Source organism: Diceros bicornis, chromosome 1 (assembly GCF_020826845.1).
Source record: "Diceros bicornis minor isolate mBicDic1 chromosome 1, mDicBic1.mat.cur, whole genome shotgun sequence".
NCBI lineage: Eukaryota > Metazoa > Chordata > Mammalia > Perissodactyla > Rhinocerotidae > Diceros > Diceros bicornis.
The window spans coordinates 77,264,235-77,408,413 of NC_080740.1; the positions used below are offsets into that span (position 1 = coordinate 77,264,235).

A 144,179-nucleotide genomic window follows, 5' to 3' on the forward strand; every position below is an offset into this window, starting at 1 on the left:
TGCATCCTCTTAATATGCTGAGATGTATTCTATTATTAGAATAGATTATAACTTATAGGGATCATTATGCTACTGATGAGGGATCAGTATATAAATTACTGCTTTGTGAATGTGATAGCATTCATTCTCACAGCTTCAATATGCTTTTCACTAAACTGAAGGGAAAAAGCTTACATTGGAAAATTGGAAATGTTCCATATGGTAGAAGACAGAATTGTCACCTCAATTTTTTACATGGTATGAACCAATATTTGCAATCTAATGGCCTGCATATCTGTTTGGTTTGGCCTCCCTTGTGTTTTAAAAATTAGGACATTTCTCATAATTTTATTTCCATTTCCTCTGGCAACTCTGACTGGAACAGAGCAGTGGCAACTCCATTCAGATGGGCTATTGTCACTCCAGTGTGCCTGACTTCTACCACTTTACTGATTCACAATCCGCCCTTTGCTTTCATTTTTCTCACTTGCTTGATTCAAAAGGCATCTGAGTAACCCTTGGCCTACAAAAATGTGATAGAATATCTTCACTAAACACAAGTGGACAGCTATTAAAAACCTAGGCTCTTCTTGTGAAAAAATGTAAATATAAGGAGTGCCCAGGTTCCTCACAGTGCAGCAAGGAAAGAGAGAATTACAAAGAAAAGGATTTACATTTGTTCTGCCTCTAATTTAATCACAATGGAATGAAGTCAATTGACTGCTACACCTGAATTTTGTTGTTCTAATTGGATTTTGTTCAAATGCCATGAGAAAACTGCATAAAGCAGAGTTCTAAAGGTGTCCAGGTTTCCAGGTGTGTCTGTCAGTGCTTCATGTCAGAATGTGTCTCCTCAGCCTATGTCTTTGGCAGAAGCCACCAGTAATTCTCTCTGCTTTCCTTGGGTATATTTTAGGGTTGGAGATGGAGTGTGGACCTATTCATCTCATGTTATATTTCTATGCCTCCTGGACTCCTTACTCAAGTTCCCTACCTGGAAGACTTTCTTCTTGTAGAAAAGACACTGGTTTTGAAATGACTCCCTGCTATGTTCCAGGAAGGGATCTGACTGGTCCTCTTCACCTGTACCTCTACAGGAACAACTTTGCTGTGGTCTCGACTCTACAGAAACCTTGAAACCCTACTCCACTTTCTTTTCCGTGATGAGTGAATGGGGTTTCCTCTGCGGCAGATGAACTAGGTTGGCATAGAGGGATATCTCCCATGTATCAGTATCCATGGTAACATTCTAGGCAAAGGGAAGCATTACTAACACTACTCATCCACCCCAGAAATTTTCAGGATTATCATCAGGCAGAACAAAAAAAAAAGTCAATCCCACACAGCAAATAAAAATCCCTTTATGGGGCCGGCCTGGTGGCGCAAGCGGTTAAGTGCGCGCGCTCCGCTGCGGCGGCCTGGGGTTCGCTGGTTCGGATCCCGGGCGCGCACCGACACACTGCTTGGCAAGCCATGCTGTGGCGGCGTCCCATATAAAGTGGAGGAAGATGGGCACAGATGTTAGCCCAGGGCCGTCTTCCTCAGCAAAAAAAAAAAAAGAGGAGGATTGGCGGATGTTAGCACAGGGCTGATCTCCTCACAAAAAAAAAAAAAAAAAAAATCCCTTTATATTGTAAAATGTCCTCCTGACCCTCCTCCTTTGTCCAACCTTCCTTCAAAAAGCAGCCTCCTATTTTGTGGTCTACATTCTTTACTCAGGCAGCTATCTCCATACATTTATATTCTTCAACTTTCAAGTAGTTTGTGTCTTTATATTTTCAGTGGGGATGGAGAGCAGAAAAAGGAGTGAATCCTGGGGAGCATAGAATTTCTTAATGTCTTTTAATTCTAGCAGTGTTTTCTCCCTTCATTCAAATTGAAAGTCCACCAAATTTGTGTTCCTATAGGATGGTTTACAGAGAAACAGTCTCTCCTCCCCCACCTCTGCTTCCCCCTCGCCTGACAGTGTAATCGTGATTTCTAAGACTGCAGGATTTTAAATAAGGATTCTTAGAAGATCTGAGGAGATATACCTCTGCCGTTGGTGATACAGTTTACGGGCTTGCTAAAGTATCTCTTTTCCCCGTGAAAGCCCGTCTTTGCACGCTTCTGGGTGCAGTGAAGGGTTAAAAAGCGCTGGAAAGACACCACGCATGTGTTAATTCATGCTGCAGCAGCGTGCATCACTTTCACTTTGACCTCAGAGTTAATCTGCGTGATAGTTGATCACACAGAAATTCTAGTGATTTTTCTCTTATTTCTTTTCAATACACACACCCACGCACACAAGCGCACACACACACACACGGCCCTGCCCCCTCTAAAGGAAAGAATCAAAACAAAAGCAAGCAAACAAACCCAAACCGATGGACGTGGGGAAGTATGTGTGAGTGTGAGGAGCACGAGTACGTGTGCGCGCTTCTCTCTCTCCCTTATTTGTCTCGGCGTGCGTCTCTCCCTGTACCCTCCCCCTGCCTCAATTATATTATTCCCCCAGACTTGGAAGCTGCTCCCTGAACTGACGCTTTGATGGTATCTGCAAGCGTTTGCGTTGATCTTGTTTCTGCTCCCTGAATATTAATTCCCGAAGCTGGTAGCAATACAGCTCCCCAGTGACGAGACCTACTAGAGGCAGGTGGGGGGAGTCACCATCAGATCACAAGCATAATAATAATACAAAGGGGAGGGCTGCTTCTGCAACCAGGAGGCGAGAGGCAGTGGAGGAAAAAAGAAAAGCCATGAGTTCGACAAATATATGGAGCACAGGAAACTCAGTCTACTCGACTCCGGTATTTTCACAGAAAATGACGGTGTGGATTCTGCTCCTGCTGTCGCTCTACCCGGGGTAAGATGGGCCGTTTGCGGTGTCGTTTTGTTCCGGAGAGGTGGGGGAAGGGGTGGGGATGTGGAACTACGGAGACCACCCGGATTTAAAAACACTCTTCTAGGATTTAGGTCTTTATGATTTAGGGGAATGTGGATATATGGGGAGGGAAAAGGAGGGAGGAAAGAGGAAGGTCACTTTCGTTTATTTATTAATTTATTGGATTTTATTTATTTGTTTTGTTTTAGAGTGGAAAAGCTAACGTCATAAAGACTTCGTGTTTTGGGAGTAGGATTTTGATGTTACTGCAATCTAATGTTGAGATGGGCTGTGTTGATACATGCCGGCATTTGAAGCCATGTTGGAGGCGTTTGGGGAGGGGGTCTGGAGGAGAAAACTGCAAATGGGGTCCTGGCGCGCACCCAGGAGATATGTGTGTGTGGAGAAGGGTTCTGTTCCTGTACACCAAAGTATTGCTTGCTTCTGCACCTGGGCATTCTTAAGATAGCCAGGTTTTCTATCCAGCCCCATTGACCTGGCTGCAGACTCTCGGATGGGCAAACATGGTTCAGCACCAGGGACAGCAGTCCCGATTAGGGCCAAATAGAAAGAGTTGTCTAACCCCATAGGACATGTCTAAATCTACACAGGGCATCCATATAGTGCAGACAGAAGGCCAGCAAGCCAAAGGACACTAATGATGTCTGGGGACCCTTCTCTGATTATCCTTATCCCCTCCTTGAGATGGGAAGGGGACTGTTGGGCAAGGAGTGGAGAATGTAGTTGATGCATGCATGGAGGAATATATGTCTGATAAAGAGTTGGCCTTGCTGCAGTGTTGCAAAATATGCTGAACCAGGTGAATGTGATGCCAAAATTTGAAGTTATGCATTAATGCCTTACAGCCTTGCTGCACTGAATAGAAAAGATGGGAAGGGGGGCAATGGATTCCCCAAAACCCTGAGCAGGTGTGTGCTCTGAAGTGCTTTGGATCTAAATTTTCTTGAACTTTCTTGTACCAAAAGTACCAGGGGAATATCCCTCTACCTATAGTTTACCATTTATCTACCTACCTAAATATCCCCCCCACCCCCCACACACCTTCAGGATTTCCAGGTAGGGCAAAAGAGGTCCACTATTTACATTACTTAGATTCTTCTATATTGTCATTTTGAGATAAAACTCTATAAGAATTACCCCAAATCTGCCCCCCCCAAGAAAGAAAAGAAAAACTAGCTATAAAAGAAATAAAGCCATCGCCCTAAGGTTTTCGTAGGAGTTGAGACTCTTATGTAGTAGTTGTAACAGACGGAGCTGAAAGAGATTGGGCTAAACTATTATTTATTTTATTAAAAATTTCTAGTTAACTTCTCTTCTCTGGTCCTCCATTCTCTAGGGTAGATAATGAGAGATGCAGATTTCTGATAAAGAAGAGACCCAGGCAAAACAAGGAGTGAAAGCCTCTCTTTGGGGTTTCTAAGCAGAGAGAGGGTCTGCTTAACTCTCTCAGCACTTTTCATACCATTCTCCTTTACTATAAAAATAGAACGTATTTTCACTAAGAGTATAAGATTAAGTAGCTTTCTCAGAAGAGGAGAGGGCCTTTTACCGGAAATTGATTATGTGCCATACATTTTAGTGGAATCTGGAAAAACATTTTTTTCTATTCAAAATTTGCACACATATTTTTCTATGTGATGTATGTGTAGCTTTTAAATTGTTTCAGAAATTAGAGAGTTGATAGTTGCTTATGGATAGAAAATATCATGCTCATATTTCTACCATTTATGAAACCTGTGGATTAAAATCTAGACAAGACATAGGGAAATACGCCTTTCTTTCCCACTCACTTACATCCAAGTTAGTAAACAATTTTATAATGAAATAGATGAGGACATCCATATGTATTTTATCTCCATTGGTCTTATTTTAACCAAAAATATATAATTTATTATTATTCATAACAGTATCTTATTAAAAATGTCTTCTTGTTGCAACAGCCCCACCATTTCTTTTCCAATATCATATAAAAAGTAAAAGTTAGTGATACATTTTAAGTTTCAATTCTTAGCATAGTAGCCTAGCTGAGCTTTTAAAATAGCTCCAAAAATGGGAATTATGTATCATGTAAACTCTCAAATAAGAGGATTTTTAAATTTTCTTAGTAATGATCGAGAGTGGAGTCATTGCAGTTTAGTGCAGAGAATGTGATCAGAGATTCAGTTTGCTGCAACCCCATAAAAAAGCTATTTGAATGGCTGAATAGGGCTGGATGGAAATAGACGCTTTGATCTGTGAAGCTGATACTGAAGAAGGACAACAAGTGACTGAAAAAATGTGGGATCCTAGGAGCCAATTTGAAAGAGGGTTTTTGGGTTAACACTGACAGTAAAACCACCAAGAAAGTTGAAGAGAAATTAAAAAAAATAATTAATTGACTTTTTCATTGGTGTAACTCCAAAGAGTAAGTTTTCTCCCTCATTAAATTGACTAAATTCATTAGATTGTGTCTACACGAAAGTAAAACAAGGAGGAATATAAAGCATTGGGGTAAGGATGTTAATAGCCAATATTTCTTCTTATGTGTGAAATAGTTAATTTCTGAAACTCAAAATTACCTGAACTGTCACATATCTTCTATAGAGTGCTGTCATAAGAATCACCTGGAGAAGTTGCTAAAATGGAGATTCCTGAACCATATACTGAAAGATTCTGAATCGTTATGTCTGAGGTGGATCCAAGGAATATTCACTTTCAGCAAGTTCCCTAGATCGCACATTGAAAAAGGGTGGCATATGCTTTGCTGATTTCCAAAAGTTTATTTGCCACCATATTTAATGTTTATAAGTGCTTTGATTATTGCTACTTCATTATTCAATTGAGTACAATGAGTCAATTTTATATACAGAATTTTTTGTTTGTATGTATATCATTGAGTGTATTATATAAACCATAAAGGATAAGAAATAGGTATAAAGAATTTTAATAAACTCACCTCATTATGAGAAAACATTTCTCATACATGCATATGTGTATGAATGTGTATGCAATTATATTCACAAACTATATACACTCCCATGTACAAATATTCATACATATAGGCTTTAAAACAAATTTCATAATTTTATAAACTCTTTTGATGCAAGTACATTCCATCTTAGAGTAAAAATACCCAAAGAAGAAGAAAGAAATTGGGATACAATAGAAAATATTTAGATTAAATAGGAATAAGTGCTAGAAGTAAAGACATTTGTATTTCTATTAGAATAAAATGAGATTTTACCATATACTTAGAGTGATGAATTATTTTTCAAGGATAGATTGAACAGAGATGAATTTGATTGAATTTTCGATAATTAATCTAACCCTTACTTTGAAATGCTAGGACTGAATTTTTAAAAAGAAAGTTGAATTAAAGATTTGTAAATATTTTCTGTCCCTAGCTGGGGCCTGAACAGAAATGCTTCAGGTGACTTTTCTTGTGAGATGCTAAACTTTTGTATCCCATAATTAAATTTTTCGTAGTTTTTAGCTTTGACAGGCTATGACCACACATGTAGAGGAAATATTGTCACTCTTTGCTATAACCCTATTTATTTACAGAATTAATCTCTATAGACAAGTTTGTTATTTCCTATCTTTCCAAATGTTCCACTTGGTATTATCTAGAAAAAAATCATTTTCTCAGCATACTTAATTGCTTAGTTGTAGACATAACATTTCAAATATCTACCCTGAGGCAAGCATCTGCCTTAAAAAAAGAAAAGAAAAGAAAAGAAATACTTATCACTCAGTATTTCTCAGAATTCAGCTGCCCACCACCTTCTAGACAAAACATCTGAATTGTAGGCAGGAATTTAAAAACTGGCTTTTAATTTAAATAATTAGTTACATAAATGTCTCTCTGATGTCTTAGACAAACAGTTTAGAAGAGCTAATCTCCTCAAAATAATTGAATTACAAAATATTTAATGATAGAGTTCTCTGTTATACACATTTTAAAATTCGCTTCACGCCAAGGATCTCTGTTCAAATTGAAAGAAAGTTGAGACTGACTTTAGAGACTTTATCTTTGTTGTAAATATTATGTTGCTAGGGCCATGGATATTTCTCACTGTCACAGTTTCCTAGCCTTTCCAAGACAGACTTTCCACAGTTTAAGTACAAGTAGGCTTTACTAGAATGACACATACTTGTGGTTGAAGGGGAGCAGAATTTGACATCCCAAAATATGCCTCTTTGGCATAGGATTATTTTAGGCTGATTATTTTTAAGAAACAGCAGACACAGGAAAAACTCTGAAAACTAAATATAGAAGTTACCATTTTGTAAGAGATATTTATAAGGGAAATTTACATTTATAAGGGAAATCTCCATTTGTAAGGGTGTCTTCTCTGTACCAGGAAGAGAAGGATGACTACATCTCTAGAAATTTATCAATGGAGAAGGCAAAGACTTAAATCTGCCTAGCAACCTTACCCTTGTTTACTGTTCTTTGCCAGATAATCTCCCATAACTGGGTCCCCCCACCTCCAACGTCTTCTTTTGTCTTTAGCTTGTAATGGTATTTAAGGTGGTGACTTGGGCCATTTCAGGGAGCTACTCAGTTTTCCTGGGTTTCTCCCATGTATACAGGAGGAACACATGTTATTAAAATTTTGTTTGTTTTTCTCCTGTTAATCTGTCTTTTTATTATAGAGTGTCTCAGCCAAGAACCTAGAAAGGTAAAGGAAAATTATTTTTCCTCTTGTACGTGGTTCTCCAAACTACTTCTGCTAAATTCACTGATCGCAGAAGATTGGTTAAAAGTTATAATTAGCACAGTTCAGAAATTATTTGACCACCCTGGGTATCAGCACAATTTAAATGCTTAAAGATTCAGAATTTTAATTGGGATGGATGTTCCAGATGTGATCCCCTATTCAGGTAGATGTGAAGAGAAGAATTCATCCGTCTACTACTGGGTTATGAAATCTATTTACATCTTCAAAGTCAGAAACCAAATAGTCACAACATAGTATCAAATTCAGGCTTTCAAATCTACTTGTGTCATGTATATATATACACGGAACCAAACTTTTACATATAAGTATTAATAAATAATATATACTTCAATTAATATATAAAAATTATATAATTTAACATATAAAATAAATTTTAGTTAATATATAATTAATATATATTATATATACTTAATTTTACTAAAATCTGTGAAGTAGATATTTGACAGAGTAAGAAAACAAGATCACAGAGAGATTAAATGACTTGCTTAAAAGAAACAGACGTAATGTAAAATAATGATAAGTATATATGTGGCTAGAGATAGAGATAGATGTATAATGACAAACAAATATACATACATATATAATAAATGTATATATGTGTACATACTTCCCATCCTGGGCTTCCTGTCCTATGTCCCTTGGCGGGTGCCCTCCAGGAACCAGTGGGCAGCTCTCACTCCAGTCAGCAGCGTTAACTAACTGGGGCCTCCGAAACAGTTATCAGTGAGGTCACTGTGAGTCCCACCCATGACCTGCCAACAGTGTGGATCCAACAGAAGCTTTCTCCTTTCGGTAGCCCCCACCACCCAGTATTTCTCATCACTTTCTCCCAGACCCCTTCTCCCCTAGTAGGGCCTCAGGAGGCCTGTTTCCTCCTTGCCTTGTCTTCTGGGCCATAGCCACTCTCATCTCAGTGTATCTTTTTCTAAATACTCCCTTTTTCTATAAATAAATCTGGAGTTGCTCTCTCAAAAAATATTTTAAAAATATGTATATACGCATGATACTGATAACTGGCTATATTTTAGATCTGTCACTAATTACCTTCTGAATTTTTGGACCAGTCTCATCCCATCAATATGCTTTCTTACATTGTAAGTGTACTAACTAGTCTAGATTATCTAAAAGACATTTATTAGCTTTAATTTTTATAATTTTCTGATTCTATCTTCAGGTAATAGAATCTAGAACAGATACCTTACATCCAATCAGCCCAGTGAAGAAATTAAAATATTCATTTTATAGTATCATGGTTTGAGATACTCAGTCTCCATCAACCACACAATTATTAACTTATTATTTTGATTGAAAGCTCTAAACAGAAATGCTTAGAAATAATCTGCTATTCAGTTGTTTTATGAGTTTAAGAACATGTTAAATAACATTATTTAGACCCTGGACCAAAATTATGTTTAGAAAATATATTTTCTTAATGGTTATATCTGTGTAAATAGAGTATAGTTCAATCCGCAATTCAGTCATTACCCAGGAACTTAACTACTGTGTGTCATCCCATTTTCAAAGAAGAGATCTTGCCCTCCATTGAGCAAATTTACAGGATATCTTGCTCAATGTTGTCCTGCAGTTTTCCTACAAAAATCCTTAGAAAAGTGAAAGATAAAATTAAGGCAACTATACCGAATATCAAAGTAGATATAATATTACTACTTCAATATCTGGATATCTTTATCTTCAAGATGCAGACATCTAAAGTTGACATTTTTAATTATCTCAATGATACAAGAAACAGCTTGGTTAACTTTGGCACATGATAACTTAATATCAAGTTTTAATCTCTAGAGGAATAAGAATTTATACTTTCTAGAAATTGGGGCTTTAATTTTTTCTGAGAATGTTTACATGCACATTCTTAGTCTCTCTATAGCCTTGTGAGTTAGATGAGGAAGATAATATTGTACCCTTCTGATAGCTGTGAAAAATGAGATATGGAGAGGTTAAAGCACTTACTCAAGGATCCTTGAATATTAGCTGTCAAGCAGAATGGAGACTCCCCTAGTCACATTTCTAGGGCAATATACCACACTACACAAGTACAGTCCCCTTTTTCTTTCTAAAAGTAAGAAAATACGTGGATTGTTTCAAGATATAAAAGGCCTCTTCAGTTTGCTTTACTGGGAGGGTTATTTACTATTCATTTCTTTTATATTCTAAAGAATAAATATTCTTTAAAAGGAAACAAAATTCTTTTAAGTTACACATTAGTGGCTTACGGGTAAAAATAAAATTTAACTCTAAATCATATTAAGCCCTATAGTACTATGATATGTGTGAAAAATATGGTAATAATTCTATATCATTATAAAAATCATTGTGTAACTCTACAGATAAAGAGCCATGTAGATGCTAAATAAGCAGGCTGATATTACACTCTCCACCCATTCATAAAGGAAACCATATAAATACCAAATAACATAATAGTGGGGAAAACAAAGACTGCTTTTTAAGCAAAGATCCTTTGTAATAATTGAAACCCTGCCACAAACTCAAGTTTAGTTGTAGACCAAAGTCTATGTAGTGAGACAAATATATACTGTTTTGTAATTTATTTGGACATATTTACATAAAATGGCCAAAACAACCTGAATATAACTTGTCAATAAATTGTCAGTAGGAAGAAATAAATGTGTGACTTATTTGTGTTCTTTTTTGCAATTTATCAGGACATTTTTATAAATTGCTTTTGAAAACATGTTTCAAATACATAATTGAGAAACAACTCTAGATACAGAAAGGAATAGTATTTCAGCCAGGTGTGTGATAGGAACCAGGTGTATAATTATGGGGGAGCAGAAGATGTGATGTCTGCCCTCATGGAGTTTGAATTCTCATTGGGTGTCAGGCAATGATCAAAGAGGTGTACAAATTATTATTAAATTTTAACTCAGGTAAATACTACATAAGAAAGTCACATGGTACTATGAGAGACTATAACAGCATTCTAGCATGGTGAAAGAATAGGACAGAGAAACTGAGATCCACCAACTAGCTAAAATGGATCTACACTCATCTAATTGGTTGGTTGCAATATTCCAACGTTCTTTTCTTGGTCATAATAGTCTTTGTTGGATTTGTTACTTTCAGTTGGAGAGGTTTTCACTTGAAAATGAATAGTATTTTTTTGAAGGAGAAAAGTTTTTAAAAAATTTTTAAAAAACGTTTTGAAAATGATTTTTCTTTAGTATTTTAAAAATATTATTTATGTAATAGATGAAGGACTATATTAAGGTTAATTAAATAAAGCAACATGGTCATACATGATGTTATTTTAACATAGACTAAATTCGCTAATTAATGGCCAGTTGACAGTTTTTGCTCAACATACTTCCTATCCTGTAGGTCTTCAAGTTATATGCATGAAAATGGATCTGTTTTCCTACCATCACCTGCAACCGATACATCTTCTGAGTCTTTGTCAATCAAGTATAAATAGTCAAATACAGTCAAATAGGGATAAAAGAAACATGACCACCTTAAATATACATAACAGTTGTGAGCTTCAACTAATTTCAGAAATACTGAGGCATGAAAACTTGGATACAATAGGATCAAGAGATATAGGAATATTTTGGAGCTTTTTTTGAATTAAGCGCAAAATACACTGTGTATGGCCTATAAAAATATGTAGAGGAGGAGATTTTAGTGCCTCAGTGATTTTTCAATATTGATAAATTATAATCTTTTTGTAAAAGAATAGATGCTAGTAATTATATGTTAATAAATTATCAATTGCTTTTTAAAATCCATTTTACCTATTTTCTTTCAGTATCCCCCTTCATCTCATTCTATTAGAATAAGCAAGTATTTAGTTCCTTTCAAATAACCGTCATTCTGAAAGCAAGGTGTCCTATACTCAGGCTCATACACACAAATCTGCAACTTTGGGATAATGTCATTTTTATTTCATAAAAGAATACTTTTGCCATTAGATAAAAGAGATTGAGTGAATACGTATTCTTCTTAAATTTTCCAAAATGAAAGAGCAAACAAGGCACTTTAAAATTGAGGCAGCATTCGGATATTTCCTGTTTCTTAATAGGAAAATAATTTTCTCTAGTATTTCTTAGTAGGGAAAATTTGAGGTGATAATTTTTAAAGTCAATAACAACAACATCTTGATAATTTCAAGTGAAAATGATCGTTTAAGCAAATTTTCTCCTTTTAACTTTCCTTTGTTGATAGAAGCCTACATTATTTTAAATTTATTTTTTAATAATTTTCAAAAAAATTTCTTCGATGTTTAAATATGTGTACATTGGGAATTGATTATTCTTCATTCAATTCCACAACAAATTACTTAAATAATTGCTTAAATTGTTTAAATAATTACTTCATAACCTTCATAAACACATACTTTATTGATCAAGTTATTGGAAATTATAAAAATTTAGTTATTTTCAGTTTATTCTACACCCCAGTAATTATTATAAACTAAATTGTCTTAGGGAAGTCCCTTAAGCCTATAGCCAACATTTTTTTTATGTCTATAAGACATTTGATTGATATTGGTATATTGAAATATGTATGTCCACTGCTAAAAATGTGGAAAGTGAATGACAACAGAAATACAGCCATGTTTAGATATTATTATTAATTAAAAGATCTTTAATTTTATGCTTTGTATTATGAGCTGGTACTTAAAAATCTGCCTGAATTTCCCAATAACTGATTTATTGAACATGCTGGACTTAGGTATGGTCTAGAAATTATGTTTCTCTTCAAACCCCATCTATTGATTCTCTCTTCCCCACACCTGGACAATATCTAAGGTAAATTCCATAACTTCTCCATTCATCTTAGGGTTTAGAATAATCTTATTTTCAGGTATTTAAAGTCTCATCGAAATTGATCCTTCATACTCTCGTTCAGTTTAAATTGTTTTCCATGCTCAGGCGTGATCACGCCTGACCTAAGATTTCTGCAACCCGACACTATTTCTTCATTTTGTTAGGCTCCTTGTCTCCTCTTATTACATTGCTTTGGGCTTTTTCAAGATTGTGGTGGAGGGAGGGAGGACAGTTAAAGGAGCAGAAAGATCTTAATTTGTACTATCTGGGTGACAGATGCCTGATGCTGAGTCATTCTTTCATGGGGGAATTGGATGGAGTCTATGGAGATGACCCTCTTCCTCCTTCCCTCTTCTGGGTGCCTCCAGCATTGCACTGTGTCCCTGATGTGGGTTGCGCTGCATGATAGCTGATGTTTTATGACACCCCCTTAGCTCTACTACAAAGACACGTTCACCCTGCTAGCATTGCCTTGCCAACAAGACAATCTTTTAAAAATGATTCCAGCATGACTGCTTTTCTGGCATCCATTTAGCTCTTGGGGAATGAATGGATGGATGAATGAATAAATTAATAAATAAAACAGCAAAATTGCCTGTCGGATTCTGCAAGTCAAGTTCGTTCTCTCTCAGATTCACTATTGGGGTTGTTCAAACCACTCTATTACCTTTAGACTTTTCCAGGAAAGAATCAGGCTACAGTAGTCATTTGGATTGCTCAGATTCTAGACAATACAGGTCAAATTTCCCTAAGAATTCTCTATCCACCCTGTGTTTAGAGAGCACTAAGAAGCAGATGTGCACATTTTCTGTTTGAGGTAGAGACAGGAATTACCCCTGTTAGTCTTCCCTAAACGGTAGACGTGGATGAGTAGATTTCTTGACTTTCTTTTTCAATCGCCTTGAGGTAGAGGTAGAGCCAGTACCAACGGGAGGAAGGGATGTGAAACTACACAGCTCTTTCTACACTTAGGCCAATAACCCTTTTCCATAAGAATTCCTCTCTCATTGAATCCTTAAACTTCTATTATATGGCTATGAGGTGGGTGAAGGTAAAGGAATCCCAGACTCGTTTTTGGCCTTCTATAGCAAGTTCTGCCTTTTCTTGGCAGTCTACCATATTTATATTAAATGAGAGTGTAATACTCTTCAACTGTTCTTCTCAGTTCTGGGACATCGGTCATGATAACAACAGGGAAAGTATATTAATATTCTGTTTCCTATGCAGTGCATTTCTTTCAGATAGCCACTGGCTAATTCACCTTCTTCATGTCTTTGCTCAACTGTCACTTTCTCAATGAGGCCTACACTGATCATTCATTGTAATATTGCAAACACCCCTGAACCTTGTACTCACCATCCACTTATCTTTTTCGATGTTTTATCTTTCCTTAGTACTCTCAGCCTTTAGTAAGTAAGTAGACAATTTTTTATTAGGTTGCTTACTGGTTTATTGTTTTTACTTTTTTATTTCCTATCTCTCTCAGCTAGAAGCCAGGATCGATTAGAGCAGAAATGCTGTTTTGTCTGCTGATATACCCCAGGCTTTTAGAGAAGTGTCTTGCCCCTAACAGATTCTCAATAATTATTGTATAATTAAATAACAAAAATTGCGTCTCCTTTTTCCTGAAATTCATCTTCTCTTACAAAAATAAGAAAGAAGAACCTTTTCATCTTTTCCACAGTATCTCAGTCTAAATTCAACATATATAACTGCTGACAAGAACAAAAACGCAAATGGCTCCTACAGTGTAGCGTAACCCTTAGGAGCATAAGCCACGGAGCCACTTGGTCAGGATTCAAGTTCCTACCCCTGCCATCTACCACTCAACGGCCCTCCGTAAACCTGCTTAACTTCATTCAGCCTCAGTCTCTTCATATAAAAAAGGGAAGATAATTCTTCATAAGTTTTTTTTGAGTAGTAATTGATATAGTACACATTAAAGGCCTAGCACGTAGTAAGCATCCCTTATGTATTGTTGTTGTTTTGTTACTACTATAAGGTCATTATTTATTTCCTGGGAATATTCCTAGAGGTGTAAGTAGCCTCTCCACCCCTGTTAAACTCTTAATTTAGGGAAAGTACAGGAGAGGGGTTTCTTAATAAGAATTCTGTGATTATCCAGTCTCCTGTCTTAACTTGTATAAGATGAGAAAATTGAGTAGAAGCCTCTACATTTCTAGAATGCTTATATTGTTTATTCATTTTAGATCATTATTGTAAACTTGATAATATTTTTAACACATGTGGATTAGGTCCCAGCACATCAAGGAAATATATGCTAAGTGGGACTCTTCCTCGAAGACAATTTCCCTAACTATAAACAAAGAATGTCTTTCTCCAGAGATAGTGTGAAGCCATTGTCTTTGAGTTTCTGAGCAAAATTACTCAACTTATTATTCAGAGCAAACCCATGTTGCTACTCTTGTTGGCCATGTCTATATTGGACCACGAAATGAAAGTGAAAGCTGTTGAATCTGGAGAGTAATGAGGAAGGAGACAATCCAAGCTGACATTTTGCTATTCAAGGTTATGACTAATTCTTCATGTTTCTTTATGCCTCATAGATCTGATCATAGAATAAAACTCAACATCATCCGTCACCTAGGTTACTGCATCAGCCACCTAAAGTACCTTTCTGACACCAGTTTTGCTACTTTCTGATTCATATACCACACAGAAGAGATACCTTTTTCCTAATAAATACTTTTTAAAATAAAGACACAATATAGATTCAATAAAGTGTTTAGAATTTAAGTGTACAGTTAGATGAAATTTTTTCAAATGTATGCACCAGTATAACCACCACCCGATATATGTATATACCTATACACACACACACACACACACACACACACACACTAGTTTCCAATATATATTAGTTTCCACCACACCTGCAGGTTTTCTTGTGCCCCTTTCCAATTAATCACCCTCTAGTTTCCCTTCTCTTCCTTCTCCTGGTAGTCTCTCTTCTGATTTTTCTCACCCTAGACCATTCTTTCCTGTCGTAGAACTTCATATTGATGAAATTAACAGTGTGTGTGCCTGCTTGTGCCTGCCTTCTTTTGCTCAACATAATGTTTCTGAGATACAATAATGCTGAATATATCGTGAGTTCCTTCTTATTGTAATAAATTCCATGGTATGAATTACAATATATTTACCCATTTTCCTCTCGATGTTTCCAGTTTGAGGCTGTTGGACAAAGCTGGCATGGACATTACTGCACAAGTGTTTCTGTGGATCTGTTTTTATTTCTCTTGGTGGAATTGCTGGGACCTAGAATAGATGTATTTTTACGTTATAAGAAATTATCAAAACAGTTTTCTAATGTGTGACAGCTCAAGTTGCTCCAAATCCTTACAACTTTAGCTATCATCTGCCTTTGAATTAGTTATCTATTTCCACATAAGCAGTTATCCAAAACATAAGAAACATGTCTTATCTCAAAAATTTCTGAGGATCAGGAATCCAAGAGTGGCTTAGCTGGGTGATTCTGGTTCAGGTTCTCTCATCAGGTTGCAATCAAGTTGTTGAATAGGATTCAAGTCATCTGAAGTTGCTGGACAATCCACTCTCAATCTCCCTCTAATGTGGTTATGGATAGGAGGCTCCAGTTCCTTGACTGATGGTCAAGGACTCCATGGTGATGGAGAGCTGAAGTGAAAAGCAAGAGAGAGAGAGAAAAAGAGAGGCGAGAGAGAGAGGGAGGGAGAGAGAGAGAAAGAAAGAATGCTCAAGTTAGAAGCCACAGACTTTTATAATAAAACCTCAAAATTACATACCATTGCTACTGCCACGTGCTATGAGAAACACAGACCAACCCTGATACATTGTGGGAGAGGTCTAGGCAAAAGTGTAAATGTGTGACTATCAGAAAATAAGGATCACTAGGGATATATTGGAGGCTGATAACTAGAGTCTTCTGGATTTTAGCCATTATAGTGGGGGTAAAGTTATTTACCTTAGTTTTTGTTTTTGTTTTTATTATATTTTACCTTATTATTGACTTGTAGGGGTACTTTACGAATTTTAGATAAAAATCCTTTGTCAAATATATGTAAGGAAAATATTTTTTGTGGTCTTTAGGTTGATTATTTATTTATTTAGATGAGCAAAATGTTTAATTATAAAGTAAAATTTGTCAGTTTTTTCTATTATGGTTAGTATTCTTTCTGTCCTATCTAAGAAATTTTTGCCTTCCTCAAGTTTGTAAATTTTCATATTTTTTTCTAGAGTCTTCATAGTTGTAACTTTTTTATTTAACTCTATTATTCATCTCAAATTATTATTATTTTTATTTAATATATGTTAGAGATTGAGATTAATTTCCCCCATACATTTACGCAATGGTTTCAGCCCATATTTTGAAAAGATTTTTCTTTTCCCATTGACATTCCTTGGTAACTTTGTCAAAATGTTATTAACATGCATGTCTAGGTCTATTTCTGAAATCTGTATTCCATCCCATTGGTCTACTTGTTTATTCTTATGTCAGTACTATATGACTTTGATCATTGTGGACTTAGAGTAAATCTTGAAACCAGCTAATGAATATGAAACACATTCATTTGTGTTCTACTTTTGAAAGACTGATTTGTCTATTTTAAATCTTTCCTATGCTTACATATTTTAGAAAGTTTGCAAGTTTATACAAAAACAAAACAAAACAAAAATGTCCTGCTGTGTCTTTACTGAAATGGTGTTGAATATATAGATCAACGTGGAAAACACTGAGATTTTGACATTTGACAATGTTAAGTCTTCCAATTCATGAACATGGTTTCTCTCTCCATTTGTTTAGGTTTCCTTTAATTCTTCTTACTAACTTACTGTATATTTCAGTGTAGACATCTTGCACATTTTCCTTAATTTCACTCTTAAGTATTTTGTGTGTTTTATTATATATATTTTTTTATTTTTATTGATATTTTAATGGTTTCTAACATTGTGAAATTTTGGGTTGTACATTTTTGTTTGTCCATCACCCCATATATGACTCCCTTCACCCCTTGTGCCCACCCCCCACCCCCACTTCCCGGGTAACCACAGTCCAGTTTTCTCTGTCCATGTGTTGGTTTATATTCCACATATGAGTGAGATCATACAGTGTTTGTCTTTCTCTTTCTGGCTTATTTCACTTAACATAATACGCTCCAGGCCCATCCATGTTGTTGCAAATGGGACGATTTTGTCTTTTTTTATGGCTGAGTAGTATTCCATTGTATATATATACCACATTTTCTTAATCCAATAGTCAGTCGAGGGACACTTAGGTTGCTTCCACTTCTTGGCTATGGTGAATAATGCTGCAATGAACATAGGGGTGCATAAGCCTCTTTGGATTGTTGATTTCAGGTGCGTTGGATAGATTCCCAGTAGTGGGATGGCTGGATCATAGGGCATCTCTATTTTTAATTCTTTGAGGAATCTCCATACCGTTTTCCATAGAGGCTGCACCAATTTGCATTCCCACCAGCTGTGTATGAGGGTTCCTGTTTCTCCACATCCTCTCCAGCATTTGTTGTTTTTTTGTCTTGGTGATTATAGCCATTCTAACGGGCGTGAGGTGGTATCTTAGTGTTGTTTTGATTTGCATTTCCCTGATGATTAGTGATGTTGAGCATCTTTTCATGTGCCTATTGGCCATCTGTATATCTTCCTTGGAGAAGTGTCTGTTCATTTCCTCTGCCCATTTTTTGATCGGGTTGTTTGTTTTTTTGTTGTTCAATTGTGTGAGTTCTTTATATATTATGGAGATCAACCCCTTGTCAGATGTATGTTTTGCAAATATTCTCTCCCAGCTGGTTGGTTGTTTGTTCATCTTGATTCTGATTTCATTTGTCTTATAAAAGCTCTTTAGTCTGATAAAGTCCCACTTGTTTATTTTTTCTTTAGTTTCCCTAGTCTGGGTAGGCATGTCATCCGAAAAGATTCCTTTAAACCCAATGTCAAATAGTGTGTTGCCTATATTTTCTTCTATGAGTTTTATAGTTTCAGGTCTCACCTTCAGGTCTTTGATCCATTTTGAGTTAATTTTTGTGAATGGCGATAGCACATGGTCCACTTTCATTCTTTTGCATGTGGATGTCCAGTTTTCCCAACACCATTTATTGAAGAGACTTTCCTTTCTCCATTGCATGTCCTTAGCACCTTTGTCGAAAATTAGCTGTCCGTATATGTGTGGTTTTATTTCTGGGCTTTCAATTCTGTTCCATTGATCTGTGTGTCTGTTTTTGTACCAGTACCATGCTGTTTTGATTACTATTGCTTTGTAGTATGTTTTGAAGTCAGGAATTGTGATGCCTCCTGCTTTGTTGTTTTTCTTTAGGATTTCTTTAGCTATTCGGGGTCTTTTGTTGCCCCATATAAATTTTAGTATTCTTTTTTCTATTTCTGTGAAGAATGTCATTGGGATTCTGATTGGGATTGCATTGAATCTGTAGATTGCTTTAGGTAATATAGACATTTTAACTATGTTTATTCTTCCAATCCACGTGCATGGGATATCTTTCCATTTCTTTATGTCATCGTAGATTTCCCTCAATAATGTCTTGTAGTTCTCATTGTATAGGTCCTTCACCTCCTTGGTAAGATTTATTCCTAGGTATTTTATTCTTTTTGATGCAATTGTAAATGGTATTATCTTTTTGAGCTCTCTTTCTGTTAGTTCATTATTAGCATATAGAAATGCAACTGATTTTTGTAGATTGATTTTGTACCCTGCAACTTTGCTGTAGTTGTTGATTGTTTCTAACAGTTTTCCAACAGATTCTTTAGGGTTTTCTATATATACAATCATGTCATCTGCAAATAGTGAGAGTTTCACTTCTTCGTTACCTATTTGGATTCCTTTTATTCCTTTTTCTTGCCTAATTGCTCTGGCCAAAACCTCCAGTACTATGTTGAACAGGAGTGGTGAGAGTGGGCAGCCCTGCCTCGTTCCTGTTCTCAGAGGAATGGCTTTCAGTCTTTCCCCGTTGAGTATGATGTTAGCTGTGGGTTTGTCATATATGGCCTTTATTATGTTGAGGTACTTTCCTTCTATTCCCATTTTATTGAGAGTTTTTATCATAAATGGATGTTGTATCTTGTCAAATGCCTTCTCTGCGTCTATTGAGACGATCATGTGGTTTTTATTCTTTGTTTTGTTGATGTGATGTATCACGTTGATTGATTTGCGGATGTTGAACCATCCCTGCGTCTCTGGTATAAATCCCACTTGATCATGGTGTATGATCTTTTTAATATATTGTTGTATTCGGTTTGCCAATATTTTGTTGAGGATTTTTGCATCAATGTTCATCAGCGATATTGGCCTGTAATTTTCTTTCTTTGTATTGTCTTTGTCTGGTTTCGGTATCAGGGTGATGTTGGCCTCATAGAATGATTCAGGAAGTGTTCCATCTTCCTCTATTTTTTGGAATAGTTTGAGGAGGATGGGTATTAAATCTTCTTTGAATGTTTGGTAAAATTCACTGGAGAAGCCATCTGGTCCTGGACTTTTATTTTTTGGGAGGTTTTTGATTACTATTTCAATCTCTTTACTTGTGATTGGTCTATTCAGATTCTCCATTTCTTCTTGGTTCAATTTTGGGAGGTTGTATAAGTCTAAGAATTTATCCATTTCTTCTAGATTGTCCAATTTGTTGGCATATAATTTCTCATAGTATTCTCTTATAATCCTCTGTATTTCCATGGTATCCGTTGTAATTTCTCCTCTTTCATTTCTAATTTTATTTACTTGAGCCTTTTCTCTTTTTTTCTTAGTTAGCCTGGCTAAGGGTTTGTCTATTTTGTTTATCTTCTCGAAGAACCAACTCTTTGTTTCATTAATCCTTTCTACTGTTTTTTTGGTCTCAATATCATTTATTTCTACTCTGATTTTTATTATTTCTCTCCTTCTGCTGGCTTTGGGCTTTGTTTGTTCTTCTTTTTCTAGTTCTGTTAGGTGTAATTTAAGGTTGCCTATTAGGGCTTTTTCTTGTTTGTTAAGGTGGGCTTGTATCGCTATGAGTTTCCCTCTCAGGACCGCTTTTGCTGCGTCCCATATGGTTTGATATGGCATGTTATCATTTTCGTTTGTTTCCAGATAGTTTTTGATTTCTCCTTTAATTTCATCAATGATCCATTGGTTGTTCAGTAGCATGTTGTTTAATCTCCACATTTTTGTCACTTTCCCAGTTTTTTTTTCCTGGTTCATTTCCAGTTTCATAGCCTTATGGTCTGAAAAGATGCTTGTTATGATTTCAATCTTCTTAAATTTATTGAGGCTTGCTTTGTTTCCCAACATATGGTCTATCCTAGAGAATGTTCCATGCGCGCTTGAGAAGAATGTGTAGTCAGCTGTTTTTGGGTGGAGTGCTCTGTATATGTCTACTAGGTCCATCTCGTCCAGTTTTTCATTTAAGTCTAATATTTCTTTATTAACTTTTTGTCTGGATGATCTATCCATTGCTGTAAGTGGGGTGTTAAGATCCCCTACTATTATTGTGTTGTTGTTGATTTCTCCTTTTAGGTTTGTTAATAGTTGTTTTATGTACATTGGTGCTCCTATGTTGGGTGCATATATATTTATAAGTGATATGTCTTCTTGATGGAGTGTCCCTTTTATCATTATATATTTCCCTTCTTTGTCTTTCTTAACCTGTTTTATCTTGAAGTCTACTTTGTCTGATATGAGTATGGCAACACCTGCTTTCTTTTGTTTGCCATTAGCTTGGAGTATTGTCTTCCATCCTTTCACTCTGAGCCTGTGCTTGTCTTTAGTGCTAAGATGTGTTTCCTGAAGGCAGCATATTGTTGGGTCTTGCTTTTTAATCCATCCTGCCACTCTGTATCTTTTGATTGGAGAGTTCAATCCATTTACATTTAGGGTAATTATTGAAATATGAGGGTTGAATGTTGCTGTTTTGTCACTTATTTTCTGGTTCTTTTGCATTTCCTTTGTTTCTTGTCCCATTTGTTTTGGACTGCCAATTCAGTTTGGTTGTTCTGTCTTATGATTCTTCTAGTTTTCTCTTTGTTTATCATATGTGGTTTTAATTTGATTATTTGTTTAGTGGTTACCTTGAGGTTTGGGCGAAAAATCTTCTGTATGAGATAGTCCATTATCTGATAGCCTCCTATTTCCTTATACTAAGTCAATTCAGTCACTTTCCTCTTCCCCTTCTAAGTTGCTCTTGTTATACCTTATTCTATCTTGTGTTGTGGCTGTGTGTTTACAGTGATGAGGTTAAATTTATTTTTGGTGAATTTCTTCCTTTGATCTTTGAGTTTAGTATTTAAGTGGTTGCTAACCTATTCCGGTAAAGATCTACTATTTCTCTGATTTTGTCTACCTACTTTTCTCCTTACTCCAAGCTTTGTGTTCCCTTTCTCTTCTTGTTTTCAGGCCTAAGGGCCTTCTTGAGTATTTCTTGTAGTGGCGGTCTCGTGGCCATGAACTCCCTTAGCTTTTGTTTATCTGGGAGAGTTACTATTTCTCCATCATATTTGAAGGATATTTTTGCTGGATAGAGTATTCTTGGCTGAAAGTTTTTGTCTTTTAGTATTTTGAATATATCATTCCAGTTTCTTCTAGCCTGAAAAGTTTCTGTTGAGAAATCCGCTGAGAGCCTGATGGGAGTTCCTTTGTACGTTATTTTTTGTTTTTGTCTAGCTGCCCTTAGTATTGTTTCTTTGTCGTTGGCCCTGGCTAGCCTTACCACTAGGTGTCGTGGTGAAGGCCTGTCTGTTAATATATATAGGAGTCCTGTTGGCTTCGCTTACTGGTATTTCCTGCTCCTTCCCCAGATTTGGGAAATTTTCAGCTATTATTTCCTTGAATAGGCTCTCTGTTCCTCTTTCCCTCTCCTCTCCCTCAGGAATACCTATAATTCTTATGTTACATTTTCTAATAGAGTCCGATATTTCTCGGAGTCTTTCTTCATTTCTTTTTAGTCTTAGTTCTCTCTCTTCTTCCATCTGGAGTATATCTGTATTCCTATCCTCTAAAGTACTAATTCTTTCCTCCATATTGTCAGCTCTGTTCTTTAAAGATTCCAGATTCTCCTTTATCTCCTCCATTGTGTTCTTCATCTCCATCAGCACTGATAGGTTTTTCTTTATGATTTCAATCTCTTTTGTGAAGAAACTCCTAATCTCATTTAATTGTTTGTCTGTGTTGTCTCGTATTTCGTTGAGTGTTTTTATGATAGCTATTTTGAAATCTCTGTCATTTAGTTTATGGATTTCTGTGTCTTCGGGGTTGATTTCTGGGTGCTTGTCATTTTGTTTCTGGTCTGGTGATTTCATATATTTTTGCATTGTGGTTCCTGTGTTGGTTTTGATTTTCCTCATCCTGGAAGTCTCTGGTTGCAATTTCCACCTGCCGCCACTGTGTGGTGGTAAAGGGCTGTGTAGTCTAAGCCCCCTGCACTCTGCCCCAGTTTTTCTGCTGCGATCCGCAGTTTTGTTTTGTTTTGTTTTGTTTCTTTTCCCCACTGCGATCCACGGGTCCAGTCCAGTTTATTCAGGTCTGCCTCGGACCGCTAGATTTGGTCGAGCTGCAGACTCCGGGTTGCGGGGAGGGGGGAGCTCTCTCTTTTGCCCTCTGGGTCCCTGACGTGGGAGGCTTCTCGTTTGCCCCTCTTTATCCGCTCTCTGGGTTGCTCAGATGTTGATGGTAGCCCTGTGGCTCCTCTGAGCCCTCTGTGCGGGAGTTTCCCACTGGCTGAGAGAGCCCGAAGAGCTACAGTTTCCCGCCGAGGGCCGCCCCTCCCCCCTCTCTGGGAGCCGCGCGGACCGGATCGCTGATCTGATGGGGAGGGAGCGGAGTTCTCCTTACCTCTCCCCACTTCCTCCGGGGGCCCAGCACGTTCCGCTCTCAGATGTGCGGCAGTGTGGATCCCTCCGCTCCAGCTTTTGACTGTCTGGGATTCCATTGTTGGTCTGTGGCTGTTACTTTTGTTGTATTTTGTGGGGGAAGAATTCACGGGAAAGCTCACTCCGCCATGATGCTGACGTCACTCTCGAGAATGTGTTTTATTATATTTTAAATTATATATTTTTAAATTTATTGTCCAAATGTTTATTACTATTATACAGAAAAGCAATTTATTTTGTATACTTATTTTACGTCCTGTGATAGGATTGTTCTAGTAATTATTAACTCTAATAATTTTTGTAGATTCCTTATGATTTTTATACACAATATTGTCATCTGCAAATAAAGACAGTTTCACTTCAGAATGACTTCTTAAAACAAAATATGGTTACATTATATTGTCATATTAAAGCTTCTCAATAACTCCCCTTCTCCTGTGAGACAAGATCCAATTGTTTAACTAGACTTGTAGATAATATGACCATATATTTTTTGTGCAAAATAGAGACACTTTTATAGTGAAAGAGGGTATAATTATTAATTATCATGTCAAGATCACAGGTGCCAACTGAAACTTTCCCCGGCAAACTGGGCATATGATCACTCAATATGGTCCTTCTTGATCTGATCCCTGACAATGTCTCCAGTGTCAGCTCCTGCCCCTTCATCAGACATAACTCAACCATATTTCATTAGATTCCTTCAAACACTAGTCTCGTTTTCCTATCTCCTTTACATGGACTATCTTTCAGAACTTCTTACCCCTATTACATTTACTTTTTTTTTTTTTTTTTTGTGAGGAATATCAACCCTAAGCTAACATCCATGCCAATCCTCCTCTTTTTTTGCTGAGGAAGACCAGGGCAGAGCTAACATCTATTGTCAATCATCCTCCTTTTTTCCCCTTTGTCTCCCCAAAGCCCCAGTAGATAGTTGTATGTCATAGTTGCACATCCTTCTAGTTGCTGCATGTGGGATGCCGCCTCAGCATGGCTGGACAAGCGGTGCGTTGGCACGTGCCCGGGATCTGAACCTTGGCCGTCAGCAGCGGAGTGCATGCACTCAACTGCTAAACCACGGGCCTGGCCCCTCCATTTACTTTTGAACCTTTTAGTCTTTAATACAGACTTTTCATCAAAGAGATATTTTAGCATTTGAGAGATATTTTTATTATAAATCTTTTCTATTTCATGGTTAAAATGGAAAGGTCATAATGGATGATATTTAACTAAGCTAGGTGTTATTTTTGAATGTGTGATAAAACAGTCAGTAATAAAAGTGCCTCTGCTTAGATAAAACAAAAACAAAAAACAATTTTCCAGTCTCACCACTTGTTATCTATCCCAAAATCTCTTATATAGTAAAATAAACAGCAAATAAAATCAACTCAGTGCCATACAACCAAATGTTGGCACTGAAATACTCCATGAAGCATCCCACAGTTTACTGTGATTTTCCAGGTACCCTTGTGGTCAACGGACCATTAACAGAGTTTCCAAGGCCCAGGATGGGAGCTCCTTTTTGTAGATCTACTGCCATTCATGTTTGCAGCTCCATTTCTCTGATGAATACGCATCAAAGTAAACTCTGTAGAGAATCAAGTGGGGAGGGAGAGATTTTCTCATTCAATTTTATTCTCCTTGACTTCAGACTCTAAGTAATCTCCCAAACAGATTCTTAATAGATGTTCAAGTATCAATGAACTATATCAGAAACACGCTCATGCACATAAGGCACAAGAGTGGAGATACAGTTTACACTTTCTGATTCAGGTGATCTGAATAGTGCCCTTCTTAATTCCCATCTATTTTGTAAATCACATTTTGTTTGATTCCTACATACGTTTCTCGCACTATACCAGATGCTGAAGCTGTAGCATTGGACATCGAACAGTTCCTGCTCTGGTGAACCTATATTCTAGGATAAAGACATGCTTTTAAAAACAAAACACTATATTATATATAATATAATGGTGTATTATATATTGCAATCAGACATTTATAAATTTACTTATAGACAATGTTCTACCTTTATGTTGATTTGTTTTCACTTATTACCTCTGATTTAAGGAAGTTGTGTAACCAGATATACATTTAACACTCAACCATTTTTTAAACCCACAAATCCACATGATTCTGTCCATATTCCCCTTGAAATAGGCTAACAAGGGATATCACTTGACTCTTGTTGAGATCCAAAGTGCTATGTTAAATACAAAATGAAAATAACTGCAAAGTAGATGTATTTCTTCCTTCTTGCTTCCTGTCTTCCTGCCGTAAATATTTATTGTGTTTCTAGTACTTCTTTGGCACCATACTAGGGGTTGGAGATAAAACAGTGAGAAAAACAGACATCTTCTCAACCTTCTTAGACCTTGCAGTCTAGGGACAGGCAAATAAACAAACTTCAAATTGTGGTAGATGTTGAAGAAATAACTAAAAAATATGATGTGATGGAGAAAAGAAAAAATTTACTTTAGGTAGAATGGTCAGGAAAAGCCACTCTGAGTAATGGATAAGAACTTGAGATTAGAAGAGTATTAAAAAAATTCAGCCATGAAAAGATTGAAGGGAAGACTTTCCTCATCATAGGTAACAGCAGGTGCAAGGGCCTTGAGCAGAGTAAGAACTTGGCATGATTTGGGAACTGAAAAAAGGCCCAGTTGGCTGGAGGACAGTGACCAAGGGTGAAAAACTCAGGATATAGGATTTGGGAGGCAGAAAACTGCTTCCTATTTATTGCATGGCCTTGCAGCCATAGAGTGAAGAATTTGAATTGTATTCCAGGTGAGGGTTTTGGATCAGGGGAAATATTTCATATAATAATACCATCAGTTTTATTCTTAAGGAAGAGAGTGTGTCTATGATTTGGGGAATGATGAGGGTTGCAATTTACCTACCAATTGTCAATTTTTTGGCAATTAACTAAAATTGTTGACTTTTAGCTTCCTTAGAATTATATTTAGTGTTGTTTTACATCTTGCTATGAAATCTTGGCAGGATCAAGAATTAGTTATTGATTCTGCTGTTATGTCAATTATTTGAAGCATAGTAATTATTTTGTGGCATTGTTATGAAATTATTGCATTATATTTAACTAATGTGTTCAAACAGATATATTTTCATAAAGATAAATACTTTGCATCTAAGAAATGGCAAAGGCAGCCTCTTAATTCCAAATTAATCAATATGATTTGGAAACATTTGGATGACTGATTTTAAAATTTTAAGAGATTCTCATAGAGCATTAACAAAAATACACTTATTTCCTATCCATAAAATATGTTGTTGAATTTAATCTTTGTACAGCAGAACCAGGGATGGTAACATCTCATCTAAAAGCCTGAAAGGGATACAACAATCCATGTACCAAATTAAAAAGAAACCACAGTACCATTTCATTAATAATATTTTCTTTCTCCCCAGAAGAGTTTTAAAATTTTAGACTCAATTACCTCGTACTTTAGTATCTGGAAATTTCACAAAAATCCTACGTCAAAGAATATTTTGAAAAATTCAGTGATTTAGTTTACAGCATAATAGCTTTGTTTTTGTTTTATTTTTAAGTTAACATAGAGCAAAATTGACCTTTTGGTATACAGTTGCATGAATTCTAACACACATGTAAATTCTTACAATTCCGTATCCTCAATCAGGATACTGAACGGTTCTATTTCTCCCCAAAAAGCTCCCTTTTTGGGAGCTTATGGTTTGTAGTCATACCCCCCTCCTTAACTCCTGGCAACACCTGGTCTGTTATTCATCACTGTCGTTTTTTCTTTTCAAGTAAGTCATAGAAGTAGAATTATATAGTTCACTCCGCATAGTGCCTTTGACATTCATCTAAGTAACTGAGGTGTCAAATAAGCACTGAAAAGAGGTTCAACATTATTAGCCATTAGGTAAATGCAAATTAAAACCACAAAATGATACCACTACTCACCTATCAGAATGAGTAAAATAAAAACAATACTGGCAAGACCAAGTGCTGGATGTGGAGCAGCTGGAACTCTCATACCGTGCTAATAGGAAGAAAAAATGGAGAACAATTTGGCAATTTTGTATAAGATTAAACGCAATACTCAGCAATCTCACTCCTATTTGTTTGCATGGGAGAATTGAAAAATTACGTTCTGGAATAACGGCTTTTAAAAATAGTGATTATCTAGAAAAATTTTTTTTCTGGAATGCTTACATAAAAATGATCATATTAAGTTTTCCAGACAAAATGTAGGTTTCTCTTATTTGGACTTGAGAGTGCACTCTTGATTGAATTAGTCAGGAACTTTTCAACAGTTGAACCACTGAAATGGTAGTCAGCAATGTGATCTGCTTTGATACCACTGGTGATTATGGGCCTGAGGGTATTGGAAATACTAGAAAGAATGCTGACAGGGAAGATTCAGGGAGAACCATGGATTCCGTGGGAGCCTCTTTTTGCTATTTGTCCATTGAACAAGGTAATAGAATACTACCAAAAACAGACAGTAAGTGACCTATAATTCTATTAAGGCATTCTCTTCATAATATGAATTCATTACCATTTAAAATTTTTAACCGTATTGCATGATAAGATATCTAAATTTGTAAACATATAAATCATACAAACTGGTCTTTTTCTATTATATAAACTTTAAATTTGCCTATGAAACCAGCATGTGGATTTAAAATGTGTGGAAACTTGGGTGAAGTTAGGATGATTTCAAATTCCATTGGGACTTTTTGGTTTTTACATTGTTTCAGAATTCTAAGAACAAAGGTAATTTGGGATTTTCTAAACTACACGGATAGAGCACTTATTTGTGCTCATTCCTATTTGCTCATAAGAAAGATTTTTGTTAATACCTATCATATTTTTATAGGCAAAAAAGTACTGAGAATAGTGTTTAGCTCATAGGAGATGCATGTGAATGAACACAAATGAGTGAAGGAACACACAATTTCTATGATCTGGAGTATTCATAATTCCTAGTTATGTAAATTTATATTATGCAGAGATAAAAATGGATTATTCATATATCGAGGATGGGAGAATGTGGAAGAAGAAAAATACTAGCAACAAAACTGAAAGATAAGAAAGATTTGATTCACTTTTTAAAGTGATCAATATAACCTTGGTTTTGGGGAAAACATTATATCCAGGAAGAGCCAAATAATGAAAACTTAAGAGTAGTCTTCTAGAAGTGGCTACAACCACAGGGACAGATTTGGAATTTGTATGACCTGAACTTAAAGACTATAGTACAATTTTAGGAAAGAAACAAAGAAAAAGAAAAGAAAGAATAGAAAAATGCCACCTGAACAAATTAGCTCCATGTTTCCAAACGTCTGATAAAATTGGAATATTTCATTTCCTGCTGTCACAGAACAGAACAGACTACAGGGATGTGAATTTTCAATACATTTTGAATACATTTCGATTTACATGTGAATATGTGTAAATACTGCATGCAATAGAATCAGCCTTCATTTTCATACACTGACTCTCAGTGACCTTTAAATCACCCTAAATCAGGGACAGTTTAACCTTTGGTTCACGGACCATGAGAAAGTACACAGAGGTTCTCCTATACTGTATGACCTCCTTGCAAATACATAAACAATTCTGCATGTTTATATGTATGACCTTCTATTTTGTCAGAAGAGGGACTGAAGGTTATACCAGTTTTTTCAAAATGTTTTATGTTCTAGAGAAAAATAACCTTCTTACCACAGAAACTGTGATTTGGAAGTGAATGCAGAGGCACATTGATGGAAATAACCTTAATATCAAGTTGGAGGTGCTGGCAGACAGAGATTACTCATGTTCTACTATGTGACAATGTTTTTACTATTGCCTTGTGTTGTTATTTAAGTTTTGCCTTTTTCTAGCTGTTCAGGTATTTATTTGTCTCCTCTAATAGATAAGAGGTGCTTTTTTTTTTTGTTTTTGGTGAGGATGATCAACCCTGAGCTAACATCCTTGTCAATCCTCCTCTTTATTTTTTTGCTGAAGAAGACTGGCCCTGGGCTAACATCTGTGCCTATCTTCCTCCACTTCATATGGGACGCCGCCACAACATGGCCTGACAAGCGGTGCATCGGTGTGCACCCGGGATCTGAATCCAGGCCGCCAGCAGCAGAGCGTGCACGTAACCGCTACGCCACAGGGCTGGCCCCAGACGAGAGGTGTTTTGATATCAGCATTGTACTTTGTACTTCTTTCCGTCTGAAATTGTGCCTTGTACAAAAGTCTCAAATAAGTGCTACTTACTTGAAGGATCAAGAAACCTAAATCTATAAGGCATTATTTCCCAAATTCGGCCACCTTCATGGTTTTTGCCACATCTAAGTGACACCCGGTCATTTATTTACTTAATATTTTTCATAGAACAAGTACCTTTTTAATATAACTATTTTATTTAATACACTTAAGAAGGTGATAAAACTTGGAAAATCTATTTCAGTTTTCATAACAGAAAACAACTGCAAAGTAAATACAATGAAACCACAACAATGTTAGCACATTTTAATGGCATGTTATGGTCTACCAGAAGTCCTGAGCTTGGTGTTGCTCTCCTTAGAAAGTAGATCAGCAAATTGGAAAACATGGTTAAAGACAAATTACAAATTCACTGAGACTTTGTCCTTAATATAATTAGATGTGCTGAAAGAAAATTAAAACGGGAAAAATTTCTCTAATTATGTGTTGCAGCATCCTTTAATGTTATGGTATGTACCAGGGGCAGGTGTGCTAAGCTTTGGGTAACACCGATATGGGGTGATCTTAATAGGACATAAATACAGAGGATGATGCCAATTTAAATTTCCAGCATACCTTGAAACACTAGTAAGTGACATCTGGCTTGCTTGGGAGCAGTGACCAAAGTAATGCTTACTCTAAGAAAAGAAAGTCCAATGGCTCTGTCACACTCGCTTGCAGGAGCTCTTAATTCTGGCTGCACCTTAGAATTAGCTGAATACCAATGTTTTGGTCCCATTCTAGACCAATTAAATCAGTATCTTAAGAGGTAGGCCTTCAGCACTGGTATTTTTTTTTAAAGTCCTGTAGGTAATTTCAACGTGCAGCCAGGTAAGAATGACTGATCTATATCCTGTACTGAACATTCAGTATGTGCTGGACACTGCACATTCTCAATGAATGATGGTCATCAGATAAATGAAGAAATACAAAGTATTTCCTTCTTGGAATATTTCTTGACAGTAAATAATTGCATCCTTCTCTGGTATTAGATCTATGGTTTGCATGTCTTCTGTGGTTAAAATTGGTCTTGGATTTCCATAGTCAGAACATAGCAAGAATGCACACTCTCTGTGTGTTTCTGGAGTGAGGGAGAACAGCCCCCGAAGTTGTATTGGCTAGTTTGTCACCATGTTGTCAGAGTCCAATAGCAATACAAGTACAGTGTCTGAGTTCCGCCACCTTGTCGGAAAAAAATTTGCTGCGTGGGACCAACGTACTTACAGGTTACTGCCTTTTAAAAATTCCACATTAGTGTGTAGCATGCAAGATGAGTTGTCTCAGTTTCCCCAAGATCATTCAGATTTTGAAGCCATAGCTTCTATTCTAAGGAAAAGGGTACACAAACAAGAAATTGAGATTATTATTTTTATCACTTTGTAAAAAATCACATAAAAGTGCTTTATAAATAAAGGGATAAGTTAGGAATGTGCCAGTTTAATAATCATTAATATCACTATCAAAAATCATTATTACTTAACATCATAAAAATTCCTGTATAAGAATTCCTATATTCATTGACATTTTATCTTTACCACAATTTAGCATCAACACTTTTATTTCTATTCTATCCGACAGCCACAGACAGTTGAGATCACTTTGGAATTGGTTTCTTGGCCTTGTTTCTTTTTTAACTTAAAAAAAATTTGTCAGTGTATGTTGCTTGAATTTTCACAAGAAGGAATCAACAGCATTTAATGAAGAGAGTGACAGCCATCATGTGACGGCGTGTTATATAGGCAGCTCATTTTAGTATTAGCTATGACTGTTACATATGCACATTTGTGAAGAGAGTGAATTTTACCAAGTTAATTTTCACAAACATTGAATCTTTAAAAATAACCCATACTCTCATGGATTCATTAAATATTTTGAAAAGTATTCATTGGGTGTCTGTCAATTGTCAGGCACTCGCAAAGTTTTAGAAAATGATACGTTTGAAGACAGAAACATTTCTTGCCCTTAGGGACTCAACGTTCTGCTTTTAACTCTCACACCTCAACCTAATTTTTAAATTTTTTTGTGGTTATTGTGAAGTAAAACGTATAAAAAGTGAATAAGACATAAATAAGGCTCGATGAATTAGCACAAGATCCATATAACCAGCAACCATGTTTGGAAATAAAATATTGCCAATATCCCAGAAAATATCCTCATCTCCTTCCCAATTTCTATCCCCTTTCTCTCTCCCCAAAGTAACCACTGTTCCGACTTTGAGCTTTATAGTTGAATTTTGCCTGTTGTTAAATTTTACATAAACAGAAACATACCGTAAGTGTATGTATGTGGGTGTATGTGTAGCATCTTTTGCTCAAATTTTTATTTTTCAGATTCATTTTGCTTCATGTAGCAGTAGTTCACTGGTTTGGATTGTTGTATAATATTTCAGTATGTGACTATACCATATTTCATTTATCCATTCTACCATTGGTTTGGGTTATATTCATTTCTGTTACCAATAATGCAACTATGAACCTGCTTTTACATGTCTTCAAGTAGACATGTGCATGCATGTCTTTTTAGAGTAAATCTAGGGATGGACTTACTGGATTATAGGATACACAGGTGATCATCATTAGCAGATAATGTCAAAATGTTTTCCCTCCCATGGTGTATGAGTCCTAGCTGCTCCACATTCTCCCACTTTTATTCAAGAAAGATTAAAACAAACAAACAACACCACAACTACAGTTAGGGTGCTAATCTGGAGAAAATGGACTTCAGTGATAATCCTTGAACATGACCTGACATTGATGGTTTTTTCCTGTTTATACCCTCTAGCCCCAGGGAGTGTTGTGATTTTCTTCTCCACATTTTCCCTCGTTGCCTTCCTAAATATCCCAATATTTAGGATATCCCAATATTAGGATATATAATTAGACTAAAATAACATAGTCCCATTCTGTAGCCATAGATATTGATTTCCTGTGTATGACTTCATATATATTCAGGCTAGTGATACACAGAATAAGATTTTCTGGGGACTTGTAGAAAAGTAAGTATCTTACTCTTTCAGAGGACTTCTGGAAGGATTTATCTCTGTTTTTATGGATGTAATAAAGAAAGCATAGAGGTGAGGAGTTGTTGGCAGCATCTTATGACCACATAGTCAAGCCATCGATGGGTTGAAGCTGACATCATGCAGGATAGAAGGGAGAGACAGAAAGAATCTGAGTTTTTAAATACATAGTTGAGAGGTTGAATCAAAGCATGATGAAGCTCCTCCTACATCAGGCTTTACAATTATATATGCCAGTGCCTCCCAATTTAATTTGAATATTCTGATACTTGCAATAAAATTCTTCTTAGCTAATAAGACCCCACAGACACTTTTTGATATGAGTCAGTGGAGATTGCCAATAAAACAAGCAGTTTGCGTTTTACACATTGGGATATATACATCTGATAATTAACTCAATCAAATAAATATACTTACTGACAGCTGTTCGCCTAATATCAAAAAATTGAACTAGGTATGAGCTAAGGAAGTCACTATATAAGTAGGACAATTCACTGTCAGAATTGACACTTAGGGATTTACTTCCCTGCCTTAGCTCTACCCTCTTTAGATATACACATTCATGTGTACACACTTGTGCATAGAGCACCTTTCCCAACAGGTTCTGTGCAAGTCTCTTACATGTCCTTACTGGGAGGTATAGAATCCCACAGGCCACTAAAGGCCCTATATGATACTATACCTGGTGCCCCAGTGTTCCTATTCACTGAATCCCACCACAATGTCCCTGAAGAGCTCCCAGTCCTCCAGGGCTGTACAGAGTGGAGTCCTCTCCTTCCATGATCAGATTCTGAGTCACCTGTGCCTTCTGAGGATATAGACTCACCTACCATACCTGCTCCTACACTTTCTACCAAAGTCTGCTTTTTGCAGGGACTGGAGGACATCCTTGAGTCCTCCAGTAAGAAATGAGTTAGCTTATATATATGGCTTGTTCCTGCAATGTGCATTGCTCTCCAAGCCAAAAAAACAGTTTAAGTGAGGCAGCTTATCACATCCATTAAGTTAAATTGCCAGATCTGCTTTTATTCCTCAATGTGGGGAGATCAAATCATCGGTATCTGCAATGGCAAGCTTATAAAATTCGAACATTATTAACTTTGTGCTGAAGGTGCCACACTTTCATTGAGCCCAGGCATAAACTAATTTATTGTCCTAAGGGAAAATGAGGTTGAGTAGCCATTTATTTTGGATGATCTTATATTTTGATGAATGTACATTAGCAGATTCTTTGGCCCCAATTCCTTTTTCAAAGTCTTGCAGCATAGGGGTTAAACGTTTTGGTTTTGGGTCAGCCCCGTGGCTTAGCGGTTAAGTGCGTGCGCTCCGTTGCTGGCGCCTCGGGTTCAGATCCCAGGCACGCACCAACGCACCACTTCTCCGGCCATGCTGAGGGGGCGTCCCACGTACAGCAACTAGAAGGACGTGCAGCTATGACATACAACTATCTAGTGGGGCTTTGGGGGAAAATAAATAAATAAATAAAATTATAAACGTTTTGGTTTTGGCAAACTGAAATGACTATTGGTAAATATCATTTTTTTCTTCATCTGTAAAATGGGGATAATTATAGGAATATCACTGTTTTAAGGATTAAGTGGGAGAACATATGTGAAGCCCTTAAAGTTATTCCTAGGACATGGGAATATTTAATAGTAGCTACTCTTGGTATTATTATTTATCTTAGGAAAACTAGTCAGCAAAAATATTGATTCTTTCCACAAATCTTTTTTTTCTTCTCCTCAAAGCCCCGGGGCATGGTTGTATATCACAGTTGTCAGTTTTTCTAGTTCTTCTATGTGAGCTGCCACCACACCATGGCAACTGACAGACGGAAGGTGTGGATCTGCGACCAGGAAGCGAACCCGGGCTGCTGAGGTGGAGAACATGCAAATGTAACCGCAAGACCACCAGAGCTGGCTCCACAAATCTTAAATTAAGCATGCACTCATGGAATTTATACTCTAGAAATGGAAGGAGACAATAAGCCAGTCAATAAATACACATTGTGACAAATGCCGTGAAGCAATCAAGGGACTGGCTACAACATATAAAGAGTGGGGTGGGTGACAAAGGTAAATAAAACAGTCAGGGATGGCCTCTGTGAGAAGGTGATGTTTGTGTTGAAAATTAAAGGGTAAGAAGGAATAAGCCATGCCAAATATTGGTTTGGGAGGTGGAGAGGAGAAAAGATTGTAGGCAGAGAGGACAATATAAAAGGTACTGGAGTCTGGGCAGGTTTCCAGAACTCAACAAAGTCTCAGGTAACGTGGTGATGTAAGGAACAACACATTCTTCTGCTTACTGATGCTTCTGGATGTGAGATTCCCACTGGATTCTATAGCTTGATGAGAATTTGGGGTAGCAGGGGATCCCTGTGAGTGTGGTAAAGGAAGGAATAGAGATTTATGTTATGGAAACACTGAACATTCATGATAGAGGTAATATTAACAGAGCAGAAAATCAAATGCATAGGAATTTTTAATGGAAAAGATTCCAAAGGTCTCATTTTGCAGACATATGTGTCTTAGGAGATTTATTTTGACTCATAAAATACTCTGCATTTGACTTATTGTACCTATAAAATAAAAGTAAACCAAAACTTATGCAAACAAAATATTAGTGAAACTAATGTTACAAAGGAATGAAGTACTAATAATTTAAAAATATTTAAGTAAAAAAATAATTTTTTTATTCAACTACTATCTACGTCAGAGAAAGAAAAATATATATTCTATCTTTATGATGCCATACACCAATGGATTTGAAGATACTTGAGTGAAAAGACAAATGTTTTTATGTCTCATCCAAAAGTTTGCTGTTATGCTACCCTGGATAATACAATGGCTAGATTTTTCACCTCACAAAACTCAGAGCTTTGTTGACTCAATGGGAATCTGAAATATCTAAATTAAGATTTAAAATTCCATAAGCTGCACAATTAATCTTCAGTGATAAATATCCAGAATATGTACCCAAATTCAAATATTTAGAACCTTTTATATAATTGAAAGAAGCCTCTCAGTGAACCACATCTATCTAGTATTTGTTTTGTTTTTAAAGACCACTTTCTTTCTAAATAAAACTGATTATTTGTTTCTGATTATAAACATGAACTCATTACAAGTTTGTAATCATGCATAAATTCAAATCACGTATAAAACTGTAAAGATGAAAACAAAAATTAATAACCTAACAACATGGAGATTCAGAGTCAGAAGATCTAAAGTAGGAACCTGGGAATCTGCATTTTTTAAAGAGTCTACCCAACACACACACACACACACACACACACACACACACACACACGAGTCAGCACCACTGGCTTAAACACTCTATGGCTGAGATTCTTAAATTTTAATATGCATATGAATCACTTGACGATCTTGTTAAAATAAAGATTCTGATTCAAGAGTCCAGGTGGGGCCCAACGTTTTGCATTTTTGACGATTTCCCAAAAGATACTCATGCTGCTGATCCAAGGCTCCGGGTCAGACGGCTTTCTAACAATTTTTTGAAAGCTTTCAAAGATGAAAACTTTACAACCTTTTCTGGCACTGTCTTTCAGAAATGATCACTCAGACTACAACAAATGTTTTTCATTATGGTAAATTAATTTAAGAGTAATTTCAATTTCAGTTCTTTCCCTTTATAAGATTATTTTTTAACCTAAAGGGCACGAGAAGGAGTAATCACTTCCAAAGGCTGTTACATTCTGATAGCTGCCTTTAGCTAGAAGTCCAACTTGATGCTCACTCACAGACTACTCAATTGTTAAGCCAATTTTCTTGAGTCATTGTCTATCTGTTTCTGCCCAGGCATTCTCACGGAGTTCACAGTTCCACAGAACGCCTTATCAGACTTCATTATCCCTAGAGAGCCCGCCTATACACAAGGAGGTCTTGACTCCAACGAATTCTGGAGAAAGAAACAGCCAACATTGAATGAGAGAGGTTCTTTTTTATTTTTTTAAGACAAATCTGGAAACAGTCCCAGATTACGCATCAGCCCCATTAATTTAGGCCTCAGCTGGGAAAGCTCTGGAGAATAAAAACTTCATTTATTTATAATGTAGGGGTTCATTATTTTTCTTCCTGGAAGACATTTGTTTTTAGTTCCTCTCAGCCTATAATAGATAAAGGCCTGGAAGCAGCATCTGTAGATCCAGGTTTTAGTTACATGGTTGGAGGTGTTGTTATAAACCTAGCAGCGGTCACTTTACAGCAATAATTATAATGGATCTATCTTCAGGGCTACGTGTCAGGCACTGTGCCAAGCACTTACTGAACATTATCTTAACCTTGCACAAAAATGTGACGTGAATAGTGGTATTAACTCTACTTTAAATATGAGAACACTGTGAAGTTTAGGAAGGTTAAATAACTTGTCCAAGTCATAAAATAGCAAGGACAGAAGCTAGACATGAATCCAGAAGGCAGACCTGGTACTTTCTAACTCCCAAATATATGCGCCTAATTTCTCTACTCTGTTTGACCTCTCCATGGCTAAGTAGGCATCCTGAAGTATGGCAAAATCTGTCACTGACACTTTTACATGACATGATCTATTTGATTATTGTTTTGGCATCCGATAGATGATGACTCTATGAGATTATTGGTGCAATTCTGGAAAGTTGTATTCCTTCTGAGCAAGTATCCCTTATCTTTTCGCTAGTGTATTTTTCCTCCTTATCTGCCAGATAATAGTAACAACAGTAACACAGCACCATCACGCTTGGATCATTTCATTGTTAGTATGAGGAGGTGCTATAAACAAGCAAGCCAAATGATTTAATATATATCCCCTTCCCTTGAAGAAAATTTAAGAGTGTGCATTTGTCTGAGAGAAAGAGCGACTAAGAGACGCACACATGCAGGGAAGGAGGGGAAGGATGAGAGAGAGATTTTTTTGAAAAGGCACTTTTGCATTAACGAATTAAATGGCGGTAAAATTTCATTACAGTGACATCCAATGAGCCAACCACATTTTTTTCTCTATGAGTTATTGGAGAGATTTGAAAATTTCTTCGTCAGAGAGTTTTTTTTTTTCTTCTTAAATTAGTAAGATTTAGGTCACAGGATTAGAGCTTTATTAGGCAGAGTTCAGCAGTACTCTAGAGAAATGAGGAATTGAGGCCCAAGAGGGATTTTCCTAGCAGAGAACTGGGCTCTGCCTGCACTGAGGCCTTTCTCTCTGAGAGTTGATTGAAGCTTTGTGCAGCCCATCATACCCTCTATGGATGCTCTATGACATTCAAATTTTATTTAAAGTTTCTGCACTAACTGAAGTGCAAGATATAAGCCTGGCTATGTTAAGTTTTACACAGATGTGTGGCTCAATTTTTGTAATATTTCCTCTTCATAAAGCTTTAAAGGAATGAAAAAGAGGAGATTACTCTACTTGCTAAGTTGATCCACGCCAGTGATTACTCTTAAAACTTCGTCTCCCATCCTCGTTCTCAAACCAGATTAATCACATAATCAGTTTTCTTCTACCATATTTAGTTGTCTGTCTATCTATCTATTTAACATAGTCACATATACATATATACATATATTTTATATATATATGTCTTGATGAATGAATATGCTTGAAGAAAGGTGATAAATATGGTTTGATTATATATATATATATATATATATATATATTTAGGGTAATGCGGCAGTTATTTGATTTCTGACAAGATCCATTCTATATCATATATTTAGGAAAACAAAGTGAAGATGGGGATGGAGATGGATGGGAAATTTTATATTTTAAGCTTGTATTTTTGTATTTCACCGTAAACCACAGAAGTAACCAGTATTCACTGAATGCTGATAAAAATGAAAACAGCAGCTTTTGCAAGGTTTTGCATTGCCCCTAGATTGGGGAAATATCATCATCTTGTGTGTGGGGTGGAGCGGGGTGCAACTTGGAGCAGGAGAGAGGCAAGCTATAGGAATTCCAATATCCTCCCAAAGTAATCCTTAGCTTCTGGCCCAGAGGTTTTCTGATAGGTTTTGGCTTAGAAAACCGAATCACAGGATATTATGTGCTTTTTGATCACTCAAAATAGGTAATATCACTTCTATGATGGTGGCACATTAACCATTAGTATTAGTTTCCAGCTTAAGAACTTTTGCTGTAATAAAGAGTGGATTAAGGTCTGCAACTACATTTTTCTTCAAAGTACCACGTTCTTAACAATCAAAGATAAACGAACCGCCCTTGCTTTCTAGTGTAACTGAGGGAAAAAAAATACACACACACGCACCCTGGGGGAAGAACAGGCAGCAAGACTGAGCTCTCCTTAGTAGTTCAATTGAGGGGAGAGAGGCTTCTCTGGTGGTTTGTTGGAGTGAATCTAATTATCAGTCTCTTACTTTCATTAATAGGTTGGAGCAAGTTAACTTCTCAAAGGACGAAGAAGTAGACATTATGCCTGAATTCTTAGACTACATTATGATCATTTAAGCATTGCTTTCACAAAAATAGTCGTTTTTTTTAAATACATCTTTCATGAGGTTGGGCAGGTGGACGGGAAGAACACCGACTATGGAAAGGCAAAAATAACTGGGAAAACATGGTATACTTATAGATGAGAGGACAGAGCATTCTGGAAAACTGGAAAGTACACTTTAATAAATTTTCCTCTACATCTGTGCAGTTTAATTAGCTAGACTAACCTTCAGGTGAGAATTTTCGCTGTAATCCATTATAATCCATTCTTGTAATCCTGTTTCATTTCGCCTTTTCCACTAGTGGTCTGTGAGTAAAAGTCAACCTGGATGTCATCTTTGTGTTTCTTGACCAATATTTTTGTTTTTTAAGCCTCACGAGCCAAAAATCTGATGATGACTATGAAGATTATGCTTCTAACAAAACATGGGTCTTGACTCCAAAAGTTCCTGAGGGTGATGTCACTGTCATCTTAAACAACCTCCTGGAAGGATATGACAATAAACTTCGACCTGATATAGGAGGTATGCCACAGTCTTTTGTGGTGGGGTATAGATGTAAACAAACATGCCTACTGCATTAGAAGAAAACATCAGTGTATTTCAATAACCAGAAAGACTTAAATGATATTTTGATTGTATGTTGTAAAAATAGACAAAGAATGTATAAACAGCCTTCAGGCCTGGGGGTGGGAGGGGCATTGATAAGTTCAAAATGAAGAAAGATGATCTGCAAGTGAGGCTTGAGAGCTGGAAATTCAAATTTTCCTAGATAACCCAGACAAAGAAAAGTGACAACTTCTTTATGAAGTAACATCAAAAACAAGTAAATAATGGTAAAGAAACGATATATTACCTATTGTGTAATAAACTACTACAATATCTCAGTGGCATAAAATAATAAGCATTTATTTAGCATTTTGCTGGGGGCAGTCTAATCTAAACTAAGCCAGGTTGGGGCTGTTCATTTAGAAAAGCTGTACTCTCCTTCTGCTCCTGGGACCAGCAGACTAGCTAGGAGCATCCTCATGACAATGGCAAAGAGCAAGAGAGATAGTAGAAGCTCATAAGGCTTAATGCTTCGAATTAGAACTAGCATGCTCAAGTTTGTCCATATGTCATTAGCCAGACAAGTCAGATGGTCAAGCCCTAAGTTCAGAGGCAGAGAAGTAGCTTATTGAGGTAAAGGCAAGAGTGTAGATGCAAGGAACAGTGATGAATTCAATCCACCACAGAGAATTAGGACCTGGCACTTTCAAGGAAAGTGAATAAATATGAGACAGATGTACTGTCGAATTGAAGCCCAGAATAATACTATGAATCCTTGTTCATTAAATGTTAAATGAAAATGGAGCACATGCATTTGGTCATGGATGTAATAGTACATGATTTTTAATATCAGTCCTCTTTGACAAATAGGTGCGTATTGGGTTACCATATGGTTTCCTCATATTAGTTTATGAGTCACAGAATCCATTAAGCCATTGAGGAAGATTGATTTTGTGTTGGCTAGAGGTATATGAAGATAAAGTGGTCAAAAGAGGAATCAACAGGGTGTAATGTTTCAAAAATAATTCATAATACTTGTTGATTTTATGTCTACTTCATGTTTCTAATGCATATTTTTTCTAGGTCACTAAGTAGTAATTTTTTTCTATATGGGTCAAGTCAGGTTACAATGTCTAAATAGATTCCAGAGCCTAAAGAAAAAAATGGTAAAATTCAGGAAGTCTGAGAGAAGGATGAAGAAAATCTGAGCACTGTTTTCTTATTTGTTCATTTTTATGTAATCTTAAAGGATCATCAGTTTCAAAACTCTACTATGCTTACTTATTGCATTTTCATGCTTAAAAGGAGAGATATTTCTTTGAAAACAAGTAGTTATTTAAATGTAGCGAATTGGTCACTGGCACCAAATTAGTTGCAATAAATCACTTCTAACGTAGCAAAATAAATCTATTTCTAGAATAACAAAGACTAAAACATTAACATATTGTTAATATCTCTATGGTTCTCTTTACAGTGAAACCAACATTAATTCACACAGACATGTACGTGAATAGCATTGGTCCAGTGAATGCTATCAATATGGTAAGTTTCTAAGTGTTTGCCTATTTTATTAACAGATTAGAGAGGAAATAGCTATTAGGGAAATAGCAAGGAATATGCCAACAAAAAAAATTTGGAAGGGAGAGATAATCTTTTAGACCCTTTTTTTCTCTCTTGTAATGTGAAGATAATTATTTTTTATGATTTGTTATGAGCACTAAATGTGATCATATGTATAAAATTATTTTGTGTAAAAATACTATACTCTTAAAAGTCAACAATCATTGCTCACTTGGTAAGCACTACTTTTTAGATTGCTGATAGTGTGGAGAGGGCATAGTTTGCTTCAAATCAGAATTGCTTCTCAGAGGGAATCATGCATTAGATATAACAATAAATGTAACTTTATTCTTGTATAACACTTTCTATCCAAATCTGAATTAAGAAACTAGATTGGAGACCATAATAGGTCCAATATACCATAAAACATAACATAACATGACATAATGTAACATAACATAGTGATACAATAACTTTAAAACAGTGTTTACCAAGCTAGCAATGAGGACCCTTTGTTGAGTCAGAGAGAGAGAAAATTTTGCTCTCAATTGGGGTGATAAATAAAGTATACCACCACCCGCATACTCCATGCATGTAAGTTTGCTTGTTTAATCATTAAACAAATGCCAACGCGTTTCTTCTTTATAACTAAAATGCTCAGAATATTTAGCATTCTAATGCAAGTTGTAAGTATCTAAGAAGGAGAAGCTACATACGTAGTTTATTTAATAGAACTTTTAATTTCAGGAATACTAGTCCCCAGAACTACTGCCCCAGGATCACAGTTTATGAAACACTGGTTTAAAGAATCTTAAAGCTTTTGTTTTTGTGGGTTTTTTTGCCAAATTGTAGATCAGAAATTATTTAATTACTCTATCTACTGGCACATCACTAATTAGTCGACAAAGAATTTCACAGAATAGGTTCCCTTCTCGTTACTCATAGATGGCAAATATGAAACTAAATGGTGTACAAAGGGGCCTGGTTTACGCCAGTGGCAATGTAGTCGATGACAATGAGACATGCGACAGGAGGTGCAAGGATATAACACAGAACAGTGCGAATGGGGGAAAGGAAGAAGATTCTGGTCTGATCCAGACAGGCTGTGTATTCTTGCACAAATAAATAACCTCCTTGTATTTTTGTGCTCTTCATCATAAAATGGTGGTGGGTTGAGAGGATTAACTAGAAATGTGGATGACTCCTATCCCTCATCTCTCATGTTCCAAAAATACGGAGGTTGTTTTCTTTAATTTTCTCATTTATAGACATGATTAAAATCAAGTTATAAAATAATGCTAAATAATATCTAAATATGATAGTCAAACTCGATCTCGGGTGTTCTGACTCCAGGCCTAACAGTCTGAATTCACATCACTCATTTCTCTTTGATTAAAGTTAATCACTTGCCACTTTAGTGCTATATCCTTGAGGGCAATCGTTACAGAGTCATTTGTCATCATAGCACTTTGCAAATATGCTTTGTGATAGAGATTAGTACAGTAGTAAAGGTTATTTTTTTAACTGGTTCATTTCCTCTTATTTAGAGAAAAGGACAACAACTATAATTGTAAAAAAATTTTTAAATGTTACTTTACATTGAGTGCTGTCTGCCAGACACGGCACAAAGTGCTTTATGTGTATTCCCCTTTTTTATCCTCATACTACCTAACAAGATAGGTTCTTTAGGATCCATTCTATTATGAGGCAACTGAGCCTCTGGAGCCCCAGTTTATGACTGCTTTGAGTATTCTGGACTTTCTTTCAGTCTATAGCAGTGATTCTGAGCCTGAGGAATTGTTTTCCTCAAGAGACATTTGGAAATGTCTGGAGATACTTTTAGTTGCCATAACTTTTGGTGGGGGAGGTTGGTGTTGGTGTTACTGGCATCTGGTGGGAAGAGGCTAGGAATGCTACTAAATATCCTAAATAGACAGCCCCCACAATAAAGAATTAGCTGGCCCAAAATAACATGAGAAACTCTGTTCCATAGACACCGAATGCAAATGATTGTATCAGGGCTCTCATCTTTTGCCAGAATTCATTTAGATAGATCTATTTTTTCATAAAAGTATCGACTTGTCTACAAAAGATGGGTGTCTCCTTAGCAAAGCCTTTGCTTTCTTTTGGACTATTCAAAGCCAAAGTAGCTTTGCTTCATATTGGCAATGAGAATAAAACCAATAAAAACAAATGCTCTACAATACAATCCTACTGTGTTAAAAATATTCTATGTCATCTTTTTCTTTAAAACAGGAATATACAATTGATATATTTTTTGCCCAAACATGGTATGACAGACGTCTGAAATTTAACAGCACCATTAAAGTCCTCCGATTGAATAGCAACATGGTGGGGAAAATCTGGATTCCAGACACTTTCTTCAGAAACTCCAAAAAGGCTGATGCACACTGGATAACCACTCCCAATAGGATGCTGAGAATTTGGAATGATGGTCGAGTGCTCTACACTTTAAGGTATTCTTTTGAAAAAGGATGGGAGTAATTGCTGGGAATAAAACAAAGATCAACCACACTCTCTTAAAACAAAAAGAACGAAAGAAATTTCAAGCCTACATCAGGGTTGGCATGTTTGATCAAAATAATAGCATGTGACCCTACAAAATTAGTTTATCAATGAGCTTTTTCAAAGGACAAGTCATAGGTAGAACTTATTTTCTATGACTGATGTGAGAACTCTCTTTTCTCACAGGGTCATGAAATTTTCCTTACCTTTGTAAGATCTCCTGATCTTTGCACAAATCTTGGCTTTTGTATGTGTGTCCTGCTCCTTTAAAATGTGGAAATTAAAACACAGTCAGTCATCCTTGGGACCACCAGTTATGCTTGGAAACGTCTCTGTTTCCAAGGAGACTATTGCTAAAGGAGAATTTTTGATGTGGAAGTCTCCCATACATCCTTCTCTTTTTAGCTGCACAATGGCAAATAACTAGAATGAATTCCATCTCCCAGCACCCACTCTCCACTACATTGGTAGGCTGTTTGACTTAATTTATTGGCTATTTTGGGAATAGACATCTTTTGGGAAAACTTGAAGGAGGTATCTTTTATTTTCTGAAATTAAATGTTAAGTAACATTTGGGAAGTTTTCTACTTAAATTATTTTATGTTATTATCTTAGCACTTCATACTTACATGCATTTACAATATTTTTACGTTGAAGTTTCTCAGTGGTGAGAGTATATTATGAAACAACATAATAAATAACATAAAAAATAAATTCTTACATTGAGGTAAGAATCAGACAAATCTGGCTTTGGTTCTAAGCTCTATATCTTACTATCTGTATGAAATAGGGCAACTCTCCAGAATTTCTATGTACAGGACTTAGGGGCAGCTATATGGTAGTAGGGGTCTTGGTGCTAGAAGACATAGCTCAAGGCTTTATTTGTATAATGTTTGATGTTTTTACAGTCATGCATCACAACAACGGGGATACATTCTGAGAAATGCATCGTTAGGCGATTTCGTCATTGTACAAACATCATAGAGTGTGCTGAAGGGGAACGAAACTTGCCAGCCCAAAATGTGTCTCTTTAACATGAGGATTATTTTGAGCTGATTAATTTTGAGAAACAAAAGACTCAGAAAATTTTTTTTATTACTTCTCGTTTAACTGCCTAAAAGGATTCAGTTAAAAAAATCTGTCTCAGGAAGGGAGCTATCACCTTAGCACAACTTGAACTAGGTGGTTGACAGGAAGGAACCTAGGAAAGTCTGTTTGTCGGGCTCCCCTCTGTGTTCTTCTGTTTGTCTGTGGCCAAACACTTGTGTTCCAAACATTTGCTCCTTTTTACCTACCTGTAGATTGCCTTCCTTCCCTTTGAAGTCCCTGACTCTCCCCACCCCCAACATCCTCTTTTGTCTTTAGCTGATGATGGTATTCAAGGTGAGGGCTGTGGCCATTTTGGCGAGTTAATCAGTTTTCCTGGGTTTCTCCCACGTATACATATTTTTAAACTTGTTTTTCTCCTGTTAATGTGTCTCATGTCAGTTTAAGTCTTAGACCAGCCAGAAAAACCTGGAAGGGTAGAGGAAAATTTCTTCCTCCTCTCAGTACTTTACACAAACCTAGATGATACTGCCTACTACACACCTAGGCTATATGGTACTAATTGTATGGGACCACCACCACATATGTAGTCTGATATGGACTGAAATGTCACGTGGCATGTGATTGTACTTGGTTACATTTTTTTTTAGAGGAATTAGGCGAGAATTGATGGAGAGTATTGAAAAGAAGGCACCATTCCGCCTGTCACCCCTCGCCCAAGGCTCTTTTAGCACTCTTTAGTACTACAACTGAGCAAACTCTTACCTTTCATTTCTTTAATTTTTACAAAATAGAGATAATGATTCTTATCTTACAGAGTTGTTATAAGGACTAAATGGGGTGATATGTAAAGTCCTTAACACAGACACTGAAATATAGTAAGCATAGAGGACATTAAAATTATATGTATATATTCTCAGTAAAAATATGAATAATATGATTCTTCTAGATCTTAGTATCCTGGAACTTCTAGCTTCAGAATGATTCATGTTAAATGCACTAGCATGTACTTTATGCCTTATATGACATTCAACATACAGAATATAATACTTTAAAATGGCTCCAAAATCTTTATCAAAGTTATGTCACTTACTAGGAAAAGTGGCCACAATTGCAAAAGAAATTCATTGCATATATTTTGTATTCATCATGGGTTTCATCACATTAGAGATAAAGTAATGACTGAAATTAGAATCTAGTGGAAATCAAAGTTTGTCTGATAAATCAGAGCTCAGTCTAGGTTTTGAAATATTGTTAGTCACACTATCTGAAGTCCCTTTATTGCTCTTGTAACATTATAGTCATTTTATTAACTTCTTTTAATTTGTGGAATCATTAGAATATTCAATTATGGAACCATCTCAAAAATGTAACTCATGAGATTCAGTCAAGGTTTGAATGAGTTGCCAATCAACATCGAGAGATGATTTTATTCTTGTTGCTTATCTTTAGTTAGTTAGGAAGGGTGTGTGTGTGTGTGTGTGTGTTTGTGTGTGTGTGTGCGTGCATGGATATTTATGTATGTTATCTATCTTTGTATCTTTGATCTATTTTATTTTCAATTTCAAAAATTCCAGTTTAATTTGGAGAAATAATACTAATAAAACATTAAATTTAATTATAATTTCACTTGTGAATAAAACTAATCTTTTCTTTGAAAAGGCATGTAATTGCTGAGTGGCAATGATTAAAACCTCCAGCTTTGGAGAAAGATAACCTTGGGTTCAAATCTCAACTGTGGCACTAGCTTTGTGACTTTGGACAAGTTCAAGTTTAGAAGTCATAATAACACTTACTAAATAAGAGGACAATTACTTACCCAGTGCCTCATAGACAATTAAGGGCTCAATGATAATTAGTTATATTTTAAGATCAATAATTGCTCTATTATACCATAGAGTAATAAATTCTCCCCAATTAAAATTTATGCTAAACTGTAAAATCTTTTAAAGTAAATCAATGTTCATAAAATAACACTTTTATTACTTCAAGATTGATATTTGCACATTTTAAGAAATATAGCTAACGAATATGAAATTTTAAAAATCATCAACCCACCACCATTACAATTGTAGAATATATTTATACATCTCCAAAGATAGTCAATACATCTGGGATTCCTTTAAATTTTCTCCCCACCTAGAATCCTAGCTGATATTGAGACCCAGAAAATCTGTATGTTTAAATAAGCACACCAGATGCAAACTAATTGAGACTCATCGGCAAACATTTTTCTAATATGTCTGTGTGTGTATTTAACATTTCTTGTTTGCCTTTAGATATCCTTTTACTCCGTAACATCCTATTTATTGGCTTCGTAGCTATTCCATTACAAGAATGCATAATACTTCGTTGTGAAACATAGGTATTTTTAAACTCACATATAGTAATTTAAAGCTAACAGCTAACAAATACTTACAAACCTAGGATTTTGCTTTAATTAGCAGATAAGATCTGAGAATTATCAGCATCCATTTACATGCAAACAATAAATGAGCTTAAGTTCTTAAAACAGTTTGTTCTGTTAAGTTAAATATGTTCGCTGAGCTATCTCATGTGCAATTAATTTACCAAAGAAAACACCCAAATTACGTGATCATAAATTTTGAATAAATAGAGTTGAGGTCAATGAGATCATATTGTTTGGTCTGCGAAAATGAATGGACTACGTTGAGTCTTAGATAATTTTCTCCTGGAGTTGGTGGATTTCTTCAGTGAGGATTACTTTGTGTTATCAATAAGAATGTGAGATATACTCTCTAGGAATAAAAACAAATGGTCATTAGAACTTTTGCTAATGTACATTTTTAAAACATATCTAAAATCTTTCATGTATTCATGTTTCATATCTTTCTATTTAGGTTGACAATTGACGCTGAGTGCCAATTACAGTTGCACAACTTTCCAATGGATGAACATTCCTGCCCCTTGGAGTTCTCCAGCTGTAAGTAATACTCGTATATTTTGTATCCCCTCTCACCATTATCTTTCTGATTCCAATGTCAATTAATTGGGAGACTCTTAGAGAATAGAAAATTGCATTAAGCAATGTTGTTGACTTTGAAAATATTGAGTTTCTTTCATCATAACACCAGCTTGTGCCTAGTAAGAACGATTCCTGCAAAAAAGGATCTATTTTATCAGGAATTACAAATAGGTTTCATTGGGGTGTAAACTTTTAACAAACTGTCAGTGGTTGTCTTCTGGAGGCCTTTATTGACAAGGACTGTAAAGTCAGGCCTGGACTCAAGGGAAAGGGGCAATGGTGGATTATACATCCCCCTCCCACGATGGGCCTAGGGGAAGAGAGCAGCAACACATTTGCTACTTATTTTCTCCCTTTACATGCAGGGACACACGGAGATCCAACAGTGCTGTTTGCTCATTCCACTTTTGATATATCTGTTAAAGATAAAAATTGAAAATTACCTCCTCCTCCTGGAGTTTAGTAACATCTAAAATTTGTTATCCACCAGTAAGCAAAAGACTGATTTTGGATGTCATATGGGTCCAGTTCAAATCCCAACTCCATCACTATAGGCTTGAGCAAATTACTAAATCTCTCAGTGAGTCCGCATTCCCAGGTGCCCAATAGAGACTATAAGACCTGCCCCACCACAGTATTGTTTTGTTGATAAAATATATGTAAAATGCTTAGTATACTACCTAACACACAAGATTCAATAAAAAGCTCTATTATTTTTAGTAATTATTATTATTATCATCAGATAATAGACTATAGCAAGAAGATCTATGATGATTCTAACACAAATTAAGCTTTAATAACCTTCACAGATATTTCCTGCCTGATTCAAAAACAAGCTTCAGTTTCTCCCATATGTTTGCATCATTATTTGTTTAGCATCTGTGTTAGGTTGCTTACCTCCTCCTTATTTTTGGTCTGCCAATTGTGCATATTAGGCAGGATGAAAAACTGATTATAAATATTAAGTTTATATTTTTATAAATATAATTTCTCGGCCAGGGAGTGAGAGAGACTCATAAGAGCCAACTAAATCATAATAACCATACTTTCAAAAAAAATCAATAATGAGAGAAGTAATCATCTGTTTATCATTAATTAATTCCAGAGGGAACCAGAGGAAAAATATCACTGTATATCACATATATTGAGAAAAAATCCCATTATAAATCTTATTTCATATATTTTACTTTATCCAAGAATGGCATATTTTTGAGTGAAAGCTTCTCTGAGCTTTAGGAGATTAGAGTTCTTTTCTTTTAATTTTCCAACTGGGACTAGTCCTTTCCTGAGTCAGCTAAAACTCAACAACTGAGGATTTCTGTGCCATCAGGTCACCAATTGACAGCTGTCTTCTGAACCCCAACACAACTTAATATTACTTATTGCTATAAAAAAAGTTAGGCACCAACACGTTCTCCACTGAAAATTCCCTAATATCATCATTCTTTTCCTCAGTTTTCACCACATCCTGCATCCCTAGCCCTGCTGTATAGCAATCTAGGGATCCTGCTTTCTTTTCTCTTTCCTCTTAATTAATAAACATGTACAAGACAAAGAGTTGAACCAAAAGGAGAGAAAAGGAAGAAACAAGGAATTTTATTCCAAGTAGTCAATCAGCCTCTATAATCAAGACTTATCTTTGCACGGCATTATTAGTAGACCAACAGTTGAAATAATTTCTAGTTTTTTAATCTGTTTATCTATCTATTCAGTTATTTTACTTGAAACAGTTTATTCTACAATTTACTTAATAATAATGTTTATCCATTCAACAAATATATATTGACAATCAAGTCCATGAAATAAAAACTATCATCATCCGCGTTAGGAAACAAATAATTCAGAAAAAAATTAAGAAACTCGTCCAGGGTGTCATGGCTAGGAAATGGTACTGATAACCACTATGTTATCAGTGTAATACCTCTTTCAGGAAGGCTTTCTATTTATTCTCTTGGCTGAACATGATTGATCCCTTCAGAATCTAAGTAGTGCTCCTTGGTATCTTCCCCTTTGCTCTTCTACTTTCTGATTTTATTAGTAGATTTCTATGTATATTAAAATGAAGTAGCCCCAAATTGAGAGAGAGAGAATAATGTAAATAGTTGAGGTTGTTTTTCCCAATCATCTTTCTCTCCAAGGGCATGCTGTGGAGAAGATTTGAGTCTGTTCTCTCATTATTTTCTGCTTTTGTATGACTCTCAAAATCTTGTCCTGTTGACTCCCCTTCACCATGAAATAATATCTTGCATATGTACTATTTATTATTTACTGGTCACTTTTTATATCTTACCCCAGACAATATAAAGTATGCATACAGGATATACGAAACCATGTATGGTATACCTTCTATGCAATTTAAGTGATTTTCAAGGGTAATTTTTACCTCATAATTTTTAAATCTAACTTCCCATTAGGATATGATGTCATTGTATTTATTTCCCCCACCGTGATGCTCTTTAGACCAGGATCCTCATCTAACTCATAACTCTCATCTCTCTCCATACCTACTTCAGTGTCTTGTTCATAGGAAGTGGTTGCTACATATGTTCTTTTATGATAATTTTAAATGTTTGCCTTCCCATCTCATGGCAGATGGCTATCCACGTGAAGAAATTGTCTATCAATGGAAGCGTAGTTCTGTTGAAGTGGGTGACACAAGATCTTGGAGGCTTTATCAATTTTCATTTGTTGGATTGAGAAATACCACTGAAGTAGTGAAGACAACTTCTGGTAAGATGCACTTGTAAAGAATTTTGAGTGACCCTTCCAGACTTAAAATTCTGGTATATATGATTCAGAAAGTTTTTCAATACCTGTCTACAAATGATATTCAGAAAATTAAATGAAGTGTTTTAATTTACCAAAGAAAATTATAATTAGTATTCTAGTATAATAGATTAGTATAAATGGATTTTATCACTTTGAAGTAAATTGGATTAAAATTGGGTTAGTAAATTTTTTGCTTAATTTCTTTAAGCAGAGTGAATAGCAATTATTAAAAAAAGAAGAAAATATTTATTGTGTTGGCGTATTGTTTCTTTTAGGAAATGTCCCATAATGTATTGAAATAGTAGCACTTAAAGTAATCACAGAGGGAGAATGAACTTTCTCCAAATGCAGAAAAGTGACCATAGTGGATACGGACTTATTCTCCATTCAATAATTTAATATTTTGAACTGTCTCCATCAGTGGAAAGGGACTGGGCTTTGGTACCAGACAGGCCTGGGTTCAAATCCCAACTCCATCAGTTACTAGCTATAGAGATCGAACAAATTACTGAATTTCTCAGGGGATCAGCTTCCTCGGATACCTAATATGGATAAAAAAATTTGCATCTCAGACATACTGTGTGTATGAAAAAAAATGCATAGACTGATACCTGGCACTCAGTGAACACTCAATAAACAGTAGCTCTTACCAATATTAATTATAATTATCAAGTGTGCATAGGGGCTAATGTGGTCAATACTTCAGATTTTTCAAGAGAAGCTAGAAGTCTGTGTTTTTATATCAAATTTCATGATTTTTAATGGAATTAATTCAATTGATTTAAAAATTCATGTGGGCCAAGTGAAACTCATTTCCAGATCCGACATATCTCATGGGTGGCCAGTACGAACCCTTTGCAATGTTAAGTATATATTCTCTAGACAGAATACTCCAGCTACTCCTTTTTAAATTATATGAATTTAAATGTTTCAATTTCAAATACTATAAACATTGTGTTCTGAGCTTGCCACCTATTAAGACATGTCTTTTGAGATATATTTCCATGAGGTGAGCTGCTTTCTGTTGATTGACTCACACATACCTGATTTTTTTTCCTGGAATTCATGAGACATATTTTTATGTTGACTAATTTGGAATAAGGCCTTGGTCTACTATACAGAGAGAAGCAAATTAAGGATCTACACAAAGATGAAAATTTAAGATCCTACCTTCCTAAACACCATCCTCTAAATCTAAGAGCTATCCGGCCCTAATACTGGCTTTGGCATTTACAGATTTCTCCTAAAGACTCTCTTATTTTTGCAAAAAGAATCTGAAAGGAGGTCAAAAAAATGCTCGAGTATATTTTTGAAAAGTTGCCTTCTGTTCCCTTATTCACTGGAAATCCTGACCATCAAGAACTAGAATAGTCTTTCCTTTGGTACCCAAAAAAGAGATTCAGGATTGCCTCAGAACTGAAATCTTCCATCTGTGAAAGGAAGAGCAAGTGTAAAAATAATCTCCAATTTTGCATGCTTCCCGAATGAGAAATTGGGCATTAAGTTCTGTTATATATTCATATTTCTATAATTATTCTAGCACCCTAAAACAAAACCCACAAACTCATGATTAGCAGATCTTTTATTTAGTTATTTGAGACCAGAGTGGCATTAAAACAAAATGGTGGTGAGAGAAGGGTCGGCTTTATATCACAGAGCCTAAGATCATTCCCTCCCTAATGTCTCATACTGAGAATAATCTAGAGCATTTACTGTCTATTAAGAGATAATTTCAGAAGAAATGGAATGATCTACTTAAAGCATGGCAAGAAAAATTACCAAGGTGTCACCAGGCTATTAATCTTCCTAAGGAAATCACCACGAAGCTGCATTGATAAGATATTAGATTTGATATTGAGTAGCATCATTTAATTGATCACATCGACTCCTTTGTGAATTATGATGTGGTAGCAAGCCTCCACATTGGTTTCCTTGTTCACTCCATATTCTCACTGGTTTGCATGTTGTGTGCAGTACCATTTCAGTTGCCTCTGTGAAGAGAAAGGGCTGAACTGAAACACCACCGATGCTAAGAGGCAGCTTGATTCTTATGACAAGTGATTTTGTAATGATTGGAAGTTTCTCCTTGATCATTTGTTTGATTTTTGATGCCATTCTTATTTTCAAAGCATAGCTCCATAACTAGTTAATATCTACCAGGAAGTTATATTAACAACTTTCTTGGAAAATTATCAAAGATTAAATTTACAGCCTTTTTGAATCTTAACCACTAAAATGTGGTTTTCTCCTAGAGTTATAGTAAACGTGTCTCCTTTTGAGAAGCCTCTGTCAAAACTGGGTGAGACTATTGCCTAAAATTTGACCTAGATTACCGCATGGATTTTTAACCTTCATTCATTCAAGCCCACCTTGCGTGACTTTGGTATATCCAAGTAGTGACTGTACTGCTGGTTCCTTAGTATTTTTTCTTTCAATTGATTCATTGTTTTTACTAGTGATTTTTTAAAGGAAAGTTCATATTAGGATCATAATTGGAAAACCAGAAACATTTGACATAAATAGAAGTTGACATAAAAAATGATGAAAAACAAACGTTCTTAAGTTTTAAGTGCATCATATTTGTGTTCCTCAGACTGAGTATATTGAAAAAGAGAGAGAGAGAGAGAAAGAGAGATATTAGAGAAACGAGAAAGTGCAACTAGCTCCAAAGTAAACCATTTCCTTAATGTAAACAGGATAGAAGGAGCATTTCACAGGAAAGAATTTTCTCACCATGTGATTCAATGCTATTTGATCATCCTTGCATCCACCACCTGAATCATCTCCTTTACCACCAGTTGTATCTGCATCACCCTTGAGAAAAATATTGTCTCGGTGGTAGATTGATAAGACTTGAAGAATACGTTTAATTCATAGTCAATACATCAAAACAAATTCTGGATCCATGATTTCTCCTCCAAACCAACATCTCTTCCTGTTTGCTCTATATCTGGTAATAGCACCATCATTGTCCCAGTGAGCCAGGCGTGAACACTCAGAGTCATGTCTGCCTCCCACATCTAATGAATCACGAAGGCACTGATGCCTCTGAAATATCTTGTGTAACTGTCCTCTTTTCAGTTGCTATTGCCACTGTCCTAGTTCACGATTCTGTCTGTTCTCATCTGGACTATGTTGGTGGCCTATTAAGTTAAGTCCCTGCTGTCAGTCTCTCTCTTCTTCAATCTGTCCTTTACACATTAATCATAAAAGCTAGCACTTACTGAGCACTAACTACAGGCAGCATAGAAAGCATTTTATATAAACGTTCTACTTTAATTCTCATAACCATTGTCATATTTACTGTCATCTACACTGAGGGTATCACTGCAGATGAGGAAACTGAGACTTCCAGGGAGTCATTTAATTGCAGGGATCAGGTACGGGGATATAAATTCAAGTGGTTTGCTCACAGACCTATGCTCTTAATCACTACACTGTTTTATTCCCACTGTGACCCAATGAGTCTTCCTGAAGCACAACTTTCATCATGGCTCAGGAATTCAGTAGGTTCAATTAAGCACAAGCTATTGCTCTTAATATGTAAGCACCTCATCTCAGGAACTTTCCAGATTTGTTTTCTGTAATTTCCCAGCTGGTGACAGAAGTAATCTGTTAATGTTTTTCTGAACACGACTAGCCAATCCTATACACACACTGGATCTCTGTCTCCTTTCTCCTTTGAATGGCTTCTTAACTCATCCTTACCTTCTGTATGACTTTAAGCCTTAAATAAACAACACCTTCTCAATGAGGCCTTTACTGACCTTACCACCAAAATAACTTGGAGCAATTTTTAAGAATGTGCACTCTTGGAGTCAGGCAGCTCAAGTTTGAATACTGGCTTGTATAAATTATTTAATATATTTAAGCTCAATATCATCAATATTGCAGAGTTGCTCTGAGGATTAAGTGAGAGACTCCATTAAAAATGCTTAAAACTTTACCTGGCACATAGAAAGGACTTAATAAATGGAAGGCATCATTATTATTATTTAATATTATTATCATCAACATCATTATTCCATTAACTCTCTCAGAGCACTTTCACTCACCTTATGAAAACATAATTTCTGCCTTGTGTTGCTTAAGCGTTTGTCTTATTCCCCCTTTTCTGCCCTCTCACTCCAATAAATCACAAACTTCACAACAGAAGCCTTTTTTTAAATTATCTCTGTATCCATGATGGCTTTAGCATGGTGGCTTGCTTAGATTTGTTGGCTAGTAGGTAATTGTAGGATTGGTTGCTTGTGACAACTATATTGAAAAAACAGTCAATTTTCTCACAATTTAATAAGCAGTACAGAGTTCTATTATATATTTTTCCATGACTCATTGTTTACTCTAAAGTCAAAGACTTTGCTCTTTCTGGTCACGCTGCCATTACCAGTTCACCAAATTATCTACATGATCTTTAGTATTAAGCAGAACTTTTTTCCTTCATGCTTTCATCCTGAAATGTGGGTTAGAAAAGTGGGCGAACGAGTTTTTTAGTGGAACCTACATTTTTGGGAGCCAAATGTCAGCATTCTGAATCTAAAAGAATATATCACATTCTTCCTATATTAGAAAACCATTAAAGCTTCCATGCAGTCTTCAGAGATGCAAACATCAGTGTTTCATGAAATATCTTCACAATTTTTTGACAAAACTCATGTACTTTAGCTATTATTTACTTTCTTTTTGTCTTTAACTCACCTTTTTGGCTTAGATTCCCGGCACTAGTTATATTTTCCTGATTTCCAGTATAAGAAATACATAAATGCTAAAATAAAAAGTCCATTTACCACTAAATCCATCTTACTTTCCAACAGTGGCATGCAGACCACAATTTTAGAAACACCAGCTCCGTGGATGAAATCCATGTTCATTGCTTGATTTCTAAAATATGCATATTCATCTTATACCTTCAAAGCTTGCCCACCATTCTCCCACCATACCTATTATCTTCCCTGAGGTTTTCAGGACAGGTTGTACCTACTTCAGGTTTTTGTGCCCTATCTTCCTTACTTAATACCAAACTCAAGTCCAGCCTTCTCTGCCTATATCAGTGTATACAAACTAATTCTCCCAATAGAAAAATAATAGCTCACACCTCCCAGGCTGTGTTTTAATGAGACTTCTTTGGCAAACCAGGGAGACAGACGTAAAACTTTACTCATCATTGAGGTGAACTATTTTGGGAGAAAGAAAAAAGAAAATAAAAAAAGATATGTTAATGGTAATTTTTTCATTGAAGAGGTTGAAACAAGCAAACAAAATTTGAAAACCTAGATGATAGGAGAGAACTAAGCAATTGCAGCATCAGCCCTACAGTCTCTCATTACTTTTGAGTCACGGTGAGTTGTCAGCCCATTTTAGTCAATATAACCTTTTCAAACTACTTGAAACAAAGTAATATCTTAAAATAAATCAGTGGAAGACCACACAGTAATAGATTTTTATTTTAATTTTAAGCTTCAATTTAAAAAAATTAACTTTGGTTTCAGGAGAGGAAAATGTAAGAATTACATAAAGAGAGCTGAGCCAGGAACATGGAGAAATCACTTGCCCTCTCTGAGATGAAAATTCCTTATTTATAAAATGAATGCATTTGACTAGATGCTTCTTTAAAGTTCTTGTCCTTAGACCTATCCATAACCTCAGATGTAACTGCGGCTACACTATAGCTGTCCTAAGGTAACAATGACTTTCTTTAGAAATTAATGTTTTTCTGGGCCGGCCCTGTGGCTTGGTGGTTAAGTGCACGCTGCTGGCGGCCCGGGGTCAGATCCCAGGCACGCACTGACGCACCACTTCTCTGGCCATGCTGAGGCTGCGTCCCACATACAGCAACTCGAAGGATGTGCAGCTATGACATACAACTATCTACTGGGGCTTTGGGGGGAAAATAAATAAATAAATAAAATTAAAAAAAAAAGACATTAATGTTTTCCATCGTCAAGTTTTCAAAGCAAGTCAAATGCAAAAAAAAACTCTTGTAAATTTTTAATTTGGGAGAATGTCGCTCCTACTTCATCTATTTATCTATTTTATTCTTTTTTTTTTTTTGTGAGGAAGATCAGCCCTGAGCTAACATCCATGCTAATCCTCCTCTTTTTGCTGAGGAAGACCGGCTCTGAGCTAACGTCTATTGCCAATACTCCTAGTTTATTTTTTTCCCCCAAAGCCCCAGTAGATAGTTGTATGTCATAGTTGCACATCCTTCTAGTTGCTGTATGTGGGATGTGGCCTCAGCATGGCTGGACAAGCAGTGCATCGGTGCGTGCCCGGGATCCAAACCCAGGCTGCCAGTAGCGGAGCGCGCACTCTTAACCGCTAAGCCATGGGGCCGGCCCTATCTATTTTATTCTTAGTAATATGCCATTTGATATAGATATATGATGTTAACCAAAAATTTTATTTGTTATCTTCTTTCGGTTGCAATGTTGGAATATTCACATATTACATTTAAAAATCCCGCATTGGAATTTTAAATTCCGAGGTTGCTCTGACATTACCTTGTGGGGAGATAGGGCTTGAGAGCTGGAGAGAGGTTGCATAGAGAAGTGATATGAAATCTAAGGATAATTGTTTGGTTTCAAGGTGACACACTTCAATACTGCTTACATTGCATTGGCAAGAACTAGCTGCACATTCCCATGAAGATAAAATGGGGCTGTGAAGTATAGCTCAGTTGTGTGCTAGGGAGAGACAATGGGTTTTATGATTTTCTAGTGTCTGTGCAATATGCATGATATCATTTTATTTCTCACAAGCTTCTGAGACAGATTATTTTTCCATTTGACAGATGAAGCAACTTAAGTTTACAGGGACTACGTAATTTGTTCAAGGATGTTCAATGAGGTAGAGTTATTTACCCAGAGCCCAAATTTTTACCCTACTGCTTCTCATAAACATATTAGGTAAAGACATGAATTAATTAAAAGAAAACGTTATTCCTAAGCTTGATAACAGCTAATTTTACATAGACAATGCAGTGAAGTAATAGCACTTAGTATGATAACCACATACATGCGTCAATAAAATGTTAACCTGTAGGAATAGCAATTATGTTTACAAATAGCAATAATATTAAGTGAGAAATAATTTTGCAACAATATCTTTTCATTTTTCAAAAACATATTTACTGCTTATGAGATATTATTATTCATTTGCTAAGTAGACCTATGGGTCACGATCCAAATCTGGCCTTAATTAAGAAACTGTTGGATCCAGTGTATTTGCATAAATTTGTTCCTCACAGAAAAATCTCATTAGAAAGAAAACATAATAAAAGGTTTGCATGACTACCATTTGTAGTAATTTTGAGGATTAATATCTTTTTTTGACAGTCTGTCAAAACCAACCAGGTCAAGACAGCATTAGTTTTTATCCAAGTTTTTGGTGTTTCCTAATTCAATTGAAAAATCATACTTCACTATGTTTAAAAGACATGTTCATCAATGTGACTGATATAACTAGTAGAACCCTTCTGTCCAGCTGCTGCTCCCTAATAAACGTAAAACATTAAATACTTTTAAAAAATATAAAAATATCAATGAAATGATGGAGACTGAGTCTACAGACATCATGCTCTACACACAAACTTATTGAAGGTTCCTTTCACTCTATTTGATGCAGCTGAACAATATCTTCATTTTATTTTTACATTTTCAGAAAATAACACCATTCGGCATCGCAGATATAAAAATTTAAGCATGTCAGAGACTGTAAAGGGAAGCAAATAGCAATGAGGAAAATAATGTCTTCCTTTTTTAAATTTAACTCTCTTTTCTTCAAAAGGAGGTTATTATGAAGGTCACAGCACTTTGCAGTGCATAATAGCTCAGAAAGAATTTGCTGGACATGTAAGCTGGGACTGACCAGAATTTGTTTACCATTCTCACCTGCCACTCCTGTAATCTATCTCGTTTAGAAAAATCAAGAACAGCCAGTTCTATTAGTCCATTCCAGAAGGGCAGAAATAGATTTCTCAAGGAAAGGAGAATCGACAAATACGTTAAACATGACGTAGTATATTATTTTTTTGTTTACTTTTATATATGAGTGTTTCTGCTGTTCAAGAAATTGACAATGCTTCACACTTGACATATAAACTACATCATATGGCTAATTTTTCACATTTGTCTTCCAATTTATCCACCCTCATATTAACTACTCCTTGCTATACACCATCTCAGAATAACAAAGGAAATACTAAAAAATAGCATTTTCTTAAAATTACAATTCTTTTCCCATCCCACCACAAATCTAATTGTTTTGCCCATAAGCGCTTCTCTATCAGCTGTATAAGATCATATATTTAGTTATGAATACTGAAGTACAATAAATAAATGACATTGCTGATAAGACTTAAAGATGAAAGCTTCAATTTAGACAACTGAGTTTACTGGGAGAGTTTCCAAATGTGATGATTTCTAATCTGCCTATCCTCATATGATTTACAGCACCACGCACCTTGATTTTATCGTTATATCTATTGTTCACTGCTAAGTGATGAAGAACTAAGTAATAAGAAAGACAATGTGTAATTCATGAGCTGTATAATAGCTCCTTGTTAAGAGATAATGCAATCGTGGTCATACCAATTGTAACCTTAATGATTACATTTCCTTAGTTGGTGATTTCTTGTTATCAGTCACAGTGACTGAGAGTAAAATTAGATTGATAGAAAAATAAAATTTTAGATCCAAATCTTGAAGATTAAGCCAACTGTAATTGTACTTAAGGGAAAATTACTCCAAAGACGGAATAAAGTCAGTGGTTGAAAATTGGTAGCCAGTTGTCAAACTCCAGCCTGGAGCATGGACCGTTAGACAAGGACAGTGTTAAATTTTATTTATTTTAGTCAACATTGAAAAATTGAGAAATTTCACATGAAATCTTAAGCATCTTTACATCTTAAACATCTGGATCCTATTTGCATTTGAATGAGCTGAATTCTCACCTGTCCTAATAGGTGAGGCACACAATCTACCATTTACCAAAGTCCCCACCACTCTTGGTTGTATTTTCAGGGCTATATGTCTTTCTTCTTGAATTACTGTCTCTTTATTTTGGAAAACTATGTGTATCTATATCTCTATATCTCTATTGAGAATCAAGGAAAATGAAAGATAATCAATCCCCAAATGACAGCACATTTGAAAGGAAGGAAGAATATTCTTTTGCCTTTAATAGGCAAGAAGAATTTCTATCACAAGCAGCACTCTTAAGAAATGAATGTGAAACTATTACTCAACCAAGGTTTGCCTGAGAATAGATATTGAGTTGCAGAGAAGTGCCAGGACCTGGCCAACCTAGGTCTCACTTGCTTTTTACACTCTACAACTGGTTTTATTTATCATAAATATCTAACATATGCAATGCACGTCGATTTTAAGTTCCTTCAGTTTGTCTCTACAATCCACTTTCATGGAAGATAGATTGTAAATAAACATACACTTGTGAAGTTCTGTACACATCTGCACATCTAGTCTTTTCTGTATTTTTCTTTCTTTTTCAGCTTACATCTAAGCAGCCAAAAGCTGTGTTGCAATTTTCCTGCACGTTACTGATCAGCAGTCTCACATAGCAAATTAACACTTCTTGCTGCTGTAGTTCTCTGAAGATTTATACAGTTATTGTTCTGCAGTAAAACTCTGTTCTTTATTTTCCTTGGTGAAATGAGACATGGACATAGAGCAAAAAACTAATGATTCCTTTGTAAGAGTTACCTTTGTGGTTGTGCTACCATATAGGTGATCGACCTTGAGCAAGTCATTTTTTCCCTTGGTCCTCGATTTCTTCATCTTAAGATAAAAAATCAGACTAGAGTGACTTTGAATGTCCTTTTCACCCCTAAAATGCTGTACTGTATTTCCTGATGTTTAGCGCTCTGTCATAAAGCAAATTTCTAGTGGGTATTTAGGTTTTCCATGTCCCCACGAGTTCCTAGCAGAAATTTCCTCATGTTTTCTTATTCTGTAAACCTCACAAATTAACAGATCTATTTTATCTGTCATGTGGCAACTGTGGGGGCAAAGAGGCTCAGGGCGTCGCCATAGAGATGATTGGTAAGTTAGTTAAGATCTGAAAAAATGAATTTGGCATGGGAAAAACAGGCCCACTGTGGGTGTGAGGAGTGAGGGTGTATGTAATTGAATTTACTGCGAATGAGAAATTGGGAGAGGGCGAAAATAGGACAATGGCTGTGACATGGCTTTCAGAGATGAGAAAGAGCAGAATATGATGTGCCAGTATTTGTAAGCCCTTTATATATATATATACACATATATACATATAAATTCTCATTTACTTTTCACAGTAATTCTATAATGTGATGCTCATGTTCCAGGTGAGATTACATGTACAACCAATCTTACAGAAAAGTATCCAGAGAGGGTAAGGACCTTGTCCAAGATCTTAGAGTAAGTTACTAAACAGACACCCACGTTTCCTGACTGAGAGGCTGATTTTCCAATCCAGTGACAACTCAAACACTAGGGCTATTTCTAAATTCCTGTTTGCAGAAAGACGTGCCCTTGGCTACGTTTTTTTCTCTAGTGTGTAATTTGGTTTCTTTTTATTGTGATGGCATCTCTCCATCTATCTCTCTATCTAATCTGTCTATCTAAAGCTGGTGGCGTACAAATATGGCAGATTCAGACAGTATTGGTAGGTTTAAGCTAGACTATGCTATGGTAGCAAATAGCCCTCAAATCTCAGTGGTTTAAAACTAAAAAAAAATTATATTGCATGTATTGCTCCCCCACCCCCACCCCCGTGGGTTTCATTCTGTGGCACACCATTCTCATGGCTGAAAGGGAAATGATAAAAAGAATATAATGATTCTTCAAGTTTCTGCTTTGGTAGGCACAAGTCATTTGGTTCACATTCTATTTGCCAAAGGAAGTTACATAAGCAAGCCTGATATTCATGGGGTGGGATACATACTTCTCTGAAACAAAGAGCCACCAGGGTAGGCTTCTGTCAGAATGGATTTGGTAGAAAGAGATAGCAAACATTTTGAACTACAAATTACCGTTAGTAAAATCCTTTATGCTGTACATAGCCTGCTTACCTGGTCCTGTGAGTAAGTGTAGCTCGAGACCACGGGTCAGGTTAAGGTGCCTCCAGCAAGAAAAAGGAATGACTTACTCTCAAAGAAAATAGAACTCCAGGCGTAAAAATGTCTCTCACTCTGAGAATTATCCTCTTGAAAAAAGACCGTTTTGAGTCAAGCCCGCTTTACTTTGCCAATGACCTCTAGCCGTGATTTCCTATTTATGTAAAATTGGTTTCAGAAAGAGCAGGTGAAAAGACACAATATTAACATGCAAATGATTGTAGGATGATGGGAACTGTCACATTTTATAAACACGGGCAAGATTTTCCCTACTGTACTACTGGGACAGCTTTATTAATTACAACATAAAACAAGTCCATAAATATTTGTCCTGTACTAAATTCAATTTTATAGATATTAGGCAGTGGTAACTTCTAAGAAACAATAAACCAAAATCATCCCGTTGTCAGTAGGAGGAAGTAATTGAACATGACTTAATAAAGAATGGCCAGAAAATAATGAAAAAGGTCAGGCTGTCTTGATTGCTGTTACTCTTTGTGTGGAAAAAAATCCCTAATGTCTCTAACAGTCTTGTGGAAGAAAACACTTGGTCAAATAGAGTAGTTTTGAGTCAAACTTAAATGCTTTCTTGCATTTAATCTTAGCAATGAGCTGTAATTTTAACCCTTTCCTCTATGAAGCATTCTTCAAATTAATTCTGTTCCCCTGTTTTATAGATGAAGTACACGAACTATAGTGCTACTAATCACTTAAAAATATTTTCACTTGGCTCATTATTAGTAGAACTGGAACTAATCAAAAAGCATCTGTGTTCCCAAGCCACTGTTCTCTGGCCACTAACTAAGTTAGTATAAAAAAGAAATTTCTAGTTCTTTGGCTGACACTGAATAAATAAGAGATATTTTGGTCCTAAAAATCTGTCACTTTTAATCTATACACGGATGAGTAGTGTTGATAATGATATGATGATGATGATGATGATGATATGATGTGGATGTTAAAGCCAGCTTTTATTGGGCATTTCTCATAGGCCAGGCACTGTGCTAAGCACTTTACAAGAAATATGTAAACCTGCAACAACTTTAAATGATAGATCTTTTTTATTTCCATGATCACGTAGCTGGTAAGTGGCAGAGCCGGGATTTGAACCTGTGCTCTGAGAATGGGCGATAGCATTCTTATTGGGTTTCATTTGTAGGAACCTCTTTTTATTAAGGAGAGAGGCTGTTCACATGAACAGGTGTGTGTGTGTGTGTGTGTGTGTGTGTGTGTGCACAATACATAATAAAAAACACGTTTTCAAACACGTTTTCATGCCACTTACATATTGTAACAATCTAATATACTTTGTTTTTCAAGTTGATGGCAATATTCAGAGTGCTGATAACTGACTCTAACCTGATATGTCCGGTTTTCTTTTTACAAAGATAAGAATGAGGAAGTAACAGGAGCGTCTTGAACAAGCCTAGTTAAAATGCTTCCTATTACTAGGAGTATTATCTATCACTCAAAGGAAAACTCTGGACGCTATTATGTGGGTTGTATATTAGTAAAACATCACTTTTAGTAAAATTTTAAAGGAAAGAATACTTGGCTAGGGGTGAGAAATCTGCCTTAAGTCCTAGCTGACCGTACTAGCAGATGTCTAACTCTGGGCCAGTCATTTAACCTCTAGTGGACCTCACTTTTCTTATCTGTAAAATGGAAGAATTATAATTGTCCTACCAGAGTTGCCATGAGACTTAACTGAGGTACGTATCTGAAAATGCTTGGGAAATGGTGAATACCTTCTGAAATAGATGACAATGTGATCACCATATAATTTTATTTTCTCCTCTTTCTCATTTCTCTCTCTAACTCTTGAAATTAAAAAAAAAAATGTTTCTACATTAAAATTCCAGGCATATTTAATGACCCCGAGAAAAGACAGGTGATTTATAATTTATTGAAAGTTTGTAGAAGTGATTGATGCACTGATCCACTCCTGCTTGCTGTGTAACCTTCCATTTAGACTAAAGGAAGGGATGAAAGCTGAATTGTGTCCAAAAAGGGCAGAGGTGTGTGTGGGAATGCTCTTTTAATAGCTGTCCCATGAAGCGCCTTTGAAAGAAAAGTACTTGAGGACGTGGGAAAAAGATACTAAGTTGACTTGTTGATTGATCATGACCAGCTTGGAGTGTCTAACACACACACACATACACACCATTGCTGGGTGAATCAAGGGAGTTCTTTATTTTCCATTCCACACGACTGACAATACTCTACGCCATAGTTACATAATAAACACACCAAAAAATGCAAGTCAAGGAGACCCTGGACTTGCCTAGTCAAGCGCGCTTATTTTCTAGGTTAAAAAAATGAAGTCCAGAGAAGTGAAATGGCTTGCCTAAGGTCTCCCAGCTAGTGTCACAGGAAATGAAGCATCTAATAATTGTTTTCTAGCAGACTTCTCTCAAGCCTCTGTGTTAATTTCTATAATTCAAAAGCTTCCTTTGGCAGGTCCTCTCTCTTGCATCAGATGTTGAGGTAAAATAGAATGAAGAAAAATAAAAATCAGGGGGGCAAAAATGACTGAGTTAATGAGATGACCTATTTCTCCTTCTACATTTGCTGGAAGATGTTGGAATTCAATGCTTTCTGAGGAATAAGTTATGTGAGGCTGAAGATATTTGATAGTATTTGTAACTATAAGTTGTGAGTTGGAATATCATGGAGTGGTGAAAGAAAAGCTAGAGTAAGAGTCTTAAAACCCAGGTTCCACTCCCAGGCCTGCCTCTAAAGTGCTGCATGACCTTGACCGCATCCTTTCATCCCTCTGTGCTTCAGCTTTTCTTCAGTAAGACGTGCGTGGCATGAGCAGCCTTCCTGTCTCAGCGGGGTGGAGAGGACCAAATGAGATAGTGGATGTGCAAATGCTTTATTACGTGTTGGGAGGGCAGCACATGTGCAGTGTCATCGCCATTGCTTTGTAATTATTTATAAGGTTGGAGATCCGAAGTTCTAAGATCATGCCTTGAAGTTAACACTTAATATATGTACATGCACAGAATATATATATACATAAAGGAGCTATCACACAGTAACACGCATACCTATATACATACAAGTATATATACACGCTTCATACTATATATACACACACACACACACAATATGTATGTATGTATATGTGTGCATGCCAGTAAGAATGAGACATGAAAAAAAAATGAATCATTTATCCCAGCTCCAGAAGGAACAAGGCTGAGAGTGACTAAGTTCCTGCTTCTCACTCCCTGGTTCCTGTGATCAGATTTTGTCATCAGGACTTAGGGAGGATGACAAGCTGATAACAATCAAGGGTACTATTAAAGCAACACAAAAGGCAAAATTCTGACTTACTTTTTTTTGCTACCCTTGGGGGAAAAAGTGCTATTAAAAGATCAAGGCTATATGTGGAGAGGAAAGGGTGAGGGAAGTTATCCTCAGAGGAAGACAGAGGACGATGGAATTTGGGTCGCGCTTAGGATAAGTATATTTTCACTTAAAGCCCATAAGATACCTGTAGCATTTGACAACTTTGAAGTCCCTGGGGGATTGTGAGGGAACTGAGCAGTCCTTTAACTTTCTTGGGAATTGAAAGTTAAACTTATAGGTGAAGAATGCAGGACAGAAAACGTTTTGAAATTAGAATTCATGTGGAGAGTTAGAAATAGATTTTAAGAGAATTATCCTCACATTTCAAAACATTCGATGCAGCCTCTTGCCTCTAAGTGGGGATGCAAGGAAAATTACGGTGTTGGTCTCTGTTCTCTCTGGAACTGAGAGAAACAAATGCTTATTTCTTCTTGAAAACTGATAGCCTTCTTGAACATTCTCTCAGGAAAATTGCTGTTTATTTCAAGACTTCAATGTTATTGAATGTTGTAATAATTAATAACGTGGTTTATTTATTGAAAACATACCATATGCAACAAACTGCCCATGGCAATTTAGGTAAAACATCTCTTTAAATTCCCATAAAAACCTTCAAGTAGATATGATTACTGCTCTTCTTTCAGAGATTAAAAGACTGTTATTTCAAGGAAATTAGGTGACTAGTCCAACTACTCACAGCCAGTAAGAGAAATAGGGAAATTTGAAGTCAGATTGAACAGGCCTCAAATCCTAGGTTCTTAAACTTGCTTCTCTGTAGGATTCCTTACGAGGATGCCTTTGGTGAGAGGGTATACAGAGGGATAGGGATGAAGAGGAAGGGGAAAAATAATTCTGCAGTTAAAGTTTACTTTAGAAACTACAGTAAATTGAGACCAGCATGCCTGGGAGGCACTTGCCAAAATGCTATTAGATTTTGCCAAAGGCAGGTTCATCAGTGCTGCTTTAGTTTCTCAATCGTGTTCCCTCACCATGTGTTAGCTGATAAAAAGGAAAATTTTGAAGGTCACCTGACAGGCACCTGAATTCATCAGCTTCCTTATTTCTTAGAGGCTTATTTACTGTTGAATTTCACCAACTCTAGGAATAGTCAGAGACTCAACGTAGATTAGGGATTCATGCATATGAGTGGGGTAACCCATTCAAAGCATATTGGATAGAAAGATGACTTCTTCACTATTTTCTTTTAACTGGCTCAGGATTTTCATTGTTTGAAAGAAAATGTACCTCATTTTTGGGGAAAAGTTTAACAAAATTTAAAAAGACTTTTTTTGCTATTGAAATAGTTGATTCCTGGTACCAATTTTATTTAATTCTCTCATTTACCCCATGAAGTGGGTATTAATACAGCCATTTGCAAATGAAAAAATTGAGTCTCAGAAAGGATAAGTAACTTGCTCAAGGGCACATTGCTAATGAGTGGAATAGTAGGGATTCAGACTCAGTTCAGACTGTAAAGCCTGCCTGTAGACATCTGTGCAACGCTGCTGAACTCTACCAACAGCGGCCAAAAGTTCTGGGTAGCTCCTCTCTGTGGGGTCAGCTAAGTTCAGTTCATTGGTTATTTATTCAGGGCCTCCTATGTTCCTCCTACTAACAGGGTTCAAGACCATATATTAGACATGGTCCTTCCCTTGAGCAGCCTCAATCCAATGAAATGACGATGAGCCGGATCTAACTGAATTTTAAATAGTTTCTACATGAGTCTCTATGTGACAAGCTTGATAAAGCAACACACATGAAAATCCATACTTTTTGCTACACCAGAGCACATTAATGCATACATGCTTCACTAGCATGTCATCCTCACTCTTTTTTTCCTGAATGTAGAAATCATTATCCTAAAAATATCTCAAATTTTTTGAATACTTTAGTATATGTTTGGAATATAATTTGACAGTATCGGCACAGTCATTATCCAGTTTAAGAGCTATTGTAGTTCTTAATTGTAATAGCTCCAGGGGCTTATTTTAGCGAGTTGCCTATCTCCACCCACCCCTCTTGCTGGCAGTCTGGCTTCCCACCCCCTTGCCTGCCACGCCTCATGCCTCCCAGACAGAGACTGGTGGGAAAGAGGTGTCTGCAGAGACCAGCTGCCACCCCGGCACTCTGAGAACTGGCGTTTGCTTGGGGAGCTTTGCTAAAGCTTCAGCCAACACGGTATTTCCATAGCCGTGCCAGCTTTATGCTGAGTGAGATGCAGGATGGTTTCTGCTTGCCTCCCCCTGGCTTTTACATTCAATTTTTGGCCGGTGGAAATACCAGGCATGAACTTTGTGTCCAGACAAATCTGATCTATCTGTAGCGCTAGATATGATAGTCATTTGATGCTGTATCCAACCTTTCAATCCACCCTCAGTCCCTCAGGAGTCCTTTCTGTGTCCTAGAAGAATATAATAGATCATAGTCAAGGGGAGTGTCAAGCTCTCTGTGAGATCCATCACTCTAGCATTGCAATTTCATGTCTAAACATGAAATTATAACTACTAGAATTCTCTGTACAATGGAGATATTAGGAAGTTGCAGTCAGCCCTCCAGCACCGTAGCTTTTGCTTGAATAATGCATCTTTCTAGCCTCAGAGGTGGTCTTGGGGGAATTCTGGATGAGGAGTCAGATAAGTTGAGCTCTGGCGCCAGCTCTGCAAGCTGCACGGACTTGGGCAAGTTTCTAGCCTATCTGAGCCACAGTTTCCATTCTTATAAATAGGGATTGGAATATTCTGTTTAGTCAACCAAATATGGTCTTCATAATAATTAAATGAAATTAAAGTATATGAAAATGGTTTTGTAGTTGCAAAGCGCTGTATCACTCTAGAGGATCATTTGTACAGCATTATACAAGAAGGAAATTCACCAGTTTAGATTAAAAATTCTCATTAGATCATGGTAGCAAAATCCAACATTACTTTTATTAACTAAAGTATCTTTCAGTTAGTTACTTTGTTCATTATTCATTTAGTATTTCCTGAGCACATATGATAAATAAAACACTGTACCAAGGGATATTGGACTCAAAGTTATAAGAGGCATGGATCTCACTTTCAAGAAGCTTAAAGCCTAGTTATTTTAGTTATGTATTCAAATAATTATAAAACTGTAGAAGCACTCTTTACTCTCCTTATTTAATTCACTTCAAACTAGTCTACACTCTACACAGCTACCCTTTCCATTCCCTCTGCTGAAAGGACTGACAGATGTCCATGGCCATTCGAACACCTGAGGCTCATGGGCTACTCTATTACGTGTCTGTTTAATTCTGTTGAATTTAATATTTATCTAGAGTCAGTCGTGTTTCTGCCCAAATCTGTTTGTGTATGTTGAACTACTATTTTAATGATATATTAAATATTACATGAAGTCATATATTTAGGTGTGGGCTAATTGTGAATGATTATAAAAATAATAAATATTAAAACAAATTTTACACTTGATATTTGTGAAGTGGATGAAATTATATTTGATTTATGTATGAAAGGTGACCCTTTGATAACCAACTGGCAAACTCTTGTTCAAAGAAAAAGAGCCTTGGGCAGTTTTTTTTAAGGTTTTTGTTTTTTTGGTATGTTTTTCTGTTAAAATGCATTTTGAAACATTGTATGAATCATATTTATTAATACCTGATAAAAGATCACTTCTAATTAACTGACCTACCACGAGCTCATTGCATTTGATGAGAGGGCTTTATAAGACTGAATACAGATAGAATCCAACTTGATTGTCATGTCCTTAGCAGCTAGCACAGGACATAGTAGATGCTCTATAAATACCTGTTGTAGAATTGAAGGAAGACAGAGAGAAGAAAGAATCATGGAGATAGAAGCATATGAACAGAATCTTGAGAATAGGGAGAAATTCAGTTTAATAGAGATGCGGACAGAACAGAAAAAATATCAATGTGTCCTCTTGTGAGCAGGGGATTATGGCTTAATGTAATTTAAGATTTGTAAGCATATATCAGATAATGATGAAAAGTTCCGGCCTTATGCTTCTCACGATTGTTGGCCTTCAACAAGACTGAGCATGACATCAGGAAAATTAACTCGTGTCTTGCTGAAAGATTTTTGTTTGGCATTTGAATTTCTGTTTGTAAAATGTGGAAGAGCTAAGAATGAAAGGGTCATGTAGAAGCGATGCATGCTTGCACACATAAATTAACGTTCTCACTAACTTTGTCTTAGTCTTACTGAATGCAAAAGTAACACAGGTTTAAAAAAGTTCTTAACTTTAAATTATGTAAAGAAGCATAATAGGATTTGTGGAATTGAATGAGATGAGTTTAATATATATTTTTCCTTATTCCACTAGCCTAGAGCTTGAAATATTTTGTTGACTTTATAAGGTACACACACACACACACACACACAAAGTGATATATATGCTTATTTCAAAATCTGACAAATACGTACTTATATATTTTGAAGTAATTTTGAATTATTCAGAGTTAAAAGAAAGTTGCATTGGGTGAAATTAAGAAGGAAGTTGAATATTTAAGTGCAATTCACAGATCCTGTATCCTAAAACCATAAAAGTTAGACCTGTGCTGCAATGTGGTACCTGTAAGAACCAAATCAAACCAAACCAAAACTAAACTAATGGGACAGCTCTTCTATAAGATGGAGTTAATATTGTCTACATTACAGGATTATCATGAGCTGCAAAGGGATACACTGTGGGAAATGGGCTTGCCTGATAGCTGACAGAGTGGATGATAGGGTATTTACAGTTTCTCCACTATCATCCCACTACAATTCTATTTCCTCTCCTTGAAATATTCAGCCCCTTTCTCTATGGTCAAATCACATACAACCTTCAAACTGAAGATCTAGTGACACTGTGTGCATGACGTTTTCCCTGACTATTGCTGCACATGTCGCTATCTGCAATATTTTTATTGTACTTACACTTCACCACCATGCAGCTAAGCACTCTGTGTTTCTTTAATAATTGCACATATGTTTCTTGCCTCTCCAAATGGATTGTAAATTCACCGAAAACACAGATGTATTATATGACCCCCTATGTGGCATGATTTTGAGTGGATTTATGGTGGAAGCTCAGTGCATACTTGGGGAATGTCTAAAGCCTAGTTGGTCACTGGTTCCTACTCAAGAAAGAATGGTCCACATTTTCCAAGTTGTTTAAAGATACTTATGTTCCCTTTGTCTCAATGCAGTCTAAGTAAAATTTACTTTTTGAATCAAAATATGTGTCAGACAGGATCACTTAAGTCACAAGTATCAGATTCAGTAGCTCAAAATACATTTACCAAAGATCTGGTTTCTTTCCCTGTCTTCCGTCGTCTATCCACGGTGCTGGCTTTACCCTCAGACTCCACACAGTGCCACCATGGAGATCCAACTTCTCACTCTGTGGTCATAAAATGGCTGCAGTGAGACCAGACCTCGTATCTTCCCACCGCACCATCAAAGAGAGGGAATTCCTGGTATTACTCTTCTACTGGCCTTGAATTTGGTCAGGTTCACATCCCTGAACCAATTGATCTAGCCATGGAGGTAGGATCCTCACATTAATCCCCACCCTAGGATCTGGAGTGAGATGGGTACCACCAAAATCCAATGGCTAAGAAAGGAGAAGGGTAAATTTTCAAGGGGAAATTAGGGTACTCTGGTCAAAGAAGAAGAGAGGGAGGAGATACTGAGTAAATGACCAGTAACCATCCATTACAATGGTGTTATTTTCTTAAACTCAGAGAATATTAGAATGAAATCTCAGTAATAAATAAGAAGAAAAATCAGTTTAAAAATGTGCTAACATAAAATTTACCACTTCTCATTAAATATTAATTCTAGAGGTTCAGAGCAATCTTTGGTATCAGATCTTAAACAGAACGTATTTTCTTGTTATTGTTCCTTTATTGTTGTTGTTCTTTTAACAATGTGTTGTTGGTGGAAATGCCGCAAGGTAGGAAACAGTGGTATTGTCAATGGCAAAATTATTACACAAAATTATTAATTTATTTTGGTCATTTTATAGATTAGGAATGGAAAGTGAAACCGTTAATATAGATGCAAAGCAATAAAGCTGGGTGATAGCAGATTATGAGTGCTGTATCAATCAGGATACGCTTCAGTAGCAAGTGCACAGCCATGCCTAACTTCAAATGGGGTGAATCAGTGGTTTTCTACCATGGTCCAGAAAGGAGAATGGGAATATTTGTGAACCGTACTAAGAACTATACGAATGCATGCCAGACACTTAGTAAAACATTTTAGGAATTAATGAAAAGATATTTTAAAGCTGTATTTATATTGCCACTGAAGCACATTTTTCTTTCTTAATTTAGTTATGAAAGAGAGGATTTCTGAGCAAGACAGTATAGCATGGTATAAAGAATATTATTAGATTCAGGTCCGCCATGTTCTTATCCTGGCTCTGCCACTCCCTAGCCTGTGTTCCAGGCAAATCGCTTTAATCCTCTGGGCCTCAGTTTCCTCACCTTTAAAATGAGAGCAGTAAGACATTTTTCATAGGAATATTGTGAAAACAACAACAACAAGAAATTTATGTGTAAAACACTGAATACAGTGCCAGGCAAATATTAAGTATTCGATAAACTATAGCTCTTAAAAGTCCATAGTGTCTTATCCATAGTATTCAATCTCCTCGCAGTATTAATTTGAAAATTAAAGTTTGTATTTCGTTGTCACAAAAATAACATGACTTGATGGCAACTCATTTGGCAGAAAGAACTGACCTGAAAAGACAGCAAGCTCGTTTCAGACTTTATCCCATTTAGTATGAATATTCATACATTTTCTGCAGAAACATTAACATATTTGATTATGGCTACTGTCCCACACTTTTCTCAATTGGCCCATAACCTGTGTCACATGCATAGTCTTACTATTGTAAAACCTTTTAAAAAAATGGCTTCAAACACACATTTATCCCCAAGAGGTGTGGGATAAAGGATTTTGACTTAAATCTCTGCAATTGATCCAAATGATCGTTATCTAGTCACGTCAGTCATTAAAATCACTTATAGAGACAATTAATTCTTTTCCCCTTTACAGCGATGAAAGGGCTTTGAAACAAAAAGAGGTAGAATTGGAATCACTCAGCTGTTGCTTCATTCCAAACTTTTGTTAATTGGTCTCTTACCTGTTTGATTTTTTTATAGCATGATTTCTCACGATACAGTATGACTACTCCAACATCACTCCTGATACTGATTCAAAATGTAGATTTCGAGACCCCATCCCATATTTGCAGAATTAGAGTCTCCAGAGGTATGGACTTAGAATCAGCATTGTAAACAGGATCCAAGGTGATTCTTAGGCATAATAAAGTTTGAGAAGTGCTGCCTCAGATGCTAAGGATAAGCTGGCCTTTTTATTTCCTCTTGCATAAGTGATTCAGTCTCAACCCAACAAATTGCCTCCCATGTTACATTGTATAATGCATTCTGTATTCCTTTTCCAGGGGTATCATTTGAAGTCCCTTCTATTGTATTTGATATGCTTTTTAATTCCCTGGCTTACATAGCTGTACCTTTCTTATTGCCGACAGTTGCCACTTGGGCTTTCTAAGTAGAGGTCTTGGAACAGCTCCTGGAAAAGGAGAGTGCATTAACCTTCTTCAGATAATTAGTCCAGAGAGAACAAGGGCAAGAGCAATAGTAAAGGAACTCTTGTTCTCTTTTTAGAAATGGCAGGAATGTAACAAATGATGTGGTTTCTTTTTTACTACAACATCTGACCAAAGTTATTAAGAGTGTGTGGTGATATAGGGGTCTTTACGGTCAATTAATACTATAGAGCTTCACATGTGTCAAAGGGCAGTATCTACATAGACAATGATTTGTTATCTTAGAGTCATTAACTTCCAGCTGGCCGTGGTTCTTGAAACAAGTGTGGGAAAAACATGGCTCAGTAGTTGCGAATATTGAGGTTTAAATACCAAACCCACAAATGACCAGTTTGTGAGTCATTTATGTTATCTACTTTAAACAGACATTTTTTCATCAATAAAATGGAGAAAATAATATACACTTCATAGTTTATTTGGATTAAATGAATAATATAGAGGGGAAAATACAGTGTTTGGCATTCTGTATTTTATTTAACAGAAGACTATCTCCAACCCATTCGAGAATTGGATTGTTGCCTTAGGAAAATATCTGCAGATAGGATATTGAGATGCACTTATGAGCATCCTCATACACAGCTCAAGTGAAAGTTACCAGCCCAAGAAAATAAAACTGTTGAACTATTTATGAATAACCTGTGTAGGTGTCAGTGACAACATGAATGGAAAAATGAGAGTGAATATGGGCCAAAGGTGTAAAACTGTTTATCCAACTGGTTATTTGTAAGCTCTGTTGGGATCAACAACCTGAATAGCAAAATATAGATGAGTATAAGCTAAGAAGTATACAAAATGGGAATCCTTCAAAAAATTCCAGAGTCCAATTCCAGAAGTTGCTCATTTGTGTCTTCTTAGGCTTCAAGCCCAATCTATTCCATAGAGATGGGGAAGTTGAGGCCTAATGAATCGAGGCAGCACTTCCAAAACACTGGGCCAAATAGCGGCAGAGTAGGATTAGAAACAACCTGTCTTGCATATTTTTACATCCAGTGTTCTATTCACTATAGGGATCATATCACTTGATGAAACTTTTTCCATAAATGTAGAGACTTTTACAATATTTTATGAGTTTATTCTTTGCTTCTCCATCCACAACTCATGATCATATACTTTAAGCCTCATTTCCATTAGTGGCATTATAGGCACCACCAATGAAACTGAGAAAAAAATAGTGACAACTTATTATGAGATCTATGAAATTCCATGAAGTGGAAATGACCTCGGTTAATCACATGCCATTTTATGACCTCTTGGAACATAAAGCAGAGAAGCCAAACGATAATTAAATAGATCTTTCCAGACACAATCTTCAGGCTAACACTTTGCTTAATATGGCTTTTCCAGCTGCAGCAATATTTTGCTTTTCTTTAGTTAACATTTTTATTGAAGAATAACATACATAGAGTGCAAAAACAATATATTTTCACATCAGTTATTTTTTTACAAAACAAACACACCCGTGATGCCCCCACCCAGATAAAAATGTAGAATATTACTAACAACACAGAACTCTCCCTTCTTAGTCAATACCCACCTACCACTACCCTCCTCATTATTTTGTTTTTATTTTCTTAGCTAAGTTTTATGAGGTTTTGAAATTTACATGAACGAGATTATACAGTATGTACCCTTTTCAATCTGATATCTTAGAAATGGTACATTCATTCATGTTGTTGTAACAATAGTTCATTTCTTTTCATTGATATATAATATGCAATTTCATGAATACACCACAACTTACTTATTCTGTGCATGGTGAACATTTTGGTTGTTTTAGTCTTTGACTACTATAAATAAAGTTGCTATAAACATTCATGCACATGTCTTTTGGTCCATTTATGCACTATTCTTGGATATATACCCATGAGTGAAATTTTTGGATCATAAAGTATGTGATATTCAGCTTTTGTAGAAACTGCTGGTTTCCCAAAGTGATTTTATCAATTTACGCTCCTGCTACAAGCTTCAGATACTTTACATCCTAGCCAACACTTGGGATTTCCAGTGTCTTTTTAAATTTTGTTTTTTAATTTTTAACCTTTCTGATGGATGAATGGTGGTATCTCATGGTAGGTTTAATCTACATTTCCCTGATGACTACTAAAATCGAGCAACTTTTCATATGCTTATTGGTCATTTGCTTATTCCTCCTTGTGGAGTGTCTTCTCAAGACTTTGTCCATCTTTTTTTGCCTTTGTTTTTCTTATTGGCTTGTAGGAATTCTTTACATATTCTGGATACCAGTCTTTTGATAGATAGATAGGTATATGTTCTCCCATTCTCTGACTTACTATTTCATTTCTTAGTGATGCCTATAATGAACAGAAGTTTTTAACTTTAAAGAAATATGGTCCTTTTTTTTTTTTTTTATCATTAGTACTTTTTGTGTCTTGTTTAAGAAATCCCTGCCTACCCCAATGTCATGAAAAGTTTTTCCTACATTATATGCTAGAAGCTTTATTTTTAGACCTTTGACATTTACGTCCATGGTCCATCTGGAATTGTTTTTGTGTAAGTGTAAAGTAGTGATCAAGAAACAAATTTTACCAAATGAATATTCAATTGATCTTTCAGCATTTTTTGAAAAGACTGTCCTTTCCACAGTGTGTTTCAGTGGCAACTTTGTAATAAATCAAGAGACCATGTATGTTTCTAAGACTAAATCTAGTCTGATTTTCTTCATGCCAGTGTCACATTGTTTGAATTACTCTAGTTTATAAATATCTTTATATCTAGTCATATAATTTCTCAGCTTTATTCTTTCTCTTGATTATTATTGACTCTTTGCATTTTTATATAAATTTCAAAATAATTTTATCAATTTAAAAAATACCTGAAATTATGATTGACACTGGATTGAATCTATAAATCAATTTATGGACAACTGACATCTTTACAATATTTAGCCTTCCATGAACAAGGTATATACCTCCTTTTGTTTAGATCTTCTTTAATTTTTTCTTAATCATGGTTTCTAGTTTGTGTGTGTCTTTGTGTGCACATGCGTGCATGTGTGTACAGGTCCTGCACATTTTTCATTAGACATCATAATAGGCAAAGACATTATAAGACAAAGAGAAGAAGAAGGAGGAGGGAGGAGAGGGAAGAGGAGGACAACGAGAGGAAGGACAAGAAGAACACAAACAAGAATATAAAGAACTGGGCCAGCCCCGTGGCTTAGCGGTTAAGCGCGGGCGCTCCGCTACTGGCGGCCTGGGTTAGCATCCAGGGCGCACACCGATGCACCGCTTCTCTGGCCGTGCCAAGGCTGTGGCCCACACACAGCATCTAGCAGGATGTGCAACTACGATATATAACTATCTACTGGGGCTTTGAGGAGAAAAAGGGAAAAAAAGGAGGAGGATTGGCAATAGATGTTAGCTCAGAGCCGGTCTTCCTCAGCAAAAAAAGAGGAGGATTAGCATGGATGTTAGCTCAGGGCTGATCTTCCTCACCAAAAAAAAAAAAAAAAAAAAAGGAGAAGAATATAAAGAACAGAAGAGCAAAAAAAAGAAAAAGATAAAAAGAAATTGCAAGCCAGTCTCGCTCATGAACTTAGGGATAAAATTGTAATTACGGTGTTGATAAATTCTACTCCAGTGTCATATAAAAAGGATGTTAGTTCATGACGAAGTGGAATTTAATTCTGGGGGTGCAGGGCTGGCTTAATATAGGAAAATCAATATATGTCAACTTCATCACAATCATAGAATAAAGAGGAAAAAGCCTGCAATCATCTCTGTGGATGCAGAAAATTCATTTGGAAAACTTACTTCCCACTAATGATAAAAATTACTAGCAAACTAGGAATAGAAGGGAATTTCCTTCACATAATAAAGAGTATCTAAAATAAAAACCTACAGCCAACATTACACGTAGTGGTAAAATATTGAAAGATTCTCCGCTGGAATCAAAACTTAACAATGTCACTAAATCAAATATCAATAGAAAAATCATTTCTATTTCTATAGACTAGAAACAATAATTAGAAACTCACCTGAAAGCATAGGCTGTTTTCCAGATGCCTTCTTCCAGGTCTGTCCTGGAACTCCATTTTGTGTTGTCATTTCACCATGAAATTGCTGAATCAACAAATGCGTCAAGGTGATGGCAGTTTTCTTCTCTTTGGCATTTAGAAAGAGGTCCTGATGCCTCCTTTGTTCCCTGATGTCTTCAAACAATGTGCTTTTCTTTTTAAAAATTTTTTATCCAGCTTTTATAGCTTTATCTCGTCAGGAGGTTTGATGTGATATAAGCTTCTCCTTTACAGCTTGAAGTGGAAGTCTGTAAGATTATTTTTTCTTACTCTTATCATTATTAACATCCCTTAAAATTTATTGTTGATTTATTTCCTCAATTGCAGTTAAGTCAAAACTAGCTTTGAATAAAAATGTGTTCTAAAGCTTTGACTCTTTTAAACCCTATCTTTATGTTTCATAAATTTCCCATATAATTTTTCTTCACATTTTTTAAGTCAGGAAAACTGTCTGTCTCAGTTTCTGTTTTCTGCCCTGGCATAGAATCTGACACACATTCTCAATAAATATTTCTGAAAAAATTACATTATTTCAATGATTTTAAAGTGCACATTTATTCTATATTTTAATATCTCTAAAATCAATACATATCTTAAAATCAATGCTGTCTTGCAATACCTGTCAGGCAAGTAGATTCTGGCACAATCAAGAAAGTACCAATATTAAAACACCTTAGAACATATTGAGCATGATAATCATTACATATTTGAAAACAAAGTGCTTAGTCTTTTTAGTTCAAAGATGACTAAGTAAATGTTTGGGTATTCTACAGAGACTTAAGCACTTGTCTTTGGGAAAAGATGGGCCATAGATACAAAGTTTGAAAGTATCTTTCTGATATTGCTTTCTTTATAACTTCTGCTCCCTCTTGCTTTAAACACGTATTGAAAGTCAAGGGCGTGTTTCTTTGTAATTATTAATGGATGGGAGATAGTCATCTTTATTGAGATCTTTAAAGATTTTCTATGTGTAGATGAAACTTTCCTTTATCTATTCTTTAATTACTTTGTATGATTGTGGGATTTTCATAGAATACTCATTTATATATAACCAGATTTTCCTGTGGAATTTGATGGGGCATTAACCAATAAAAAATAATTATGCGTTTTCAAAACAAATACAAAAAATCCAGTTAAACTCAATCTGTCCTTGGAGTTATATGAAAAATGAAAAGGAACAAATATATGCATGCATGTGTCTGTGTTTATGTGTGTACTATGCATTTTTATAAAAACAAATAGAAACGATCACTTCTTGGATATTTACTAAGCTTTAGGAGTTGAGTTGTTTTATGAATTACTCATTTGATCATTACCATAATTAGGAGGAATTGAATTATTATTCTAAAGAAGAGAAACTGAGACTTAGAGAAGTTAAGAAACCTGCCTGGGGTCACTTAGTATGTGGCAAAGCCAAGACTTAAAAAGAGGCCTGACTCCTAAGAATGTACTCATAATCTTTGTGTTAATACTTTTATTTGTGTGTGCAACATTTAAAATAATTCCCATTGTATGAGCAATATCTTTAAACTATGGTCATCACAAACTCCGGAAGAAAAGTGAACCTCTTAACTTCACAAGAGCAAAATATAGCAGTTAAGAGGCAAGTCAGGATTAGGACTAACTGGTGTTGAAGCAACGCCCAGGAAAGCACAGAGAGGCCTGATAAACCAGAGAAGGCTCCCTGGAAGACAGAGTGCTTGAGATGGGTCTTGAAGTGAGATTTTGATAGGCTGGGTAGAGAGGAGAGGCATTTAGGCAATGATAATAGCATAAATAAAAGTTCAGATGTAGGCTGGACCAAGATTATTCAAGTTATTGTAAATGTTGAGTGTTTAAGGAGACCAATAATTAATAATACCATATTTTTGTCTCTTGTGTTCAAAAACAATTGGAAAATTAAACAAATTAGTAAGTAGAAAGTGACCAAAGCATCCTCTTTATTCCTGGCAAAGCTGATATTGAAAAGTTTCATACACATCTGTGAGAGAGTGAACTGTATGATATTAAACCACAGAAATAGAATTACCCGTCTAGAAAAACTAAGATTACCCATGCCTGGAATAGCAAAGTAGAACAGGTATGCCCTTTAGGGCTTTCACTCCCAAGAAGAAGAAGGAATAGGAAGGAACTGCACAATGAGTGTCCAGTTTCTCCTTCTAAAGCTCATTACTCATCTAAGCAACTCAACCTTCCCTGGGATGGACTGAAAGGATATAGAGAGGCTAGTAGTGTTGCTCTATGGAGCTCCTTCACGGGGAAGGAAACATCAGGAGTGGAGATGAAGCATCCCTCCACCTCAGCCACACTGGAAAATCTATACCTAAAATCACAAAAATTGACAATTTTTCTTAATTTTCTACCTGGTACACAATGCTGGAGATCCAGTCCTTCATTCTTAGCTCCTCTTAAATATTCCCGGTAACAATTAAATAGAACTGAAATACTCTAGAAAATGGCTCAAGGGATCTCATAAGCCACCTAAAAAGGGTATTTCTTAGCTGTGTCTTGAAATAAATAAGATACACTGTTCTCTGTTCCTTTTGGAATGGAGGGACTTGTGTGTATATTTCTAAGCATATGAAACACTGCATGGTGGACAAGGCTCTTCAGTTTGTTTCATGCTATCTTTTCAACTGTACCTCATATGTGTTCAATAGTTCAAATAATTAAATATGAAAAGATAACACCTTGAGATAAATATGCTGTCCCCTGAGATGACAGAGACTTTCTTTTTCTGGTAGAGAAACAACTAGAGGAATCTATTACTTGAGTTTTTTTTATTTTCCCTCCCCTTAATTCCTAGAATTTATATTTATTTTGCCTCCAGCTGAATCTTTCTGCCAACTATATTTGGTGGTGGAGTCCTTTTTCAGTATTCTGGATATTCAATGTTATCTTGCTGTCTCTTCATCTGTCCTTTCTGTCATTAGTGTCTGTTTTTACAAATCATTTAAAATTTTGTTATGAAGGCATAAAATAATCAATGGGCATCTAGATTCTAGTGACCAAGCCATTTCCCACCCAGATTGTGGGTGACTTGGGCACTGAAGAGACCTCAGTGCAAATGTAGGTAGCAGCTACACTTTAAAGCCTGATATATGAGGTTTGTTGGGGTCGTGTACGCCATTTTGGAGAGTTGAATTCCCAGATTTCTAGACACTACCTGTTAATCACTGCAAAGTTACTAAGACAAGAGGATGCCTGGATTGTCTAAGGAGCAGCAAGAAGGTCAGTTTGGCTGGTAGTAGGCATCAAGCACAAGGTTATTTGGGTTTAACCAAAGTGGTCGTTTTGTCAGATGAATATGATGAATGGCAATAGAGTTGAGAGAGTGCGAGAGAGTGGTTGCAATAATCAACCAGAGAATTTATACAGAGTACGGAGAGGACACTGAGGGGGTGAGGGAGAGTAAAAAGGTTAAAGAAACAATGGATTGAAGGTCCCTGTTAGGTGAAAAGATTTTGGAGACCAGAGTACCAGAGAGAGTTAACTAGAAACAAATAAGAGATATTTGGTCACACAGTAAGATTCACAAAATAGAGATTATGAGAAAGTTTCAGTTATTAATTAAAAAAAAATTTTGGGTATGCCATGCAAGTGAAATAGTGTTGAGGTCAACATCACTGCCTCATCAAACTAGAGGAATTCAAGGAACTCACAGGACAGTCTTGTAAAGATCATACAGTGATCTTTGAAACTCTGAGAATCTATATAAGGAGTGCCAGAGATTGTGATAGTGAGCCAGGAGTTAAAATCTTCAGTAATTAGGGAGAAATGATCTAGGCACATTAAGATTAGACGCGGTAGAATCAAGGCAGCTAGTGTTGGTATGACTGTTGAGGGTATGGCTGGGCAGAAGGTATCTGTGGCTCCATCTTCACCCCTATGAGATGAAGAAACGCATTCTGAAGTAGCAGATGTTTTTCCCAGTGTGTGATCCAGACCCCCACTCCAGTTGATCTCCGATGATTGGAAAGGCCTAGGAAAGTCATTGTCTTAGACTAATATGTAGATGCACTCTTGACTTCTGTTATGGGTGGATGAGATTATACCAAGTGTGAAACTCCACCTGACACCTTTAAGTAGAGTTGAAACTTCAAAGGAAGGCAGTTGTTATCCTAGCATGTTAGTTCACCCCTGGTAATGGTAGTAGCAGGCCCAGAGAATTCTTCACACTGCTCTCAGGACTAATTCCAAATTCCTGTGCATGACATCTATTAATCTCAATACCTACTTCTCCAAGCTTCCCTTCTCTACATTCTCCCTCATCCAACCCTAACACTCTACATTATAGCCACGAGAACTATTTGTAGTTTCCCAAATATGTCAGGCTCTCACATGCCTCAGGGAATTTGCACTTGCTGTTTTTTCTGCATAGAATATTCTTCTTGCATTCTTCACTTGACAACCCCTATTTGTCCCTCATTATTCAGTTGAGATGAAGCAACCTCTGAGATGCACCCCTCTTCCTTTATTTTCCTCTTTCATGGCACTTATAACAGTGCTATGAGTTGCCTGTTTACCTGAAGTGTCTCATTGTACACGAAGGGCACTTTGCGAGCTGGGACTTTCTTGTTTGCCCTTCTATCTTCAGTTCCTACCACTGGGAGTGGCTTATAGCAGGTGATCAATAAACGTTGCTTGCTATAAATCAATTTAAATCCCAGTAGTAATTAATCTTCCTTAACTTTTTTAAATGCACAATTCCAAAATTCAAGAGCTAATTCCCAGGCATCATTACCTCTGCAAACCTACCATCATTAGAATTCAATAGTGACACTCTTAAGGAATGAGAAGAGAGAAAAAAATCTTAGGTACAGACACATAAGTAATGGGGATTAAGAGACCAGGATAGCCTGAAGTTCCTTGATTCATGTTAAGGATTGTTTTTAGCAAAGTTATCAAATCTCCAGACACTGACAAACCTATGTGTTTTGAATATGAATGTCATTTCTTTGGGCACGAAAATCATCTCTTGCCTGTACTTTAGATACTCAGGGTAAATGGATTTTCCTACAAAATTAAAACTATGCTTGAAAAAAAAAAGTTAAGATTACTCCAGGTTCATCTGAGGATGATTAGTCTCTATCTAATCACCTGTGTTATCTGCTTTAGGGTTTATGACTAAAGCTAAGAGTTTTGAAAGATTATAGGATTGTGAATATCCTTATTTATCGTGTAACGCAACCATCATAGGAAGCTCAATTTCCGGACATGAGCAATATTGAGGTTTAACCTTAATGGTGGATTAAGCGGTCAGTCTTCTCTTTGTGTGGTTTTAGTGGCTCTGGATATGATTCTAGACTGATATGTACCATGATACCAGAAATCCCAGTATTAAAAATCTTGTCCACTGGGGGCTGGCCTGGTGGTGTAGTGGTTAAGTTCACGTGCTCTGCTTCGGCAGCCCAGGGTTCACAGGTTTGGATCCCGGGCATGGACCTATGCAACGCTCATCAAGCCATGCTGTGGCAGGCGTCCCACATGTAAAGTAGAGGAAGATGGGCATAGATGTTAGCCCAGGGCTAATCTTCCTCAGCACAAAGAGGAGGATTGGCAACAGATGTTAGCTCAGGGCTAATCTTCCTCACACACGCAAAAAAATCTTGTCCACTGAGTTAAAGCAGTGTGTCTATAGGGATCCCCTATAAAATGCAATGCTGCTAGAAAAAGCAATTGTTAGACACTAGTCTATGATGTCTTCTTTCTGCCAGATTAGCCAGAACAGAGAAGATGTGATATAGGAGAGAGTTGAATGTAGATATGAAGAAAAATGTTCCAAGGAGTTAAGTAACTTAGCTAAAGTTATATACCCAGTAAGAACTAGCGTCAGGGTGCAGATCCAGATTTGATTTCAAAGCCCGCACTGTTTCCATTGTATAAACATGAGCAGAGCACAGAGTGTTGCTCAGGACAGGCAGGTCAGGCAGAGGACTTGTGTGAAGTTAACCAGGGGGTGGAAATGAGATCTTTGATCACACAGGATCAAGAGGAAAAGACCAGAAAAATGGAAAACATGAGATATAAATTCAGCCTTTATCATGCCTTTGCTTAGATCCTTAGAATTAACCAGAAAAGGGGTTAACTGCTGGTCCAATTTCCTAAATGCCCTTCCTTTCCTGGGGATTAGGGAATGAGGCTAAATGCCAAGCCAAGTCTCTCTTCTGCTTAGCTAGCCCAAGTTCTCTTCCCTGGCTGAAATACAGTGAGCAGGTGTATTGATTTCAGCTCAGATTTTCATCTAGGTCATTCAACCTACATTCAACAAGTGGCATTCTTTTACTCCTGGAGGTGGAGAGACAGTGTCAGTCTCTCCCTGGAGGACAGCTGACTAAGTGTGGGGAGACTGTTTGTTGGCATCCCTTCCCTGTCTGGGTTTGTTTTACATAGTAGCATACCATAGCTCTTCAAGGAACAATGCTAGAATCTGCCCGGCTTCCCTTCTCATGACATGTAGGAAGGAAACATCAGCATTTGCAAAATGCTGTTGCTCCGAGCTCAGCTCTTCAGCACATAGATAATCAATTTTCCCCAATGCCAAGCTTCTCTGTCTCTTCTATCCTTCTTCTTCTGTCTCACCACACATGGTAACCTATGACAGAGGACACTGATTGCTTCCAGTTCTCTAGGGAGAAGGTTGGGGAGTGAGAGGCCTCTCTTAAAGCCTCAGTTTTCTCATTTCTAAGAAGAAAGAACTGAACAACTTGATATCTAAAATTGTATATTTCTAGGACCAGCCCCGTGGCTTAGTGGTTAAGTGTGCGTGCTCCACTGCTGGCGGCCCGGGTTCGGATCTGGGCGCGCACCGACGCACCGCTTCTCCGGCCATGCTGAGGCCGTGTCCCACATACAGCAACTAGAAGGATGTGCAGCTATGACGTACAACTATCTACTGGGGCTTTGGGGGGAAAAAATAAATAAATAACATCTTTAAAAAAATAAATAAATAAAATTGCATATTTCTATGGTTATGGTTATTGTGTTGTTATTTCAATGGCATGCACCAAAAAATCTGTGAAATGCTTTTAATAGCAAGTCACTATGAGAAAATTTTAAAGTAAGAACCAAGCTACTGGAATTCTATATTTTAGATCTGATATTAACTAATTGTGCGACCCTGGGTATACAATTTTAATTCTCTGAGTTTCAGTTACATTGGATTAGGTGATCTTTGGGTTTCCTTCTAATTCTAAATAGTCTAAGCTATATGCTTTCTCTTTTCCTAATAATATATCTTTTACTTACTGTAAAGTGATAGTGTTTTAAAAAAATGATTTTAGAACTAGGAACAAAGGGAGTCTATTTGTATTCTAATCTTTATTTACCAGTGTCTTTCCTTAATAAGAGCAATGGCCAAACTATATAGGAGAGCAATGAGGGTTTGAGGAGAATGTTTATGTCACTAGAATTTTCTTTGCTTCTCTACAAAAGATGAGCTATACGTAAGTGTGGTGAATTTGACACTGGGGTAGATTACAGATTGTCCACCAAAGCTGACACATAGCAAACAAAAAAAGAGAAGGATCTTCCCCTTTTTCAGAACGTAAGTCTTAAAATGTCACCAAGAGTATCTTCCCTACCCTTGAAAAGATTAAAGATATGACTATTTAACTTAAAGCAGCTATTTTCAATTCTATAATGTCCTGTAGCTAGCAAACCAGTTCAAACAAATTCTTCCCATTACTACTTCCATCCACCAAATCGAACACATTGTTAAGAATCAGTTGGAACAAAGGAGCTATATACATTAATGTTAATAAATTCTACAAAGTGCCCATCCTATAGAAACTGCTTGAAAAGAGTGAGATATTTTTCCCTTTGCAGGGAAAGCTATAGAGGGAAGAAAAGGACTTCAATTTGCTCGCTATTTTAGCACCACATTCCAAGTAGGCTACAATTGCATTAATGCCAACATGAAATCCTCCTTGAGAAATCTCCCCTGATCAGTTGCCCAAGAAATTGTTGCCTCAATGTTGAGAAAACAATAGTGCTTAGCAAACAACATAATTCTCTAAAATTAAAGATTTTTGTTTCCTTCTCATTCTTTGCAAATCATAAAAGCTGTTATTCCACAACAAGGATTGGTTAACCCTGAAGTTTATATAGGAACTCAAGCATAGGAACGGAGAGAGAAAATCTAATTAAATCCTTAATGCATAAAACCATAGTTGAATTACAACTCACAGTTTAGTTATTTAAATGACACTATTAGTGAAAATAAAAAAGCACTCAGGTACATTGAGAGAGCTGGCTTCTGGGGCAGGTTCTACGGCGTGAGCAGTGACCTTTGGCAAGCCTCTGTACTCTGCTGAGCTCCACTTTCTTACCTGAAAAATGAAGAAACTGGCCTGATCTCTAAATTCCCTTTCAGCTCTGGCATCGTAGGATCAAATCCAAATTTTAATTCAGCAACGAAAGCACTGAAAACTTCCTGTATGATAAGGCCAGAGACAGTTTCGGTTTTGGTGAGCAGACCATTACACCATTGTTCTCAATGCTGATTAGACACAGAATACCATCTGTGAAAATAAAACAAGTGCCAACTCAAAAAAAAAAAAAGGATTTGGAGGGTCTCTGATAATCTCCTCTATGAGCTCTGCAGTAGCAGAAGGCAGATCTGAGGCAGATACATACATGCCTTGGTTCATGTGATCCTTCTTGCAGAGCAGTTGCTCCCACAGGCCCATTTTGCTCAAAAACACAATCCTCATCTTCCCTGTGGACAGAGAATACTGGGCATCAACCTCCTGATCTAGATTGTCCTTTATAAAATGGAAGAGACAGAACACTCCATGTTGAAAACAAAATGATGCTAGAATTCATTCTTTGACATCTAAATTGAAAACCAAGACAGTTTTGAGGTCTGAATCCAAATATAATCTGAAAATGGATGTGGTTGCATGCTTTTTCCCAAGTCTTCGTATTTTTTCCTTTATTACGCAATCAAGTCACAACAAGGGCTTTTTGGAGAATAGAAGGAGGCCATTGTGCCTGCCGTGGAGTAGAGGCAGGACAGCTGTCATCTCACCAGCCCTGGGGTAGACTCTTGAGTCTGCAGAGGATCACACATAGAGTATAAGACCTGCTGCTCCCCAGTTGGGAGCCTTCTTATCACTCCTGCACTGTGGCCTTCTCATGTTTTATGTTTGTAACGGAGCCTTGTCAGGGGAAGGAAGAGGATGGATTGTTCTGCTCTCTTGTCTTTGACCCAAAGTGGGCATTACAGTGCAAGAGAAGAGGTCCTGTCAGGTGTACAGCTATAGAATCTTTAGAATTAAAACGAGAGGAGGAAGGATTGGGACTCAGCTTTTGACTTCCTGATAGGCAGAAAAAAATAAAAAGATATTTATTGTAAATACAAATCAAAATGAACAGCTTTGATGTACAACTAGATTCTCAAGGTCATAAGACCTTCTGAGTTACGTGAAAACACTAGGAAAAGGAAAAAAATAACGGTAATAGTATTCAGGAACACTTATTAAGCACCTGCTATGTCTCGGGCCCTGTTCTAAATAGTCTGCAGGAATCCTTCTACCTAATCCTCATCACAACTCTATGATGTAGGGTAACTATCATCCCCATTTTTCCATGTGGGAGAACTGAGACCAGAGTGGTTAAATAACTTGCTCAAGGTTATACAGCAAATGAATGTCAAACTAAGAAATAACTAGTTTTAATTTTTGTGTTAAATGTCACATTGCTTTATTTTTTATAACTTTTAGAACTCCCATTGGTGAAATCTGGACATATGTTTCAAATATGCATATTTAAATAATATTACTACTAATAATTTTTAAATACTAAAGTCATAGTTTTTCCACAAGATTTATTATCTAGTAGAATTAATTAAGTTTTATAAAGAAGACAAAAAGAGAACCAGAAAGGGAAAGAGATTTACTCAAGATCACAGAACAAGATCTTAGCCAGGCAGAAATTAGAACCCGGATCTGCTGGCTTTGAGTCCAGTGCTTTTCCCACTGAAAGATAAAGTTTCCTTATTCAGAGAAGCTGACCTTTTTGAGAACCAACTCTATGTAGTATGATGTAATTTATAGAGTTTTTTTTATACTAGTAATGATTTTTGACAAACATCTTAAAAATTACCTTGAATATCGCAAAATGCAAAACTTCCTGGGTGAGAGAATTCCAGCAGGGGAAAAAAGACCAAAAACTTTAAAGTTGAATGCTTGGGCATAGAGCAAAGAGCAAGTGAGGTCAAGTTTTTAAGCCTATAATTTTGCAGAGTATCCCCAGGAATGATTTGACATCTTAGCGAACATTTTGTGATTTGACCTTTTGCAACCACTGCCTGCAGTTGCCTGAATTTGAACGTTCTTTTTCCAGCTGCTTTCAAAACCATTTTAGAAAGCTTGGTATTCTGATAACATTAGGTTTCTCAACCTCTGCGGAGTCTTTTCTTTAAGAAAATGTCAGTGCCCGGATTAGATTAATCAGGTCTGCCTTCAAACGCGAAGTTATGCCAGGCCCATTGAAAGAGGGAAAACAACAAGAAAATAAAGTGTTTCTACTAACATGCTTATTTCTCTAGAAGAGGTTTCTGGGTTTTGAGTTATAATTATTAATAACATTTTTCTCTTTGATTTTTCTCTCTCTTGATTTTGGAACCATTTGTGAGATATATTCGTAAATTCACCAGATCGGGTTCAAATACCTACCGTCTTTATAGCTGATGGCATTGGTTTGGAGGATAAGCTTGTAGTCACATTTGGGATTCTTACTATTTTTCTTCCAAATCTAATCTTTGGTATTAACCAACTCAAAGGAGAGGTTGGTGTGCAAGACCATCGTACTTGCTTAGAACGGCTGGCTGGCACCAATTGAGTACCTAAAGTAGAGACTACGTGAGAGAAAGCATTAGATTAACCTCTGAAAATTAGTTCATGCCTGGACTCAGGGGAGCTTACCAAATGGAGACCAGATGTAAGACATCGTTAGCTGCATCCAGCAAGAAAACACCTATGTGGCCAAGAGTCCCAATTTCCCTAATCAGATATGCAAAATGAATACAGTGGGAAGAGGTCAGAGTGGAATTTTTTTCTTTCCAGTTCTTCTAAAAAGGTAGAAAATCCTGTTTAATAGGTCAGGAAAAAAATGAGGGAAGATGGAGGAACGGTGCCCCTGAGTATGTCCCACAGCAAGTCCTGCTGAATATTGATATTATAGGCTATAGTAAGCATTCTCTAGAAAACAAGTTCTACGATCATGTACATTTGGAAAATTTTAGGTTAAACGTAGACATTTTCCCGTGGTGCAGAGACAAATCTGTGCTAACGTGCGTGGTAAACCTCAGTGGAGTAGCATCCTATGCAGCAAAATCAAACGTTCCTGAGGACAGAAGCCATTATTTTTAGTATGTTATGGAATCAACGCTCAATGAAACACATTTTTAGACATCTTACTTTAAGAGCACTCCCAACTAATTTCTTCTTCTTCTTTCTTTTTCCTTCTTTTATCTCCTTTTATTTTCCTATCTCTTATCCTCTCTTCTTTCTTCTTTTTGAATATTTTGATTTCTGATGGCTTTCAAAATTGGGAAGAAATATTAAACAATGAATGAAATAAAATATGAGCTGAGAAGAAGAAAAAAATTTATAAAAGTTTATAATTTTAAAGAATAAAAATTATTTGTAAAAGTTAAATTTACAAAGAATAAAGATTTATAAAGAACCAAAAAATGCTTATTTTGGAATCAACAGGGCAGCATCCTTCTAATTATAATTTGAACTCATATTTCATGATTGAAATGCCCCTAATAGTTCTAAACTACTGCTTTTCTAAGCTTTTTCTATGTTAGATTACTGGAATTAATGAGAAAGCTTTGGATTTAGAATCAAACTTGGCTTAGATGCCTACTCTAATATTCGTAGCTATAAAGAAATTACCACAAATTCTGGAACCTTTCCATACTAATCAGTGAAATATGTCTAATAATACTAAAACATAATTTTGAGTGGCATATAGAGTGTCTAGTAGAGTCTTTGGCACATAGGAGGGGCTCAAAAATGATGGAAATTATAACAAGTATTGATTGTTGCAATAACAAGGTTTCTAGGGTGGATTTTATCATCTCTGTTTCACGAGAAAAGAAACTGAGCCCACAGTGGTAAGTTAAAATAGCTTACTAATATCAAAAATTAGTTCTTAGCCATCTTGGGACAAGAACTCAGTTCTTACAATGAATATTCTTCTGTTTTTACAAATTTGTGGATGCCGAACAACTTTTCAGGAGAACAGGCTGCTGGCTTCATAGTAAGTGCAACAAGTGGCTGCTCATGGTTGAAGATTCCATTTTCCAGAGACAGACCTGTGGACCATGCCTTTTCCTATTGCGAAATCTTGCTCCTTTCCACAGGTCACAAATAGGATTTCTACTCAGTTCCTCTGTGAAGTGGAGTCTTCTCATCTCTATACTAGAATGGCAAAATATAACATATTGACCCCTTCTTTGTGGCCCTGGGACTACAACTGTGACAAATTAATTATAATCTCTAATGCCAAGGAGTATAAAGTCCTTCCTCAGCTAGTACTTATTTACAGCTGACTGGAAGTGAATGACTGCTCTTTTTCTTAGAATTTCTCAGATTTCTACTGATATCTCTACAAAACCAGTCAAACTTTCTTATCACATTTGACAGAAACAGATATAACTACACTACGGAATGCGCTCCTTATTGGTATCTCTCTTCTGAGCTGTTGAAAATATCTCCAGTCAGCTACGTAAAGCCATCAGAGCTGAGTGAAATATGAATATATGTTTTTAAATTTCTCCTGCATGAGACTTCTCAAAGAGATAAAGTAGGAGATTTAGTGGTGTCACAATAATACGCTACACAAGGAGTAACCACACATAAAAAGGTAGTGTTACCTTTGACTAACAAGCCATGTGATGTGTAACTAGTCTGTACTTCAGAGACCAAGTTGAACAGAAGGGAATATATAACTTTTGTGACACAAATTTGTGAACTATATTAATATGATGGTATTAATTGTTTTCATGGATACATTGGTGTTCGTATAAACAAGAACAAGACTGGCTGCTTTACTATTATTCCTGAAGGTTGCAGGTAGCCTTTTAATAAAGGCTAAAAAAAAAATATCACTCCACAGGAAGCTTACCTACCACTGTCATAGAAGCTCTTTTGCAAAACAACTGTCTTTAGGAAGCTACAAGTACCACCTCCTCTATACATTGTGTCTGAAAGTTATAAAACACTTTCCTTACCATTAACACATATGGCACAGTCGTAGCAATAGGTATGATTATCTCTATTTTACTGGGAGAATTTAAACAGCTTACCCAAGTCTCTGTACCTTGTTAATGTCATCAGTAGAACTTGAATCCTGGGACTGGATCCTGTATATTTTCTGCTACCGCAAACTGCTCTGCACTTATGTAAAACATGTTTTAGTATCTAGTCAGATGTTTGTAGGAGTTAGATTTAATTAAGCTGGGAAATTGCATTCCCTTTGGATGGATCAAAGTGGCAAATACATTCACTTGTATCTTCAACTTCAGACTTCTGAGCCAGAGTTGTTTTATTTATATAAATCCCAAGGTGAATTTATTGGCTGCATTGTTGGAATTTGATGATGGGCTCGAAATAATGAATTGCATTACAAAAGGCCACGTGGAGCTAAGAATCTGTGGTGGCTCTTTCAGAGGGTGAGGAAGAGAAGCTATTACACTAGTAAAGAAGATTTTCTAGTAAAAGAGTACAGAGAACTGAGAGAGTAGCAAATACCCAGGTTCACTGCATGAACCTAGAGAAAACCACTAATCTCTGCAGGCTCTGCGAATATTGAGCTTCTTTTTGTCTAAAGCTATTCTCCAAGAGGAAAACTAGTATGGTTGTTGAGTCAGACAGCCTGGTATTCCAGATAAATGAGTTTCCACCCTCCTAAATGTAATGTGTCTATTAGATAAGGTTTAAGAACAGATAAAATAAATTTTTCTCTTTGTGATTGGGGGCCTCAGTTATCCAAACAAGCTTTCTATATTAACCACATTCAATAATTTACTCAACTTTCCACTTTTTTGCTTTATATCTATGATCCTAACCACTGGCTCAAAATGAACAGGCTTTTTACTCCACAAAGAGTACTGGTTTGGGAGGCAGGAGTCTTGGATCTGCCACTAGATAGCTTAGATAAAACACCCATCTTCTTTGATGAGCCTCAATTGCTTAATCTTTAAGAGGATAGACTTGGTTAACATAGATAAATTCTAAGACCCTTTCAAACTTTAGTTCTCTCTTGAATGTTTAGTTACATTTCTTCTATGTTTATATGCGACAGAATGATATTAATTACATTATATAGATTATGCTACTTTGTGATAGTAACTGACGTTAATGGACCTTTTACTATGTGTCAAGAATTATACCAAGCACATTATATGTATTGTCTTTTATGTTCACAATAACCCTATGAAGTGAATTCTAGTAAGGAAATTGAGACTCAGAGAATTAAGGAACTTGCCCAAATCACACAACCAGTTAGTGACAGGACTAGGATTTTTGAACCCAGCCAATCTGACACCACAGTCCTTGCAGTGGACATTCTTAATGTCCCCTTCTTCCCATCACCTTTTCTGAGCTGAAGCACCCATCCCTCAGGCGCTGCAAGTGTTGGCTGCCAACAGCCTACCACTGCTCCCCTCTCTGGAATTACATTTGGCCAAAATAGAGCCATCTTAACTAGGAGATCAGCCCACCTCAGCCTACAGAGTGCAAATAACTGCTGCCCTTGCCTCAAGGTGGGACTGACTCTGTGGTGCATTTTGTTCCAGAACCTCCTGGAAGCTCTTCTCCTTAGGCTGAAGCAAATCCATGCTTAGCTTTTTTCCACGGCCTTTTTCTGCTTCCTTCACTCCCCTTTTCTGACAGCTAAACCCCAACAAGTCACCCTTGCAAGAATTCTGGACTCCAGCTCTGCTTCTAGGTTCTCTAACTTGAAGCAGCTCCTGTTCTCACCACAGTTCTATGCTCCCTTTCCTTGGTAGAGAAGTCAGAGGGAGTCTTTAAAAGATAAATTTAGCCTGAAAAAAAATTATGTTACACTTTTCATTTTTCGTTGTTTTTTCCCCAACTGCTATTTTGTTCTTTTTCTTCAACTCATGGACTTAAACAAACAACAGATGAGATAAAAATGGTGACGTTTTGAAATGAAAACACACATTTTAGACTTCCTATGATGGTTCTGTTTCAGCAGCCAAGCCCCTTTTTTCTCCTCCTTCGCTAATTGGATCTGGCTGAGAAGCTCAAATCACCAGTCGATTCTTTAATAAGCATAATGCAGCCACTCTGATGTGGCTGATTTCCCTTCCCTTTTTAATTCTTGGCAAGCAGTTAGGATTGCTAACAGCTCACTGTGACCTTATAGCCACATCTCAGGGGATTACATTCAGCAAGGTATCCAGTAAAAATATTTCCACAAGCAATAATTTCTAAAGTAAAAGTTTAATATTTTAAAAGCCCATGTTGATCTCTGCTTGGTCTTACATGATTATGGTGTAGAGTTCACCCAAGATTTTCTTCATGGCCTTCTGAGCTAAAGTGTTTAGTCATTTAACAAATAATTGTTAAACTCCTTCAATGCACCAGGCACTGTACTAGATGCTGAGAATACAACAGTGAGCAAAGGTACAGCCACTTCCCTTATGGAGCTCATGGATTAATTATAATCTAGAGTGTACTCCAGTATTCACACCAATCAAGCATTATAATTATGATCAGCTCTATGGTAGACATATGGTGCTATGAGATCTTGCTGAGGACATTTGATCTAATAAGAGCTTCTCTGGTGATGGGCTAAATTAATTGACATCTGAAGAAAGAATGGAGTTAATTAAGTAAAGATGGGGATACTAGAGTTCAAGCCAAGGGGATTAGCATGTGAAAAGACCCTAAGGCAAGAGGTAGGTAGCAGGAGGCTTTTAAGGAACTGCAAGAACCCCAATTGGAGTGTGAAGAAATACTATTTAAGTTGAGACTGAAGACAAAGTCTGGGAAAAGATCATACAAAGTCTTACAGGAAAAGTTCAAGAACTTTAGTGTGTCTTGATATCAATGGGCAATTACAGAAGGGTTTGGAGTTGTGTTATATGTGTATGACATGATCAGAGTAGCAGAGAGTATTCCAGAAGTTGGAGACAACATGTGGCAAAGGAGAACAAAAGAATGAGCAGAACCCCTTGGGAGAGCAGACAACAAATCAGGTTGGGTGGGCATTAAATGGGGAGATTATAAATGGTTTGAGATGTGGCTGGGATGATTCAGTATGGATCAGAGCAAAATGGACTAGAATCATGTGGTAAGTAGCATGGATTTTATACTGAGAAAATTGAAGGGAATGGCATGAACAGAAATTCATTCTAGAAAGATTAGTTTAGATCAGCACTGTCCAACTGAACTTTCTTAGATGAAGTAACTTTTCTATAATCTGTACTTATCACCAAGCAGTGGTTACTAACCACAAGTAACTATTGAGCCTTGAAAGGTGGCTTTAACAACTGAGAAAATGGATTTTTAAGCTTCACTTAATTTTAAATGTTACTTAAGATGGCCACCATCTTAGCACAGGTCTAGTCACTGTATGGCGTATGTGTGTGGGGTAGTGTGGGGGGAGGGGATGGAAGGCTAGAACGAGGAAAAGGAGTAAGGAGAAGAGTTAGGAATCTGGGAGAGATATGACACCAGAAAGAATAAAGAGAAAAGTCACAGCAGCGTGAAGTGGAAATATTTAATTTACTTTGTCTAGGTTTAGAGAACATGAAGGGAATAGTGAGAGAGAAAGATCTAGGTTCAATTCAGATTATAGACAGCCTTGCATGCCAGGCTACAGAGTTTGGGCTTTCTTCAAAGAGGAGCATGGATCTCTTTAAAGTTTGTGAAGACTGGCATTACTTAATCAGAACTTTCAGAAATGGGCTTGCCAGAAACTTCACGTAATCAGGGGTGTAAGATAAATTCGCATGGATATGTTTTATTAGGGCCCTTGTGCCATTGAGTCGTGAAGCTATAGTCATACGTCTTTCTTCGTCTGAGGACTCTGATGGCAAGGATTATGGTTTAGCTATATATTTTCCCCTCTCTTGACCTCAAAGGACCTAGTTGCTGGAAGAATGCTGAATATAATTCCAGAATAGTTAACGAGAGCCTAAGGCACCACTGGGAATGGTGGGCAGGTTATGGATGCAGAAACATTCGGGGGTGGCATGCATAGAAGTTAGCAACTGATTACATTTGAACGTCTTCTCTCCCCCACGATGCTCTAGACTCCTTAAGCCTAGGGATGGGGATTCTGCCCAAGGACTGGGTATTCTACTCATTCTTTCGGGCACACGGCAAACCTTGAGAAAATCTTAGTGACACTTGAAAGGCAATATTTAAAACCACTTTTTTTCTGCAGTGTCTATTCCAAATATCTAGGAGTGAAATTTTTTTTACATACTTCCAGATAACCTTCCAAAAATTTTACATTCGTGTATACCCCCACCAAGAGTGTGTAGCTCTGTTGTTTGTCCACAACTTGTCAGGGGAAATTACCGATTAGGTTTTTTTTTTCCCAATCTGATAGGCTAAAAGTGAAATGCTATTATTTTACTTTGCATTTCACTGATTGCTACTGAAGTTGAGAATATTTTCATATACTTAGCATCCATGAATTGTTCATTCATTTTGGTTAGCCCAGTTAAAAATTTGGGTTTCTTTTCTCAATGATCAATGGGAATTCCTTATGTATCAGTGATATTAGCCTTTGATTTCTTATTTTTTTGGAAATATTTTATTCAGGCGTGGTGTTTTACCTTTTAAAATTATGTAAAGTATTCTTTATAATATGGAAGTTCTAAGTTTTACATGGTAAATGTGTCATTTTTTTCCCTTTGTGCCTTTTATGTTTTATGTGGTGCTTGACAAAGCCTTTTCCACAGTAAGATTATAAAGATATTCTCCTATATTTTTTCCTGTGTAGCATTCATATTCATACTTAAGTTTGGCTCTTCAGTCCATCTTAAGTTTATTTTTGTGTGTTAGGTGAGGTAGAGATCTAATTTTAGGAAATAATTTCCCAAGATAAAAATGCAGCCAGTCAACTCTCCTGCCTGCCTGTGGTCAAAATCAACCTCATGGAATTATGCCTCAGATTCAAGTATTTAATGAGGGATGATAAAGGTGGATCTAATACATTGTCTCATCATATCTCTCTGTCTGAGTTGTAGTCAGAGAGAAAACAATCTTGTTCCCATTTAATCCATTTAATTTAGAATCAGTTGTCAGATTCCGTAGGTTGTAGTCCCCACATTTCCTAATATAGTGTTCTATGCATAGCAATGATTAAAAATGCTTGTTGACTTAAATAAAGAAGAGACTAGAGAAAGGAATATAAAGAAAAGTATAACACTAATTAAGCCTGCAAAGATAACCTAGTAGAATAACATATACTCTATTCAACTACGTTGAAGTGGAGTAAGAATCATGAGAGAGGAACGAAGTGAAGTCTTAGTATTTTCACCATCCTGACAAAGCGTTTAGGATGTTTAGAGATAATATATACAAATCATTCAGTGCCTGCACATAGTAGGCCCTCATTACTGGTAACTAGAAAATAATTATTTTTATCATTTCAGGTGTTCAACAGAGGGAAATACTTCTCTACCATGGAATCATTAAGCTTTTAAGAGGAGAGAGTTTCACGGATGAAATAAGAGCCAAAACGCCCTAATAAATACTGAATTCTCAAGCTTTCATGTGGTTAACAGCATAGCTGAAAAATAATAGTTGGAATTCATTGTTCCTTAACGTCGATCATCTTTTCCTAAAATTAGACATAAGAAGCTTACAAAAAAGAAAGAATGGACATTAGTGTTATTCAAATTATATGTCTTCTCTTTTCTGTCATAGCCTGTGTCTATTACATTCTAAATTAGGACAAAAGCAGGGACCAAACTAATTTATAAAATGCTATGACTTTAAATATCATATGTCAGGAAAAAATCAATAGAAAGAATAAATCTGAAGTGGCTGAAATAACCACCTTTGACTTGGTTGGCATTTAAACCTTTGGGCCTGGGAATCACTGATGCGGCACTTAAGGGGATTTGATTTTATAGGCTCCTCAGCCCAAGAGTTTTTAAAAATACAAAAAGCGATGTGGCCTTAGAGATAAGACAGGCATCAGGCTGTCACTGTGAAGCTGCTTTGCTTTTAAATAGCCTGTTCCCAAGTTTGAATCTGTAATCTAGTGGTAGAAAAGCTTTGAATTTGCTGGCAAAGATGAAAGATGCTCAGAAGCTATTACCTGAAAATAGAAATTGATAGATAAATAGACTATGGAAGTTTAGATTCTGACCTAAAGGGAAGTGGAGAATTGAATTGAGATAATTATCTTGTTAACCTGAGGCAAAATTAAAGTTCACCTTTAAAAGAGTCAGATCATTAATGCCGAAGTGTAGATTCTCATTCACTTGCATGATAAGGAGTAAAAAGAAGTTACTAAAATTGTCTAGATTTATTTAAAATATTATAATTTGTAAAGTTTCACTTAAACAAGTGTTTAAAATATTCAGAAAACTCTCAAAGACTTGGAAAAGAGGGAGAAAAAGTGTCCCTGAATGTTATTTTAAAAGAAAAACTCTCTGTTTTTCCTAGCTTGCATTTGCCTCTGGTATTCAAATCAAAGAAAATGAAAAAAAAAAAAAAAAAGATAGACATTAATGGGCATCATCTCAAATTAAATGTCTTCACTCTTCAATCATAGCCTATGTCTATTATATTCTAAATTAGAACAAAAGCAGAGACCAAACTAATTTATGAAATGCTTTGACTTTAAATAGCTTAAGTCCAGATAAATCAACACAGAAGCAGCATAATCCCAGGGAACTAATCAAAATCTAGTTATCATCAATAAGACATTCACACCTTCAAGTTTTGAGGCATAATTGCTAAATAATTTGCTACGAGTTGATATCTGAGAGAGAATGGATGTTCTAGTGGAAGCTTAATTCCCCAGTTAGTGTCTGGGGGTCTGTTACTGCTTTAACCAGGCCTGACCCAGACGAGAAATAGTACATCAATCCACCAAAGGGTAGTGTTGGGAGGTATTCATAACTCCTTTTAGGAAACACTGCAGGGTTGGGGGAGAGTCTTTATTCCCTTGAAGAGTAGCCAATGACCGGTTTTCTGTCCCAGCAGCTTGGAAGAGTGTGGAATAACGCTTGAGAGTCGGAAGGAAGAACTGGACTGAGTAGCAACAACCCATCCTTCTAAGTCAGCTTCCTCTGCGTGAGGCTTCTAAAGTGTCTTATTTTCAAATCAGATCTAAATCAGCCAAATACGTAGAGAAACACAGGCACAAAGCCAAATAAAGTAAAACACGTGATTCGGATTTCATTCTCCACGCGTTTTAGGACAAATTATAATTCAGTAAAGAAAGGAGAAGCAACATTTGAAACACATGTCTCATGTGTTCACCTCACGTTGCAAGAGCAGATATAGTCTTTGAAACGGATGTTCTCTAGGAATATAAAGAAAACATAAATATATAGTAACTGGGATATGTCTCCATAGGATATTTTCTAAATTCAAAATTAAAATTCCCTAAAATTTCATTTGGAATTATAGAAAATGAAGGACATGAAATTTTAAAAGCAATCCATGCATCATGATTGCAAAAAATCAGAGACTTCAAATTGTGTCACGTTAAATTGTTCTCATGTATAGCTAGCTACATGGCTATTCTTTGATTCTTTTATTACTCCAGAGAGTTCTGGATTATTTACACAAACTCCGTTTTTTAACCCAAATATTCCAGAATACAGCTTCTTGATTTTTTGTTTTTTTCTTCATGGTTACATTTATAAATGTATTCTTTCATTTGATCATTTATTCAACAACTGTTACTGAATGCCTATTTGGAATCAAGCAGGATGCTAAGTACTCATAGTGCAGTGACGGGTTAAAATAGACACAGTTTGTGAACTCATGCAGATAAAGGCTAATAGGAGAGACAGATATTACAAAAATAACTACACAAATGCATGAGAAATTACTAACTGAAGTAACTGCTATGAAGGAAAACCATATGATTCAATGAAAACATGAGAAAAATGTCTCAGTATAGGAATTGGTTATAAACTGAGTCAAATAGTCATTTATCAGTGTCAAGCACCAGGATATTCCTCTCTGGTTTGTGTGAAGAAAGGTCTTGAAAACAAGAGGAAATTGTTACAAACCTTAGGATTCGCTGCAGGCAAGAGAGGCACAGTGTAGAAACACTGTTCCCCTCCCTCCCCAACAAATAAAAAAAATTTATATTGTGTGTATGAAGTAGGTAGAGGAGGCACCATCAAAAATCACCTAAGAGAAGAAAATATGATCAATACGCTCAAAAATGTTTCCTTCTATCTAGTAGTCATAATCCTTCTAAAAGGATCAGAAGTCAGTTTAGTTTGGATTTTGCTTTCTCATTCTTTTGCTTTTGTTTTTAACTCAAGTGGGTGGAAGATGGTTTTCAACATATCCTTTGTATAGAACTCTCAATTTAAATGTGTGAACGTGAGAGTTGAATATGTGTTTATTTTTAAATGCTTTCCAGTTTTCAATAAGGGGTTGCATGGTGCTATCTTTGTTCTGTTCCAGGAGATTACGTGGTCATGTCTGTCTACTTTGACCTGAGCAGAAGAATGGGGTACTTCACCATCCAGACCTACATCCCCTGCACACTCATCGTCGTCCTATCCTGGGTGTCTTTCTGGATCAATAAGGATGCTGTTCCAGCCAGAACTTCTTTAGGTGAGACACATTTCTTTGTGTTGCAGTAGCCCAGGATAGGTATCCAATATCAGTAATCTTTATCCCCCTTTCTAAATTGATTTGCTTTTAATTCAGTCAGCAATTACATAGAAATGCCATTTGTTTCATTTTAAAGAAAACTAGCATATTAAAAAAGAAAAACAGTGTTTAAAGCTTCCTAATTCTGTTTTCCTTAATTAACTCAATAGATTTTCTTTAGTAATTTTCTTAATAAATTCAAGTTAACTAGAAAAAAACAAATTTCTAATTTCAATAGATTTTTTTGATTTTGGTCTCCGGGCAGTTATACACTGGAGCTGCTCACACCAGCTCCCGAGAGCTGATTGTCCTTTTACAAGAGTGTGTTCAGTGATGTCACATGGGTAGCTTGAAATCAAAGTGAAAGTATTAACAACATGGAAATAGGCACACACTAAAGATTAGGACCTTCTCTTTCTAGAGTCAATTGTTACACATTTATTAGCCTACCACTGGCTGTTGATTAATTACAATGTGCATAATTATCGTGATGATATTTGAAGACATACATACATAGTAATTGGCTCTTTATAGAAGAGCCATTGAAAGGATTATTTTGGGGAAAATACAATTACCTGTGAAATTTTGGGAACCCTCCCCACCACCACCCCCCCTTTAGGATTATTTGCAATTTGCTCCATCTATTGTATATGGTGATATTTGTCTCGGATTTTCACATCTTTTTCCCCACATGAGGAAGAGGGCCCACAGGGATTATAACAAAACCCCAGACTCACAGTGTCATCGGAGTCTAGGTCCACGAATGAAATTTTCATACTACATAAAATTCCTTAAAGACTTAGCTAAGTAAGAATAAAGCTATTGAAAGATGAATTATAAAACCACCATTCTCTTTCATCAGCCATTTGAAAACTAGAACAACATCTCTTGTTCACTTTTTGGCTAGAGTGGCAGTATCATGCAATAGTCAAGAGCTTGGCTTTTGAAATCTAACAAATCTGGATTTCAACCTACATATATAATATGGAATTGGAAATGCCCTTTAATCTCTATAAATCACAATTTCCTCACATGTAAAACATATCATTTCCTATACCTAACTTGTAGTATTTTATTAGGTTAAATGAGATATTCCACACAAAGTGCATAATGAGGCCTCAGAAACGTTACCAACTATAGGCATTTTCTGACAAAATGATCTGTACCAGGTTATTAATACCAAGGGCAGAAGCAATTACTGGAAAAAAAAAAAAAAAGACATCATTTGCATATTTGTCCTCTTCCAAACCTAATTTAGTCTCCCATCTGTTTCAAAATAGTTATTTTGACTTTTTCTGTTATATGTGGTACTTTATGTTACAAGTCCCATTCAACAATTATAATATCTCGTCTAACACTACATGCTGAAACAAACCCAAAATATGTTGAGCCTGTTACTTCAGGACTGTTACTTGTCACTCTGAGTGAATGTATTGCATTACATGCTATGTCTGTCTCTCAGATCAGAATGTAAATGTCTTTTTCACTCCCAGTATGGTCCTGGCACATAGCTGGCACCTCAATAATTATTCAAGTAATGTATGCACTTATCAATGGATGGAACAAATGCATTGATGCATTCCAATCTACCCATCCCAAAAATAGTTTAAGGAAAAGATTTCAAATCAATCTCTTCTCTTGAAGTTCAGACTCCTGCTGGTCAAAATCTCTCTTATGGCCTCTCTGGTAGCTCATTTCAACCATTCATTAAATGAATGCTCACTCACAAAAGACCATGGTGGGAGAAGGGATCAGGGTGAGTGAGCTAACGAATGAGGAATGAGGGAGAGGTCCCTGAGCAAGTAGCAGCTTGGTGCTCCCATATGATCACTGACTACAAGTCAGGCATGTTCAGGATGGTTCCCAGGCCTTTTCTGCTCTTCACAACAACTGCATGTAGAAGTTGTTGAAATGATAATAAAAATTACCACATTTTTAGAGCTAAGGAAGCAGAGGTGCTGCAAGGTGAAATGACTTACACAAGGTCACACAACCACTAGGTGGTAGAGCGGCACCTCGGCTAATGAGACCTAGGTTTGCTCTGAGTGTGAGGCCTTGTCGAAGGCGGTTTGTGGGGAAAGGTGGGCAGCTGGGTTCAGCCAGTTTCTCTATTTTAATTTTGCTGTCTCACTTTTCTACATCAGTACTTCTTTAATTTAACTGCATATTTAAATCACTAGGAGGCCTTTAAACGTACAGCTGCCTTAGTCCAACCCCAAGAAATGCTTATTTAATTTGTAGAGAGCATGGCCTGGGTGTTAGGAGTTAAAAAATAAATTCCCCAGGTGATTCGAATGTGCAATCACATTTTAGAACACTGACCTAGTTTTCGCTGGGTCCAATTACTTTTTCCAATGTTTACAATCAAGAGTTAAACCAGATGACCTTAAACACTTGTAGATTTTAGGCTTATTGCCACAGAACAGTTAGAACCAATTTGTTTAATGAGTGAGATAAATAGACTCACATGGCTCAGAGACTCTGGCTGCTTTCTGAGCTCAGACCACCAGAGCATGAGGAACAGTCATCCTGGAACTTATAACACTTGAATATAGTTTGGTACGCAGGTCGTAGCTGATGAGGTTTAATCATGGTGTAATGACAATGGATGAAACAATGAAAATGCTAATTGGTATTTTTCACCCAAGTAATCTGAGGTGAGGTAGCATGCCTAGAGAGCTTCGTTTACTTCATGCCAAGACTGGAGGAATTGGTAAAAGCTATGGATATTTTTCATCCACTGCAGGTAAGAGAAGACTAACTTCTTTGCTTAGCAAAACTGGACTTAAAAACCTCATCAAGCTATGTTGTTGTCGGTTGGTGAATCAGTTAAAACTCCCATTCGTCCACTCATCATTGTTCTCTTCCGTGTGGCTCCAGGCAGAACCACAAAAATTTTTAGTTAGTGCCATCAAAAGTCGATTCTGACTCCTAGCAACCCTGTGTACAGCGGAGCAGAACGCTGCCTAGCCTTTTTGTGCCGTCCTCTCACCTTCTGGCACTGTATCAGACAATGCTCTGCTGCTGTTCATAGGGTTTTCATGGCCAATTTTTCTCGGAAGTGAGTGGCCAGGTTCTTCTTCCTACTCTGGAAGCTCCACTGAAATCTGTCCTCCATGGGCGACCCTGCTGGTATTTGAAATACTGGTATCATAGCTTTCAGCACCACAGCAATATGCAGCCGCCACAGTATGACAATCGGCAGATGGGTGATGTGGTTCCCTCACTGGAAAACCTTACATTTATTGAGACTTTACTAGGAACTGGCAATTTATGAGCATTATTTAATTTAATCTTCACAAGAACCCTATGAGGTCCCCCCCCACACCATCCCCAGTTTGTAGATGAGACACTTGACCATTCCTAAGTTTCAGTCATGACAACATGGAAGACCCACAGACCCACATTATATCCTGAATTAGGAATCTACAATAGCTCCCAAGTGTCTGGTGCTTCATGCCACATATTATGTACCTATTCACAGAGAGGAAATATAACAATGTAGTTCACAGCAAAGATTTGAAGTCAGATTTCCTAGGCTTGTATTTCGTCTCTATCACTTACTAGCTTGGATAAATTTCTTATTCTTTTTCTGCTCAATTTTTTTCACCTGTAAATAAAGAATAACAGTGCTTACCTCATTGTGAGGATTTTGTGAGATAATATATAAAGTGCTTGACACAGTCGCTGGCCAAAGGAAAAGATCTATAAACGTTAGCTACTGTTATGTGGAATTAAAACTATCTCCCACAAGTCATCAGTATGGATTCCTACCTTCAAATGTAGGCTGAGTCTCTTTGATCCTTCATATATACACTGTCCATTGATTGTTTCATTTAGTCATTCAACAAATATTTATTGAGTCCCAGCACTATACTTGACTGTGAGGTTACAATGGACATCAAGATGGATGTCTTGTCTGTTGTTACAGAGAATATAGACTAGAAAGGGAGATGGATAATCCCGTAATCAGTAACAATAGTGTAGGAAATGTGCGATAACTGTAGTTTATAACTACAGTTCCCTTGATCAAACCTCTACTCTATTAAAGGCTACTCTTTTCTGTGAAGTTATTTCAACCAACACCGATCTTTCTTTGGAATTTCGTAACAAAAATACACTGAGGTAACGATATTAAGCTAACACTTGACCCAAAAAACCGTGTGGTTCTTGGAAACATACCTAAACTCTTCAAAAATATCTCTGACAAATAAAGACTTGAGAGGTTAGGAAGAGAGATGTTAATTTTTATCTTTGCTCAATCCTTTGTCAAGACTATTTTGGCTCCATTCAGCCATTTTTAGGGCACACTGTATCAGTAACCCATAGCTTAGAGAGTGAAAAATCTTCATTCTCTTCTCCTGTGAGATGATACTGCTGCTCTGTGGCTCCTTCCCCCTTGGTCCTCAAGTCTCGTGTCTGATTCCTTCTGAGTTTCCCCAGCACCTCCATTTGAGGCAAGGGAAATCGACTGTCTCCTGGAAATCTCTTGGTCAGCAGCGTAGAATTGCACAGCATTAGATAATGGAAAATTCCCCTCTCCCCGCTTCCCCATCACAAGTGTAAGTCACGAAGCTGGAGATGGTAAAGGCCTGGGGCTACTGCTTTTGGAGTACAGAAAGATGCAACCAGTCATGATAGGAAATGCTGAATTAGAATCATAGAACTGTAAGAAATAGGTGGGCCTTCAAAGAGTTGGTCCAACAGATTGGGAAACTGATACCTAAACTAAGTTGACTTCAGTTCCTACAGCTGGAGCTAGAACCTATTTAAATACTGAATCTGTGTTGCCTTTGTTATAAATAGCACAGCTTTTACAGAAGGAGAGTGCCGGATCCTTCCCTGGTTGATGCATACAGGTTGTCTTAACTTTGTTCCTGTCATTAAAAAACCATTTGGGAAGGCTAGTTTGTTGGCCCTGTTGTACAATGGGAAAAAGAAGGGTTTTGAAATCAGACATTTAATGCCCATGTTCAAATCCTTCTTCTGTTACTTTACTAACTGTTCAATACGGAGCTGGTCTTTTAGCCTCATTTTCCTCAACTATAAAATCAAAATGAAAATATCTGCCATAAAGATTCAAAGAGAGAATGTCCATATAATGTTTATTAGAGTACCTGGCACAAGGAGGTTTTCAGTAAATATTAGTTATGATGTTACTTCTGAGATACTTATTTTCATCCTATAGTAGTCTTTAAAGAATTCATCAGAGCATGTCACTCACACACAACCCACCTCCTCTATTCAATACCTTTAAATGGCTTCTCTTTGCACTTTGAATAAAATGCAAACATTTTTGCATGCTCTGCATGATATAACTTGTATCTATTTCCCCAGCGTTACCTTGATACCCTTGCCCCTTCCCAGATGCCAGGTACTCTAAAAATTTTAAAAAGAAAAAAAAAGATTTTCCTTCCTTCCTCAGAATCTTCCCTTAATTTATTTACTCTGCCAATAGTTAAAAAGTTGATTATTTCTAATTTTTTAAGCTTGCCTTAACCATCACCTCCTCAAAGAAGCCATCCCTCAGCATCCATCCGACTAGGTTCTCATCATCCCTGCTCTTCTCCATGGCGCGTACCATAATTTGTAATTATACTTTTATTTGCTTACTTGATTCATAGTGTTCTCTCTTACTAAAATATAGGGTACATATGGCAGGGACCATGTCTATTTTATTTCTCAGCGTATACTCAGTGCTTGTCACAGTAGCTGGTACATGGTAGGCAGGCGATAAATATTTGTGGACAGAATGAATGAATTCCAATTATACTTCCTTTCCCATTGCTGAGGTTGCTTATCAGAAGTCACAAAACAAGTTTAGTCTCAGTAGTGACTCAGTTACCCAGCTTGCTGATATGGTCATGAAATTTTTGTTGTGCTTCTCTTCAGGTATCACCACTGTCCTGACAATGACTACCCTCAGCACCATTGCCCGGAAGTCACTCCCCAAGGTCTCCTATGTCACAGCAATGGACCTCTTTGTATCTGTCTGCTTCATCTTTGTCTTCTCTGCTTTGGTGGAGTATGGCACTCTGCATTATTTTGTCAGCAACCGGAAACCAAGCAAGGACAAAGACAAAAAGAAGAAAAACCCTGTATGTATCATTTCCCATTAGGACCACGGAAATTTTTGTGCAGAAAGACCACCTGGTTTTGCTTTGGTTTGGTCTTGCTTAGCCTATCTGCAGGTTGAGCCTCAACACTGTGGGCTCCAAGATGAAAAATGAATGTGTTTGGCCAGGACATAGGTTTTCATTATGGCCATTAGTTAATTGAGAACGACCTGATTCACTAAGGCAGACTCTTGCTCTCTTCATTTCATGGGGAGTATAACCATTTCCGAGAAATGCATTCATTTTTCTAGTTGCTATTATTCCAGGTTTCATTGATTTTCATCTTTCTGCTCCTTTACTATAGTATTTTTAAATTATTGATATTTTAAATTAAAATTTTCATCCAAAGCTTTCCATTAGGAAGCCGCAAGATTCTTGAAGTTTCAAGGATCATCACACTTTTGCCAATAATTTAATATGTGTGCGCCTGTGTGTGTGTGTTGCTGCCAGAGGACTTTTATTGGTTTTAAACTCAAAATGTATCTCTTTGTTTTTTAAAGAAACAGCTCATCTATTGTTTGAGAAAAGTTACTTAGTCTAGCCTCCCTGTGTTTTTGTTTTCTTATATACAAAATGAGTATTATAAAAAAATGCATCGCTTATGGGGCCGCTGTGAGAAATAAATGTGGTAATGCAAGCAAAAAGCATTTCGTGGTACCTTACACCACAAAAGTCTTTACCATTAATAGTTGATGATGATGGTTGATGTTGATGGTTTTTACAGTTACCAACCTGGGTTGATTTCAGTGATTTGGAAATAGGAAGGATGACTTCCCCTCGCCACCAAACTTTAAGTAGAGATGATGAGGCACAAATACAAATGCGTAAAGCAATTGTTTTTTGTTATGGATGTTGAAGAGAGCATGAAGCTATCCATTTACCAACCTAAACACAGTGTCTGGCTCATAGAAGTCACCATGAAAGTTAAGGTCCATTCCCTCTCAAGACAAGGGCAAAGGAATTCACCCTACCCTCCTAAATTTATAGCCTTTCCTGGTCTTCTGCTCTAAGGGCCATGAGGGCTCTGATAGTGGCTGTCTTTCTGACCCATGGACTTTGGGGGACTGAATTATATAATGAAGGACTCTAGCTGATTCTAGGTTATATCCTGATGCATCTCCAGACCCTGGTGAAATTCTACAAATGGCGTATGTTTATTTGAATGTAAGAATTTGTAACAGGTAAAGAAAGAAGCATCATTATTCTTGATGATTAATAAAAAGGAAATGCTTATCTTTAATTTCCCAAATATTCGTTATGCTTTATGCAGTCCTTTCCTTCCCTGTCTGTTTGCCTCCCTCTGCCTTTGCATTTTCTCTATCCTTATTTTATTTTCCTGGTTGTATTGTTTTTTGTTTTCTCACCCTCCTTTACTTTCCATTTCATTTTCCCCCAAAAGATGATTCTATTGACAGTCAGCTTTATTAACTGCCAGCAGTAACAAGGATGTGGGGACTGACTTTCAAACGAGTCTGAAGTGTCCTTTGGAAAAAGCCCTTTGGCTCTCTCTAACAGCTACGTCATTGCAGAGTGGATTCTGTTGCAGAAATGGAAACACTTGGATTCTTTAATCCAGAGTCTTGAAGATTACAGAAGAAGAAAAGAAGGCAGAGGAGAAAGGGGATTAAAAAAATTGACAAAACGAAATTACCTGAGAATTTCCTGCATTTCCCCCTTTTAAGCCAATTAGATGATTTATCAGAACTAGCAAGAGTTTAAGCTGTGTATGAGAAGCTGAAATTTCATTTTCCTATTTAATATGCCTTTTGGTTTGTTGCGTCAAGATTCATCTATTAAGGCCTTCTTAATGATAAGTAGAAAATAAAATCACAGTATTTCTATACAGGAAAACCAGGCAACAGAAAGCTTCCTCACAAGTGAACAACACTGGCTTTTGCAGTTAGATAATTGTGGATTAATTTATTGAAGATTTCACTAGCAATCACCAAATTCCATTTTCCGACTTTAGGCCATATATTTTATTCCAAGCTCAGAACTGTCCTTCTGTGTTTATAATTTCAGTTCATTTTACTTACTATGTTTTCAAAATGTATTTTTAATTTATCTTATTTTGTCTCTTTTCTTTTCTTTTTCTCCTTCTTTTAATTAAAAAAAATGCGATTCTCTTTTCTGTCTACAAATCCAAAGCTTCTTCGGATGTTTTCCTTCAAGGTATAATGTTTTTGGAATGGAAATTCACTGCATGCAACTGCTAAATTTAACTATTAACGCTTACATGGTGTTTTATTTTTTTTTATGAGTAGACATTTAACCATTCGAGATAAAACAGTGAAGATAGAGAAGGTTCTATAGATTTCTAGAGTTGATTCGGCAACACTACACTAATTCACAAAGGTTTTGACCTTATATGAAGCTATAAAGTTATAAACTCTATGAGATATCATTAGTAAAGATGGCCCCTTTAAATATCAAAGCCAAAATTTACCCTCTCTTCTCAGATGGAAATGGAATCCAATTTTACTGGTTACACCCACCATATACCATATATCCCCTTAAAATTTAACCCTGTAAATCCTAATTCAAAACAGAATTGTTTTTTGCTAAGTAAACTTAATCTCCATTGGTCTGAACTCTACCTGTCAGTTCTATAAAAATAATACTCGGGGCTGGCCCTGTGGCGTAGTGGTTAAGGTTCAGCACACTCCACTTCAGTGGCCCGGGTTTGCAGGTTCGGATCCCAGGGGCAGAGGTACACCACTCATCAACCATGCTGTGGTGGTGACCCACACACAAAATCGAGGAAGATTGGCACAGATGTTAGCTCAGGGCAAATCTACCTCAGCAAAAAATAAATAAATAAATAAATAATACTCTCTTTGAAATGTTTTAAGTTAAAACACCCCTCCCTTCCTGCCAGGTGATCCAGGGGCCTTTTGGCTCTATCATGCAATATTACAAGGAAATTTCTATTCCCAATTGAATTCTAATAGCTCATTCAGAGACACAGGATTTGAATTTATATTATCCTAAAACTAACTCCTCCAAATTAATATTAAATAAATCATTGAATTGTATAGCAATTTTATAATTGGTCCAGCAGTAAGATCAGATTAGCATCCAGTTAATTGGTACTGGTTTCTTCTAAAATGCTAAAAAGAGTTTGACAGGTAGTAACATTTTTTTCTGAATTTTCACTCACATGTAGGTAAACATTGCTAACATTCTGAAGCTTCTAGATGGTGAATGTTAGACAAAGCATTATATTCCTTTAAAACATAAGCCATACCATTGTGGTATAAACTCAGGAAACTTCTATATTTATATATATTTTAACATTTTCTATGAGAAGGATTTAATACATTTTCTCAGTGTAATGGGGTATACTATTTGACTATTGGTAAGCATGACACAAATTTTCATTTCAAAATTGATGCATTTTTATTTCTCTGTTCTACTCACATGCAACACCATTAAATGCCTTCATGTAACCAACCTCACATCTAATATTTACTAGAACACGATTCCATGTAGTTGTTTGATTTAAATCTTTAAACTTTGAGTTCTTTTGATGTTCAATCTTCTTGCTATAGCTATTAGCTTGATGGTATTATTTTCAGCTGCACTGCTTAAGCTCAAAATTTGAAATCTGCAAATGTGCTATCCTTCTAAGTTCAATTTTACCATTGTAGATCACGATGTCATAGCAATTTCCTGAGTACTCATTTTCAGATTCATCATTCACATTGGTGGCATTGTGGAGAATAGTCTAAGATTTATCAAGAATAACTAACTGTGATCCCCCTCCTTCCCTACCCTTGTCTCAGGCCCCTACCATTGATATCCGCCCAAGATCAGCAACTATCCAAATGAACAATGCCACACACCTTCAAGAGAGAGATGAAGAATATGGGTATGAATGTCTGGATGGCAAGGACTGTGCCAGTTTTTTCTGCTGTTTTGAAGATTGCCGAACAGGAGCTTGGAGACACGGGAGGATACATATTCGTATTGCCAAAATGGACTCATATGCGCGTATCTTCTTCCCCACTGCCTTCTGCTTGTTCAATCTGGTTTATTGGGTCTCCTACCTCTATCTGTGAAGAAGTATGGGTTTTATTGATATGGGTCTTATTCACTAAATCTCATGGAGAAAAGATGTCCTTTCTAAGTCCACTTAAATAATCCCCTGTGTGTTTATAATGATCTGAATTTGTTTCTATGTTCTAACCTGGTAAATTGTATTAATGTCATATTGTTTGCGCCCAACTCTCCTTTGATAAGTGTAATTTGAACTATAATGTTTGCTGTGTTTCAAACCTGCAAGGCAAAGTGAATTAGAGCAAGAACATTGAAACTAAACAAGATATTTTCCAGCTACAGCAATTGAAATAGTGAAAGCCATGACTATTTACAGTGGTGGTGTCCTTACAATTCAAAATGCAATTAGATGCGAAAGGTTCAAAACTGTACCCTGTGTTCATTTGGGATCAAGTTGTGGTAAATTTCATCCCAATAGAATGTCTCCCCCATTTGCGAAAAATTGCAACTCACTTCAAATATAAGAGCCTAGACTAGAAATCTATTACACTTCTATCCCAAGATAGGAAGAAAATTTCCTCCACATCACATGTACAATGATGTAAATATTTCAATAAGGTAGAATGCTTCAAGTTTAATGCATGCATGTCTTTAGAGCCAAAATAAATGGATTGAAGTTAACATCATAAAGTATTGTCTTTTATTCTATGTCTTTGGGCTATAAAAGAATCATGAATGTCGTTATAAGGTTTTGGGTTTGGAATTGGAGGGAAGAATTTTCACTACCTTCTCCCTCATGCATGAAGATTCAAACAGCTTATTGTTTTCCTTGTATGACATATTAACACACTTTAAGGAAAATATAGACTAGGTAATTGACATTTGCCACCTCTAAAGATGCCCAATTTCATAGAATATAAAGTAATTGTATGTGCTTGCCGCTATTTTCTCTTCCTTTTAGGATGATAGATCATAACAGGACTTATTCTCCACCTCAAGATCTGCTTCTAGTGATTGTGAGTGCCTTGTGGGCAGAATCATTGTCATTTCCTCTTTGGATCCTCAGCACCTTGTATAGTGCCTGGCACATAGTTGGTGCTCAAAAAGTACGACTTGAGATGAATTGGCCTCATATGCTTCTGGTGAATCTCTCTGTGCTGGCCTGGAACTAATGATTTATCTATTCACATAGGCGTTGTCAAGTGATATTTGATCTTGTAGAAATAAACAGAAGGATCCAAAGAACTTTGGCTATTTATATTCATTATCAAAAATGTATTTTAGTCAACATCCATACTCCTTTTAGAATAATAATTATGTCCTATCTTTGTGTATGGAAATGAGTCTACTAGGGCATAATTAGAGTTTGTGTATTATTTTTCCAGGTTTAAGGATGAGTCAGCCTTTACCCATCCACAATTCTTCTTGAGGACAAATGACAGGCATAAGCAGGATTCATACCTGAATGGTGTTCAGAATGTAGTATTCTATGCACTGTAGGAAAAAAAAAGTACTGATGATTAAATTAAAAATGAAAGAACAAATGAATGACTTACATGGAGGTTGAGGCTATGATTGTGGCCTCATTTAACTATATTGTAATCACGTGAAGTGGTTGTCCCAGACTTCACACATGGTGAGTTGAGCTCCATTTTCATGTACTCATCCCGAATCCTTATTTTTCTGAAATAGTACCCTTTGTCAGTTCTTCTTATGACAATCATTATTCTAAGTCGGAATTCAATCATAGCGAGTAAAACTTTATAGGTAATCTAAAAAGAGTAGAAGAGAAGAGAGAGTGGCTTTGTTAATATAAAACCATGTAAAGTCATCATCGAGTCATCTGGATGAATCTTGAAACACGTTTAGCTGCTGATTTTACAAACCTTTAATACATCAGTGCTCTAGTATATAACTTCAAACACATGTAAATAGAATTAATTATTTTCTTGTTTTGAATTGTTAACATTAAATGTTGACTCTTTGGGAGAGTTGTTGGCAAATTTTCAATGGTGAGAAACATGTTATTATTGTCAACTTGCAATGTATTCCATAATGGGGACACTAAAAAAAGCTAGCTTTCCAATGTGTGCATAGTATTGGCAATATGAATATATATTATATATAATCTGATTCTTAATTATCAGCTGCTCCCTGTCTATGTATTTGAAAACCTTTCACAAAGGGAATTGCCTAATATGTGGACTTTTACAATAAAAATGCTGCATTCTAATCCATGGTGGCATGCCAGTGGTCTGGTTGGACTTGTTTGTCTTAAATATTGTGACCTCCTCTTTCTTGTCATTCCCCAACACTGCCTTTCCTTTACGTGAGCTTTGTTTGTGAGTAGTGTGATCATGTTTTGCGTGATGATGCTCCTCACTTCAAAAGAACTAAGAGATGCATTTGGGGTGTGGAGTGGAGACAGAAGGCAGACATGTCGTGAAGTAAGTAAAGCTCAAGCCATCTGTACATCAAAACTTGTGGTTAAGAATGTGGACAGAGGTGTCAGTCATAATTGGGATCCCAACTCTACCATTTGCCAGTTGTTTGATAATTGTCAATTCATCCTTTATAAGCCTCCATTTTTATCAACTCTAACTTAGGTATAATAATGCCACCCTATGTAGTGACATTCAACAAATGGTCAAAAGCTCCCTCCCTTCCTTCTAGGGCCTCCCGTGCTCTGCTGCCATGATCCTCCCACTTCCATCAATCAGCTTTCCTTAAAAAATCCAGCAGTAGTCATGTATGCCTTAGTATGACTCTACATCATGATGTTTTATTTTTCAAGAGGATTTGCATTGCAAATCCTCTTTAAACTATAGGTTGAAAATCTGAGTCCATTGTTGAAAAAATTTCACACTTTACATTGGTTATTTTTAAGGCCAAAGAATTCTTCTCTGTACCCCAAAGCTTAAAAACATAAGGAGCCATGCTCCAGAGACAGTGTCATGTTTTCTTGAAGTCCTTTGAAGTTCTCAAAAGAATAAAGTAGCATAATCCTTTACAAACACAGCTGCCCTAACCTTCCTCTGCCTGTTATTCTCTTGGCCCTTCATGGCTTCTTGCATCCAATTTAAACAGCTATTTCTCACCTTCCAGACATGTAAAAAAATAGTTTTCACTTAGGTCTTGTCTTCTGTCTAACCAAATGCCCTTATCTTTAGCTGGGTGCATATTTATTGCATGACCTTCATCCCTTATTTTAAGTCTCAATATTATTCTGACTAGTAGCAACAATTTTTGTCTGTGATGAAGGTGCATATTTATTGCATGACCTTCATCCCTTATTTTAAGTCTCAATATTATTCTGACTAGTAGCAACAATTTTTGTCTGTGATGAAGGTCAAATTAAATTAACCAAATGATGTGGTGTTTGGGGATTATGTCACAAATTGCTATCTCTATGCTTTGTCACTATGGATTTTTGTCAAACGTGTGGGAGAAAGGGAGAATGACCTAGACCAATAGCTCTGCTACATTTTTCAATCCTTGTTGAATTGTCAAAGGTCACACAGCCAGTTAATGACAAACCTGGGAGAGCCACCCAAGCATTGCTCTTTCTACTGAGCTTCATTGTGTTTCAGGATTTGGAAGTAAAATTCTGGAATACTTTATCTTTCTGTTAATGCTTTAGAATCTGCCAAACGTGAGGATGCCTTCTTTCTTTGACCTTGACGTTACTTTGATTATTTTAATTGTAATGAGACAGAAATTTTAGAATATCTAGCAACAGAGATAAGTTGATGGATTTTGCATTTCTTTTATTCTCTATTTAATATAATGACCAATCAATATTCAATGTTACCCACTGCTTTCAGAATTCTATTTGAAAGTAGGGATCTCCAATCATCTGAAAAGTTCCAGACCCAGAGTTGGCTTTTGTCCCTCAGGGGTTGGGCGATAGACAACCAAAGAATTTCCTCTAGCTAGTCTCTACAGGTTCAGTCTTTCTACTACATGAGGAAAGTGGTGGCAGTGTTCTATTATTACTCGTTCTCAGGTTAGAAATTATAACAAGCCAATTACAGAATCCAGTTGTAACTTTCTTTTGCTATATTTGGGATAATAAAGAAACATTTTTCCTTATTATTGTTTGTAAAACAAAACAGAAAAGCAGAGACTCTTGCTCCAGATTACCTAGGTTCAAATCCTGACCCTCAAGACCTATTATCCAACTTTTCTCTTCCTCAGTTTCCTCATTTGAAAAATGGAGATAACAATGGTTCATAACTCACATTTTATTGTAACTGAGTTAATGCCAAGGAATGTTTGGGTGTTCGTAATTTTCCTCAGCACAGATATGAAGTGTCAGAAAAGAAAGGGCACAAGGATCATATTCTACCTCGTGTAAGAATAATGATCAGCATTTATGAAGTTATTGCATTTTTCCACTGTCCGGGAACGCAGTACAATAAACGTCTTTACTGACATCATGCTGTACTTGGCAAATGCATGTACGTAAGGAAAACTACAGAGCTAAGTATTGGTAAGTAACTATTCCCGAGTGAAACAGTGTATCATTTAAATCACTATATGTGACACATATGAAGATACAAATGTAGATATCTCTTAAAAAGTAAAAATGATGATTTCCCTTAAAAATATAGAAATGCCTAATTGGGTTGCTAAATAAATAAACGTAAGTAACGTTATCAATAAATGTGTAGTTCCATATTAATATAGTACTTTTCTCAATATAACTAAGCCAATAAATTATTTTGTAGCTAAGTTTACAAAATCCTTAATGAAATGAACATGAGGACTCAATCATCATTGAGGAGTCTTCCCATAAAAAAAGAAAAGAATGTTACTGGACGGGACATAAGACTTCAAGTCATCTGGGGATTTTCCTAAATGTTCTTATCTTGGGAGACTCGGTCTCTCCCACGTAAGTGAGAGGATTTACTCCCTTCTCCTTCTGACATATCTTGTTTCTATCACTCCTTTGCTGTTTATTACGGTCTGATGTTATTGATTACCACCTGACATTCAGCCTCCCATAAAGTCTGTCATATCTTGATGCAGCTATCTTGACTCTTTTGTCCACTTTCCTCCTGAGTCTTCTCCAAAATAGTGCCATATTCCTGGAATGCCTTTCTCTGCTCAATGCCCTCAACAGTCTCTAATGGAAGATTCTACCTGGTCCGTGAAGTCTCTCCAGTTTGACGAAAGTACAATAGGCTATTTTCTTTTATCTCTTCCAGTACCTGATGTGATTTTTGATTAGCTAATCCTAATGTTTACCTTAGCTAAGTACTTACATTCATCAAATCCTCTTAGTAAACAAATTTTAAATAAACAATTCTATGACAAGAATATGAGATAAATAATTCACTATCCATTTGCATCTTAAATCAGGTTGTTTATCTTCTGTCTATCCCTGCTATATAAATTTGCCTCATCATATTTTCTATTACTTGATTTTTTACGGATCTGGAAATAAGTTCCTCATCAAAGAAGTTTTGATTAAGCATCTATAAATTCAATTCATTGTAAGCCTTTCAGTAAACACATATTGTGAGCCTCACATAGGGCACTGTGAGCCTAGGAAGAAGTAAATTTTAGGTCGTTCTTTGCTTCAAAATGCCCGTAGTGTAATAGAGGAGTTAGATAAGAATACAACTCTAATGGAGCTGCACAAACAGTTGTAGGTAGAAGAAATTATTATTCAAACTGCAGATGAAATCAGGAAACATTTTCTCTGTAATACAAAGCATTCCACCATATGTGAGGAAGACCCATTACAGCTTTAAAACTTTCTTTCTACTAATGAAAACATTGTAGAAAATTTGAAAAATATGAAAAATCACAAAGAAAAACATATTATCCTTCATCCGCTAGTAAGAGTTAACCACTAAAAGCATTATTTATCTTCTTCTCTTTTTTATTTCCCTATGTATTTAAGCAGATGATAGATGATAGATAGATAGATAGATAGATAGATAGATAGATAGATAGATAGATAGATGATAGGTATAGGTATATATAAAGATATAGATCTGTTTTGTAGCCTGATTCTTTCATACACTTATGCACATCTGTATGTACACATGTAACAAACATTTTCTGGCATTCTATTATTATATCATACAGCTGTACCATAATTTATTTAGCTAGTCCCTATTCTGAAAATTTGCATTATTTTTTATTTTTGTTGTTATAAATAAGGCTACAATGAATATCTGTATATATCTCAAGCACTGTACATATCTCTCATTGTTTCCATACAATAAATCTCTAAAAGTGGCTTTGCTGAATAAAAAGGTATAAGCCTTTAACACTGTCCTGGCAGAAATCAGATGGTACACTCAAAGGGATAAATGGAAAAGAAAAATTAAAGAAAGGGTTATTTACAAAGATGTGGGCAAGGGTAAGGTCCACCAATAAAAGGATGGTGTGGAACCATGGGTCTAACTACACTGGAAAACCATTATCTGAGTTAATTTCCATTGCCACTGTATCAAATTACCACAAACTTAGTGACTTAGAACAGCATAAATTCATTACCATATCTGAAAGTTGGAAGTCTCACTGGCTAAAATAAAGGTGTCCTCTGGGCTATATTCCTTCTGGAGGGCCTAAGGGAGAATCTGTTGTTTTTTCCAGGTTCTAGAAGCTTCCTACATTTTTGGCCTGTGGCACTCTTCCATCTTCAAAGCTAGAAATCACATCAGTCCAACCTGTTTCCTTCATCATATCTCCAACTCTAGCTCTGACCTCCTGCTTCCCACTTATAAGGACCATTGTGATTACACTGGGCCCACTCACATAATCCAGGATAATCTACTCATCTCCAGATCCTTATCTTAATCACATGTGCAAAGTCCCTTTTACTAAGTAAAGTATCACATTCACAGGTTCCAGGGATTAGAAGATGAACATCTTTGGGGAACCATTATGCTGCCTACCACACTACTCTTGTCCTGAAAGCACAAGAGGAAGGAGCAGTAATAGAACCTAGAAAATGGTATAGAACAGAAGCCACCCCAGAGGAGCTATGGCTTTAGATAGATGATATAGCCACTGCCAAATAGTAGCCAGGCAAAGAGGGAGGGTGAGAATAAGTACCTAGAATTGTCTTTCTCCTACCTAAAGTGTCCCATTGGTCAAACCAAATGGAAACTAGAAGGCAAGGAAACCCAGATAGCGTGAGCCAGAGAGGTCAGCCTCATGGGTCATACCGCGTGGTGAGGAAGGGTGGAGAACGGGTCTAAAGAAACGCATGGAAATTATCCAGCAAATATCTCCAAAAATTAGCACATGTATTGCATAACAGAGCCTCTCTATTTGCACCCTAGTTTCATAAATCTCTGATGATAAAGGTAAAATTTAGGTCTTTTCAATTGATTCCTATTCCATGGAAAAAAAAAATAGTCTTTAAAAGGAATAATATTGGAATACTACAGACTCATATATTTTATATCGTGTATTCATTCTGTTCAACACAAAACAACTTTCCAATTGGCTTTATAATGGTCAAGAAAATGTGTTCAGAAAACTGGGAGTTAATGTGGGTTAATAGCCATGTCCCTCAGGTGAGCCCCGTGGTAAGGGTGTCAAGTCAGTCAGTGATTTGCAGGCCAAAGCAGCCAGGAGCTGCTTAACAAAGGGTGGAACTTCTGAGCCAATATTTTCCATCTGCTATTGCTTAGCTTAAAAAGATACAGGGCTTCTGAGTTAGTGGAAGCCCAAGTGTACAATTCCATATTGGGTTCAAGGCTAAAAATAGCAAAGCCAGAGTCCTATTTCTGTAATAAAAATAACTATAAGGACAATTAAAACTTAACTGGCACAATTTAACCTAAAGTGACCACAGCTGAACAATTTGGAGACCAGATCAGCTCAGTAGACACCCTGAACCCAGTGTCCAACAGGGTACAAGACTATGACTTCCTCGTTGAACAGTGATCATACTCCCTTGAAAGTCACAGGAGGAACTAAGTCCTCAATAGGACCAGATATGAACTCTGTTGAACATAAGACTAGCACAATTCTACTTGGTACTTACATTTAGTTTCTTTTCTCTTCTAAGCCTCTACTGAATCTGCCTCTCCTCTTTCACTCTTTCATTTTCTACATTATTTTTATTAAAAAAACTGGATGCCTTTGTAAGGTAATGAAGATGTGATTCAACTTAATAAGTATGTTGATCACTAACCCTATGCCAAACATTGCCCTATGTTTTGGATATATCATGGTAAAAGCTATTGGCACAGGCTTTGTCCTTACAGAGCTTACAATACAATGCCAATAAAGCATTAAATTTGAAATTCAGTGGGTGGTGAGAATTATTAACGCATGAGTAAAGATCTGATCACAAAATTCTTACACCTACCCAAATTCTATGTATATAGGGAGGTTGCCTTAAGCAGTATTCTTTCATTAATTTTAATATATTTATATCTTACAAATAGAAAAGAGGCTTAGAAAGTGGTAGATGATCCCTAGGATAATATATTTTTATTAAAAAAAAGTAGAATATAATTACTCATGTCACTTATTAAAGACATTAAGAAAGACTTTATTTAAGAGGGACTACTGCAATGGGGGCTTTGCAGTAGGGGACAGAGATTGGGCTCAACTACAAATACAAGGACAAGTGGGGATTATAGTCAAGGAGCATGGTGGAGGGCAGCAGATGGAAAATTACTAAGAGAAAACATCAAGGCTCTGGGGATTTCTGCTAGACTGAGTCAACAGGATTCTTGCTAAAACTGGGCAATGCAAAGATGAATACAGAAGTTTAAAGGTTGGGCCTAGTTGAGCAAAGGGCTCAGAGAAGCCCGGCTAAAGTTTAGTTCAGGAGAGAATCTTTGTCAGTAAATAGAGTATTGAGTCAGTTTTTGTTTCAAAAATGTCTTTTCTGGCATATATATGAAGTTACACAGCCAATGTGCATTTCTTTTAAATACATGTTGATTTTAAGGCATAGTGATTTTTACCAAGGGACTAAACAATAGAGAATCTTGAAGTTCTCCAAAAGGTGTTTTATACTAAAAATTGTTGACCTCTCCAGTTTGGCACTGGAGAATTGTAACAATTATTCAAGTAAAAAATTCCTATGGCGGGGCTGGCCCGGTGGCACAAGTGGTTAAGTGCACGCGCTCCGCTGCGGAAGCCCGGGGTTTGCCACGTCAGATCCCGAGAGCACACCAATGCACCGCTTGGCAAGTCATGCTGTGGCTGCATCCCACATAAAGTGGAGGAAGCTGGGCATGGATGTTAGCCCAGGGCCAGTCTTCCTAAGCAAAAAAAGAGGAGGATTGGCAGATGTTAGCACAGGGCTGATCTTCCTCAGGGAAAAAAAAAAAATTTCCTGCTGCTACCATAAAAGCTAGGGCTTTGAACCTTGTATTGACCTATGGTAATAAATCATTTTATGTTACAAACTAACACACTCACATCACACACAAAATAATGGCAAAAAAAAATATTAAATTTGAAATTCAGTAGGTAGTGAGAATTATTAATTCAAAAGTAAAGATCTGATTGCAAAATCCTTATGCCTCCCCAAATTTACAAAATGTATGCATGATGTAGTCTTTCTTATAAAGCTATAAGCTCCTTAAAAGTGGGGGCTGAAGAGGTCGGCCCAGTGGTGTGGTGATTAGGTTCACACGCTCTGCCTCGGTGGCCCAGGATTCGCGGGTTCAGATCCCGGGAGCAGACCTACACGCTGCTCATCAAGCCATGCTGTGGTGGCACCTCACATACAAAATAGAGGAAGATTGGCACAGGTGTTAGCTCAGGGACAATCTTTCTCACCAAAAAAAAAAAAGGTGGGGGCTACAGTTTTCACCTCTGAATGCTTATTGCCTAGCAAAGTCCTTACCTATAATAGGCACTTGGAAGATGAAGGAGAGTCTTCAAAATAAAATCTGTGAAATGAATGCCACTCACTATTATTTGTAAAATTTTCATTTAGAATATCCATGATACTTTTGATTTTGAAACAGGTTAATCAGAATATATATATAGTAATATATATATATGTTCATCACAATCTTTCAAGGCAGATCTCCCACAATCCCTCCTTCAGAAGAGTACACTAACTTAATGAACAAAATCAAAAGTAATCTTCAGATGTTAATGCAAGACCAACATCAAAACCAATATTTGCTAACAAACACAATGAAATTTCAGAAAACATAGGCTTGTTCAGAGGCTTCAGAGGCTTGTTATTCACTAATTATCCATCAATGGCAACCAATACACTCAATTAGTTTGGGGGGAAATAAGAAAAACATTTCCTTAAATTAGACTTTGACAGGCAGAATCTGTCCAACAAGGGGCAGGACTAGAAATATTTCCCTTTCTGATAAGTTAGCTATTATTTATAATTTTCTCAATTTACTTCTTAAAGCCCTTATCAAACAAATATTTTGTGCTTCTTGTTTTTCACACATAATATTCTAATACCTAATCAGAGTTAGGAAAATAGAGATTATTATTTTCTGGTTATTCTGTATAACTTCTACCTCCTTCAAAGGCTTATTTTGACTATTTCATACATTTTATATAAAATATAAGAAATAGGTCATCTTTATGTCTTCTGAGAGAGTGACAGTAAGAGCAAGACCAATAGCAAGTTAGAGAGAGTGAGAGAATAAATAACACAATGAGGACACAATGCAGATATTTACACTTTCCTGACTATCAATCCATTATTGTTAGGAGTAATCTAACTAGAATTTGAAATGTAATAATTCTATCATATTGTGATTTGTTTTCTTATTATTAAAATTCACATGAGCCTTCATATTACCACTTGTAATAATTGAAGCACTTTTATTTCTGTTTGTATAGTTAATAGAAAATACTCTTCACAATTTTCCAAAAAGTCCTGCTGTTTATGACATAAAGTTGAATCACAGTATGCTGCTCATAGCTGGCACTCAGTAAATGTCTGCTTTAGTGCCAAAGATAATGACAAAAAATTACATACTAAGAAAGACGTGTCTCTGTGTTTTGATATACATTTTTCTTATAAATTTTACTTCACGGGCATTGATATTTTAGGTCTGCCATATTCCCAAATTATTCTATTTTTCTCCTAACAAATTTTTCTTTGTAGAGCTATGTTGTTACATAATTCATAAAAAACTTGAGGTCCTTGAAGGAAGAAAAGATGTCTTAGTCAAAATATAAAAATTGCTAACCATAATGTGATCAAATGATAAATTGGATTATACTAAGATTAAGAACTTCTTTTCCTCAAATGATATGTTTAAGAAAGCAACCTACAGAGGAGATATAAGTTATTTGCAATATATATATGTATGACAAAGGACTCATTCAAATTGTATAAAGAACTCCTATAAATCAGTAAAAGACAACTCAGTAGAAAAAATGGGCAAAAAGTGGACAGGCTCTTCACAAATGAGGATACCCAAATAGTTTATATAGTCATCATGAGAGTGCAAAATAAAACTACACTGCTATATCACTATAGAACTGCTAAAACTGGTTAAAAAAAACAAGACAGAAAATTTCAAGTGTTGGTCAGTAAAGAGCAACACAAACTCTCACACTCTGCTTGTGGAAGTATAAATTGCACAGTTCTTTGGAAAACTTTTGGAAGCATCTACTAAAGATAAACTATACATACCCAGTGACTCAGCAATTCCCCTCCTAAAAGCATAAACATGTTCACCAAAACAAAAATGGTTACAAGAATATTCATCAAAGCACTATATTTTAATAGCTCAAATCTTGAAAGTGCTCAACTGCGTATCAACCACAGAAAGGATAAAAAAGCTGTGGTATATTCTCACAATAGCATATTCTACACTATAGAATCTACAACAACCAGATAAACTACAAGTAATCCACACCTGTAATATAGACCAAAATGCCAAACTCAGAACATCTTTAAGATTCCATTTGTATAGAATTTGAAAAGAATCAAAACTAATTTAAGTGCAAAAGTAAAAAGAATTCTTGTGTGTGTGTGTGTGTGGAGGGGAGCAGGTGGAAAGGAGAGGATTCCTGAGTGCAAGAGGGGCTTCTGGGACACTGATAATACTGTTTCTTGATCTGGATTTTGGGTACACAGGTAGGTCATTTTGTGAAAATGATTTGATCAGTGTGCCTTTCAGTATATATTTTTGTTTCAACAAAAACTTCAAAAATACTTAAACGAATACATTTTAACATATACAGTTTCTATATTCATTTATATCTTTCTACAAACACTATTAATCTACCATAAAAATAAAATACACCCTTTGGATGTGAAACCATGGGGCACACAATATAAAGGATCTTGATAGAAAACCAAATCAATTTTATTCTAACTCTGTTTTTGCAAGTAACCAGCATTGTGACCTCAGGGAAAAAAAAATAGCAGGCCCAGAATTTTCTCCTGAGGGTCTTGGACCACATTAACTCCAGTTTTACATTTTATACCCTATATTGCATAAGCTATATATGCAATTTCACATAAACATCCCAAGTACCAATACTGCCTTTGAAGGAGAATGACGAGAATGGATACAGTGTCTTGAATATCAGCAGACCCATTGTTATGTTCATTTAGGCTTATACTAGTTCACTTTACAAAATGCATTTCTTAAGTTGGTCACAAGTTTTAACTATGAAATTGCAAGTAGAAGAAACTAAAATATTTTTTAGTAGTTGGAAAATATTCTGCAAGATGTATGAAAAGAATAATCCAAATGTTGTGGAAAATATACCTATATGTACATCCATACCCATATAGTAGCCCTCATTTCTTTATTTGAGAGAATCAGGAGCCCTCAACAAGTGAAGAAATCCTAACGCTATTTACTCTGATGTGTGCTTTATACATTTGTCAAGTGAGAATTAGCCGTATAAAAATTGATTGCCTTTGTGACACGTGACCTGAAGTTGCAGTTTTCTCTGTTCACAGTCTCAGTACCTGCAGGCCTGTCTCCTCCAACCAGCCACATGGCCCTCTAGCTGTGCCTAGATCTCAACCACTTTGAAGCTCAGCTCCCAAAGAGAGCTATCCAGTGAGAATCAAGTCTTTTGCCACCCATCTGAGAACACGCTACAAAAGTCACTTATGTTCAAAGCAAATCATGACTGCAACTTCTCTGGAATCCTAGCCCTCTGCCCCCCAAAGTAAATTTTGAGTATGCCACCTAATATATTTTAAATCAGAAAATCATAAAGATAACTTCCAAACTTAGAAGATAGATTAGATAGATAGATAGATAGATAGATAGATAGATAGATAGATAGACAGATAGATAATAGGTGATAGAAGATAATAGGTAGACAGACAGATATAAGAAAAAATGCTAATAATATGTTATTTGGATATTGGAGATTATTAGCTCTTTTTTAAAAAAAATCCCCCTCTGAGATTTCTAAAATCTTCAGTTGTGCACATGAATTAATCTTATAATCACAAAAAGGATGTGTTATTAAATTAGAAAATTGCTATGATAAAAGTCTAGATTTTTAAAATACATTATATTATGGTCAGTATAGGAAAGAGCTTTCTTAGAGAACAAGAATCCTACCTAAAAAAATCACTACTAGCAAAGCAGATGACAGTGGTACTTTCATGATTCTCAAAAAAAAAAAAAAAGAAACTAATATCAAATATTCTAAAAACCAGAAGTAGAATGCATTCACTTCCCCTGTTGTTTAAACACATTCCCATTGTCCTTTCCTCCAAGCCCTTCCTGTTTCAGATGGCGTTTCAGGAAGCTACTTGAAGACCCAGTCCCTCTCACAGTCCCACCTCCACTCTCAGTTCCTTTTAAAAAAAAATAAAAAGTACAAAAATGCTGATGGAAAGCACCAGAATAATAGCTCTGGAGACTGGAGTTCTCTTTACATTTCCGTCATTAGAGGCACTCAGGTGGCAATAGTCAGTCTACGTTCCACCATCCCACAGTGTGGTTTTAAATGTTTCTGAAGTGACATGACCCAAAAACCGGGTCATGGTGGCCCTCTCTCAATTAGTCACAGCCACTCTCCTGTGAGGCTGATGAAAGGACACTGCAACATTCCTCTTTCCTAATGTGGACAGGTTAAGGATGATTAAACAGCGTGATTTCTCTCCATGGTGCCCACAGACACAATAAAGTGACGTGTTTAAAGAGGACACTGTGGAAGATGTATACTGACTTTTTTTTGATATTATAGAATCTCACAGCTTACAAGGACCTTAAAGATCATTTACTTCATTCAGTGAGAACTTTATTTAATTATTCATTCATTCAAAATATTTATTAAGCATTTACTAAATGCTAAAGAGGATACTCCATGCTCAGGCTAGAACAATAAACAAGGCACAGAAATTTGCTGTCTTCATTTTTAAAAAAATTTATTCACTTATTTAATAAATATTTTTGAGTACCTACTATGTACCAGACTCTGTGAGGCGTTAAGGCTCTAATAGTAAACATGTAGCAAGTGCTGTGGAAACTCATATCCACTGCCCATATCCAGAGTACACTTGCCCAATCTTCAACTGCCAGCTCCTAAATTTTTGGGGGGTCATTGGAGTTAATTTTGCTATCTACAGGAGGCTAAAAGTGTCAGGAAATTAATACCCTCTCTTCCAGTCACCTGTCCTCCCCTTAGCTGCCTTCAACCAATAACTGATGGGAGCTGATGGTAGGGTGATTAATTACTTTGGTTTGTCTGGGACTTAGGGGTTACCCAATGCTAAAATGTAAGTTTCAGTGCAATCAAGACAGTGTGTGAATATGTTAACTCTCTCCTAGGGTGGGGTAACTCTGAGGCACAGATTTTACACTGGTTCTCAGAGTGCCTCAGCGTGTTAAGCTCCCCTAGCCCAGAGTGGTAATGCACTTGAGCTCTTCATTGGCTATCTTCCCTTCCCTATCTCACTTCTTTACTCTGCCTGCAGTGTTTCCTGAGATCCTCTTCAAAACTATTTATACTTGAATCCTTCTCTCAGGTTCTGCTTCTGGGGAAAACTGAACTAAAATAAAGTCATGATGCCTACCCTTGAAGGGACATAGAGTGTAGTGACAGAGTCAGGCAAGAGAATGGGTAATGATGATGCAGTGTGATGAATTCTATGATCAGGACATGACTGTGCACTCCGGTAGAACATAAGGGGCTTGTGGTGGGAGAGAGAAGGCTTACAAGAGAAAGTTCTATCAGAGCTGGTTTGTCAAGGATAAGATGCAATTAACCCATTGAATGGGGGAAGAAGGATACAATTTTTAGGCAGGATAAAAAAATCTTTTTGAAATCTTAGAACTGAACTAAAGCACAGCCTCTCATGGTTGTGAGCTTAGAATGAAGTGAGTAGTTCGGATAGAAGAAGCCATAGATTTAAGGAGATGCTATGTCACGAATGACCTTGCAAGCCCTGGTAAGGATTTTGGACTTTATCCTGAGGGCAATGAAATGGCATTGACAGGCTTTAAGTAAGCAAAGAAGTGACATGATCAGGTTTGACTTCAGAAAATCACTCAGAATGCGTTGTGAAAAATGGATTGGAGGGGCCATGACCTGAAGCAGGAACCTCAGTTAGGAAGCTGCTGCACTGATTCAGGGGAGGGTTAATGGTGCTTTGAACAGTGGGGATAGGTAGAAAATGTTATATTTTTAAGATGTTAAGGAAGCAGAGGTATTAAAATTTGTGATTTATTAGATGTGGTCTGTAAGACAAAAAGCCTAGTTTCTTGCCTGATAAAGAATTGGAAAATTATTGTGATTATAGTAAATCAAACGGGAGATTTCAGTTTAGGATCTGTTGGATTTGAGTTTTTGTGAGAAGCCCTTGTGTATCTGTCATTAGAAGTGGTATGAAAAATAGTTAACAGAGTGGGATTAGGAATCAAACACATCTGGATTCCAGTTGTATGTGTTCAGTAGTTTATTAAATGTCTCTAAGCCTCAGTTTACTTATCGTAAAATGAGGACGATATTTGAACATACTTTATAAGGTTGAGATAATTCATGAAATGGGTTTAGCAGAAAGCTTCATCCATGGTTATTTTCCAGTTATCATGACCCTTCCATTTAATAGTAGTATTACCATCCAGGTGGTGATATACAGTAGACATTTGGACATTTAGATTGGACCAAAGAAAGAGATATAGATCAAAAATATAGTCTGAATTATGGGAATATAAAACAGTACATGAAGATCACGGAATGGATAGGATTACTGAGGGAAAGTGTTTAGAATGAAAAAAAAAGAGGATGTAACTTTGAGGAAAACAAGGAAATTCCAATACGGAGGCTCAGAAGGATATAGCAAGATGGGTGTAGAGTCACAGCACCCCCACCTCCTTTAAAACAGAGGGCAGTGCAAGAAGAGATTAATGAACAGATCAATTTCTGCACAAAGGTTATCTAAAACTAGGATTGAGAAGTTACCGTTGAATTTAGCAGCAAAGAAGTCAATGGTGATTTTATCTACCACAATTTCAGCTGAGTGGAGGTGGCAGAAGTCAGATTGTAGTTGTCTGAATCACAAACGGAAGGTGAAAAAATGGAGACAGCAATTTGTAGGCAACTCCTTTAAGACACTTGCTTGTGAAGGGAAGGAGAGAGAGCAGAAAAAGTCTCCAGGGAGTCCAAAAGAGGTGAAGGGAAATTTTTATCTTTTAAAGATGGGAAATAATTTCACAGGTTTAAATTCTTTGGGGAGGGAGTCATAGAGAAGAAAAGGTTGAAGATAAGGAAGATAAATTGCATCGTTAATGATCTAGATTCTTAAGGAGATTAAATGCAATGAGATCCTTTGCATAGGTGAAGGAAAAACATCTTTAATATCATGGCTAAAGAAGGAGTGAAAAATTGGTGCAAATGTGATGAGATGTGAAGGTGGTTTATCAGGAAGACTATAATGTAACTGATGGATCGTGAGGTGTAGGAAAGAGAGCAAAGGTAGTAAACACTGATGGATGGTTACAGTACAAAGTCACAGTATAAATCTAAATTATGTGGATTCCCAGACACCAATCCAGATTTAGAGAATCATAATCTCTGAATGTTGAACCCAAGATTGTACTTTTAACAATTTCCCAAGTAATTTTTGTGAAATAGAAGTAGATCCAATTCACGAGGAAGTCTTTGGGAAGCAGTAATCTAGTTGGCATTAAACAATAAGTTAGAGAAAGAAATGAAGTGATAGACTTGGCAGGTTAGAAGAAATAGATGGAGATAACAGCAAAGTCCAGGTTATTGACATTGACTGAAGGTAAAAGGTCATTAGAATTGATATGTTCAAAGGACTCAGGCTATGTTGTTAGATGAGTGATCCATATAGATGTTAAAGAAACCGAGAATTGTTTAGGACTTAGGGTGAGGAGCAAGGTGTAAGTCAGATGCTTAATTCTCTAGTAAATGATATCCGGCAGTAGGAAGATCTATAAATGTCACCAATGAGTAGAGGTGAAAGAATAAGTGAAAGTCATTCTTCTCAAATAAATGTTTTTATTTTATTTTTATATAGTTTAGCAAGCAATAATTACTTAGAATGGTTTTTCAGAATTAAAGATAATTCTGACTTCACCAAGCAAATTTGTTGGTACAAAAGAATAAACAGAACCAGAGAAACAAAGTGATTTTTCTACATAACACTTCTAACTCCCCTGATTTCTGCTATAACTTGTTCTCGCTTATATCACCTTTATATTTTACAGATGAAGAAATGGAGACCTACAGATTGAAGTAATGACAAAATTTACAAAGTAAATCATTGGTAAATTATGGTCTAAAACTCAACTATCAAACGTACTTGCCAAAATACCTCACTGATTTTTACAGAATTTCTAGAATCTTCTCTGGCTGCAAATGCTAGCTTGCATTGTAGCCAAATTTGTCAGGACTAGTTGACTGGAGTTGCATGGGGTTGGTTACTATGGACTAAAGCAAGGTTAACACGCATCTGAAAGACAGACTTCCTGTCCAATGACTTAACCTAAGCACCTGGGAGATCCTAGACCTAGGAAGTTAATTGTTTCCACCTTGTATTAGTGTTTCCTAGGGCTATGACAATGGTTTAAAACAACAGAAATTAATTGTCTCACAGTTCAAGAGGCCAGAAGTCCAAGATCGAGGTGTCAGCAAGTCCATGCTCCCTCCAAATGTTCTAGGGTAGAATCCTTCCTTTTCTCTTACAGCCTCTGGTGGCTCCAGGGATTCCTTGACTTTGTGGCGGTTTAACTCCAATCTCTGCTTCTGTCTTCACATGGCTTTCTCTTCTCCCATGCGTCTTTCCTCTGTGTCTCTCTTATAAGGACACTTCACATCAGAGTTTGGTCTCTCTTGGATAATTCAAAATAATCTCATCTCAAGATCCTTTATTTACATCTGCAAAGACGATTTTTCCAAAAATTATCCCATTCACAGGTTCCCAGAACATGGACTTGTATTGGGGGTTCATTGAATGGGGGCCCATTCAATCCACTATTAGTACACCTCATGTACTAATTCCAGCAAGTTAAAATTGATTCCTTGAAATGTTGTTGGATAAGGATTCACATGCATGAAAAAGTGATCTGAGAGACTGGCATTGTATGCTTTAAGAAAGGAAAAGGGGATTGGGGATGGGGGGTTGGTATTGCATATGCTTGATATTGCACATACCTTTCATGTGCGATCCTGGTTAGCTTAATAAGTAATTTCACTATATATATACATATACACATATATGTATATATATTTATGTATATATTTGTATATGTATGTATATATACATACACATACATACACATAGAGAGAGAGATAGGTAGATCTCTCTCTCTGTCTCTCTCTCTCTCTATATATGTATATATATAAATTTGTTGCCTAGAATGAGGTAAATTCTATTACCTAGAGTTTCAATCAACAAATTTACTAACTCAAATGAACATAAGACTGTTAATATTATTGTCAGTGTCTCAGTCCATTCGGGCTGCTATAACAAAATACCATAGACTATGTGGTTTATAAACAACAGAAATTTATTTTTCAGAGTGCTGGAGGCTGGAAAATCCAAGATCAAGGTGCCAGTAGATTTAGTTTCTGGTGAGAGCCTGCTTCCTGATTCATAGATGCCCATCTTTTCACTTTATCCTCACATGGCAGAAGGGACAAGGGAGCTCTCTGGGATCCCCTTTATAAATGCGTTAATCCCATTCATGAGGGCTCCATCCTTATGATCTAGGCACCTCCCAAATGTCCCACCTCCAAATACTATCACAGTGGGGACACAAACATCAGTCTATAACAATCAGTCATCCGCCTCTTAGCTAGAATTCCACCAAGGGCGAAATTATAACAGAAAACTCCTTTCCTTGCTCTACAATTAGCTTTGAGATGTCTAAATTGTTCTGTCTCCAATAAGGGTTCTGCTAGTCATTGGATATTTATTACATGATGTTGTCAGTTTGAAAACAAGGAAATTATACACCAGAGGTCATTGGTGCAGAAGTTAATGGATGCCCTAGAATGTTAATGGATAGATTTCAAGGATTCTGTAAATCATCTGAACTTATATGCATTTTTTTTTTCAACTCAAATAAATCAAAGGAGAACCTGAAGTGTATATAGTTTAAAGAAATGCTGGTTGGTTGTGTTCATTCTGTTCTTAGTTTTCCTGTCTATCTACATTTCTCTCCAAAGTGGCTGCATCAATTTAGACTCCCATCAGAAAGAATATGAGAGAATAATGCTTTTCATACTCCTGCTGATATATATTACTTCAAGACTTTTAATACTTTTTCTAATCTGCTGGGTGTGAAATTGCTCTACTTTGTTTTTAAATTGCGTTTTCCTTTATATTCATGAGGTTCAAAATCTTTTCTTATGTTTGTGATCATTCAAATTTCTTTGGTGAATTGACTGTTCATATTCTTTATACATTTTTATTTCTCTCGTTTCTTTCTTCTTCTTTTTTCTTTTTCGGTCTTATTCATTTGTAGGTGTTTATTTTGTGGTCTGCGTATTTAGCTGTTGTTGTAGATGCATGGATGTTTTAAGTATCTTCCCTCAGTCTACCCACTGTTTCTTAAACTTTATGATTCTAAGGCATACAAAAGTCTTTAATTCACTGCATTAAGTTTATGTACTTTGCCTTCAGAAAGTCTTCCCTAAATAGTGGGTAAATACTATATTTATATATTTTATTGCAACAGTTTTGTAGTTTTAATTGTTTCTACATTAAGGTAATTATTCCAGTTGGAATTTTTTTTACATGATTTAAAATAGAATCTAATTTCATTTATTTCATATGCTTAACTACTTAATCCAACAAAAATTATTCACTAATCAATTATTTACCACATTAAAATGTGTGCTACTTCTGTCATCCAAGTTTATCTATCAATCTTTCCAGAAATCTCTATTCTGATCCATTTATTTATTAGTCTACTGAAGCATAACATAATGTCCACACAAGTTTATACAGGCTATGTAAAATATATATATACGATATATGCATTGCTGCATTTTGTTAATAATATAAACTTGAAAGCAGCCATTAAGAAGAAACTGATTATTGTTAAGTCTGGTATATCTATGTAATGTGCTACTATGCAGCAGTTAAGTAATGATGTGGATCTCAGCTCTTTGATATAAGAAAAATGTACAATATATTGCTAAGTGGAAAAAGCATATTATAAAAGTATATATGTATGTGGTTACCAAGTTGCATTTTGCACTTATATTCCATATGTAAGAAAGGCATACACATATGCATCCATATACAGACAGATACATTATGTAATAAATACATATTTTAAAAATAGGGAAGAGTTTACGCTAAATTCTTGAGAATGGTGATCTCAGCACAGCACGTCATGTTTGGGGTATAGGGAGGAAAGAGAGGAAGAGCAGTTGGGAAAGAGGAAGAGAGAAAGAAGGAGGGCAGCTGGGAGGGTGGGAGGGAGGAAGAACAGTTAGAAGAGGAATGCTCACTTTATTCTTGCTACCCGTATGTAGGGTTTTAATATTCTACAACAAGCACGATTTACTTTTATCATCAGATAAACAGGAACCATTTACATAATTAGATATGCATATATCAGTTTCCATAATCATACTCATGGCCATAACCATGTATTAATTGGATATTATGAAGTAAAAACAAAACAAAAAATGAGTTCTCCTCTCATAGGTTAATAGAATACATGCTAATGCATTTTCTGTACTAACTTTGAAGAATTGTACTGAAAGGTAAGGGAGATATTTTTGAACTGATGGGATCAGAAGGTCCTGTTTGATGAGGTGACATTTGAGCAGAAACCCGAATTGAGTGGGAGTGAGATATTTGCAATACATCCATGGGAAGAGTATTTTAAGTAGAGGGAACCTAAAGAGCACAGTCCCTGACTGAGGCTACTTCAGGAGCAGTGTGGCTGGAGGGAGTGAGCCAGAAGGGGAGGCAACCACTGGTTAGATGAGGAAGGGCCATGAGGCCAAAAGAATTTTGGACTTTGACTTTCAATGACAGGTTTTAGCAGGTGTGATGGGATGGGGAAAACAGATAATAAAATACAAACAATAAGATAATTTTAGAAACTGATAGGAAATTTGAGAGGCATAAAATAGGAGACTAAAATATGTGAGAGTGAAGAATGTACAGCAGCAGGTGCTATGGGGGCCACTAATTTTGACTGGATGCCTATAGAAGGTCAGCCATTTAAAAGAACCAGCCTTTTGTTTGCACTCTCATTTACCTAACTCTTACGGTTACAAGGATTTAAATAATGCAGGCTTCTCTTATTTTAGTTGTTTCCCTACCTAAGCTTTCTTGAGTTTACCAATTTATTATTCTATAGCTACTTATTAAGCCTAGTATGTTTCCTTCCTCCAACACAATAGATTTCTTTTTTGATAAAAACTGTCCAACAGTTGGTACCTACAGTAACCATTTTGTAAATATGGAAACTGAGACTCAGAGGGAAAAATGAATACATCTAAGATCACTCAGGGACTCACACATTTTCCACACAGGGTCTCAACTAGGTAGGAAGAATAACCCATCATGTGACAGGGCTTTAAGCAGGGGACTTAGTTCCCATTCAGACCAAGGGCTTGTCTCTTGTTCCTGGGTCATTGTTAAACCCTGAACCCCCAGACTAAAATGATGGATAACCCCGCTCCCTACTCCCCTTGATTCTTGGGTGCTGTGTACTCTTTATTTCTGGCACTTATGGATTTTCCTTTCCTTTTGTAAGTCCAACTTGGCCAGCAAAATAATTTGATTTATGCTATCCAGAATTTCAAGATGTTTGTACCTAGAATCGTGCCAGAATCGGAAGTTAATGGGTTTGGGTTTGTACAATTGAGGAATATGTGATATGTTCTCATATACAAGGGACATAAAAATCTAGGTTCCTTTGCAGTGTTACAACATGAAAATCAAATTGTAAATAAGCATTTAAGTACAACCTAGGCTTTTATTTTATTTTTTGTATATAATTTTTTGTTGAGGAAGATTCGCCCTGAACTAACATCTGTACCCATCTTCCTCTATTTTGTATGTGGGTTGCTGCCACAGTATGACAGCTGACCAGTGGTGTAGGTCTGTGCCTGGGAACTGAACTTGGGCCACTGAAGTGGAGCACGCTAAACTTAACCACTAGGCTGCAAGGCCAGCCCCCAACCTGGGCTTTTTGCTTTTTTTTTTAACTAGTGCTACAAAGACCAATTATCTTATTGTATTAGTGTAACAGTATTATGATATCCTTTCTTCTCAATTTATCTTTTTTTTTTTTTAAACATTTTTTTTTTTTGGTGAGGAAGATCGGCCCTGAGCTAACATCCATGCTGATCCTCCTCCTTTTGCTGAGGAAGACCAGCTCTGAGCTAACATCTATTGCCAATCTTCCTCCTTTTTGTCCCCCTAAAGCCCCAGTAGATAGTTGTATGTCATAGTTGCACATCCTTCTAATTGCTGTATGTGGGACGCAGCCACAGCATGGCCAGAGAAGTGATGCATCGGTGCGCGCCCGGGATCCGAACCCAGGCTGCCAGTAGCAGAGCGTGCACTTAAATGCTAAGCCACGGGGCCAGCCCCTCAATTTGTCTTTATGATAGAGAATCTCATCAAAATCCTTGAGAATATCTGAATTTTCTCCTAGCATGTTGATTTATTTATTTTTGCTGGTTTTAAGCTAATGGTCCAAAATTCTTATTTAAAACCACTGGCTCATGCTTTCAATTGAAAATATAATTTTACATTATTGCACTTTAATTTTAATTTGAAAAATGATATGAAAATCACAAAAGACATAAATTTTAGCAATGTTTCTACTTAATTACATGTTGAAAACTATTTATTTTGTCTTTCCTCTATTAATATGTACATTAATGTAATTTATATTTTGCTACATTTGTTTTTTTCACATATTATCCGCCTATCCACCACTCTCTGAATCCATCTTCAGTTTCAGGGGTAAAATTTCTATATGTTGAAATGCACACATCTAAGTGTATCATTATATATGACTGTTGACACATGCATATGCCTGTGTAAGGCAAACCAGTTTCAAGAGAGATGACATTATCATCATCCCCAGAGAGTTGCCTCATGTCTTTTCCCAGGAAATTCCATCTGTCATCTCCCCCCAGGCAATCATTATTGTGATTTTTCTCACCATAGTTAAGTTTCACCTGTTCTAGAATGTCATATAAATGAAAAGGTACCATATATATTCTTTTGTGTAAGACTTCTTTCTCTTGGATAATGTTCTTAAGATTCATCTATGTTATTGCATACATTAGTAGTTGTTCCTTTATGTTTCTGAGTAGTATCTTCTTAAATAAATATACTAAAGTTTGTTTATCCATTCTTCTTTGATGGAAAATTAATATTTTTATAGTTTCAGGCTATTACAAATAAAGCTGATGTGAATATGGTTTTTTTTGTGTGTGGAGATCAGCCCTGTGCTAACATCTGCCAATCCTCCTCTTTTTTTGCTGAGGAAGACTGGCCCTGGGCTAACATCCGTGCCCATCTTCCTCCACTTTATATGGGATGCTGCCACAGCATGGCTTGCCAAGCAGGGCGTCGGTGTGCGCCCGGGATCTGAACTGGCGAACCCCAGGCTGCAGCAGCGGAGCGCGAGCACTTAACCATTTGGGCCACCGGGCCAGCCCCTGAACATTGTTTTTAAAATCACTTTTGGGTATACGCCTTCATATATCTCAGGTAAATATCTAGTAATGGAATTGCTAGGTCATAGGGTAGATATATGTTTAATTTTATAAGAAATCGCTAGAGCTTTTTCCAAATATGTTGCAATATTTAACAGTCCCATCAACAAAGTATGAGAGTTCCAGTTGCTCCACATCCATGAAACATCTTTTGTTGTCATTTCTTTTAATTTTAGTCATTCTGGTGGGTGTATCTCCTTGTGGTTCTTTTGTTAGGGGGGTATATTGGGCTCTAAATGTCAATTAAGTCTTTATGGTTTATAATGTTATACAGATCATCTATTACTTTCTTTTTTTTTTTTTTACTACCAAAAATCTAACTGTCATCTATCACTGTACACATGTGCCTTTTTATCTCTTTCATCCTCCTCCCTCCTCCCTTCCCCTCTGGTAACCACCATTCTGTTCTCTGTATCCATGTGTTTGGTTGTTGTTGTTGTAGTTTTTATCTTCTACTTATGAGTAAACTCATACAGTATTTGGCTTTCTCCACCTGACTTATTTCACTTAGAATAATGCCCTCAAGGTCCATCCACATTGTCACCAATGGCAAGATTTCATCTTTTTTTATAGATGAGTAGTATTCCATTGTATATATATACCACATCTTCTTTTTTCTTTTATCTGTTGATAGGCACTGAGGTTGTTTCCAAGTCTTGGCTATTGTGACTAATGTTACAATGAACATAGGGGTGAATATATATTTTTGAATTAGTGTTTTTGTATTCTTTGGATAAATAACCAGAAGTGGTATAGCTGGATAATAAGGTAGTTCTATTCTTAATTTTTTGAGGAATTGTCTTACTATTTTCCATAGTGGATGCACCAATTTACATTTCCACCAAAGAGGGTTCCCTTTTCTTCACATCCTCTCCAACACTTGTTATTTCTTGGCTTTTTAATAATAGCCATTCTGATAGGCATGAGGCGATATCTCATTGTGGTTTCTTCCATTCATTTCCTTGTGGTTCTTTTATTTATTAATCTTTCCAAAACTGTTTGAGTAGAACTGGAACTTCCAAGAAGATACAGCATGATTACTTTGAGATTTTGCAAATCACCTGTAAGAAACCATATATTTCTGAGGTCTGTGTCTCAATTTTGGAAGTATAGCACCAAGGGTTAATTTTCTTGAAGACAATTGCATTCGTTTCAGCCCAAGTAATGCAACATCAGGCAGTTCAAGTTTTCAAATTGATTGATAAAATGTAATTCCATTGAGAAAAGCAATTTCAGAGAAGAGTTCAGGAAAGCAAGGTATATTTTGATTTGTCAGATCACAGTCAATGTTCTTGGTTTTTAATTTAATCATATATCCAATAATTTTGTATATATCTGTCACAAATAAACCAGAGTATATTAACTTAATTAGAGAAATAAACATAAGAATATTGCAATTTTTAAGATCATTTTCCTACTTACTTGGATGTTTTCCTAGATTTTAAAACTATAAAGCATGAAATATATTACCTGGCATTATAAGCTACACAATAACAGTATGATTCATTGGGTGAAATTTGTAAGGATTACCAAATTGTTCCTTGTAAAATCACAATTTACACTGTCTACTTTTTAAATGGATTTTTGTGAATTTCCTCACTTACTCAACTGTCTTGCACCATTAGTACATGACTTCCAATGAGACTTCTGATAAAAGACACTGTGTAATTTAGTTGCTTTTGACAATTTTCCCAAGGATATTAGGGAAGAGATAGAAGAATTGAGTTTTCCAGCTGTGGGAAACCTGGTTCTGTTATTTTTCCTTCAGTCCATTCTAATGCTTTTCTTATCAAGAAAGTTTCATGAAGATTCTTAATCAATGGAAAAGCAGAAGAATACTACACAATTTCCATTTAAAGAAAGATCGAAAACAACCACTAGATGAGATAAGCCAGACAGAGAAAGACAAACACCATATGATTTCACTCATATGTGGAAGATAAACAAATACATGAACAAAGACAACAGATTAGTGGTTACCAGAGAGGAAAGGGATTAGGGGTGGGCATAAGGGGGTAAAGGAGCACATATATGTGGTGATTGACAAATAATAATGTACAACTAAAATTTCACAATGTTATAAACTATTATGATACCAATAAAAAATGTTAAAAAAACAAAAAAAATACAACCACTAGAGTTTGAAAATTAGCTTTATGTTAATAAAGATCCACAAGTAATGGACATGGAAACATAATTTGGAAGCTTTTCTGTTATTCTTATTATTTTCCTATTCTACAGCATTAAAGTAGAAATAATAATAATAGTCTGTAATTGTCAAGTCCTATTATGTGCTGTTAATTTTCTCATGTTAATGTTTTCTAGATATCCAATTTCCTTATAATTTATTTTTACGAGAGTATCACATGGAAGACCAGGGATCTTGAACGTGACCATGTCCCTTTGCAGTAAGAAATGGGACTTTCAGCCAATGCATTAGTTTCTTCTGAATTCCCATTTCCCTTCTTAATAACTTTTCAAAAGAACTGTTATTATTCCCATTTTATAAGAGGAAACATATAAGATGATCTGTTATCTCACAGAGACAGGATGGAGCCCCACCCAAAATTGGGTTTGGAAATGGAGACTGATAATACACATGCACAAAGATGGCATGCACTAACCTGTACCAGGTAAGTGCTGCCACACGTGGGGAATCACTCATTTTACTTTTCTCTGTCTATTGAAGCCTGTTGCTGATTGAGACTTTGTAAAAGGCTGCTAGTCAAAGTCCATCTGTATTATTTCCCCTGCTCAGTCCTCTAGTCCATAATGAGGCACACGTTTCTGCCCCCACACCTCAAAAAATAGTTATAGAATTACCTAATTGTCTATATAGAAAATTCATAGATGATCATCTTCCTGAAATGACCTTTCTTTATAATGACCTTGAATGAGATGCTTGACTGCTCTGAGGCTCATTCTCCTCTTCTGCAAAATAGAGATAATAATGCCTCACAGGGTAGATATAAAGATTATACGAAATAATGCATATAAAGCAAGTAGGATGCTTGAGCCATAACAGATATTCAAGAAATGAGAAACGCTAATAGTAATATTGTGACAGTGTTTTTCGTGTGCCACCAATTAAAGCAGATTATTCAATGTCCTTCTCTGACCTTTAGTCTTTTTAAGGGTAGATATGGTTAGAAGATTCAGTTTACATATCATTATTACTATAACACTTAAAATTGCATTTTAAGGTGTTTCGTAAACTCCAACAAAGCCAACTGGATGAATGTAATCTATTCCTTTGGGAAAATAAGATTCAAAGAGAAAATCAAAAAGTTCAGGATTCAATTTTCTGTGAGTACTACCTCTTTTTATACTACTTTCCACTGGCTTTTTTTCCCCTTCTAACAAATAAATTGTGTTTGTTTCTATAATATGTCTTCTCATACTACCCAGACAACTGGAAAACTGTGATATTTTTAATATAGGCTTTTTTGTTGCCCAGAAATTGGGCTAAAAGAAGGTGAGAATCTATCAGAGTTGCCAAAAAAGAAATGTTTGGTGATAAATTATCTACCTGAGCATGTACAATGGACACACAAGATATCTTGAAAGTGTCAAACTGAATGTGAACATGATTAGAATAAAATTGCTCTACATCAGGGGCTTGCTTAAATAAAAGTGACAAGTTCTGACAATTTCTGCCTGGTGTGGATGAATGACTGAGCATTCAGATGATTTCTGAAATAGCTTTTTCGTCAAGGAGACATTAAAAAGTCAAAGTTTTTCTGCTGTATACTGTCTGCAGACAACACTCTGGGAATGGAAAGCACCATACTTTTCCAGAAGCCACACTTTTCGCAGGTGCCAGTGGTGTGGTCTTTCACTTCCTGCTGGGCCTGGTCTTTGATCAGCTGTGGTTAAAACGATACTGTGGTTTTCAAAATTACAAGGGAAAGCCAGGCTCAAAGGGCAACTGCACTTTGGTCTCCTGGGTCTGGTCCTTCTCTCCACCAATCCATTTCCTGCAAGAGCAGTTGGCCTTCCCAGAGGCAGTTGTATACCTTCTTAGGGAAGAGGAAGCTGTGCTCCATTATAGTAGCTCTTGATCCCAAATCTATTGAGAACCAACTGTGTGACTTCAATAGGTCTTTTGCTTTTTCTTTGAATCATTTTACTCCATATAAAATAGAATAACATTTTTTTATTATTATTTATTTATTTTTTTGGAATTAAGAGATTTTTTTTTTTGAGATACATTAACAGTAAATTTCACTGGCTTCTTTGCTCACCAGTGTTTTTTTTCTTTTTTCTTTTTTTTGGTTTATAACATTGTATAATTTCAGGTGTACGATAATACCTTTAACAACTATTAGATCCATGCTACATCTTAGGCACTATGATAGACATGGAAAATGTATAAGATACTCTCTCTGCCTCTTAAGGCTTCACAGCCCCCCTATTTACTGAGCAATTGGAATAGATTTAAGACAATATTTAAAATATAAAGCACTATGTGAATGCAAAGATTCACCAGAATATTTTATCTACATATATGCATACGCATACGTTACCCAGACATGCACATTGAGAGGGAGAGGACGACAAAGGCAAAGACTGGTTAGAAAAAACTTGTAATTATTTCCATTTTTGGTGTAATAATGTATGATATTTGATTTTGTACTTATTGTCTTTTTCAAGAGACGTATGAGTTGCTTTTGTAATAAACTAAGCAAATAAACATTTCGTCTGTATTCAGGAAAAAAAGGCATTCTTATGAGGGTGCAATTTTGCAATTTCCCTCATCATCCAATGCTCATATTCCCTAGCTAACACAAATATGACCTATCTCCTCTCTTGCAGACTATTTTCCTATAACATGAGGGTAAAGGAAATGGGGGAGGGACATGATACAAAGTTTATGTCAAGATAATTTTGGAATTTCCAGGAATTCTGTGAGCAGGTAAGAGAAAATCAGACATGATGGCCGATGCTGAACGAAAAAGGGAAGCTCTCTTGTTCAGTCTGATCCTAAATGCCTGTAACCATGGCTACCATTCAACAGATGCTCAAAAAAATTGTTGCTGCAGCAATGTCACTATGATCTCCGAGGCCCAAGTTTTGACTGTGACACATGAGTCAGCAGAATCTTTTTTTTTAAAAAGCTGTAGACATCACAAAAATAGGAAGACATGTCACAGACTGGGAGAAAATATTTGCAAAAGACACATCTGATAAAAGACTGTTACTCAAAACATACAAAGAACTCTTAAAACTCAACAATAAGAAAATAACACTATTAAAAAATGTGCCAAAAGGGGCTGACCTGGTGGCACAAGTGGTTAAGTGCACGCGTTCCGCTGCGGCCGCCCAGGGTTTGCAGATTGGGATCCCAGACGCACACTGATGCACCGCTTGTCAAGCCATGCTGTGGTCGTGTCCCATATAAAGTGGAGGAAGATGAGCTTGGATGTTAGCCCAGGGCCCGTCTTCCTCAGCAAAAAGAGGAGGATTGGCAGATGTTAGCTCAGGGCCGTTCTTCGTCACACACACACAAAAAAATGTGCCAAAGATCTTAACAGACACTTCATCAAAAAAGATTTACAGATGGCAAAAAGTGCTTCACATTATTTGTCATCAGGAAAATGCAAAATGCAAATTAAAACAATGTGATACCATTACATACCTATTAGACTGGCCAAAATCCAGAACACCGACAGCATCAAATGCTGGCAAGCATGTTGAGCTACAGGAACTCGCATTCATCACTGGTGGGAATGCAAAATACTACAGCCACTTTGGAAGACAGTGTGGCATTTTCTTACAAAACTAAACATCCTCTCACTGCACAATCAGTGATCAGGCTCTTTGGTATTTACCAAAAGGAGTTGAAAACTTATGTCCACAGAAAAAACAGCCCATGATGTTTATGGCAGCTTATTCGTAATTACTCAAATGTGTAAATAACCAAGAAGTCCTTCAGGAAGTGAGTGGATAAATAAACTGTGGTACATCCAGATATTGGAATATTATTCAGCACTAAAAAGAAATGAGCTATCACGCCATGAAAAGACATAGAGGAAGCTTAAATGCATATTACCAAGTGAAAGAAGCCAATTTGAAAAGGCTATACACACTGAATGATGCCAAATATATGACATTCTGGAAAAGGCAAAACTATGGAGACAGTAAAAAGACCAGTGGTTATAAGGGGTTGGGAGTTAGGGGAGGGATGAATAGGCCAAGCACAGAGAAATTTTAGGGCAGTGAAACTACTCAGTATAATACTGTGATAGATACATGTCGTTATACATTTGTACAAACTCATAGAATGTACAACACCAAGAATGAGCCACAACGTAACTATAGATTTTGCATGATTATGATGTGTCAATGTAGGTTTATCAATTGTGATAAATGTGCCACTCTGCTGGGGGATGTTGATAACAGGGGAGGCTATGCATGTGTGGAGGAAGAGGGTATATGGGAAATCTCTGTACTTCCCTCTTAATTTTGGTATGAACCTAAAACTGCTCTAGAAGAATAAAGTCTTTAAAAAAGTCTCAGTTAATAAAAAGCTGGTTTTGAAGATTCAAATCTTTTAGTAGAAATACTTTGTAGAAAAAGCCCGTGAGTTAGATATGAACAAGTTTCCATCTCTATTCTCCTCATGAAATACCTCTCCAGTCATCTGGAGATCAATTGAAAGCAAAAGACTTTAACTTAAACAATTATTTAGTGTGACAAGATATATTGTATCAGCTGTGTATTGCTGTGCAACAAGTTTCCCCAAAACTTAGCAGCTTAAAACAACAAACTTAAAATCTCAACGCTCAACTGCTTGTTGGCAGGCCTCAGTTCCTCACTGGCTGTTTGCCAGAGGCTTCAGTTCCTTTCGACGTGGGCCTTTCTGCAGGACTGCTTACAGCATGTCAGCTTGCTTCCCCCAGAGAGAGTAATCCGAGACAGAGAGCAGAAGTCCCAATGCTTCTATGCCTTATCTCAGAGTCACACACCGTTAATTCCACTTTATTCTATTTATTAGAAGAAAAGCACTAGGTGAAGACCAATTCAAGGGAGGAGTACCAAAGAATTAGCTGACATAGCTTTAAAACCATCACAGATGGGCTCAATTCTGGGGATGAGGGGTAGTCAGAGTCACAGTTTTGGCTCTGGCAGTAACTAACTATGCCTTAGCCCGCCCCTTGCCAGGGCCAGGATCAATTATATTCTGACTCAGTTAATATTGTTGAAATATACGTCCTATATCCAACGGCTAAGCATGCCTCTATGAAGGTCCTGGTGAGTACTGAGATGGATTTAAGAGTCCATAGAGATCAGTTTTCATTTTCTTGGATGGTTTCACCAACACTCATACAATCCAAAAAATATGATGAGACTGTTTCTCAGTCCTTTATTTGTTCATCCTCGCCTTTCCCAACTGGTGTTTTTTGAATGCCCCAGAGGAAATTGATGTTGTGCCCAGGAAGAAACAGAAACCAGAGACATCTTTCCAGGTTAAACACTTGTTAAAGCTTTAGCTCCTATTCTCACAGCCAGAGGGAAACTAGATTTATTAAATAAAAAAATAAATGTCTTTTTTTCTTTTTTGCGATATAATATTCTCTCTCTCTCTCTCTCAATATGTGAAAACTTTCACAGCAGAAACTATTGTTTTAATAAGGTTTTCTTACAAAAGTTACACATGGATTGATCAAGCAAAAATTGTGCTTCCTGGGAGCTAAAAAATAGTCTAGCTAAGAATCGTACTATTACTATTCCCATCTTATGATTGTATCATACTTCATAGTTTATAAATAACTTTGCATATGAGATTTTATTTCAGCTTCATGAAAAATCTGTGGGAGAGGTGAAATAGGTATTAATCCTTCCATTGTGTATATAAATGAGAACACGCAGATGTTTGGTGTGAGCTCAAGTCATATAACTGCCATCTTAAAGATATTTTAGAACAGAGAGGAAGTGGGAGATTGAGATTAAAAGCAACCATCATCCCACAGCAGGTACCTGATGGAGCCCACACCAGAAACCAGGTTTCTGAGGTCGCACAGTTCACTCGCAAAGTTAATACAAAGCTCGTATTTGAAACAAGAGGAAGAAAGTGAAGATTTTTTAGGTTTGGTGAGTCACAGCATTGTGGAAAATTTTGAGCCTTAAAACTGCATTACTTTCTGAAATTTCTCCTCTACTTGCTGGAAAACGAGTCCTTCTTGACTACAGTCAAAAGCATTGCATAACAGAAAAAAATTAGTTAGAAATGCCATGTCCAAATCAGTCTATGAATTTATCCCAGTGATTCTCAAACTTGAGAAAGCATCAGAATCACCTGTAGCATTCCTTAAAAGAGAGTTGGGGTGGGGAGGTGCCCCTGCAACAGGCTGTCTGATTCAATAGCTGTAGGGTGGAACAATAATAATTTGCAATAATTTGCATTTCTAACAAGTTCCCAGATGATGCTGATGTTGCTGGTCTGTTGATCTGACTTTGAGGACCCCTAGTCTGTTCTACTAGTTCCTGTTTGCCTTGAGTCCTCTCTGGCCCTGGCCTCCTACGCTGCCTTGCTATCTTTCTGTGCATTTTCCTCTGGTGGCTGCAAGGCTGGCCCTACCTAGGGTGATCTTTTATTGTATCCTCTAAACTGGGATACTTTTTTTTTTTTTTTTTTTTGTGAGGAGATCAGCCCTGTGCTAACATTCGCCAATCCTCCTCTTTTTTTGCTGAGGAAGACGGCCCTGGGCTAACATCTGTGCCCATCTTCCTCCACTTTATATGGGACGCCGCCACAGCATGGCTTGCCAAGCAGTGCGTCGGTGCGCGCCCGGGATCCGAACCAGCGAACCCCGGGCCGCCGCAGCGGAGCGCGCGCACTTAACCGCTTGCGCCACCGGGCCGGCCCCTAAACTGGGATACTTTTGAGAGTGAAGGTGACACTGGTAATAACTACATTGGGATTATCTGGGTAAACAGGAACATAAATGCAAGCCCTAATATCACTGCTTTCACTCAAATTCTCTACACACCTATATATACGTGTGTTGTGTGTATATATATATATATTTATTTATAAATATATATATTTTATATATTTATATATAAAAATGGATCATGTTATGTTTTTCCTGGACAAGTTATGAAACCTCTCTAGGCCCTTATTACTTCATCTGCAAAGTTGGGAAAATAACACCTGCCTCTTCCTGTACTGTGAAAATTTAAACAAGAAAATGCACATTAGATGTTAAGCCCATTTCCTAGTACGCTGTGGTACATTCTCTGCGGAGCATCTTCAAGAAGAAAGGATGGATTTATTCCCTCAACTTCTGACTGAAGACAGCCAACAGCACTTTCAGGCCTTTTGGGAGACTGCCTCAGCTGAAGCAGACTGCCTCACCCAAGCTCACGCCTCTCCTAAGGCAGCCAGCATCAGTGACTGATCCAATGGGTTATATAGACCCAATCCCCGTCTCAATTTAGGGGAGCCTCCAAAGGGCCTTCCCAGCGCTAGGGAGGCCTCCTGGGGTTGGCTGATGCATGTACTAAGACTGCATCATATCTCCACTTCCTCTGTGCAGAACTGCCTTCTTCCCTTCCATAAGTATTGCTCCCAATTGATGCATGGCACATTAATCTCCATCTTGGAGTTTCTTCCTGGAACCCAAATTGTGGCATATGTAATGAGCAATCAATGAGTGTGAGTTACTGTTGTCACTATTACTATTACTACTTCAACAACCACAACTACCATTTTCTCCAATTAATTGTTCATGCCAGTGGCTCCCTTAGACCTTGTTAGATATTATGCTACCATTTGATCTGTGACAACTGCTGGAATTACAGCTATAAATTCTATAACTAAATAACTAGCCTTCACAGAGTTTACATACAAACCATACACTTGGTTAATAGTGACAAATGCTTCATCTTGAAGTATAATTAAATCCTGTCTTCTTTTGGAGGCTGTGTCCACACAATAGCAACCACTGGACTGACACAGTGGGCAAACAATCATGCGGTTCTTTGATCTATATTTATTTAATACTCACTGCAACTCCTAGAGGTGATTGCCATTATTGTCCACTTTCTGCATTCTGGACTGTCATGTATATTCAGTGTTGATTTCAGTGTGTCTTTGTGTTCAGATGTGCATGCACACATGAAGATGATGTCAGATGTTGAGCAATTCTCAGTGCCGCAAGTTGTGACAGCCAAAAATGTCTCCAGATATTGTGAAATGTTCTCTGGGGAAAGGGGCCAAATCATTCCAAATTGGGAACCACTCATTGAGACGGGTAAGGGGCAAACAAACATCGCCAATGATGCAAGGACACCACCAATAATCCAACTGATTTCTCTCTTTCCCAAGCAGTGACTAAAGCCAGAAATCTAGTGATCTGGCCCCTATTTAGTCATTTAAAATCTATGTATTGAGTCAATGCTCAATGTATTTCCTAGGTTTGCAAAACATAGTTCCTACCTTCAAGGAGCACATAGTCAAGTGAAGAAAGAAGGACACTGAACTTATAATCAGACAAGTAAATATATAATTACAAACAATGGTAACCTTGTGAAAGAAAAGGCAGGCTGGCATGAGAGGGTAGTAGATGGGGGTCTGTCCTGGAGTTGTAGTCATAGAAGGACTCCCTGAGGGGGCATTATTGTAACCAGTATCTGAAGACAAAGTCAGAATTAGCCAGAGACAATTGCACTCTGTTTTCCCACCTAAGTGTGTCTATCAGTTGTTCTAAATTTCCTTGTCCACAACGCATTCTAGCCTTTCCTTCTTCAATTTCTTCCTTAGTCATTTCTGAGTGGCTCGTGCTTGCTGAGGTGAGAGAGGCGGGTTAGAACTGGGAAGGCTCCAGGGCTCCCCGCTCACACAAAATTTACCCCTGACTGTGGTGTTTCGGGGTGAAGAACTGAGCTTCTGCGTTCCTGCTTACAATCACCCTGGCTGGTCAAGACTTTCTCAGTTTGTTTTGTTTCATTTTATTTTTTAAACATGTGCCGCCTCTTGCCCTGGCTTCTTTAGAATCATTAAAATGTCAACTTTTCTTTTAACGTTATTGAATATACATTATACAGTTTCGAAAAACAAGCCAAAGCAATAACATGGTATTGACTCTGCCTTTGAAAACTGTATCCTGCCCCCCCCCCGCCTCCTCTGAATAAAATTCTGTCCCAGGCTTTTCCATTCTATCACCATACATATAGCTGCATAATGGAAAACAGGTATGCGATGGAGGAGGGCACCAGCCCTCTGTGAGTGGGGAAAAAAATTTCCCTTACTATTTTGTAACTAGATCTAAAATTTACCACATTAGTAACTACTTTAGCCTAAAGGCCCTAATGAGGCACAAAGTCGACAGACTGTGTAACACATTAGAACTTGTCAACTTTAAAAAGTAAATCCACCAGTTGTTTTACCCACAGAATGAGTTTATTCAAATGGTTAGAGTAGGTATCTTTTTCCCTTCTCAGAACATATTGTAATTAAAATGGCTGAAAATATTTTCTTTCTGATAAGAATAATGAGAAGACAAGACAAGGACTTTTAAAGTACACTTTTCAATAGATTATTGTACCC

General features: G+C 36.6%; 1 protein-coding gene across 1 annotated transcript; it reads left to right on the forward strand.

The window, feature by feature from the left end:
* The first annotated feature begins 2,519 nt into the window (after window positions 1-2,519).
* Window positions 2,520-110,721, forward strand: GABRG2 (gamma-aminobutyric acid type A receptor subunit gamma2). Its single transcript, XM_058545427.1, has 9 exons — window positions 2,520-2,824; window positions 39,332-39,483; window positions 40,982-41,049; window positions 43,324-43,544; window positions 47,502-47,584; window positions 50,219-50,356; window positions 98,184-98,336; window positions 104,268-104,473; window positions 108,277-110,721. Exons 1-9 carry the CDS (start codon window positions 2,718-2,720, stop codon window positions 108,550-108,552), a joined length of 1,404 nt encoding a protein of 467 aa, XP_058401410.1. The 5' UTR covers window positions 2,520-2,717; the 3' UTR covers window positions 108,553-110,721.
* The last annotated feature ends 33,458 nt before the right edge of the window (window positions 110,722-144,179 follow it).

Coding starts and splice junctions, on each gene's coding strand:
- GABRG2 (XM_058545427.1), top strand. CDS start 2,718: ATGAGTTCGACAAATATATGGAGCACAGGAAACTCAGTCTACTCGACT. Junction 47,585..50,218: donor CCCCTTGGAGTTCTCCAGCT/GTAAGTAATACT, acceptor ATCTCATGGCAG/ATGGCTATCCACGTGAAGAA. Junction 98,337..104,267: donor TCCAGCCAGAACTTCTTTAG/GTGAGACACATT, acceptor GCTTCTCTTCAG/GTATCACCACTGTCCTGACA.